General features: G+C 46.9%; 1 protein-coding gene across 1 annotated transcript; it reads left to right on the top strand.

Annotated features, from left to right (window-relative positions):
* The first annotated feature begins 55,371 nt into the window (after positions 1–55,371).
* On the top strand, positions 55,372–131,379 carry PTGES3 (prostaglandin E synthase 3). Its single transcript, XM_082247303.1, has 8 exons — positions 55,372–55,530; positions 85,799–85,912; positions 103,304–103,373; positions 119,198–119,296; positions 119,428–119,517; positions 119,625–119,687; positions 122,661–122,685; positions 131,010–131,379. Coding segments are annotated over exons 1-8 (483 nt in total). The 5' UTR covers positions 55,372–55,528; the 3' UTR covers positions 131,030–131,379.
* The last annotated feature ends 12,800 nt before the right edge of the window (positions 131,380–144,179 follow it).

Below are 144,179 nucleotides of genomic sequence, written 5' to 3'. Positions count from 1 at the left end.
TATGAACTTCCTCTTTGATCACCGCACCATGTGCAGCCTGACACTCTGCATCTTTGAAGGGGGTGGTGAGTCCCTGCGGGGGTAATTTGGCTCTATTTTGCTGCTATAGCGATTTTGGTGCACTGTGACTTGTAGTACCGCTGGTGCAGAGGTGGGTTGGTATTTTATTTTTACAGCAAATTTACACTTGCTGCGGTCCTGCAGTCACTGATGTCTAAAGTAGATTTGGCCCTCCAAAATAGGACGAGTAAAAAGCGTCCTCCGTCTTCACTTGCATCCTCTGCCTCCTCAGATCCCGAGGTTGATATGGCCACCGCGGACGCGAGTCACCCTACTGGGTCTGCATCCGCGCACCCTGAGTGTTCTGATAGTGAGGATGATTCATCTTCCACTACAGTCACGCATGAAAAGGTGCTGGTGGATGCATTTATTGTATCAGTGCGGGAAACTTTAAAATTGGAGAACGCAGTTACTACTGCAACGGTGCAGTTTGGTACCCGCAGAACCTCCAAGGCAGCAATGGTATTTCCCTTTCCAGCCTATTTTAACAACATTGTCACAAGTCAGTGGGGTTCCCCCAAAACACACTGTCGGGGTCCCTAAGCGCTTTGCTAGAAGGTATCTGTTTGAAGAGTCCCTGCTAAAAAACTGACAGTACCACCTGTGGTGGACTCTCAGGTTTCCAGGTTGAATAAAGCCACCCTCCTTCCAGTGGAGAACTCTCATCCTTTAAGGACCCTTTAGGGAAGAGAGCTGAAACTCTGGTACGATACCTTTTAACTATGGCCGGTTCCATTCTGCGGCCAGTGTTTGCCATGACCTTGGTTTCGCAGATGTTAACAGGCTGGGCAAAGCTCCTGCGCCAGGATTTGGAAGGTGGACAACCTCCTCCTGACTTGGCAGGGCTGGCGGACCAGTTGCTCCAGGGGTTGCAGTATATCTGTGATGCCTCTCTGAATGCAGCCCCCTTAGTCTGCAGGGTGTCCATGACAGCGGTGACCATGCGCCGCATGATATGGCTGAAATACTGGTCTGCGAACCAGGCTTCCAAGAAGGTATTGACTGATCTCCCCTTTTGTAGGAGACTGCTTGTTCTTCCATGGAGGAGATCATTAAGGGTCTTACAGGAGATAAGAGTACTCAGCTTCCACAGTTTGCCAGTAGTAAAGAGACTCGTCCAAAGTATGGTCCTTTCTTCTTGGCCCATAAGCGGTCCTTTCGTCCTTCGGGATCTAACCAGGCCCAGAGATCAAAATCCACCGTAACCCAGCAGCGGGTACCAAGTGTCAGTCGAGCAGGCCCCTCCGGGACCGCAGACAAGCTTGCTTCTGCCTAAAGGGAGGCTCTCACCCGTACTTGGGGTGGGTTGGGACGCCTTCTCTTCTTTCCAGATCCGTGGACCTCCTGGATTCAAGACAAATGAGTCCTTGAGTTGATTTGATTTGGTCCGGGTACAAGATCGAGTTTCGGTTTCCTTCCAATCTGCGTTTGTCCCCAGATCGTCTACAAGGTCGTCTTGGGGCAGTACAGGATCTGCTCTCACAGGGGGGGGGGGGGTCATTGTACCGGTTCCAAAATCAGAAAGCTTTCAAAGGTTTTATTCAAACCTGTTTACTGTTCCCAGGAAGGAAGGCAAGGTCTGTCCCATTCTGGATCTCAAGGCTTTGAACCGCTTTGTGCAGGTTCAGAAATTTTGAATGGAATCCATTCGCATGGTGGTGGCATCCCTTCATCAAGGGGACTTCCTGGCCTCTATTGAAATCAAAGATGCTTGCCTTCATATCCCAAAATGTCAGGCATCAGCACTATTAATTTGTGGCATTACCCTTTGGTCTCACCTCGGCTCCTTGGGTTTTTACAAAAGTGTTGGCTCCAGTGTTGGCTTTACTGAGGCAGAAGGGGATTGCAGTACTGGGATACCTGGGCGAGCTTTCTGCGAGCATAGTCTCAGAATGCCCTAAAAGACAATCTGGACATTTTGGTGTGAACTTTGCAAAAGTTTGGATGGAAACTGAATTTCCCAAAAAAATTTCTGGTTCTGTTCACAAAACTGGACTATCTGGCCTGACCCTGGACACAACCTTATCCTAGGTGTTTCCTCCGGAGATGACTCAAGAAGTTGCAGGATGCGACCTGGCTTCTGTTTTCCAACCGACGATCATCCCTCAGGACTTGCATGCAAGTGCTGGGCCGGATGGTCTCCACCTTCAAGGTGGTTCCATTTGCTCAGTTTTATACCAGGTCTCTACAGAAGGAGATCCTTGTCAAATGAAACAAGAATCCACAGGCTCTAGACAATCTGATCCTGTTGAGCCAGAGTACGAGGGGATTCCTGACCTGGTGGCTCTGCTCTCTGGCACTTCGACAGAGAAAATCCTTTCTCCCCCTGTACTGGACGGTGGTCACAACGGATTCCAGCCTCTCCGGATGAGGTGTCATCTTGGGTACGGATCCAGCTCAGGGGTATTGGACTTGGGAGGAGTCCAGTGTGCCGATCAATTTCCTGGAAATTCAGGTGATCAGGCTTTGCCTAATTCATTGGACAGATCGTCTGCAGGGGCGCCTGATGAGGATTCAGTCGGACAATGTCACAACTGTGGCATATGTCAATCATCAAGGGGGCACCAAAAGTGCCTTAGCGGCCTGGGAAGTAGCCAGCATTCTATGATGGGCAGAACGCTTTGTTCCAGCCATCTCTGCCGTGCATATTCCAGGGGTAGAAAATTGGAAGGCGGATTATCTCGACAGAAGTTGGATCAGGGAGAATATTCTCCCCACCAGGAGGCGTTTCATCAACTGTGCCTCAGGTGGGGGGCCTCCCAATGTGGACCTGTTTGCCTCTCCTCTCAACAGGAAGGTGCAGAGATTTGTTGCAAGGTCTCGGAATCCTCTGGCCAACTCCACGGACACACTTGTAGCTCCTTGGAGCCAATATCGTCTAATGTACGTATTACCTCCGCTGACCCTTCTGCGGAGACTTCTGCGAAGGATCGAGGCAGAAGGGATTCCGGTCATCCTGGTGGCACTGGACTGGCCTCGAAGGTCCTTTTTCCTCCCCCTTTCCTTCTCAGTGTCTTGTGTCCTGGAGTTTCTCCAAAGCGGTGTAGATCAGCATTTGGTCTTGGGTACCATCAAAAGCCATTGCTCAATACTTTTTTTTTAAGCACCTTTGGCACCAATTAGAGCTTCAGGTCTTTTTGCTGGGCCACTTGAGGACATTTACAGAGTTGTCCCGTAGCCACTCCTTTGTTATATTGGCTGTGTGCTTAGGGTTGTTGTCCTGTTGGAAGATGAACCTTCGCCCCAGTCTGAAGTCGAGAGTACTCTGGAGCAGGTTTTCAACAAGGATGTCTGTACATTGCAGCATTTACATTTCCCTTGATCCTGAGTAGTCTCCCAGTTCCTGCTGCAGAAAAACATCCCCACAGCATGGTGCTGCCACCACCATTCCTCACTGTAGAGGGCGGTATTGCTTGGTTTCCGCCAGACATGAGTCTTGCTATTCAGGCCAAAGAGTTCAATCTTTGTTTCATCAGACCAGAGAATTTGGTTTCACATGGTCTGAGAGTCTGTCGGGTGCCTTTTAGCAAACTCCTGGCAGGCTGTCGTGCCTTTTACTAAGGAATGGCTTCCGTCTGGCCACTCTACCATACAGGCCTGATTGGTGGAGTGCTGCAGGGAATGTTGTTCTTCTGGAAGGTTCTCTTCTAACGTATATGCTGGCGTATAAGACGACTTTTTAACCTTAAAAACATCCACCAAAAATCGGGGGTCGTCTTATACGCGGAGTATAAAATGTGAACCTTGGAGAACTGCAGGTTTAGGACTACCAAGCTGGCCCAAAACGAACGTTCCTAATCTGTCAGCCCGCTGGATGAGCAGTAATACTGTATGTACCGTAGCTTCAGTCAATCACGGTAAGTGATGTTTTCTATTAATGAATTCAAAGCCTGCTCAGATTGGCAGAGTCAGACAGGTGGGCTGATAATGTTAACAACCGCTGACTCAGTGCGGTATACTGTATGTAGCCGAAGCTATGGTACATACAGTATTACCGCACATCCAGCGAGCTGACAGATTAGGGACATTCGTTTTGGGCCAGCTTGGTAGTCTTCAACCTGAAGTTCTCAAGGTTCACATTTTATACTCCTGCCTGATTAGTGGGTGTAAACAGCTGCTAGACAAGACCCCGTTATGGTGGGGGGGGGGGGGGGTGTAGTCTTATATGACGAGTATAGCCCAAAACGTTTTAACTGGAAAATTAGGGGGTCGTCTTATACGCCGGCATATACGGTATGTCCAAATAACTGAATTTACCACAGGTGGACTCCAATCAAGTTGTAGAAACCTCTCAAGGATGATCAGTGGAAACAGGATGCACCTGAGCTCAATTTTGAGTGTCATGGCAAAGTCTGTAAATACTTATGTAAGTTTTTTTTTTTCTGTTTCATGTTTAATAAATTTGCAAGATTTGAAACAAACGTCATTATGGGGTATTGATTGTAAATTTGTTAGGAAAATAATGAATTTAATCCATTTTGGAATAAGGCTATAACCTAACAAAATGACTGCTGTGCGATGTGTGACAGGTACACTGCTGATTGCGGCACTGATGGGTGTTGTGCGAAAGGTACACTGCTGATGGGCGATGTGCAACATGTGCACTGCTGATGGCGGCAGTGTGACAGGTACACCGCTGATGGGCACAGGTGCTGTGTGACAGGTACACTGCTGATGAGCTGTGTGCGACAGGTACACTGCTGATGGACACTAATGGGCGATGTGCATCAGGTACACTGCTGATGGGCAACAGGTACACTGCTGATGGGTGATGTGCAATAGGTACACTGCTGGTTCAATATTTATGAACCATGCTGACCACCTCTTGGGGTCTCAATCAATTATGTGTGGCCATAAAATAATAAGGGGAACCATTGTGCTCTCTGCTTTGAATATTATGAAACGTCATACATGGATTAAAAATACTCATAAATGTGTGAAAAACATGCATATCATCAGCTCTCTACGCTGCCACACAAGCGGAAAAAGTCCTCAGTTACGACTCCCCCCACCTGTACGCATTACGCCCGCTATTGAGCTTCTTCAGCAGGTCTGCATGCTATCAGTAAATATTGCCCCCCCCCCCAAAAAACCCAGGAAGTCTCGGGGTGGTCGTGGGCCCCTCCCTGGAATGGTCTGACCTTAGGGGCTGCCTCAGTTCCCGGGCACCACGGAGGACATATCTGGATACCCCTTAGCATTCTCCTTCCCCCAGCAGGTTTTCACCTTAGGGGGGGCGGTAATAATGCAGTTATGACACCTTTTTCAGGGGGGTGGATTGTCCTATGTGGGTCCCTGGTCGCGGACGTTTAGATGCCTATTGTTTTGTGACATCTTTTGGGTCCTGGAAACCGCATGGCGTGACTTGGTGGCCGCCATTTTGCTGGAGTTCATGACTTCTGTGTTCCCATTAGGATTGCATGGGCAGCCATTTTCTTATTCCCCATTGAGAATGTAGGAGTGGCCATTTTCTTGAGGTCCATGGGCTCTACAGGCATATGTGGCATGGTGTTCTACAGATAGAGGCTGATTTCTCTTCCTCTCCCTGTGCAGATAGTTTGTTTTGTTTTTGCAGATCGTGCTGGCAGCTCCCCTCTGGTCTAAATTTTTTTTTTTTTTTTTTTTTTTTTTTTTATGGGGCTCCTGTGGGTTTTCCTTTTCTGATCTGCAATTATTATATATATTATCAGGATTTGAGAGCCTGCCCTGTGACGGTGGGACCGCGGTTTTCGCGGTCTTAAAGGGACATACCTGCAAAAATGTTATTACAGTAACATGGAGTCCCAGGACAGAATTTCACTTGCAGACCCCCTGGGATCGACTGCGGGACCCTCTGGTTCCCAGTCTCAGCCAGAGATTGCAGTTTTTTTTGTTGCAAACTTTGGTAAAAAGTAGGAATGGCCATTTCTGGTGCTGCCAGCCGCAAAACGTCCTCCGTCCTCACCTCCATCAGCAGGGTCTTTGAATTCTGAGATGGATATGGTCGCCGTGGATGCAGACCACCTCGAGGGGTCGGTGTCTTCACATTCTGGCAGTGAAGAGGACCTGTCCTCATCAACCGCAGCACGGGAATGCGTATTGGTGGAAGCTCTCAGTTTCTGTGCGGGAAACTCTAGAATTGGCTGATACACCTACAGTGTCAGGTGTCTTTTGGCTCCCGTAAATCCCCTAAGTCGGAAAGTGTTTCTTGCCCAGAATTGTTTCACTCCATTGTACATGAACAATGGTGGCGCATTAAGCACATATTGGTGGTGCCTAAGCATTTTGCACGCCCTTACCCCTTTGCTGAGGTGGTGTCCAATAGGTGGACAGTTCCACCAAAAGTAGATTCTCCGGTGCCCAGGTTGAATAATTATCATTATTATATTGGATTTATATAGCGCCGAAAGTTTACGCAGCGCTTTACAACTTGAGGGTAGACAGTACAAATACAATATACTTTAATACATTAAGAATCAGAGCAGGGCCGGCCTTAGGTGTTCAGGCGCCCTGTGCGAGCTAATCCTGTGGCACCCCCCTACATCAGTGACCCCCCACACAGAGCCCCCCTCACATCAGAGACCCCCCTACACAAACACAAAGCCCCCCTCACATCAGAGACCCCCCCCACACATCCCCCCTCACATCAGAGACCCCCCCCCCCCACACAAAGCCCCCCTTACATCAGAGACCCCCCACACAAAGCCCCCCTCACATCAGAGACCCCACACACAGAGCCGCCTTACATCAGAGACCCCCCACATCAGAGAACCCCCACACAAAGCCCCCCTCACATCAGAGACCCTACACACAGAGCCGCCTCACATCAGAGACCCCACACACAAAGCCCCCCTAACATCAGAGACCCCCTACACACACACACCTAGCCCCCTTACATCAGAGACCCTCTTACATCAGAGCTCCTCCCACACAGAGCCCCCCTTACATCAGACCCCCCACAAAAAGCCCCCTTACATCAGAGCCCCCCCCCCCACAAAAAGCCCCCTTACATCAGAGCCCCCCCCCACATCAGAGAGCCCCCCTTACATCACAGACCCCCCACACAAAGCCCCCCAAATCAGAGAGCCCCCCTTACATTGCAGACCCCCACACAAAGCCCCCTTACATCAGAGCCCCCTCCACACAGAGCCCCCCTTACATCACAGACCCCCCCACAAAAAGCCCCCTTACATCAGAGCCCCCCTTACAAAGCCCACCTCACACAGAGCCCCCCACATCAGAGACCCCCCCCTAACATTTTTTTGAAGGAGACCTCACTTACCTTACCTCACCCTGTCTGCACTTTTCTTTAAACTTCCCACCCACACATCCCCGGGGAGTGTGGGCGGGGCGGGAGGAGAAGGGCGGGGCGAGGAGGAGCTGACGATCCCTGCAGGGAGGAGGGATCTGTCACCGTGCGTGGATCGGAGGCTGTGCTGTGTGTAATACACAGCTCGCCTCAGACTGTCTGCAGGCTGCAGCAGTAGGTGAGGTGACCGAGGCACAGCGGGAGGTAAGCGGCGGCCGTGGCCTGTGTTAACCCTGTCCAGGCCGCGATCGCCGCTTACCTCCCGCTGTGCAGCCTGAATCGCCTGATCTTCTGCGAGCTGTGATGGCCACACGGCGCCCTTGTTGCCCATGGCGCCCTGTGCGGCCGCACAGCTCGCACACCCCAAAGGCCGGCCCTGAATCAGAGGGCCCTGCTCGTTAGAGCTTGCAATCTAAAAGGAAGGTTTAAGAGATACCAGAGGTAATAACTGTGGGGGATGGGCTGATGGAGAAAATAAAAGTACAGTTAGGTGGATGCCAGATAGGTTTCTCTGAGATGTGATTTCAGGGATCGTCTGAAAGTAGACAAAGTAGGAGATAGTCGGACGGATTGGGGTAGAGCATTCCAGGGGATGGAAGAGGCTCGGGAGAAGTCCTGGAGGCGAGCATGGGAAGAGGTTACAAGGGAGCTAGAGAGCAGGAGGTCCTGGGGGGGAACGAAGAGAACGAGTTGGTTGGTATTTTGAGACCAGGTTAGTGATGTAGCTGGGTGCCAAGTTATGGTTAGTAACTTGAATGTAATTCGTTGGTTGAGTGGCAGCCAATGGAGAGATTGGCAAAGAGGGGTAGCAGACACAGAGCGGTTTGCAAGGTGAATGAGCCTGCAGCAGCGTTCATGATGGACTGAAGGGGGGATAGCCTTTTATAAAGGTAACCCAAAAGAAGATAGATAGCCGTGCTTGGTCACACACACATAATGTGATAGGCCACTAGGGCTATCCACACCAATACTGAAATCTAATAGGCTGCCAGCACCAAAGATATGATTAATCCAAAGGTAAAAATAAACAGAAATGTAGCGCCAACAAATATTAGCACTGGCTATGCTAATATTAAAATTAAACATACAGTGGGTACGGAAAGTATTCAGACCCCCTTAAATTTTTCACTCTTTGTTATATTGCAGCCATTTGCTAAAATCATTTAAGTTCATTCTTCTTCCTCATGAATGTACACATAGCACCCCATACTGACAGAAAAACACAGAACTGTTGACATTGTTGCAGATTTATTAAAAAAGAAAAACTGAAATATCACATGGTCCTAAGTATTCAGACCCTTTGCTGTGACACTCATATATTTAACTCAGGTGCTTTCCATTTCTTCTGATCATCCTTGAGATGGTTCTACACCTTCATTTGAGTCCAGCTGTGTTTGATTATACTGATTGGACTTGATTAGGAAAGCCACACACCTGTCTATATAAGACCTTCCAGATCACAATGCATGTCAGAGCAAATGAGAATCATGAGGTCAAAGGAACTGCCTGAAGAGCTCAGAGACAGAATTGTGGCAAGGCACAGATCTGGCCAAGGTTACAAAAAGATTTCTGCTGCACTCAAGGTTCCTAAGAGCACAGTGGCCTCCATAATCCTCAAATGGAAGACGTTTGGGACGACCAGAACCCTTCCTAGAGCTGGCCGTCCGGCCAAACTGAGCTATTGGGGGAGAAGAGCCTTGGTGAGAGAGGTAAAGAAGAACCCAAAGATCACTGTGGCTGAGCTCCAGAGATGCAGTCAGGAGATGGGAGAAAGTTGCAGAAAGTCAAACATCACTGCAGCCCTCCACCAGTCGGGGCTTTATGGCAGAGTGGCCCGACTGAAGCCTCTCCTCAGTGTAAGACACATGAAAGCCCGCATGGAGTTTTCTAAAAAAACACCTGAAGGACTCCAAGATGGTGAGAAATAAGATTCTCTGGTCTGATGAGACCAAAATAGAACTTTTTGGCCTTAATTCTAAGCGGTATGTGTGGAGAAAACCAGGCACTGCTCATCACCTGTCCAATACAGTCCCAACAGTGAAGCATGGTGGTGGCAGCATCATGCTGTGGGGGTGTTTTTCAGGTGCAGGGACAGGACGACTGGTTGCAATCGAGGGAAAGATGAATGCGGCCAAGTACAGGGATATCCTGGACAAAAACCTTCTCCAGAGTGCTCTGGGCCGAAGGTTTACCTTCCAACAAGACAATGACCCTAAGCACACAGCTAAAATAACGAAGGAGTGGCTTCACAACAACTCCGTGACTGTTCTTGAATGGCCCACTGAGTCCTGACTTAAACCCAATTGAGCATCTCTGGAGAGACCTAAAAATGGCTGTCCACCAACGTTTACCATCCAACCTGACAGAACTGGAGAGGATCTGCAAGGAGGAATGGCAGAGGATCCCCAAATCCAGGTGTGAAAGACTTGTTGCATCTTTCCCAAAAAGACTCCTGGCTGTATTAGATCAAAAGGGGGCTTCTACTAAATACTGAGCAAAGGGTCTGAATACTTAGGACCATGTGATATTTCAGTTTTTCTTTTTTAATAAATCTGCAACAATGTCAACAATTCTGTGTTTTTCTGTCAGTATGGGGTGCTATGTGTACATTCATGAGGAAGAAGAATGAACTTAAATGATTTTAGCAAATGGCTGCAATATAACAAAGAGTGAAAAATTTAAGGGGGTCTGAATACTTTCCGTACCCACTGTACACTTTAAGAAGACACATCATCATAATGCAGCTCTTAATTACTGCATGTAAATCATTCACAGGTGAATATCCTTAGGAAAGGGAAAAATTGAGTCCGTCCCGAAGTTGAAACACCATAGCCAAACACAGCATATGTCCCTTGATAAATAGGTCACAGAGATGATGAGGTAGAAGATGTAAGGAGAGGTCCCACTCCCAGGATCAGGTCTAAATTCCACCGCCGTGCTCCACACAGACGCTAACCTTACCAGAGTGAGTGGACCCCCAAATGAATGAGTAGTCAGATTAGCATATGGTATATGTGGTCAGCGTAGAGTCCACAGCCTGTATGTAGAGATCCTCCAACTCCTCCCTTATCTCCGATTAAGAATGACAATGGGAAGTGTTCCCCTCCTGGGCCTCACTGATCAATAACAGTAAGATAAAACCTCAAAGGAAAGGGACTCCTATCGCGTAATACGTAATGACTTATTGTCATTATTATTATAAATTCAAGCAGAATACTACTCACATGTCAGCAGTGAATCACAACGTATCAAAGATGGCCGCGGCACGTGCATGCGTCGTGACTGGCGCGTTTCGCCATCAAAGGTGTGGCTGGCGCCTGCAAGCACGCCATAAATAGTGCAAACCCCGGAAGAGATCACGCCCGGAACTAACCAGAAGGATCTCGGAAATGGAAACATAACATGATAAGCTTGCGCTCCACCCTGCATACGGGAAATGTGTAGTAACCAGATCCAAGTGGCGCTTAGCGGGGGAAAAAAAAAAAAACGCTCTAGCGTCACAGCCAGAATACTTCATGTCATTAGCGGCATATCATGTTCACAGATAAAGGTAAATAAATACATGAAAAAATAAACAATTAAAAAGGAATTAATAATCCTTAAGAGTAGGAAAATATAAACCACTCCTAGTAATGAATACAGAGCTATAAGAAATGCATTCTAAAAATAGATTCAAATAAATACATAATAACTCTTAATTACATATGCCTATCCCTCACGCAGGCTGTGAGACATGCGCACAATAAGCACCTTAATACATCAATTGCAAGACCCCATACCATCAAATATGGGATCAGCCTGTTGTCAAAAAGTACTAACCATAAAAACTTTCAATTCAAGAAATGAAAGTCAAATAGTGTAAAAAGAGAGTTAATGGCCCACAGAGCCTATCCCATTGTAGGCCAGAAACCAAATGGACCATGTATGAAAACTCATGTCCACCCCTAAAGTTAAAAGCAAAGAAAAAAACAGCCTCAGCGTCTAGAAGATGAAGTACAAACACCATGAACAGTAGGACTAGGGACTCCAACAGCCACCCATCAACTATTGTTTATGTAAAATCAGGGGAAGAGGAACGTGGGGGAGGAAATATCATGAGCTTGGTTTTGAATAGGTTGAGTTTGAGGAAGTGATGTGACATCCAGGCTGACATGTCTGTTAGTAAGCTGGTGATGTGGGAGTAGACTGATGGAGTGAGCTGTGAGGGGTGGAGAGCTAGATTTGGGTGTCATCAGTGTAGAGATAATATTGAAAGCCATGGGAGGCAATTAGCTGACCCAGGGAGGAGGTGTAGATTGAGAAAAGGACCGGTCCAAGAACGGAACCTTGGGGGACCCCAACAGAGAAAGGAAGAGGAGGTAGTAGAGTTGTAAGTAGCACTGAAGGTGCGTGGGCATAGGTAGAATAAGAACCAGTGAAGAGTATAGTCATGGAGGCTGGGGGGGGGTTGAGAAGGAGGGAGTCTCCTGTGTCAAAGGCAGCAGAGAGGTCCAGGAGGAGCAGTACAGAATAGTGTCCATTGGTGTTTGCGGTTGGGTCATTTGTGAGTTTAACCGCTTGCCGCCCGCCCGCCGTCATATGACGGCGGAGCGACCATTATCCTGGGCCGCCGTCATATGACGGCGGCACTTTAAGCAGGGCAGGCGCGCGATCGCGTGCGCGCCGCCCTGCACTGCCGGTGTCGGGGTGTCCCCGGGACACCCCCCGTCACCGGCAGGGGGGAAACAGCCAATGGGCGTGGCTGTTTCCCACGTGATCGGCTGTGTTCCAATGAAACAGCCGATCACAATGAAGGCGCCCACCAGATGACCGCGCATGCGCGATCGGGAGCGCGCAGCGCGGTCGTGTCGGTGGCACTGTGTTCCGTAGGAACACAGCTGTCACCGGCGGTAGTAAACAGTCACTGACAGTGACTGTTTACTATGTGATCGGCTGTGAATCCATTCACAGCCGATCACAAAATGTAAACAAAGAGCAGTAACTCAGTGTTACTAGCTCTTCTCTCCTCATACAGCTTCCAGTATGAGGGGAGAAGAGCTAGAAATAGTGAGTTACTGCTCTGTACACATGTCACAAAGTAAAAATCACACTAATAAAGGTCCCCACACAGTCCTCAGCCCCCCCCAATGTCACCTGTCACCCAACAGTCACCTCATCAGTGCCCAGAAATTGACACCCATAACGTTCACATGTGAGCGCAGCGATCGCGGGCAGAATCACTGCGATTCTGCCCGCGATCCGGAAATCATTGCAAATCGCGGGACGCCTGTGCGTTGCCCCTGATTTGCAATAGCACCCCAAACGCTGTGCGATGTTGCCGCCATTTCCGCCTGCCGAATCGCGGTAACATCGCGCAAACATCTTATGACGCCCAAAAAAGGTACAAGAGTTTCTTTGGAGCGTCATGCGTTGTTTGCGCGATGTTACCGCGATTCGGCAGGCGGAAATGGCGGGAACATCGCACAGCGTTTGGGGTGCTATTGCAAATCACGGGCAACGCACAGGCGCCCCGCAATTTGCAATGATTTCTGGATCACGGGCAGAATCGCAGTGATTCTGCCCGTGATCGCTACGCTCACATGTGAACATAGCCTAAAGTTCACCGGTCACCAAAGACTGCCATCAGTATCGCCGTGCACCATCGCCCGTCACCTGTCACCCATCAGTGACCATCGCCCGTCACCTGTCACCCCATCAATCACCATCACCTGTCACCCCATCAGTCATCGTCACTTGACACCCCATCAGTGATCGTCACTTGTCACCCCATCAATCATCGTCACATGTCACCCCGTCAGTGACTGTCATCTGTCACCCCATCAATCATCATCACCTGTCACCTCATCAATCATCGTCACCTGTCACCCCATCAATCATCGTCACCTGTCACCTCATCAATCATCACCTGTCACCTCATCAATCATCGTCACCTGTCACCCCATCAGTCATCGTCACCTGTCACCCCGTCAGTCATCGTCACCTGTCACCCCGTCAGTCATCGTCACCTGTTTGCCATATACATGCAATCACTTACTGACCGCCTAACGACTATATGCGTCGGCCATTAAAAGCTAAATACTGGGGTTATGGCAGCAGATAGCCCCCATAACCCCGGTATTTTTTGAAACGGCGGGTGGTCGGCTTTCAGATAAGGGTGGTCCCAGTGGCGGATTCGCCGCGGAATTACCCTTACGGTGCAGGGGAAGAGGTGCCCCCCCCCTCCTGCCGCGTCCCAGACGTTTTCCCAGCTTACCGGACCCGCCGGCAGCGGGGAAAACTACCCGGTCCCGCATCCTCCGAGACAGGAAGTCGAGTGAGGGCAAGATGGCCCTCACTCAACTCTATGGTCTTGGAGGACCGGAGCTACGTCAAAAGACGTTGCCTAGCAACCGGTTTAAAGGGCCGCTTTTTTTTTTTGCTTTTTTTTTTTTCCTCTTTCAACAATTTTTTTTTTTTTTCTTTTTTAGTGTAGTTGTGAGGTGTGAGGTCTTTTTGACCCCAGATCTCACAATAAAGAGGACCTGTCATGCCTATTTCTATTACAAGGGATGTTTACATTCCTTGTAATAAGAATAAAAATGATCAAAACATTTTTTTATTTAAACTGTGTAAAAATAAAAAAATAAATAAAATAAATAGGGAAAAAAAAAAAAAAAAAATTAAAGCGCCCTGTCCCCGTTAGCTCGCGCGCAGAAGCAAACGCATACGCAAGTCCCGCCCACATATGTAAACGGTGTTCAAACCATACATGTGAGGTATCGCCGCGATCGTTAGAGCGAGTGCAATAATTTGAGCCCTAGACCTCCTCTGTAACTCTAAGCTAGTAACCTGCAGACATTTTTAAAATGTTGCCTATGGGGATTTTTAAGTACCAATGTTTGGCGCCATTCTGTGAGCATGCGCAATTTTGAAGCATGACATGTTGGGTATCTAATTACTCGGCGTAACATTATCTTTCACATTATGGAAAAAAATTGGGCTAAATTTACTGTTTTCTTATTTTTTAGTTCAAAAAAGTGAATTTTTTTCAAAAAAATCGCATTTGGAAGACTGCTGCGCAAATATGGTGTGATAAAAAATATTGCAACGATCTCCATTTTATTCTCTAGGGTCTCTGCTAAAAAAAAATATATAATGTTTGGGGGTTCAAAGTAGTTTTCTAGCAAAAAAAATGATTTTAGCTTGTAAACACCAAGTGTCAAAAATAGGCCCAGTCTTAAAGTGGATAAATGGACAACTTTGTGTAAAGCGCTACTTGGATGTGAGGCCTATGTATGTGGCCAGGCTGTGAAAAAGTGTTACACATGTGGTATCGCCATACTCAGGAGGAATAGCAGAATGTATTTTGGGGTGCAAGTTTTGCTATGTACATGCGATGTGTTAGAAATATTGCATAAATGGACAGCTTTGTGTAAAAAAAATGTGTTTTCATTTTCTTTCCACATTTTCCAAAAACTTGTGGAAAAAAATGACATATTCAAAAGACTCATTATGCCTCAAAAATTATACGTTGGGCTGTTTGCTTTCCAAAATGGGGTCATTTTATGGGGGTTTCCATTGTCCTGGTGCTCCAGGGCCTTCAAAATTGCGATAGGTTGTCAGGAAATGATATGTGTAATTTGTGCTCCTAGAATGCCGGACGGGGCTACTTGGATGTTAGGCCTCTGTATGTGGCCAGGCTGTGAAAAAGTCTCACACATGTGGTATCGCCATACTCAGGCGGAGTAGTAGAATGTGTTTTGGGGTGTAGTTGCAAGTATACATGTGCTGTGTGAGAGAAATAACCTGTTAATACGGCAATTTGTAAAAAAAAAAATAAATAAATAAATAAATCTTCATTTTGCAAAGCATTGTGGGAAAAAATTACAACTTCAAAAAACTCATCATGCCCCTTATTAAATACCTTGGAATGTCTACTTTCCAAAAAGGGGTCATTTGGCGGGTATTTGTACTTTCCTGACCTTTTAGTGTCTCAAGAAATGAGATAGGCCTTCAGTACATCAGGTGTGATCAAGTGTGATCAATTTTCAATGAATAGCACCATAACTTGTGGACTCTATAACTTTCACAAAGACCAAATAATATACACTTATTTGGGTTTTTTTTTACCAAAGATAAGTAGCAGTATAAATTTTGGCCAAAATTTGTGAAGAAAAATGACTAATTTGCAAAATTTTATGACAGAAACAAAGAAAAATGCGTTTTTTCACGATATTTTCAGTCTTTTTTTTATTTATAGCACAAAAAATAAAAAACCCAGTATTGATCAAATACCATCAAAAGAAAGCTCTATTTGTGTGAAAAAAAGGACACAATTTTTGTATGGGTACAGTGTTGCATGACTGAGTAATTCTCAGTCAAAGTGTGAGAGCGCTGAAAGCTGAAAATCGGTCTGGGCAGGAAGGGGGTGAAAGTGCACTGTAGGCAAGTGGTTAAGGAGAGCAGTTTCAGTGTAAAGTTGAGGGCGAAATCCGGACTAAAGGGGATCAAGAAGATTGTTCTTTGTAAGATGGTTGCCCAGTCGGTTGTAGACCGATCGTTCAAGGAGTTTGGAGGAGAAGGGGAGTAAGGAGATGGGACGTAGATTGTGAAGACTGGTGGGATGGGAGTGACTAGCGCGTTTTAGAGAATTAGGGAAGATGCCAGAAGAGTGGGAGAGGTGAAGATATGAGTTAGAGAGCGTAGAATAGAGTCAGAGGGTGAACGTAGCATGTGCGAGAGAGCAGGTGGTTAGATAGGTGTTAGATAAAAGTCCGGCAACCTCATTAATAGTAGCAGGGTGGAACAAGGGAAGTAATGATTGTACCTGTGGATATGGGTTGTTAAGTGGGGGAGGTTTCTGCACATTGAAGATCTCCTCGCAAATTGTATCAATCTTTTTTTTAAGTGATTGGCTATCTCCTGGGCAGTGAGTGAGTTCTAGGGTGGAGTTGGAGGACAGAATAGAGAGTTAAAGGTAGAGAAGAGAAGACGGGGACTAGATGAGAATGTTTGGATGAGCGTGATAAAATAGGTTTGCTTGGCAGTGAGGAAGCAGGAATAGTATTTTAGGAGGGCAGAATTATATTGGTTGAAGTCTTCCAGTGACTTAGTCTTACGCCACAGGTGCTCAAGAGCACGGCTATGTTTTCTGAGACTTCTGGTGTCGTCTGCTTGCCAGGGTTGTAGCGGTCGGGGTAGAATTTTGTGTGTAGTGAGGGGAGTGAGCTTGTCTAGGGAGGATGACAGTGAGCTGTTATAGATGGAAGTGGCTAGGTTGGGGCATAACAGGGGTAAGATTTTGTCATATAGATGGTCTGTAGCAGAGTAGAGCATAGAAGGGTTGAGGTGGCGAAGGTTTCTATGGGTATCTGTTAGGCGGTTGGATGGAGAGGAGGTGGAATACAGGGAGAGTGCGAAACTAATAAGGTGGTGATCAGAGAGGGGGGAGAGGTTTGTTGGAGAGGTTGCATGGAGTGCATAGATAGGAGAAGACAGGGTCAAGGGTGTTGCCAGTGGAGTGTGTAGGAGTCTGTATCCATTGCTTCAGGTCAAGAGATCAGGTTAGACTGAGAAGTTTAGAAGCAGTATTAGTATTAGCATTAACAGGTATGTTGAAGTCACCAAGAATGATTGGGGGGGGGGTTTTAGAAGAGAGAAAGTAGGGTAGCCAGGCAGAGAAGTCATCAAGGAAGGTTGATACTGGTCCAGGTGGGCGTTAGATGACAGCGATTCTTAAAGAAACAGGAGAAAATAGACTAATGTAATGCGCCTCAAAAAAGGAGAATGTCAGAGGGAGGTGGGTGAAGTACCTGATAGGTGCTGTATGGGGCTAGAAGGATTCCCACTCCACCTCCCTTTTGTCCACCTGGTCTAGGGGAGTGAGTCCAGAGAAGGCCGCCATGGGGGAGGGAAGCACGAGAAGTAGTATCAGAATTATGAAGCCAGGTTTCGGTGATGGCGAGTACATTAAAGGAATTTGCGATGAAGAGGTCGTGCAGGGAGGTGAGTTTGTTACAGACAGAGCGGGCGATCCAGAGGGCACAGGAGAAGGGAAGGCTGGTATTGGGAAGAGGAGGAATGGAGAATAGAATGTGGGTTGCAGCTGCTGGCAGAGAGAGGGTCTAGGGTGGTGGGAGCGTAGTGAAAAGCCAAGGGGAGGCCCTGGGTTTGGGGATATGTCACCAGAGGTAAAGAGAAGGGTGAGGGAGATAATGTGGGAGTGCGATTTATATGAAGGGACATGTCCCATAGTCCTGGAAGTTTTCTTAGTATATGAATGTAAAATTAGCAAGAGTTGGTAGGATCAGTAATATGGAGAGGACAGAAGACGGGGTGATCTATATAAGCTGTAGGGTGGAGAAGAGGGGCGAAGGTGAGTGAGTTTGAGAAGAGAGGACACAAATGTCAGCAGGAGTGGTAGAGAGTGCATGTTACAGAGTGTGAAAAGAGCTGAATAGAGAGACAGGGTGACCTGCAGCCTGTTAGGTGCTTTTTGGTGTAGTTTGCTGTGTATGTTCGCCTTGTGCAATTGCTGAAGTGCAGAGCTTGAAGTGCATATCACTTGTAGAAAGAATCACTTAGAGAAAGAATCCTTAAGGAAAGATGTCCTGCAACGTTCTCCCCCAGCAACGTGCTGACCCCTTAAGGGTGCACTAAATTGATACTGGTATAAGGGTGGGGGTGGAAATTGGTTAATTAATCATGAGTGGATATAAGGATGCCTAACAGAGTGGATCTTTCACTTCTAAAGTCAGACTAGTAGGGACAAGAATGACTATAAAGATAAGGCCTACTCGTAAAGCATTATTTGACACTTCAGAACAACAAAAACACTGGTACCGATGGAAGAATCACCAACTTTTCCAGATCCCGTGGATAGACTGGTGGAATCGTTGTCCCACCATCTAAACGTGGTGGCAAATCACGTTACCTACCTTTGTGAATGTTCTGGTAGCGCAGACTGCTACTGAATGTGTGAAGTTACTTGAAAGTAACTTGGAAACTGGACGGCTCCCCCCTACGGTGCTGAAATTACTAGACCAGTTGGCTCAAGATCTGGTATTCATGTGTGATACATCCCTGGATTCAGCTCCGTTAGTGGCCAGGACGTCAGCAGTGGGGATCGCGGTTAGGGTTTGGTATGGCTGAAATGCTAATGAATAGATTTATGATCAAGCGCTTTGGATGACAACTTTGGATAGCAAATAAAAAAACTCTGTCCTAAGGGTCAGTCTACATATAAATCGGGTTCATAGAAAATGCTGCTGGTTGCCTGTAGATATACTTCATATGTATGAAAGAAGAAGAAAAAAAACTAGCGCAAATTACCTTAGCAGGAATAAGCTAATTATACTCTTTGGATGGACCAAATATTAAAATTTGATGCTTTAAAATGCCAGTGCAAGGTGTCGTAACTATATGAGAAACAATGTACTCTGAATTAAAATGAAAAGATTCCCAGCTAGTTGACCTAGCCTGGTATAGTGCAAAAAATAAGAAAAAACCTGCACGCTATAAAATATATACTAAAGTGCAATAAGTGTATTAGAGTGAAAAATGTGTGCTAAAGTGCAAAGATGTGTACTAAAGTGCAAAATATATTATGTATGAAACCATAAAAATGGTACCACAAAAAAGATATCTACCACTTCCATGTGGTGTGTAAATAATATATTAAGGTGCAATGTGCAAAAAATGAATAAAATGTGCCTTGTGTAGTAAACGACCTGACCACTAGATGTCAGTCTAAATGAATAAAGTGGCTGCAGTACATAAAACCTATAAAAAAATTTATGTGAAACATACATTTATGTGTTTGACCCAAATGTAAAGGTGCTGGAACTGATGCAACTTTACAAGAATGTGTCCTGGCAGACACTTCACCAAAACTTCAGTCAAAAACTGTAATACCACAATATATAAATTGCATAAGCTATTAGGAATCAATACAGTACAATAATCAGTCCATATGATGCTTGTAAAAAAGTTTTTTCAAGTTATAAATTGTGAAAATGTGCCAAAGCGGTGACAATATAAATCATAAAGTGCTTTTGGTGTCCACGCGTGGAAATCCCACCATCCGTGCAGGCTTTCTCCCTAAATGGACTCGCCAGAACTCTAGCTGGCAGAACCAGCAATCTCGCTTTTAATAGACCCCAATCTTGATTATGTATTCAATACCTCCACTTGATAAAATCATTCACCAGGAATAATACCCCCAAAGGTAGGGAAATATATTTAAGAGGAGGAGAGAAACAAAGCCAACATAGCGTAACTCCGTCACATTAAATCAAAGTTTACTTAGATAAATTGTTACACTCACATTACATTGTGTCTACCCGACACTAGGATTTCCGGCATTTAAAAGCAATGTAATAGGAACTCTCGGCTGTCTCCAGCCCTGGTATCCGTTTGCTCGTGCTGTCTGTGGTGTTTCTCTCAGCGTCCTAGGCCCCGCCCTACTAGTTTCGTCACAATGACGTCTTCACGGAGCGGCCGTGGAGATGTGAGTGTAACCATTTATCTAAATAAAATTTGTTTTAATGTGACGGAGTTACGCTATGTTGGCTTTGTTTCTCTCCTCCTCTTAAATATATTTCCCTACCTTTGGGGGTATTATTCCTGGTGGATGATTTTATTGAGTGGAGGTATTGAATACACAATCAAGATTGGGGTCTATTAAAAGCAAAATTGCTGGTTCTGCCAGCTAGAGTTCTGGTGAGTCCATTTAGGGAGAAAGCCTGCACGGATGGTGGGATTTCCACGGGTGGACACCAAGAGCACTTTATGATTTCTATTGTCACCGCTTTGGCACATTTGCACAATTTATCACTTGAAAAAACTTTTTTCTCTTACGTCCTCCGACAGTCGCTGCCCATTCACATAGTCTTCACTAATGGGGTATTGCTTCCTCTCCGCAGGAGTTTCTAGGCATAAGACTTGTAAAAGAACAATTCATCTACATAGTCATACCCATGGGGGCTGTCCTTCTAGTCCAATACCCCCCTGCAATAGCCATCCCAATTCAGTTTGTCTTCTGCCTAGCTTAGGAGTGGATAGGCTTCCCTGTGCTGAGGCTACAGACTCAGCCTTCTTCTTTTTTTTCTTATGATTTATTTTTTGAAAATGTCTTTTTTCTTTACATTGCTAGCTGTTTATTTTATCAGCGCTAGTTAGTTGGATCTTCAGATGAAGACGGCGTTTGCGGAGCTGGGAATCGGACTGACCGTCCTGGTTCTCCAGGGCCGAGGGTCAGATGGAATCCCAGCCTGCCATAGAGCGTTTCGCAGGCTATGTGTTCGCCCTGGCCTCGCAAACGACCCATCCCTGTCCTCAGGGATGCAGCCTTGTGAGGTGGCTACCTCACTGGACACAGCATAGGTTCGTCCGTGCACTACTAGTGTCCTGCGTTTTTCTGGCTGGCGGCACTCCCCTGCCATCTGAAGGTGGGCGGTTTCCCGTTTGATATGAGGCACCCCACGCCATCGGGTACAGGTAAGTACACTCTGTGTGAGGCCTCTGTCTGGGGTCGGCAGTCCTGGGTGTCTGTGGTTTCCCCTATGTCTGTGCGTTTTTGGGCTCCCTGGTCCCGGTCCCTGCGGGGGTTTTATTCTCTCACAGCAGCGCTGTGTGGGGTTTTGGGGGTCCCTCTCCGAATGTCACTTTAGGGTGCAGACACATGCGCCGACCGCTGCAGGGTTAAAATCCGCCGGTCCGCCATTTTAAGTGTGGGCAGCATGTCTGGCTTCACTGTGGGCGCCTATACAGCATGCTATGTAGTGTATTTTGGCGCCTTGCGGCGCCATCTTGCGTGTGGCAAACGATCGTTCCGAGCACGTCGACGGCTATCTTGCCGAAGCCTCCCATTAGTTTCAATAGGCATCCATTTTCCCTTGGTCTGCAGCCTCAGTTCAGCCTCCGGCGGTGACATCACTTCCTTCTTTCTCACAGAGCCAACCGAAGGAGCTGGTAACACACTGGTGGGGTCCTGTCCTGCTGTTCCTTTCCTACTTGTGCAATCTTCCTGGTCAGTTTTGTCCCTGCGGGGGGTCTGTACGCAAGCCTATTTTTGCCTCTGTAATGGTGGCTCAGGCTGTGGCGGATTGGACCAAGGTGCTCAAACACACCCTCGTGGCTGACTCTGCCCCCCCCCCCACTACAGTGGAGATGGTGGATCAGATTTATCAAGGGGTCATGTATTTGTGCGATGCGGCCCTAAATGAGGCCCCTTTGGCGATACGCCTGTCCAGTGTCGCAGTGATTAACCGTCGACTAATCTGGTTAAAAAGCTGGTCGGCTGACCAGAAATCCAGGAAGACGGTGGCTGATATCCCCTGTGCGGGGTCTTGCCTTTTTGGGGAATCCCTGGATTAATTGGTTAAAGGAGTCACTGGGGGTAAAGCACTTTGCTGCCCCAGGACCCTAAGGGTAATTTTTTCCGCGGTAAGCGGGGCTCCCCCTTTAAACCTAATCAGGGGTCCTTTCGTGCCTTCAAGGCGCAGAACAAGGGAAAACCCTTCAAGGGTCAAGGTGGCCAGAAGAAGCCCTGGTTCAGCAAACAAAAATCCGGCCAAGCTGGGACGGCGACTCAGTCCGCCTCTGCCTGAAGGGGCGCCCTCACCAGTTTCAGGGGTGGGGGGACGTTTGTGTGGTTTCCTCCAACCTTGGCTGCTCCGAATCACGGACAGGTGGGTTCAGGAAATCATTCGGTCAGGGTACAAGATCGAATTTCTTTCTCGGCCGGCAAACAGATTCTTTCCCTCAAATCTTCATTTGACCCCAGGGCGGTTGCAGGACTTGCATCAGACGGGTCCTCGCCCAGGGGGTTGTCGTCCCGGTGCCTCATCGGGACACGTTTCGGGGGTTTTATTCAAATCTGTTCACTGTGCCCAGAAAGGAGGGCAAAGTGCGTCCGATTCTGGACTTAAAAGCTCTGAATCGCTTTGTGCGCGTTCGGAAATTCCGCATGGAATCACTCCGCTCGGTGGTGGCCTCCCTGAATCCGGGGGAGTTCCTGGCCTCTATAGACATGAAGGATGCGTATCTGCACATCCCCATTTTCGAGGGTCATCAGAGGTACCTCCAATTCGCTATCGCGGAGGATCATTACCAGTTTGTGGCATGCATTACCTTTCGGTCTCCCTTCAGCTCCAAGGATCTTTACCAAAGTGTTGGTGCCTGTTCTGGGCCTGTTGCGGACACAGGGCATTACGGTCCTAGGTTATCTGGACGATCTCCTGGTTAGATCGAGTGCCAGTCAGAGCCTGTTGCGCGATCTGTCCACTACGGTCCAGACGCTCCAGGAGTTCGGTTGGACGATCAACATTCAGAAGTTGACCTTGTCGCCTTCGGTTCGACTCCCGTATCAGGGAATTGTTCTGGACCCTGCTCAAGCAAAGGTGTTTTTACCGGAGGACAAGCTCCGGACCCTGCAGGACGAGGTCAGGTCCCGCAGGGCCAACGAATCCTCGTCACTCCGGACCTGTATGCGGTCCCTGGGATTGATGGTGTCGGCCTTCGAGGCAAAACCGTTTGCACAGTTTCACATGCGAGCTCTCCAAGCAGAGATCCTCGCCAGGTGGGACAGACTGCCTCAGTCCTTGGACCTGAGGGTGTCTGAGTCGCCAGACCAGAATGGATCTGTTGTGGTGGCTTCAGTCCCCGGCTGTGTCGGGCGGAAAATCCTTCCGACCAATTCTGTGGACGGTGATAACCACGGATGCCAGCCTGTCCGGCTGGGGTGGCGTTCTGGGCAACCTGTCTGCCCAGGGCACTTGGTCGGAGGAGGAATCCTCCCTCCCGATCAACATTTTGGAATTAAGAGCGATCAGCCTTTGCCTGATCCATTGGTCGGATCGTCTTCAGGCCCGTCCTGTACGGGTGCAGACAGATAATGCCACTGCCGTGGCTTACATCAATCACCAAGGGGGCACCAGGAGTGCCCGGGCGTCCCAGGAAGTGATCAGTATCCTGTCTTGGGCCGAGACTCCTGTCCCGGCGATATCGGCAGTTGACATTCCGGGTGTGGAGAAATGGCAGGCCGACTATCTGAGCCGCCAGACCCTGGACCAGGGGGAATGGTCCCTACACCCGGAGGTGTTTCAGATGCTGTGTGCGAAGTGGGGATCCCCGGATGTGGATCTGTTCGCGTCTCGCCTAAACCACAAGGTGGAAAGGTTAGTGGCAAGAACGCACGATCCTCGGGCAGACGCCTCGGATGCGCTGGTGGTGCCTTGGCGTCAGTATCGACTGATCTATGCCTTTCCTCCGATTCAGTTGTTGTCCAGGTTCTTTCGCAGGTTGGCCTCAGAACAATCACTGGTGATTCTGGTGGCGCCGGACTGGCCTCGCCGGTCTTGGTATGCGGACATCTTTCACCTGGCCGTAGAGCCTCCGTGGCGGCTGCCAATGCGGGAAGATCTACTGTCTTAGGGACCGATCTTCCATCCTGCTTTACAGTCGCTGGCTTTAACGGCCTGGCTGTTGAAAGCCAGGTCCTGAGAGACAGGGGTCTCTCCTCAGAGGTCATTCCTACTTTGATCAAGGCTAGAAAAGCCTCTTCTGGTAAGGTTTATTACCGTACATGGAAAGCTTATTTTGCCTGGTGTGTGTCCAGGGATTTCTCTCCTCGTTCCTATTTGGTGGCGAGGGTGTTTGCTTTCCTCCAGACTGGTGTGGACCAGCGTCTTGCGTTGGCCACGATTAAGGGCCAGGTCTCTGCACTGGCTATTCTTTTCCAGCGCCCTGTGGCGTCTAATTCCTTGATTTGCACCTTTATTCAAGGTGTGCGTCACTTGGCCCCTATTAGAAGGGAGCCCTTACCTCCATGGGACCTGAATTTGGTTCTGTCCGTGTTGCAGCGTTTCCCATTTAAAAACATCAGGGAAATTTAGTTTCCTATGCTATCTAAGAAGGTTTCATTCCTGGTAGCGATCACTTCTGCTCGCAGAGTGTCGGAGTTGGCGGCGTTGTCTTGCCATTCCGCTTACCTGGTGGTTCATAGGGATAGGTGGTCTTGCGACCTAATCTGTCCTTTCTGCTAAAGGTGGTTTCGGATTTTCACCTGAATGAGGACATTGTTTTACCTTCGCTTTGTGCGAACCCTAAGCATCCAAAAGAGGTTGCCTTGCATGCCTTGGATGTTTTTAGGGCGATCAGGGTTTACCTGTCGTCGACTGAATCCTTTCGGAAATCGGATTCTCTTTTTGTCCTTCCTGAAAGACCTCGGAAGGGTATGGCTGCGTCTGCGGCAACCATTGCCAAATGGATCAGACAGACCATTGTGCAGGCCTATTCGTTGCGGGAACGGGTTCCTCCCTTCCCTGTCAAGGCGCATTCTACCAGGTCGGTGAGTGCGTCCTGGGCTTTCCGGCATCAGGCTTTGGTGGCCCAGGTGTGCAAGGCTGCGACTTGGTTGTCGGTGCACACCTTTTCCAAATTCTATAAAATTGATGTTCTGGCGTAGCTGATGCCTCCTTTGGCCGAAAAAGTTCTCTGTGCGGCAGTGCCATAGGGAACTCTGGTTTTGTATGGGTCCCTGGCTGTTGGGGTTGTTTTCCCCTTGGTTATTTGTTTTCCTGGGTTGTTGCTCCTGTTGAGCCCTTTTTTTGTTACCCAGAAGGTTACCTTTCTGTTCATGTAAGGTTCCTTTCTCTGATGTGGGTACCGCGTTGCTTTCTGACGGTTGCGTTGCCCACCCCTCATGTCTACACTGCTTTGGGACATCCCCATTAGTGAAGACTGTGTGAATGTGTGGCGACTGTCGGAGGACGTAAGAGAAAACTGAATTTTTGTAAAATTTTACCGTAAAATTCCTTTAGTCCTCCGACATTCGCCGCCCCCGCCCCTCTTTTGGGGGTTTTTTCTACACTATTACTGCTTGTGACCAAACTGAATTGGGATGGCTATTGCAAGGGGGTATTGGACTAGGACAGCCCCCATGGGTGTGACTATGTAGATGAATTGTTCTTTTACAAGTCTTATGCCTAGAAACTCCTGCGGAGAGGAAGCAATATCCCATTAGTGAAGACTGTGTGAATGGGCGCCTGTCGGAGGACTCAGAGAAAGGAATTTTACGGTAAGATTTTACAAAAATTCAGTTTTACAAGCATCATATGGACTGATTATTGTACTGTATTGAGTCCTGATAATAGCTTATGTCATTTATATATTGTGGTATTACAGTTTTTGACTGAAGTTTTGGTGAAGTGTCTGTCAGGACACATTATTGTAAAGTTGCATCAGTTCCAGCACCTTTACATTTGGTCAAGCACATCAATTTATGTTTCACATAAATCTTTTTATAGGTTTTATGCACTGCAGCCACTTTATTCATTTAGACTGCCATCTAGTGGTCAGGTTGTTTACTACACAAGGCACATTTATTCATTTTTTGCACATTGCACCTTAATATATTATTGTATATTATTTACACATGGTAGTGGTAGATATCTTTTTTGTGGTACCATTTTTATGGTTTCATTCAGAATATATTTTGCACTTTAGTACACATCTTTGCACTTTAGCACACATTTTTCAGCGTGCAGGCCTGTTTTCATATTTTGCACTCTAATACAATTTTTGCACTTTAGTATATATTTTTCAGCGTGCAGGTTTATTCTTATTTTTTGCACTATACCAGGCTAGGTTTAACTAGCTGGGAATCTTTTCATTTTTTTCATTTTAGTTCAGAGTACATTGTTTCTCATATTATATATAAAGAAAGTTACGACACCTTGCACTGGCATTTTAAAGCATCAAATTTTAATATTTGGTACATCCAAACAGTATAATTAGCTTATTCCTGCTAAATTTGGGTTCAAGGGAATTTGCGCTAGTTTTTTCTTCTTTTTTCATGGCTGAAATGCTGGTCGGCTGACCAGGCCTCAAAAAGGGCTGTGGCTGATCTTCTGTTTACAGGGGAGAGGCTGTTTGGATCCTCTCTGGACAAGTTGATCAAAGGGTACTAATCTGCCCCAATCTTCTAAAGGTAAGGCTCCACGTCCTAGGCAGGGGCCTTCTTTTAATGCTCATAAACGTCTTTTTTGTGCTTCTGGGTTGCAAGAGAAAGAAAAATCATTAAGGTCTTCTGGGTGTCCCAAGAAGCCATGGACGGGAAAGAGTAAGTCCACAAAATCTGGGCCTGCCGACAAGTCCTCAGCTGCATAAAGGGGCGCCCTCACCCGATTCTGGGGTGGGGGGACATTTTAGTTTCTTTCAGGAACCCTGGACTTCCTTGATTTAGGACAAGTGGGTTCACAAACTGATCCGATCAGGGTACAAGATCGAATTCCGGGCTCGTCCATTGGACAGGTTCTTCCGTCCAATCTACAATTATCCCCAGTCCAGTTACGTGACCTGCGTGGGGCGGTACAAGATTTGCTGTCGCAAGGAGTGATTGTACCGGTTCCATGTCAGGAATGGTTTCAAGGGTTTTATTCAACAATTTACAGTGCCCAAAAAGGAGGGCAAGGTGTGTCCCGTTCTGGATCTCAAGGCTCTGAATCACTTAGTGCGAGTACAGAGGTTTCGGATGGAATCCATCCGCACAGTAGTGGCATCTCTTCATCAGGGAGAGTTCTTAGCCTCCATATCAAAGACGCATATCTACACATCCCTATTTACGATGGACACCGACGGTTTCTTCGCTTTGCAGTAGCAGAGGAACATTATCAACTTGTGGCATTACCTTTTGGTCTTGCCTCCACTCCCAGAGTGTTTACCAAGGTTCTAGCCCCGATATTGGCATTTTTACGCCAGCCGGGGATTGCGGTACTAGGGTACCTGGACGATCTGCTGTTGAGAGCGGACTCTCACTCAGCCATGTTGGGGGTTTTGGAGATCACTGTCAGGACTCTACGAGAGTTTGGTTGGAACATCAATTTCAAGAAATCCATGCGGACTCTTGTCCTGAGACTGGAGTATCTGGGCTTGATTCTGGATTCAGCCTTGGCAAAGGTTTTACTTCCCCTGGACAAGCTACAAAAGTTGCAGGGTGGCGATTCGGTTGTTGCTGGACAACAATCTGTCCTCTGCGAGTTTGCATGCGGGCCTTGGGTCTGATGGTATCGACCTTCGAGGTGGTCCCCTTTGCTCAGTTCCACACAAGACCATTCCAAAGGGAGATTCTGGTCAAATGGAACAAGGATCCAAAGTCCATGGACTCTAGGATTCGGTTGAGCTACAACACGAAGTCTGCTCTGTTGTGGTGGATTTAGTCTCCAGCTCTGTGCCAAAGCAAGTCCTTTACGTTGTTTTGGACAGTAGTAACCACGGATGTCAGCCTGTCGGGCTGGGGCGGTGTGCTGGGGAAGTTCGGTGCCCAGGGTACCTGGACAATGGAAAAGTCAAGACTTTCGATGAATGTTTTGGAGCTCTGAGCAATAAAGCTAGGTCTGCGTCTTAGGACGACTCGTCTGCTAGATTGTCCGGTTCGGATTCAATCAGACAAATTTGTTCCAGCCCTCTCTGCTGTACACATTCCAGTTGTGGACAACTGGCAGGCGGATTACCTGAGTTGCCAGGTGTTGGATCAAGGGGAGTAGTCCCTGCACCCGAAGGTGTTTCATCTCCGGTGTTTGGTGGGGGACTCCCGAGGTCGACCTGTTTGCTTCAACAAGAAGGTTCAGAGGTTCATAGCCAAGTCTTGAGATCCTCTGGCCGACGCCACAGACACACTGGTGACTCCTTAGGGTCGTTATTGGCTGATTTATGCATTTCCCCCATTAAAACTTCTGTCGCGGGTTCTGCGCAGGATGGAGGTGGAAGGCATTCCGATCATTCTGGTGGCTCCGGACTGGCCTTGCCGGTCTTGGTACGCAGACCTAATAAGGCTGATCGCCGATACTCTTTGGAGAATTCCTCTCAGGGAAGGCTGTCTCAAGGGCCTATCTTCCATCCTGCTTTACAGACGCTGGCTTTAACGGCATGGCTGTTGAAAGCCAGGTGTTGAGGGATAGGGGTATTTCGGACTCTGTGATTCCTATGCTCTTGAAGGCTAGGAAGTCGACTTCCAGGAAGATTTATCATCGTACGTGGAAGTCCTACATCTCATGGTGTGAATCACTGAAGGTGCATCCTCGCTTGTTTTCAATAGCTAGGATTTTGGCCTTTCTGCAGAAAGGAGTTTAACAGCGGTTGGCTTTGGGCACAATCAAAGGCCAAGTCTCAGCTTTCCAAACACCTGAATCGCCTAAGCGCTCACTCTGATGGGAATGGTAGGCGTGCTGCTCTCCTCAGGCGGGGAACTCCAAACATAGTGCACATGTAAGAGAAAAGGAGGCGCCAACACCTAGTGCATTAAAATGTCAAAAACGTGAGTATGTCTGTGAGTATGTTTTTGACATTTTAATAAAAGTTTTAAAGGTGTCCAAGGGTAATGCACTAGGTGTTTGCGCCTCCTTTTCTCTTACAAGTCTCGACTTTGGCTATCTATTTTCAACGCCTGTTAGCTACGCATGCATTGATTCGTACTTTCATCCAGGAAGTGAGCCATATGGCTCCTCCGAGACGATCTCCGCTGGCTCCATGGGATCTCAATCTGGTATTTTCTGTTCTTCAAAAGCCTCCTTTTGAAAAAATTTAGGAGATTTCTCTGCCTTTCTTGTCTCAGAAGGTTTCTTTCTTGGTGTCTATCACTTCTGTTCGCAGAGTATCTGAATTGGCGGCGTTGTCCTGCCGTTCACCTTATCTGGTGGTACACAGAGATAAAGTGGTACTTTGTCCTAATCAGTCATTTTTCCCTAAGGTGGTTTCTGATTTTCATTTGAAGACATTGTTGCCTTCACTCTGTCCTAAGCCCACGCATCCTAAGGAATATGCTTTGCATTCTTTGGATGTGGTTCGGGCGATCAAGGTTTATTTGGAGGCAACCGAATCTTTTCGAAAAATCTAAGTCTTTTTGTCCTTTCTGATGGATTTTGTAAGCAATTGGCTGCATCTGCTGCAACCATTTCTAGATGGATCAGGTAGACGGTGTTACAGGCTTATTCACTAAAGGGCCAGGTCCATCCTTTTCTGGTGAAGGCGCATTCTACGAGAGCACTGAGGGCCTCTTGGGCTTTTCGCCATCAGGCGTCAGTGCTGCAAGTGTGCAAGGCGGCAACTTGGTCGTCTGTGCATACATTTACAAAATTCTACAAAGTAGACGTGTTGGCATCCGCGGATGCTTCTTTTGGCTGCACGGTTTTGCAGGCTGCCGTTTGAAAGAGAACTTTTTTTAGTTTCTCTTTGAGGGTGTAATTTTGTTCTGGGAGAGCTCCGGTTGTTCCTGATTGAGCTCAATGTTACTTGATTGGCTAAATTTAGCCTTTGGGGGACTTGCGTTCGTTTTTTTGCGTCGTCTTCCCACCACTCATAAATATACTGCTTTTGGACATCACTACTAGTAATGAAGATGGAGCTGCGTCTGTAGATGAACGATAGAGAAAACTGGATTTTTGTAAGAACTTACCGTAAAATCCTTTTCTCTGAAGTTCGACAGACGCAGCACCCGCCCCTCTACTTCTGAGTGTATGGGTTTTTTTGTCTTCTAAACACTGCTTGCAACTAAACTGATTAGTGATAGCAAAGTGTGAGGGGTTATGCCTGCAGGGACATTCCCCATAGGTGGGGTTAAGCTTTTTGCCTGCCTAGTGCCTTTTCCTGATGGGAGGAGCATAACCCTACTAGTAATGAAGATGGAGCCGTGTCTGTTGCTGAACTTCAGAAAAAAGGATTTTATGGTAATCTCTTACAAAAATCCAGTTTTTATGATTTTAGTCGACTAAAATCTAATGGGTTTAGTTAAATTATAATGCATTATTTAACCACTTCTGGACCGGAGGGATTTACACCTTTAAAGAGGTTGTAAACCCGGTTTTATTTTTTTATTTTTTTCACCCTGAAAGAGAAACACATAATGAGCTAGTATGCATCGCATACTAGCTCATTATGAAATACTTACCTTAGAACGAGCCCCCGCCGTGCCGCCCGCTTACCTCTATGACGGATGACATGTTCAGTCGCCCGTCTTCCGGAATCGCGGCATCCGGCCATCTAATTGGCCGGAGCCGCGGTGACGTCACTCCTGCGCATGCGCGAGCCGACGGTCACGGCATGGGGCTCTAAAGGAACGGCACCAGCGGCCGTTACCTTCAGAGCGCATGTGCCAGTGATGTATATCTCCTAAACGGTACATGTTTAGGAGATATTTACAGTACCTATAGGTAAGCCTTATCATAGGCTTACCTATAGGTACAACTTGCAGAGGAGGGTTTACTTCCTCTTTAATGACCAGGCCATTTCTTGTGATTCGGCACTGCGTTACTTTAACTGACAATTGCACGGTCGTGCGATGCTATACCCAAATAAAATTGATGTCCTTTTTCTCCCACAAATAGAGCTTTCTTTTGGTGGTATTTGATAACCTATGTGATTTTTTATTTTTTGCACTTTAAAACAAAAAAAAAGACCATTCTGAAAAAGAAACAATATTTTTTACTTTCCTGCTATATAACATTCCCAGTAAAAAAAAAAAATAAATAAATATTTTTTTTTCATGATTTTAGGCCAATTTGTATTCTGCTACAAATTATAGTAAAAAAATCCCAAGTGTATATTGATTGGTTTGCACAAAAGTTATAGTGTCTACAAACTAGGGGAAAGATTTATGTCATTTTTATTTATTTATTACTAGTAATGGCGGCGATCAGTGATTTTCAGCGGCACTGTGTCATTGCTGCTGACAGATCAGACACTTAACTAACATTTGACACTTTTGGGGGGGACCAGTGACATTACAACAGTAATCAGTGCTAAAAATATGCACTGTTACTGTACTAATGACACTGGCAGGGAAGGGGTTAACACCAGGGGCGATCAAAGGGTTAAATGTGTGCCTAGGGGGTGCTTTCTAACTGTGGGGAGGATGTATTTACTGGATGAACACAGAGACCTGTGTTTCTAAATAGGAGGAACACAGTATCTGTTTCCATCACTGACAGAACAGCGCTGTGCTGTGTTTACAATGGCACACTGCCGTACTGTCTCTCAGGGGAGCAATCGTGGGTGCCCGGCAGACATCTCAGCCCCCGGACCAGCTGCTCGGCTCCTTATGTGGCGAATGGGTGCGCAAGCAGGCCCCCACTAGTTGTCCCGCGAAGCAGCGTACAGGTACATCATTTTTCGGGACAGAGCCGACCTGCCGCGGTATAACTACGGCGGCTGGTTGGCAAGTGGTTAAGCATTTCTCTTGAATTTCCAAACTCATGATATACTCTAGGAATAAAATTGTTGCTATTGGAAGAGCTGCTGTCAATAGCAGAGAAGGTGTATGATGTCCTGTCAATGAAACACTCCACCGCCCCAAACTAGAAACCTGCAAGGTACTATACTAATTTCCCCATACCGAGGGGAGGGAACTACTCCACTTAAAGTCAGGTCCATAAATATTGTGACATCAACATAATTCTAATATTTTTTGGCTCTATATACACCACTGCAATGGATTTGAAATGAAACAAACAAGATGTGCTTTAACTGCAGACTTTCAGCTTTAATTTGAGGGTATTTACATCCAAATCAGGTGAAAGGTGTAGGAATTACAACAGTTTGTATATGTGCCTCCCACTTTTTAAGGGACCAAAAGTAATGGGACAATTGGCTACTCAGCTGTTCCATGGCCAGGTGTGTGTTATTCCCTCATTATCCCATTTACAAGGAGCAGATAAAAGGTCCAGAGTTCATTTCAAGTGTGCTATTTGCATTTGGAATCTGTTGCTGTCAACTCTCAATATGAGATCCAAAGAGCTGTCACTATCAGTGAAGCAAGCCATCATTAGGCTGAAAAAACAAAACAAATCCATCAGAGAGATGGCAAAAACATTAGGTGTGGCCAAATCGACTGTTTGGAATATCCTTAAAAAGAAAGAACGCACTAGTGAGCTCAGCAACACCAAAAGACCTGGAAAACCACGGACAACAACAACGGTGGATGACCGAAGAATTCTTTCCTTGGTGAAGAAAACACCCTTCACAACAGTTGGCCAGATCAAGAACACTCTCCAGGAGGTAGGTGTATGTGTGTCAAAGTCCACAATCAAGAGAAGACTTCACCAGAGTGAATACAGAGGGTTCACCACAAAATGTAAACCATTGGTGAGCCTAAAAAAATAAGGCCAGATTAAAGTTTGCCGAACATCTAAAAAAGCCTTCACAGTTCTGGAACAACATCCTATGGACAGATGAGACCAAGATCAACTTGTACCAGAGTGATGGGAAGAGAAGAGTATGGAGAAGGAAAGGAACTGCTCATGATCCAAAGCATACCACTTCATCAGTGAAGCATGGTGATGGTAGTGTCATCTCGTGGGAATATATGGCTACCAATGGAACTGGTTCTCTTGTATTTATTGATGATGTAACTGCTAACAAAAGCAGCAGGATGAATTCTGAAGTGTTTCGGGCAATATTATCTGGTCATATTCAGCCAAATGCGCTTCACAGTGCAGATGGACAATGACCCGAAGCATACTGCGAAAGCAACCAAAGAGTTTTTTAAGGGAAAGAAGTGGAATGTTATGCAATGGCCAAGTCAATCACCTGACCTGAATCCGATTGAGCATGCATTTCACTTGCTGAAGACAAAACTGAAAGTAAAATGCCCCAAGAACACACAGGAACTGAAGACAGTTGTAGTAGAGGCCTGGCAGAGCATCACCAGGGATGAAACCCAGTGTCTGGTGATGTTTATGCATTCCAGACTTCAGGCTGTAATTGACTGCAAAGGATTTGCAACCAAGTATGAAAAAGTCAAAGTTTGATTTATGATTGTTAATCTGTCCCATTACTTTTGGTCCCTTAAAAAGTGGGAGACACATATACAAACTGTTGTAATTCCTACACCGTTCACCTGATTTGGATGTAAATACCCTCAAATTAAAGCTGAACAGCTGCAGTTAAAGCACATCTTGTTTGTTTCATTCCAAATCCATTGTGGTGGTGTATAGAGCCAAAAAGATTAGAATTGTGTCCATGTCCCAATATTTATGGACCTGACTGTGTATACAAACTACATCTACACAAACCGAAGTCAAATGGATGCAAGCTAAACCTCCCCCTTCTTCCAAACTATATTTGAATGTACACAACTATTGGTCAATCTATACACTGTAAGCATATACTATAATACAGTGTTTTAAACCAACCTTTTTTTAGTCAAGGCACCCTTTAAAAATTATGGACAATCTCTAGGCACCCTTTAAAAATTATGGACAGTCTTGAGGCACCCCATTCTAAAATGTAAAAGCTATTCTAATAGTTTTACATATTGCTGCAACATCCACAATTCCAAGTAAGACACCCAACGTTAGAGGTGATTTATTCTTCCAAAGCAAATACACTTTTGCAAACTAGTTCTGACTAGTATTCCAATGTTTCTCTTCTCCCTCAGTTGTTGTCCATCACTCAGCTAAGGCGACCCCCAACGCTGATGGAAAGGGGCAGGGTAGGGTCAAACAAGGATGCTATGCAGGCGACTGACAGCATCCTCCTTATTAACTGATGTTGTCTTTGGGACATTGGCAGCTAGAAGGTTGTAATGATGCACAATAAAAACCTGTCACTTAGCATAACTCAAAAGGCAGCTTTCATCCACAGGCTGGCTTGTATACAATTTTTGGGTATTTTGCCAAGGCACCCTGGTTGAAAAAGGCTGCTCTAATAATTGGAAAGCTAAATAAAGAATGTATGCACATACTCCACTTATATGCAAAATCAATCACCATCTTTAATAAAAAAAAAAAAAGAATTTGATAGAAACCACATCAAAATGACAAGACATTTCTTAAAAATATGTTCCAACAATGAGACTCTCCTCCCTTCACCTCAGTATATATATATTGAAAAATTAGATGTAAGTTGACAGTGAACAGTCCAAGTGGCTTGTAAATAATGTTTATTCCTGAGGGCTCATAGCTCACTGAGTTCCCTTTTGGATATAGGGCATGTTCTTAAGAGCTTGTGGAAAATACAGCAAATACTGACTCTTGGTAGGATCAAAATATCAGAGGAAAAGACAGGCCCACTCCACAAAAGCACTTTTTTAGGCAGATCGATACTCTTTGTGGCTTGTGTGTTATGTCAAACCGTGATCGCAACCTAGTGACATGGATAATTCACACCTGTACTCTAGAGGAGGTTTCCATGAACCTTAAAACATCCTGATGATTGCATACAGGGAAAGCGGGTCCACCTCCCTCACGCATGGCATGTGTATAAAGCAAAATAGTCCCAGCAAGCACCAAGACATCCCACATTTGCAGAGTATATCTTGCATAGGGCAATTTTCAAAAGATGCCTGCACCTAATGTGCATAAGTAAGTTAAAGCGGAGTTCCACCCTGGTTATACATTTTTTTACAAAAATACCCCCGGGACAGTCAGGGCTAGCACATTCCACAATGGCTAGCCTCTGATCTGTCCCGGGTTGCACTTACCTTTCAGGAGATATACTTACCTTGAAATTGTCTTCTCCAGCGCTGCCATCTCAGGTGTGGGCAGCTTGAAGCCAGCACGATCCTCTTCCGCGTCCTCTTCGGTCCTCTTCCTCCTTCTTCGGTCCCACGATGCACTGCACCGGCCCCGACGTCACTTCCGGGTCGCGCGCGTCATCCCTCCACAGCTTCTGGGCATGCCCAGAAGCTGTTTAGAAGGGGATGACGCGCGCGCCCCGGAACTGACGTCGGGGCCGGTGCAGGCGCAATGATTCCTGGGAGCTATGACGTTCAGCTCCCAGGAATCATTGCAAAAGCCAGGAAGTGACGAATCGCCGTGGCCGCCGAGGGGAGGAAGAAGGAAGTAAGGTGAGTATATTTTCTCTAAAAGGTAAGTGAAAAAAAAAAAAAAATTGCGATTATCCATTTGTTTTTCAGGTGACCGGGAGCGAGAAGATGGAGGTAAGTATAAATTTCGGGTGGAACTCCGCTTTAAGTGCCATAGAGCAGGTCCTCTACCAAAGTAATATACTCTTCTGTAGCTCAAAATATAATACAGTGCTTATGCCGATAGCACTTCGCCAGAAACAGCAGTAATTTCATAGTCATTCTAAGAAGTACTTATCATTTGAAGTCCTCTTATAGAGCTGTATTTCCAAATGAGCCTTTATCACTTCATGTGTATTTCTCTTATTCGTCCCAGGAATGAATGGAGCCTCTGGGGGAGAGCGTGTAGTGGAACGAAAAAGCAGAAGGGCCTGACCGGTTTCGCCAGGCGTCCCGGCTGCTTCAGAGGCATATACTGACAATTCATTCTCTATGTGCACCATTTCCTATCAAAAATGGCTGAAACGGCCTTAATGCGCATGTGCAATGCGCCGTGACTTCACGACACCGCAATCGGCAGATTGCGCATGTACGATGCGTCCTGAAGTCACGATGTAATATTACTGAAATAATGTGAACATAGCGCTGCCCTCCTGCTAAAGACCGCCCCCTATTCATTTTAACTCTTGGTGGCAGAGGAAACAGCAGTGGGGAGGAGACCAACCCACAATAATGTTACCAAATTTCGTTCTATTCGTGCATTCAAAAATAGGGTGAAAGAAACTTTTTTTTTTTATATACATTCACTCATTTCAGAAAAGGGGCTTCTCCAAACTCCCAAACATCTGTGCTTAAGGAACTTTAGGCACAGTTTTTTTTCTACATACAGTGCCTTGCGAAAGTATTCGGCCCTCTTGAACTTTTCGACCTTTTGCCACATTTCAGGCTTCAAACATAAAGATATGAAACTGTAATTTTTTGTGAAGAATCAACAACAAGTGGGACACAATCATGAAGTGAAACGAAATTTATTGGATATTTCAAACTTTTTTAACAAATAAAAAACTGAAAAATTGGGCGTGCAAAATTATTCAGCCCCTTTACTTTCAGTGCAGCAAACTCTCTCCAGAAGTTCAGTGAGGATCTCTGAATGATCCAATGTTGACCTAAATGACTAATGATGATAAATAGAATCCACCTGTGTGTAATCAAGTCTCCGTATAAATGCACCTGCACTGCGATAGTCTCAGAGGTCCGTTTAAAGCGCAGAGAGCATCATGAAGAACAAGGAACACACCAGGCAGGTCCGAGATACTGTTGTGGAGAAGTTTAAAGCCGGATTTGGATACAAAAAGATTTCCCAAGCTTTAAACATCCCAAGGAGCACTGTGCAAGCGATAATATTGAAATGGAAGGAGTATCAGACCACTGCAAATCTACGAAGACCTGGCCGTCCCTCTAAACTTTCAGCTCATACAAGGAGAAGACTGATCAGAGATGCAGCCAAGAGGCCCATGATCACTCTGGGTGAACTGCAGAAATCTACAGCTGAGGTGGGAGACTCTGTCCATAGGACAACAATCAGTCGTATAATGCACAAATCTGGCCTTTATGGAAGAGTGGCAAGAAGAAAGCCATTTCTTAAAGATATCCATAAAAAGTGTCGTTTAAAGTTTGCCACAAGCCACCTGGGAGACACACCAAACATGTGGAAGAAGGTGCTCTGGTCAGATGAAACCAAAATCGAACTTTTTGGCAACAATGCAAAATGTTATGTTTGGCGTAAAAGCAACACAGCTCATCACCCTGAACACACCATCCCCACTGTCAAACATGGTGGTGGCAGCATCATGGTTTGGACCTGCTTTTCTTCAGCAGAGACAGGGAAGATGGTTAGAATTGATGGGAAGATGGATGGAGCCAAATACAGGACCATTCTGAAAGAAAACCTGATGGAGTCTGCAAAAGACCTGAGACTGGGATGGAGATTTGTCTTCCAACAAGACAATGATCCAAAACATAAAGCAAAATCTACAATGGAATGGTTCACAAATAAACATATCCAGGTGTTAGAATGGCCAAGTCAAAGTCCAGACCTGAATCCAATCGAGAATCTGTGGAAAGAACTGAAAACTGCTGTTCACAAACGCTCTCCATCCAACCTCGCTGAACTCGAGCTGTTTTGCAAGGAGGAATGTGCAAAACTGATAGAGACATACCCCAAGCGACTTACAGCTGTAATCGCAGCAAAAGGTGGCGCTACAAAGTATTAACTTAAGGGGGCTGAATAATTTTGCACGCCCAATTTTTCAGTTTTTTATTTGTTAAAAAGTTTGAAATATCCAATAAATTTTGTTCCACTTCATGATGGTGTCCCACTTGTTGTTGATTATTCAAAAAAAAAAAAAAAAAATTACAGTTGATATCTTTAGGTTTGAAGCCTGAAATGTGGCAAAAGATCGAAAAGTTCAAGGGGGCTGAATACTTTCGTAAGGCACTGTATATAGCCCCTTTGTCCAACAGAAAGGAGGAAATGTCGTAATTGATAGATACTCAAGCGGTCCAGATTTAATCTGAGGCATGCAGCGATCTACTCATGGGTGGGCACAGGGCCCTGCTGCCATACTTCAAGTAATTGTATCTTTCCAATTTGAGCTAGTCCATGTATCTTGGCACTTGTACATCCCGAGGGGAAATCCGGGTTGCCAAGTATAGAGATAAGAGGGGAAGGCGCAGGAGCTATCATTGGATGTTGTTGGACTCTCCGAGATTCTCGTAGAGTGGCACCTATCGTAGGGTGTGATAAGATAGGGTCCATAGGCGAAAAAGAGGACCAAGGGGCTGGGGGCGGGGGTCAACTGGCAAGCTGCACCTATCTCCAGACCCACCCATCGCTTAGAGGCCAAATTACAATGCCAGTCCAAGACACGGACGAGGTGCGAGGCGCGGTAATATCGGAGCATGTCCGGAAGCCCTTCTCCCCCCTTTGATTTTGGAAGGGACAGGACTTGAAGCCTGATCCTAGGAGATCTGGAGGCCCATATAAAAGCGCAAAACATTTTCCGGATCTGTTGAAAAAAAGACATAGGGACAGCAATCGGTAATGCCTGCAATAAATACAGTAGTCTGGGCAAGATGTTCATCTTAAGTGCGCTACAGCGTCCAAACCATGTCAGGGTTAATGATTGCCATATATGAAGGTCTCTCTTCACAATCCCCAACATAGGGATATGATTCTTCCTAAATAAATCAGCTGTAATCTGGATCCCCAAGTAAGCTAACGATCCCTCAGCCCAATGAAATGGGAATGAGACTCGTAAAGCATGTTCCTCCTGAAATGATGTCGATATATTGAGAACTGCCAATTTTGTGAGATTAATCTTGTAATTAATTAGAGAGGATGCCATATTTGTTAATAGCAGCTAAGATGTTTGGAAGTGTTATAATCGGGTTGGTGACGAAAAACACAAGGTCGCCCGCGAAAGCGGCCACCTTGTGCTGATCGCCAGCAACCCGAATGCCTGAAATGTTGCTAGATCGACGTATTGAGCACAAAAAGGGTTCCAACATTAGAATAAATATAAGAGGTGATAGTGGGCATCCCTGCAACTTTTACCTATAGGTAAGCCTATGATAAGGCTTACCTATAGGTACAGTAAAACCCCCTCCATCGGGGTTACGTTCCAGGCCCACCCGCGAAAAGTGAAAATCCACGAAATAGAAAAACCCTATTAAAATTAAACTGTAGGCATGTTTTTTTAACGGTCACTGTACTTTTAAAAGCATTTTAAGGTCTTTAGCCACTTGCCTACAGTGCACTTTCACCCCCTTCCTGCCCAGACTGATTTTCAGCTTTCAGCGCTCTCACACTTTGACTGAGAATTACTCAGTCATGCAACACTGTACCCATACAAAAATTGTGTCCTTTTTTTCACACAAATAGAGCTTTCTTTTGATGGTATTTGATCAATACTGGGTTTTTTATTTTTTGTGCTATAAATAAAAAAAGACTGAAAATATCGTGAAAAAACGCATTTTTCTTTGTTTCTGTCATAAAATTTTGCAAATTAGTCATTTTTCTTCACAAATTTTGGCCAAAATTTATACTGCTACTTATCTTTGGTAAAAAAAAAACCCAAATAAGTGTATATTATTTGGTCTTTGTGAAAGTTATAGAGTCCACAAGCTATGGTGCGAATCATTGAAAATTGATCACACTTGATCACACCTGATGTACTGAAGGCCTATCTCATTTCTTGAGACACTAAAAAGTCAGGAAAGTACAAATACCCCCCAAATGACCCCTTTTTTGAAAGTAGACATTCCAAGGTATTTAATAAGGGGCATGGTGAGTTTTTTGAAGTTGTAATTTTTTCCCACAATGCTTTGCAAAATGAAGATTTTTTTTATTTATTTTTTTTTTTTTTTACCAATTGCTGTATTAAAGCGGAGTTCCACCCTGGATTTTTTTTTTTTTTTTTTTTTTAATACCCCCGGGACAGTCAGGGCTAGTGCATTCCACATTGGCTAGCCTCTGATCTGTCCCGGGTTGCACTTACCTGCAAGACGAAATACTTACCTTGCAAACGTCTTGTCCAGCGCTGCCATCTCAGATGTGGGCAGCTTGAAGCCAGCGCGTCCTCTTCGGCTTCTTCTTCCGCCTTCTGTGGTCCCACGATGCTCTGCGCCGGCCCCGACGTCAATTCCGGGTCGCGCGCGTCACCCCTCCACAGCTTCTGGGCATGCCCAGAAGCTGTTTAGAAGGGGATGACGCGCGCGACCCGGAACTGACGTCGGGGCCGGTGCAGGCGCAATGATTCCTGGGAGCTATGACGTCCAGCTCCCAGGAATCATTGCAGAGCCAGGAAGTGACGACGGGCCGCGGCCGAGGAAGGAGGAAGAAGGAAGTAAGGTAAGTATATTTTCTTCGCTACGAGGTAAGTAAAAAAAAAAAAAATATGCGATTATCCATTTCTTTTTCAGGTGACCCGGAGCGAGAAGATGGAGGTAAGTATAAAAATAGGGTGGAACTCCACTTTAACAGGTTATTTCTCTCACACAGCACATGTATACTTGCAACTACACCCCAAAACACATTCTACTACTCCTCCTGAGTATGGCGATACCACATGTGTGAGACTTTTTCACAGCCTGGCCACATACACAGGCCTAACATCCAAGTAGCAGCGTCCGGCATTCTAGGAGCATAAATTACACATATCATTTCCTGACAACCTATTGCACTTTTGAAGGCCCTGGAGCACCAGGACAATGGAAAACCCCATAAAATGACCCCATTTTGGAAAGCAAACACCCCAACGTATAATCTTTGAGGCATAATGAGTCTTTTGAACATGTCATTTTTTTCCACAAGTTTTTGGAAAATGTGGAAAGAAAATGAAAATGCTTTTTTTTTACACAAAGTTGTCAATTTATGCAATATTTCTAACACATAGCATGTACATAGCAAAAATTGCACCCCAAAATACATTCTGCTACTCCTCCTGAGTATGCTGATACCACATGTGTGAGACTTTTTCACAGCCTGGCCACATACAGAGGCCCAACATTCAAGTAGCCCTGTCCGGCATTCTAGAAGCAGAAATTACACATATAATTTCCTGACAACCTATCGCACTTTTGAAGGCCCTGGAGCACCAGGACAATGGAAACTCCCATAAAATGACCCCATTTTGGAAAGCAAACACCCCAACGTATAATTTGTGAGGCATAATGAGTCTTTTGAACCTGTCATTTTTTTCCACAAGCTTTTGGAAACTGTGGAAAGAAAATGAAAATGCATTTTTTTTTTTACACAAAGTTGTCAATTTATGCAATATTTCTAACACATAGCATGTACATAGCAAAAATTGCACCCCAAAATACATTCTGCTATTCCTCCTGAGTATGGCGATACCACATGTGTAATACTTTTACACAGCCTGGCCACATACATAGGCCTAACATCCATGTAGCGCTTTACACAAAGTTGTCCATTTATCCACTTTAAGACTGGGCCTATTTTTGACACTTGGTGTTTACAAGCTAAAATCATTTTTATGCTAGAAAACTACTTAGAACCCCCAAACATTATATATTTTTTTTTAGCAGAGACCCTAGAGAATAAAATGGAGATTGTTACAATATTTTTGTTATCACACCATATTTGCGCAGCAGTCTTCCAAATGCAATTTTTTTAACAAAAATTCACTTTTTTTAATTAAAAAAAAAGAAAACAGTAAATTTAGCCCAATTTTTTTCCATAATGTGAAAGATAATGTTACGCCGAGTAATTAGATACCCAACATGTCATGCTTCAAAATTGGGCACGTTCGCGGAATGGCGCCAAACATTGGTACTTAAAAATCCCCATAGGCAACATTTTAAAAATGTCTACAGGTTACCAGCTTAGAGTTACAGAGGAGGTCTAGGGCTCAAATTATTGCTCTCACTCTAACGATCGCGGCGATACCTCACATGTGTGGTTTGAACACCGTTTACATATGTGGGCGGGACTTGCGTATGCGTTAGCTTCTGCGCGCGAGCTAACGGGGACAGGGCGCTTTAATTTTTTTTTTTTTTTTCCTATTTATTTTATTTAATAATTTTTTATTTTTACATGGTTTTTTGAAAAAAAAATGTTTTGATCGTTTTTATTCCTATTACAAGAAATGTAAACATCCCTTGTAATAGAAATAGGCATGACAGGTCCTCTTTATTGTGAGATCTGGGGTCAAAAAGACCTCACACCTCACAACTACACTAAAAAAGAAAAAAAAAAAAAAAATTTTGAGAAAAAAAAAAACAAAAAGGAAAAAAAAAAATGGCCCTTTAAACCGGTTGCTAGGCAACGACTTTTGACGTAGCTCCGGTCCTCCAAGACCATAGAGTCGAGTGAGGGGCATCTTGCCCTCACTTGACTTCCTGTCTCTGAGGATTCGGGACCGGATAATTTTCCCCGCTTCCGGCGGGTCCGGTAAGCTAGGAAAACGTCTAGGACGCGGCGGGAGGGGGGGGCACCTCTTTCCCTGCACCGTTGCGGCGGATTCCGCGGTGACTCCGCCACTGAGACCACCCTTATCTGAAAGCCGACCGCCCCCCGTTTAAAAAAATACCAGGGTTATGGCAATTATCTGCTGCCATAACCCCAGTATTTAGCTTTAATTGCCAATGTATAAATGACAACCTATCATTTTTGAAGGCCCCTCATATTTTTTACACATAGCATGTACATACCAAGAAATACATTACAAAATATATTCTATAAAGGAAAGTGTAAAAAAAATTATTACCTGTGGTTGTAGTAGTGCAGTTGTCCACAGAGGAGAGCATTAGTCCAGGCAGCAGGCAGGGATATGCTTAGCGACTACAATAGCAATTTTCCAGGCAGCAGGCAGGAATATAGTCTATAGTCTGGGATATTGTCAGCACAGCCGCAGCATTTGTCCAAATGAATTTTCCAGGCAGAGACATGGTCAGCACAGCCATAATATTGGTCCCGGTACACTGCAGACAATGATTGTACCACTCTCCAGCTAATATCATGCAGAGGCATGATGGTAGTAAGCTGAGGGCCTTGGTCAGGTGAGACCTGGGGACAGGGGTAGAGGCTTCTCCCACCCAAATCTCTTTGAAGCCTCCGGACTCCAGACCCTAATCCGGAATTTACAAAACCCAGAGACAACCAAAAAATTGGTTTTCTCCATCCGGAAAAACAACTCTGGAGCCCCTCACATATGTGAGACCCCTGTGTACTACAGTAGCAGGGGGCGACAGATCAGTTCAAGCGGTAGGCAGAAGAATAGTCGGTAAAACAAGCCAGGGTCAGTTCACGTGCAAGCAATCCAATCGGCAGGCAGAAGAGTAGTTGAAAAACAGGCCAAGGGTCAGTTCACAGGGAAGCAATCCAAACCGTAGGAAGTAGCGTAATCGGTAAAACAAGCCAGGGTCAGTTCACGTGCAAGCAATCCAATCGGCAGGCAGAAGAGTAGTTGAAAAACAGGCCAGGGTCAGTTCACAGGGAAGCAATCCAAACAGTAGGAAGTAGCGTAATCGGTAAAACAAGCCAGGGTCAGTTCACGTGAAAGCAGTCCAAACAGTAGGCAGAGACATAGTGGAAAAACAGGCCAGGGTCAGTTTATGTGGAAAGTAGTGGCATGGTGATATGAGGAAAATTGGTCAGCACAGATGAAAACGGGGAAATGGGCTAGTAATTTACCAATGTATGGTAACGCGTGAAGCATTCTCCAACGCACAGGCCAGGTTGGGAGGGACAGTACCGACAATAGAAGCTGGTATCCTTACGAAACCCCCTTCTGCTGCATACACGGCATCTTTTTTGCCGTCTTCGGCCTGATTCAGACGGTGGAACGTAGTCTGGAAAGTGGCGCTCACTAAGTCGGCTAACAGCCTCAGAGCGAAGGTTTTCTTGGGGGAGTCCTTGTGGGTAGATGAGGGTCGTGATAATTTCTTCAATAAATTTTAGGAAGGAGATGGGGCTTTCAGTGGATTTGGTGTAAATGACATAAGAGTTATAAAAGGCCAATTGAAATAAATAAATTGCAACCTTCTTATACCAGAATCGGGACTTCCTTGTGGCCAAGTAGGGTTGAATCATCTGGTCGTTAAAATCCACCCCCCCCCCATGTAAAGATTGTAATCCTGCACACATGATGGTTTTTGGATGGGACCTCTTCTTCTCCGAACCTCCACTGTGGTGTCGTCATGAATGGTGGACATCATGTACACATTTCGGTTATCCTTCCATCGCAAGGCCAGCAGCTCGTTGTTTCTCAGGGCTGCTATTTCCCCCTTCCTCATTCTTTTATTTACTAAGGACTGTGGGAAGCCCTTCCTGTTCTTCCTGGTGGTTCCGCAGGCCAAGGTTCCTTCAAGGTACAGATGTTTTAAGAGGGGCACGCTGGTATAAAAATTATCCAGGTAAAGGTGGTAGCCTTTCCTCAGCAGTGGGTACGCCAAGTCCCATACAATCTTTCCATTTGTGCCCATGTAGGCCGGGCAGTCAGGGGGATTGAGCTGGGAATCTCTTCCTTCGTATATGCGGAACGCATACAGTTATCCCGTAGCTCTGTCGCACAGTTTATAGAATTTGACCCCATATTTGGACCTTTTGCTTGGAATATACTGCTTTATTCCAAGCCGGCCTGTGAAGTGTAGCAGGGACTCATCTACACAAATGTTTTGATTAGGGACGTAAAGTTCTGCAAAACTTTGGGAAAGAAAATTTATGAGGGGGCGAATTTTATACAGCTTGTCAAAATTTGGATGATTTTGGGGGGGGCACTGGCTGTTGTCACTAAAATGAAGGAAGCGCATGATAATTTCATACCGGGACCTGGGCATTTGGGCAAAATATATGGGCATACTGTGTATGGGTTGGGTGGACCAATAGGCATGTCCTTCATTTTTCTTTGTAACCCCCATGTTTATGGTGAGGCCCAAAAACATTTTGAACTCCTCCAAGGTTAACTCTCTCCACTCAAACGGACGGGAATAGGAAGATTGGGGGTTGTTAGCAATAAACTGCTGGGCATACAGATTCGTTTGGTCCACGATGTATTGCAGAAAATCGTTGGGCAGAAATAAATGGAGAAAATCAATAAAAGAAAAATTTTCTGTATTGGCCTGCACACCTGGCTGTGCGGTAAAAGGGGGAATATTTGCTGATCCTGAGTTGGAGGGCAGCCATCTTGGATTGGCAAGAGCATCTGGGAGGTGGATAGTGGCCCTGGCTCTTGGGGGATGTGACACTCCAGTGCTGGTAGAAGGGGGATTCGGAATTGGGAGTGATGCCGCAGCGCTGGTGCTGGGCCTGGGCATTCGCTCCTGGGGTGTTTCGCTGGGGGCAGAGCGGGTACTGGGCCTGGGCATAGGATCCTGGGGTGTACTGGTGGTGGCAGTGCTGGTGCTGGGCATAGGATCCTGGGGTGTATCCCTTGTGGCTGCCCGGTTTCCAGAGCGCCGTGCCCTTTTGGGAGGGACCCATTCTTCCTCCGAGTCCATCTCCGATCCGCTACTATTGGCGACTTCAAATTCCGAATCGGATTCGGAATTGGACCCGGATACTGATGAGAGCTCCCCGGTGCCCTCATCATTCATAGAGATGATCTCAAACGCCTCCTCGCTGCTGAACATCCTTTTTGACATTCTGGCTGATGGGTGGCAGGTGACGGATAGGTGGCAGGTGACGGTCACTGATGGGGTGACAGATGACGATCACTGATGGGGTGACAGGTGACGATCACTGATGGGGTGACAGGTGACGCTGATTGATGGGGTGACAGGTGACGCTGATTGATGGGGTGACAGATGACAATCACTGATGGGGTGACAGGTGACGATCACTGATGGGGTGACAGGTGACGGTGATTGATAGGGTGACAGGTGACGGGCGCTGGTCACCGATGGGTGACAGGTGCACCGCTGGCGATACTTATGGCAGTCTCTGGTGACAGGTGCACTTTATAGGTAGTGATTTTTGGTGCAGTGATAGTGACAGGTGACTGTTGGGTGACAGGTGCAATTGGGGGGGGCTGATGACACTTTTTTTTCTGATTTTCACAGGACAGGTACACAGATCAGTAACTCACTGTTTCTGGCTCTCCTCTCCTCACACTGGAAACGGTGTGTGAGGGAAGATGAGCTAGTAACAGTGAGTTACTGCTCTTTGTTTACATTTGTGATGGGCTGTGAATGGCTTCACAGCCCATCACATCGTAATCAGCCGCTGTCATTGGCTGTTTTACACTGTCGGTGACTAGCTGTGTTCCTAGGGAACACATAGCCACCGACATGACCGCGCTGCGCGCTCCCGATCGCGCATGCGCGGTCATTTTCTGCCGCCCTCTATTGTGATCGGCTGTGTCAATGGAACACAGCCGATCACGTGGGAAACAGCCGTGCCTATTGGCTGTTTCCCCCCTGCCGGTGACGGGGGGTGTCCCTGGGACACGCCGACACCGGCAGTGCAGGGCGGCGCGCCCGCGATCGCGCGCCTGCCCTGCTTAAAGTGCCGCCGCCAGGATAATGGTCGCTCCGCTCCGCCGTCATATGACGGCGGGCGGGCGGCAAGCGGTTAAACACACTTTTAAAACAATAGAAACCCATTTAAACACATAAAAGTTACTAAGAGACAGAGCAAGAGCTATGGAAAACACAAAAATATTTAATTTTCAATGATTTAATTAGTTAAATAACATTACAGAAAAAAAAAACGCAATATACCGGGACCGCAGAAACTGAACCGCGATGGAGCGAGGGTTTACTGTACTGTAAATATCTCCTAAACATGTACCGTTTAGGAGATATTTACCTTAAATGCAGCCAGTGACATCACTGGCGCATGCGCTCTGAAGGAACGGCCGCTGGTGCCGTTCCTTCAGAGCCCCGTGCCGTGACCGTCGGGTCCCGCGCGCGGGAGTGACTTCACCGCGGCTCCGGGCCAATTTCATAATGAGCTAGTATGCGATGCATACTAGCTCATTATGTGTTTCTCTTTCAGGTTGAAAAAACATTTTTTTTTATGGGTTTACAACCTCTTTAAGGGAGTAGAAATGTATTCTGACCAATACATCACGTGGATGGTCTTCTCCTACGCTGCGGGGTGCCTGTACTCTATGTACTCTGTCTATTTCGATCTCCTCTGTAGGTGGGCGCTCCAACAATTTGTTAAATATCCCCAAAGCTGCCGTCTTTAATTCGGGGACCAGGACTGTTTCTGGGACCCCCCGCAGCCTAATATTTCGCCGGCTGCGATTTTCACTGTCATCCTGTTGGAGTTGCATGTCCATATACAGAATCAACTCTGGTTTCCAATATAGATTGGGCCACCCCCACAGCAGCTACGTTATCTATTTGTGTAAATTGCTGTTTTATGGCATTGATTTCAAGAGAAAGATTACTCACAATCGATGCTGCCATCTCATTTATATCCTGCTTTGTAGGTATTAGTAAGAGCAGTTCTCTCCATTCTAAAGGCTGAGGGTTTTCCAATTGACCAGGGGATGGATGATCATCCATTGTGTCTGCCCGTGGTTTGTCCATTATGGAGGTCAGCTGTGGGGAGCCTCGAGGGGAAGCAGAGGTAAACCTGTTGAATAGCCCTGTGCCGGTTTAGAAAGCTTTTATAGCGAGGTATGGCCGGTGATTGGTGGACGCGGTGGCGACGAGGAGACACACTGAGCTGTGGGACGCCGGAGGAAGTATGTCGCAATGTCCGGTCTCCTACTGGTCTCCAAGGGCTTTGCCGGGTTATCATAGACTGACATGTGCAGAGGTTCAAGGCAGGGTCAGGTTCGCGGGATGCATGAGGCCGGAGCACTGCTGTGGATCACAGAGCTCCCGAGGAACACACCCTTACGGCATCATTACTGAGCCACAACCCATCGTCCAGAAGTGGTTAAGGTAGCCTCCAATAAAATACATTTACCTTTTTGGTTGCAATATGACAAAATGTGGAAAACTATAAGGGGTATGAATACTTTTTCAAGGCACTGTAAGTTGCTGCACAGGGAAGGTTTTTTTACCTTCATGGATAGAATGCATGAAGGTAAAAACCTTTGAGCCTCTTGAACCACTGCATACAGAGCTGCAAAAATGCTGCTGTAACAGACGTTCAGCACTTTATTTTCAGACTTCAAAAGCATATTTATGTAAGTTTAAAAGTGCCTATGCATAGGTAGGTGTTTACAGGCTTATTAGAAGAGATGTTTACAGGCAATAAAAAAAAAAAATCCACCAAGGGCACTTTAAGGAGAGCAGCTGAAGAATAGAAAAAACATGAAATGTTCCTAGACGCATCCAGTGTCTGAGCATTAATGCATTTCAATGGGCAGAAGAAATTATTAATATTAATTAATAAATAATTTAATAAATATTAATAAAAAATATTTCTCTTACGTCCTACGACAGTCGCCGCCCACTCATACAGTCTTCACTTATGGGGTATTGAATTCATCTCCATAGGAGTTTCTAGGCATAAGACTTGTAAAAGAACAATAAATCTACATAGTCACACCCATAGGGGCTGTTCTTCTTGACCAATACCCCCCCTGCAACAGCCATCCCAATTCAGTTTGTCTTCTGCCTAGCTTCAGGAGTGGATAGGCTTCCCTGTGCTGAGGCTACAGTCTCAGCCCTTTCTCTTTTATGATTTATTTTCAAAAGGATGTAATTTTTTCTTTACATTGCTAGCTGTTTATTTTATCAGCACTAGTTAGTGGATCTTCGGATGAAGACGGCGTCTGCGGAGCCGGGAATCGGACTGACTGTCCTGGTTCTCCGGGACAGAGGGTCAGATGGAATCCCAGCCCGCCATCGAGCATTTCGCAGGCTATGTGTTCGTCCTGGCCTCACTAACGACCCATCCCTGTCCATCTGGGATGCAGCCATGTGAGGTGGCTACCTCACTGGACACAGCATAGGTTCGTCTGTGCACTAATGGTGTCCTGCGTTTTTGGCTGGCGGCACTCCCCTGCCATCTGAAGGTGGGCGGTTTCCCGCTTGATATGAGGCACCCCACGCCATTGGGTACAGGTAAGTACATTCTATGCGGGGCCTCTATCTGGGGTCGGCAGTCCTGTGTGTCTGTGCGTTTTGGGCTCCCTGGACCCGGTCCCTGCGGGGGTGTTTATTCTCTAACAGCAGCGCTGTGTGGGGTTTTTGGGGGTCCCTCTCCTAATGTCACTTTAGGGTCCTTGAGGATGCAGACACATGCGGCGACCGCTGCGGGGTTAAAAAACCGCCAGTCCGCCATTTTAAGTGTGGGCAGCATGTCTGGCTTCACTGTGGGCGCTCATACAGCATGCTATGTAGTGTATTTTCGCGCTATCTTGTGTGTGGCAAACGATCGTTCCGAGCACATGTCGGCGGCCATCTTGCCGGAGCCTCCCATTCGTTTACATGGGCATCCATTTTCCCTTGGCCTGCAGCTAGTTAAGCCTCCAGCGGTGACATCACTTCCTCCTTTCTCACAGAACCGAACGAAGAAGCTGGTAACACACTGTGGGGTGTCTGTCCTTCTGTTCCTTTCTTATCCTGCTTTGTGCACTCTTCCTGGTCTGTTTTGTCCCTGCCGGGGGTCTGTGTTTCACAGTCTCGATAGCAGTGTGCTGTGGGGTCCGCAGCGCTCTTAAAGGGCCAGTTCCAAAAAAAAAAAAAATAATAACTTTTTATTTCTGCAATGGAATCCCAGGACAGCAAGTTTCCTCCAGCTTTGGTGGGGGATTCAGGGTCCTCTTAATCCGCTACAGTCACTAATTTGGCTGCTGTTGTGGCAACTTTGGTGTCAAAAATGGATGTGCTGATGTCTGAACGTGCTGCTAGGAAAAGGCTTAGAATCTCCTTTTCTTCTGATTCTGAGTGTGATATGGTTGCTGTAGGTAGCGTGGCCCTTTCAGGGTCTCGCTCTTCTCAGGACCCGCAAGAGTCTGAGGGGGAGGCGGAGGTCGCAGGGGTGGATGACTCCCCCCCTGGGTCGCCCGAGGAACACGCAGCTATGGATGAGTTGATCCTAGCAGTAAAGGAAACACTACATTTGGAGGATGAGCCCACTCCTCCGGGGGTTGTGTCCTCTTTTGGCACACACAGGACCCACAAGACGGCGCAGGTTTTTCCTTGCCCCGCAGAGTTTCACCATAAGGTGAATGAGCTCTGGCGTAATTTAAAACACACCTTCGTGGTGCCTAAGAAGTTTCAACTTCTCTACCCTTTTGCGGCCACTACGATGGCGCGCTGGTGTGTGCCTCCTGAAGTGGATCACACGGTGGCCAGATTGAATAAATCTACCCTGCTCCCTGCCGAGGACTCTCCAGTGTTTAGGGACCCTACGGATAGGAGGCTGGAATCTTGCCCGACACGCCTACATGGTGGCGGGTTCCATGCTCAAGCCTATTTTTGCCTCTGTGATGGTGGCTCAGGCTGTGGCGGATTGGACCAAGGTGCTCAAACGCACCCTCGTGGCCGATTCTGCCCCTCCCACTACAGTGGAGATGGTGGATCAGATCTACCGTGGGGTCATGTATTTGTGCGATGCGGCTCTAAATGAGGCCCCTTTGGCGATACGCTTGTCCAGTGTCGCTGGGATTAACCGTCGCTTAATCTGGTTGAAATGTTGGTCGGCTGACCAAAAATCAAGGAAGACGGTGGCTGATATCCCCTATGCGGGGTCTTGCCTTTTTGGGGAATCCCTGGATGAATTGGTTAAAGGAGTCACTGGGGGTAAGAGCACTTTGCTGCCCCAGAACCCTAAGGGTAAGTTTCTCCGCGGTAAGCGGGCCCCCTCCTTTAAACCTACTCAGGGGTCCTTTCGTACCTTCAAGGCACAGAACAAGGGGAAACGCTTCAAGAGCCAAGGTGGCCAGAAGAAGCCCTGGTTTGGCAAACAAAAATCCGGCCAGGCCGTTGCGGCGGCTCAGTCCGCCTCTGCCTGAAGGGGCGCCCTCACCCGTTTCAGGGGTGGGGGGACGTCTGCGTGGTTTCCTCCAACCTTGGCTGCTCCGGATCACGGACAGGTGGGTTCAGGAAATCATTCAGTCAGGGTACAAGATCGAATTTCTTTCACGGCCGGCGAACAGATTCTTTCCCTCAAATCTTCGTTTGACCCCAGGGCGGTTACGGGACCTACATCAAGCGGAGCAGGATCTTCTTGCTCAGGGGGTGATCGTCCCGGTGCCTCATCGGGACAGGTTTCGGGGTTTTTATTTGAATCTGTTCACCATGCCCAGAAAGGAGGGCAAAGTGCATCCGATTCTGGACTTAAAAGCGCTGAACAGATTCGTGCGCATTCAAAAGTTCCGCATGGAATCACTCCGCTCGGTGGTGGCCTCTCTAAATCCGGGGGAGTTCCTGGCCTCTATAGACCTGAAGGATGCTTATTTACACATCCCCATTTTCGAGGGTCATCAGAGGTACCTCCGATTCGCTATCGTGGAGGAACATTACCAGTTTGTGGCGTTGCCTTTCGGTCTTGCTTCGGCTCCAAGGGTCATTACCAAAGTGTTGGCGCCTGTTCTGGGCCTGTTGCGGGCACAGGGCATTGCGGTCTTCGGATATATGGACGATCTCCTGTTAAGATCGAGTGCCAGCCAGAGCCTGCTGCGCGATCTGTCCACTACGGTCCAGACGCTTCAGGAGTTCGGTTGGACAATCAACATCCAGAGGTCGACCTTGTCGCCTTCAGTTCGTCTCCAGTATCTGGGAATGGTTTTGGACTCTGCTCAAGCAAAGGTGTTCTTGCCGGAGGACAAGCTCCGGACCCTGCAGAACGAAGTCAGGTCCCTCAGGGACAACAAATCCTCGTCACTCAGGACCTGTATGCGGTCCCTGGGGTTGATGGTGTCGGCCTTCGAGGCGATACCATTTGCACAATTTCACACGCGCTCTCTTCAAGCGGAGATCCTGGCTAGGTGGGACAGACTGCCTCAGTCCTTGGACCTCAGAGTGTGTCTGATCCATTGGTCGGATCGTCTTTAGGGCCGTCCTGTACGGGTGCAGACGGACAATGCCACTGCGGTGGCATACATCAATCACCAAGGGGGCACCAGGAGTGCCCGGGCGGCCCAGGAAGTGACCAGCATTCTGTCTTGGGCTGAGACTCATGTCCCGGCGATATCGGCAGTTGACATTCTGGGTGTGGAGAATTGGCAGGCCGACTATCTGAGCCGCCAGTCCCTGGACCAGGGGGAATGGTCCCTACACCCGGAGGTGTTTCAAATGCTGTGTGCGAAGTGGGGATCCCCGGATGTGGATCTGTTTGCGTCTCGGCTGAACCACAAGGTGGAAAGGTTCGTGGCAAGAACGCGCGATCCTCTGGCAGACGCCTCGGATGCGCTGGTGGTGCCTTGGCGTCAGTATTGACTGATCTAGGCCTTTCCTCCGATTTAATTGTTGTCCAGGTTCCTTCGCAGGTTGGCCTCGGAACAATCGCTGGTGATTCTGGTGGCGCCGGACTGGCCTCGCCGGTTCGGGGTACGCAGACATCGTTCACCTGGCCGTAGAGCCTACATGGCGGCTGCCAATGTGAGAAGATCTACTGTCTCAAGGACCGATCTTCCATCCTGCTTTACAGTCGCTGACTTTAACGGCCTGGCTGTTGAGAGCCAGGTCCTGAGAGACAGGGGTCTCTCCTCAGAGGTCATTCCTACTTTGATTAAGGCTAGAAAAGCCTCTTCTGGTAAGATTTATTACCGTACATGGAAAGCTTATTTTGCCTGGTGTGAGTCCAGGGGTTTCTCTCCTCGTTCATACTCGGCGAGAATGTTGGCTTTCCTTCAGACTGGTGTGGACCAGCGCCTTGCGTTGGCCACGATTAAGGGCCAGGTCTCTGCTCTGGCTGTTCTTTTCCAGCGCCCTGTGGCGTCTAATTCCTTGATTCGCACCTTTATTCAAGGTGTGCGTCACCTGGCTCCTCCTAGAAGGGAGCCCTTACCTCCATGGGACTTGAACTTGATTCTGTCCGTGTTGCAGCGTTTCCCTTTTGAAAACATCAGGGAACTTTCGTTGCCCATGCTATCTAAGAAGGTTGCTTTCCTGGTAGTGATCACTTCTGCTCGCAGAGTGTCAGAGTTGGCGGCGTTGTCTTGCCGCTCCCCTTACTTGGTGGTTCATAGGGATAAGGTGGTCTTGCGACCTAATCCATCCTTTTTGCCTAAGGTGGTTTCGGAATTCCACCTGAATGAGGACATTGTTTTGCCTTTGCTTTGTGCGAATCCTAAGCATCCAAAAGAGGTTGCCTTGCATTCCTTGGATGTTGTCCGGGCGATCAGGGTTTACCTGTCGTCGACTGAATCCTTTCGGAAATCGTATTCTCTCTTTGTCCTTCCTGAGGGACCTCGGAAGGATATGGCTGCGTCTGCAGCAACCATTGCCAAATGGATCAGACAGACCATTGTACAGGCTTACTCGTTGCAGGAACGGGTTCCTCCCTTCCCTGTCAAGGCGCAATCTACCAGGTCGGTGAGTACGTCCTGGGCCTATCGGCATCAGGCTTCGGTGGCCCAGGTGTGCAAGGCTGCGACTTGGTCGTCGGTGCACACTTTCTCAAAGTTCTACAAAATTGATGTTCTGGCATCAGCTGATGCATCCTTTGGCCGCAAAGTTCTCTGTGCGGCAGTTCCTTAGGGAACCCTGTTATTTGTACGGGTCCCTAGCTGTTGGGGTTGTTTTCCCCTTGGATTTGTTTTCCTGGGTTGTTGCACGTGTTGAGCCCTTTTTTGTTACCCAGAAGGTTACCTTCTTGTACATGTAAGGTTCCTTTCTCTGCTGTGGGTACTGCGTTGTTTTTCTGGCGGTTGCGTTGCCCACCCCTCATGTCTACACTGCTTTGGGACGTCCCCATAAGTGAAGACTGTATGAGTGGGCGGCGACTGTTGGAGGACGTAAGAGAAAACGGAATTTTTGTAAAATCTTACCGTAAAATTCCTTTCTCCGAGTCCTCCAACAGTCGCGGCCCCCGCCCCTTTTTTTGGGGTCCTTTGTTATACACTTTCACTGCTTGCGACCAAACTGAATTGGGATGGCTATTGCAGGGGGGTATTGGACTAGAAGGACAGCCCCCAGCCCCCATGGGTGTGACTTTGTAGATTTATTGTTCTTTTACAAGTCTTATGCCTAGAAACTCCTGTGGAGATTAAGTCAATACCCGATAAGTGAAGACTGTATGAGTGGGCGGCGACTGTCGGAGGACTTAGAGAAAGGAATTTTACGGTAAGATTTTACAAAAATTCCGTTTTTTTTTTCACATTCTGCTATTTAACATTCCAAAAAAAAAAATTTTTTAAAAAATCAAAAATGTTCATCCTTTTAGGCCAATTTGTATTCTGCTACATATTTTTGGTAAAAAAAAAAAAAAAAAAAAAATCGCATTAAGCGTGTTTTGATTGGTTTGCACAAAAGTTATTGTGTCTACAAACTAGGGGAAATATTTATGTCATTTTTTTTTTCTAATAATGGTGGCAATCTGGATCTCAGCAGGTACAGACTTTTAATTTATAGACACTTACTTGTCAAGGGAGCCCGCGATGTCGGCACCCCTGCCAATTTTTGGATCGGCAGCTGGGTGCTGCCGCCGCCATTTGTTGTAAGGTAAACCGGCAGTAAAGCCTTTCGGTTCCCTACTGTACATGCACAGAGGGCGCTGAGCTTTCTAATTGGCACGGCGTCAAATTTCCGAGGGACAGCGCCACCTCCCGGAAGTGGGGACGGGTACCTGTCAAAAACAGGTATCCATTCCCCCTCTTCCCTGAAGGTAGCCCGGGGGGGGGGGGGGGTCGCTGGAGAAAGCAGATCACTTTTGGGTGGAACTCTGCTTTAACTTTTTAAAGCTATGCACTGGTCCTGTGGGTGAAAGTAGGTGGGCTACTATCTCAAGTATGCTGCCACGGCTAGGCACCAAAAGAAGATTACAATTTTCTGTTTTGTTCTATACTGATGTGCGCTGATGAGGCTGCACTAGTGAGGCAGCCCTGAAGATCAGTGACCTAATTATCAGCGTTAATGTGCCATCAGACTTCCCAGTTAATGGCTTTCCTTGCCTCCTGTTGTGACAGCACCTGAGGAAAGGAATGCTGATAACCAGCAAATTGTGATTGGCCCTTCGACTTCTGATCAACTGTGTCCAAAGCAATTACATAGTGTGTGCCTGATGCATGTTCTAAGAGGATGTCCATTGACACCCTCCTAGAACAACAGAGCCATGTTGTAGTCATTTTACAGCTATGGAACAGTATGGAAGTGGTTAAATGTGCAATACACAGTGTATACTGCATTTTTAAGCAGCTTTTTTCCTAGCAAGCATTTTGAGGGGCTAAACTAATGCCCTACATGAAAGAGGCCTTACAGACACCTCATCAAGGTGTATATACTCCTCCATTGCCAACCCTTTTCCATACATAGAGGTACATAAGACTGACAAGGCCCTACAATACACAGGTCCGTCACCTCTAACTGTCCTTACGTCCAGAAAACGCAAATCATAAAAAAAAAAAAACAAAGGCGGGAGAGCACTCTTGCCAAGAAACAAGTCAGCGGCCATTTCCCGTACACATCCCATACACCCTAGCAGCAACCAGAAAGTGCTGGAACGTTGTAGAAGCCGCGTACACAACACGCCCCTCCCTCAACATTTCTGGACGGCGCGCTCAGTTTCCACAGCGGCGGTTGAGGAGAAGGGGCGGAGCCTTACAACCTCTTACTTTTCTTTTCTGATGCCGCGAGACTGTGCGCGTTCTCCCAGCTCAGAATGAGCCGGGGGCCAGTCTCCACCCTTCGTTCGGTGACGTCACTTGGGCCCGGGAGAGCACGGGGAGGAGTAGAGAAGCGTGCGGAGGACTCGACGAGAAGAGCAGCGTGGAGCGTGCACGGAAAGCCGGGGGAACTGTAGCAACATGTGAGTAAGCGGCACCGGCGGTCCTCCCGTCATACGTAGGTGGCGAGGAGTGGCAGAAGTGAGGCCTGCGCCATGCCGGGTAGAGATGGGGCGGGGACACAGCACTGAGGATGACCCGGGGCCCGCTGTGTGAGCCGCTTTACACGGACCTGGCGGACTCCCCCACCCACCCACCCATAGGGCTCTGTCTGGTAAACGGCTGGAGAGGAGTGTGATGGCGGAGGGGGAGCCGCTCCCTCTCTCCAGACCATCTTTGTCTCTAGAAGCCTCTGTCAGCCCCGAGCCGCTAATCCGCTTACATGGCCATTCATTAGAGCGAGCATCCCTGTATAGTGGCCTTCACCTGGTCTCTGTGTTCATGGCGGAGGTGATAGGCCGCACACATCCTGATGGTGGCACCTGTTCCCCTCACAGAGAGCGCGTGTCAGGTGACGCCGGTATACTTAGCGGTACCAGGTGTGCTACTGGAGCGGCCATCATCTGGGTGTATCAGTGCTAGCCATAATGTTACCTGAGGTCATGTGTTTCTCTAAATATGGGGATTGATCGCTTTAAGTCCTTCTGCAAAATCTTGTACTCTTGAAAGCGACCTGGCTTTGTTTTATTTAACCACTTAAGAACCGCATACATACACTATGAATCCCTTAAGCGCAAAATCACATACCTGATTCAGATCTTCGGCTCTAGGGCGCGCCAACGGAGCCCCGCTTTGATTAGACTGAGCGGGTTCGGCGGCTGTGATGGCCGCTGGGACCTGCCGATCGTTCAGAGGAGAGGCAGAATTGCGGTTTGTGAGGGAGGAAAATGGAGATCTCTTTTCTGCTAAGCAGAAGCACTGACCTGTTTTCCTTCAGTCACAGAATCCCCCCCCCCCCCCACGCTAGCACACCCTAGGAGCACACTTAAAGCGGTAGTATACTCCGCTATTTGACTTACCTACAGTTAAGCCTATAATGAGGCTTACCCCTTGATAGAATTAAGATCTCCTAAACCTACACGGTTTAGCAGATATTCAACCTGCATGCAGCCACTGATGCCTGCGGCGCATGCGCTTTTAAGGTCCTGCGGACCTTCAGAGCTCCTTTCCGGTGTAACATTAAAAAACCCTACCCCGTAAAAATACCCTACCCTCGTCACTTCCTGTGCACGTACGTCATTTAACAGCTGAGCAGCTTCCCAGTGCGCATGCTCACAGCTGCAGCGGTTAGGGAATTTTCATGGGGTAGTGTTTTTTTTTTAACCGTACACCGCGTCATTTATCAGCTGTTGCAGCGTGTCCCACTGCGCATGCCGCTAAATTAAATCATCTCGGAGACTTCCCTCGTCAGCAGGTGCGGCGTCCCAAATGAGTGACTTGCGTTCTAAAACACTAGCCGTGATTTGTATTTTCATAGACCCGCTGCCGATTTAATTTTCCTGGAGCAGAGATGAGGGAAGTCTAGCGGGTTAAAGCCGAGATGATTTCACGCAGCAACAGCTAATGAATGAGACGAGGTTCCGTAAAGAAACAGTTACACTACCCCATGAAAAATCCCTACCCTCCGCAGCTGTGCGCATGCGCACTGGAAAGCGGCTCAGCTGATGTATGACGTACCCTCACCGAAAGTGACGAGGGTATGGAATTTTAACATGTAGTGTTTTTTCACGGAACAATGGATTTAGCCGGGAAGTGAAACTCCCGCCGAGCCAGGAAGAGACGCCGAGGGAGCATGTCAGCTCCCTCCGCGTTGTCCAGACGACCGCGCCGGGGCTTCGTCCTAAGGTAAGTATTTCATAATGAGCTAGTATGAGTTTGTTTTTTATGAGTATACAACCGCTTTAAAGTGTGAGTGTAAAGTCTCCCCCCCCCCCCCCCCCCCCAATAAAAAAAGATGTTAAAGCAGGGTTCCGGCCTCGGAAACATTGTTTAGATAAAAATACCCCCGGGCCAGTCAGGGCTAGTGCATTTCATAATGGATAGCCTCTGAACTGTCCCAGGTTGCACTTACCATTTATAAGAAATACTTACCTTGCAAATGTCTTGTCCAGCGCTGCCATCTCCGGTATGGGCAGCTGAAGTCAGAGCGTCCTTTTCGGTCCCAGAATGCCCTGCACCGGCCCCGCTCGTCACTTCCGGGGCAAGCGTGTAATCCCTGCACAGGGAATGACGCGCCTGCACTGTAACTGACGAGCGGGGCCGGTGCAGACGTATATTGATTCCTGGGAGCGATTATGTTCAGCTCCCAGGAGTCAGTGCAAGCAGGAAGAGACGGCGTGGGCCGCGGCCGCAGAGGAAGGAAGTGGAAGAAAGGTAAGTATATTTTCCTGACAGACTCCATGGCAGCTTACGTGTGGGTTAGTCCCGCCTCCTCCTACCTCATAGGACCCTACTCCCATACATTTTTACTCCGTGCCAGAGGCCGTGTTCCTTTTTTTGTCCTCCTGAAAGGATTATGGTCAAATCTTACCTCATGAAGATTCCCGATTGAGGCCTGGCGGTCTGCACGTTGGATCGAGTGGTGTCCCCTTCATGTCCAGCACGCCCTAGCTATTAGCGGGGTAGGACACGGGCATTGAGTCAGTTGTCAGAAGAGCTTACAAACCTGGCCAATGGCAGGCAAAGCAACATTTGGCCAATCGTCCCAGCTATTAGCGGGAGGCCCATTAATACGCCCCATCGTGTGTTTAGCCGCGGTGTCCGTATGGTCCAAGGTCTGGTCGTGGAAGTGGTGATGTACCCTGCTTTACATTCTATGGCAGCAGTTTGTTTTTGTATATTCTCCTGTTGTTTGTTACTTATCTCTCCCTGGGGTCTAGTTTGGCTGTGGGATGCATGGCGTTCCATTCCAAGTCCTTCTCCACTCCACTGCTTCCTGGTGTCTTCCAGGCTCGATCTGAATCGAGGCTTGGTTCGCACAGGTGGGGGGGGGGGCAGTGCCTTCCAGGCTCGATCTGAATCGAGGCTTGGTTTGCACAGGTGGGGGGGCGGTGACATCATTCCAGTAGCAAATTCAAATAGCTGTCAGTTTCAGCTATCTGTGGGTTTGTTCAGCAGTGTTTCCAGTGGCTTCCCCGTGCTCTGCGGGAATCTTTTAGGTCCCTTTCACACTTCTGCGACGCAATTTTACAGCGATTTTGCCGCGATTTCGCGGCGCGACTTTGCTGCGATTTTGAAAGCAATGGCAAGGCTATATGCCTCAAAACGCATTAAAATCGTGTCAAAGTAGTGCAGGAACTACTTTGAAGTCGGTGCGACTTCAAAACGCACTGATATGAATGGTGCTCATTGAAAATAATGGAAAACGACTTGTCATGTGATTTTGCGGTCCAAAATCACGGGACAAGTCGCACTCGTGTGAATGGGGCCTTAAAGGTGAGAGATGGCTGTGATTATGCTGAATAGGCTTCCTGCCTGCTTTCTGCATGTCACTCATTCATGATCTCTTGCAGTTTCCTAAAGTGATATGGATGTCTCACCGCCCCCTGGTGGCCAGCCCTTACATTACAGGTAAGATTGGTTTTATTCCTCTACCTGTAATGTTTGGGTTTTTTTTTTTCTGCTGTTCTGTTGAGTCTTTATTTTCTTTCCTAAAGCCCTTCTAGGTCTGAAAGAGGTCACTCAGCCCGTGAAGATAAAGATCCTCCCAGGTCGCAAACGCGGCATTCATCAAGTTCCGGGCGCCATCGGTCGTCCTCTAGGCGACATGGTGAAGAGTCTGGAGCTACTTCAGGACACCACCATTCTGACAAAAGATCCTGCTGGGGATGTGGGGCACAGGTGCCTGATGGAAAGTCGCTCTGTGAGCCCTGTTTGGCACATGCTGCAAACGAAAGGGAAGACAGCAACCAGCAGATGGGAGTCGCTGGTCAGGCGAGTAGTTAAGGAGTCCTTAAAAACCTTGGATCCTGCTCGTGCTGGAACTTCCTCCCCCAGGATGGCGAGTACTCCGGCTGGTGAAAATATTCATATCCCTGGGCCTTCCCAGCACACCTCATCTGACTACTCTGAGGGTGAGCTTGAAGCAGACGACCTTGGTGCGGGTTTTGACTTTGCCATGGTTCCCTACTTGGTCAAAGCTGTGAAGGAAGCCCTGAAGTGGGATGAGCCGGTAGTCACCCTCTAAACAGAAGAGGTATTTTAAGCACCTCAAGAAGGAACGCCCTTTCTTTCCCCTGTTAGTGGAGGTCGGCAAAATCATTACAGACAAGTGGGGCTGCACACAGAGAAAAAAAACTCTTTAACTTGAACAAAATGTACCCGTTTAAAACGGAAGAGGTTAAACACCGGGAATCTGCGCCTCTGGTGGATGCAGCACTGATGCATCTGGTGCGTCATGTCACCCTTCCGCTTGAAGACACAGTCACCTTTAAGGATGGCCTTGAGAGACGCATTGATTCAGACCTCAAGCGCATCTGTGTCAGCAGGAATGGCATGCAAGCCAGCGTTGGCTCTCGCAGCCCTGTCTAAAGCAATGGAGGTGTGGACAGACAGTGTGGACACAACACTCAGAAGCGTGTCGGAAGAAGTCGCAAGAAATTCGCCAATACATGAGCTGAGGCTGGCGGCGGCTTTTTTGGGGGAGGCCTCCCTAGACATGGTCCGCCTTGTGACACGGGTAATGCTTTCATCGGTTACTGCAAAACGGGCTCTTTGGTTACGTCCTTGGTTGGCTGATCCTGCGTCAAAACAGGCCTGGTGCCGAATTCCATTTGAGGGGTCCTCCCTATTCGGCAACAAGTTAGAAAGCGCCATTTCCCGTGCCACAGGTGGTAAGTCGGGGTTCCTTCCCCAGGATAGGCGCTTGCTGGACCAGAAGAGGTCTCAGCCCAGGCAAGGGGCTGATCGATCAAGGGATGCTCGCCTATATAAGCCTGGCCATCAATTCCGAAAGAACTGGAGAAGACCGCAGCCTTCAGGACAGAAAGCACCCAGAGGAGGGTTTTCTGGTGGTCGGGAGGCCACAAAGCCTTTTTGACGTGCCTGCCCAGGCGGAGCAAGTCTGGGCTCGGCTACTACGCTTCCAACACGTCTGGGCAGCCTCGATAAACGACTTCTGGGTCGTCAAGACAGTATCAACAGGCCATTCCTGGAAATTCTGCAGTCCGCCCAGACTGAGGTTCATTCCAACCTCATTGCCACAGTCAGAAGAGAAAAGACAAGGCCTTCTGTGTTACGTAGATCTGTTGGTGGCTCAAGGCGCAGTGGTTCCAGTTCCAACCAACAAGAAGTTCCAGGGTCTATACTCCCCTCTCTTCTTGGTTCAGAAAAAGAGCGGTGCTTGGAGACCGGTCATAGACCTCACGCACCTGAACTCTTTTATCAAGAAGGAGAAATTCAAGATGGAGACGCTATTCACCATCCGTCAAGCAATACAACCGGCAGACTGACTTGTGTCAATCGACCTCAAGGACGCCTATTTCCATGTGCCAGTGGCAGCAGATTACCAGGAGTTCCTACGATTCGCAGTAGATCAGAATCCTCTACAGTTTGTCTGTCTCCCGTTTGGGCTTACTACATCGCCGCGGGTATTCTCAAAGGTCTTACTAGCAGTGGTGGCTTTGATCAGGACCAAAGGCGTCCGTCTACACCATTATCTGGATGACCTGCTCCTGCTGTCACAAGACCGAGAACAACTTCTGGTACACAGGTCTCAGGTAATAGCCACTCTTCGTGAGTTCTGCTGGTTACTGAACATGGAGAAGAGCCACCTGGAGCCTACCCAGTCGTTAATATTTCTGGGAGCATAGTTCGACACAAGTCGAGGCACAATTTCTTTGCCCCTCGAGAAGATCCCGGTAGTCAGGGACAGGGTACGCCTAGCTATGACGGCCACTCACCTTCGAGCATCTCAGTGTCTAAGAGTGGTTGGGACCATGGTAGCCATGACTCCAATGGTGAAGTGGGCACTTTCCAAGTGGGGTTTCTCGATCAGTGGCGTCCAGGAGATCAAAATCACCTCATTCGCATAACATCATCAATGCGGGAGAGCCTTCCATGGTGGCTGCAGAGCAAAAATCACCTCAAGTGCCATTCCATCATGCCCATCTCTTGGATCACAGTTACCACGGATGCCAGCAACACCGGATGGGGTGACCTATGTCAGACAGAGATAGCCCAGGGCAGCTGGGATTTCCAAGCTCACAGGGCAGTGTCAAATACTCTAGAATTGCGAGCCGCGTTCTGCGCTCTGAAAGCATTCCATCACCTAATAGAAGGGACTTCTGTGATCCTGAGGATGGACAATAGGACCGCAGTCTCCTATGTGAAGCGACAAGGAGGTACTCTGTCGCTCCCTGTTGAAGGAGGTAGATCCAATCTTATATTGGGCCCAGAAACACCTGGTCAACCTCACTGCAGTGTTTCTTCCAGGGGTACAGAATGTTCAAGCGGACTTCCTCTCAAGAGTCCGCTTGGACAACAGCAAATGGAGCCTTCACAACGATGTCTTCCAGTGGCTCACTTCTCTGGAATTTCACCCGGAAGTGGATCTTTCTCTTACGTCCTCCGACAGTCGCCGCCTCTTCATATTCGTCACATATGGGGTATTAGACTTTGCTCCGAAGGAGTAGCTAGGCAACAGAATATGTTAACATTAAAGCTTTTAACATATCCCACCCTCAAGGGGTGGTCCCCTCAGTCAATACCCTCCTACTTCCTGCAACCATATCTCAGTTTTAATGTCTAGCTTGTCAGGAGTGGCTGGCTTTCTCTGTGCTGGGGCTTTCTGCCCCAGACTCTTTCTTCTTTTTGAAATTTTGTTTGAGTTTTCTCTCTACCTTTACTTAGCTGTTATTTTTGTCAGCGTTAGTTCTTCTGATGAAGAGGATCATGCGGGCTGGGTCTCGGGCTGATCCCCCTGGTCGCAGGTCGTGGGTCAGTGGCTTCCCAGCCTGCCATCGAGCGTTCATCCAGGTAACGCTCCTGGCACAGTGAACGACCCATCCCTGTTCGGTGCAGGGATGATTGGTGAGGTGGCTACCTCATTGGACGCTGTGCGGTTTCTTAACCCCCATTTTGTGCGTCTTGAATGCGACTCTTCCTGCCTCATGTGCAGCGGCTTGTTCGCCTGTGCGGGTCCCCCACGCCATGTGAGGTAAGTGTATTTATTTGGGGACCTGTCTGTCTGGGGGGGTGTCAGTCTGGGACTGTGTAACCTGCCTCTATTCACACTGCTTGTCTCCCTATCTCTCGGCTGCATGCTGTGGGCTGCAAGGGGGGGGGGAGCTGTGTGACACTGTGTGTGTCAGCCTGGTCAGTGTGAGAAGCTGTGTGCTGTGGGGCATGTTTTTTTGGCATGTTTGGGCATATACAGCGATCGCTGCGGCGATCTGACATGTATTCTTATACAGAGATGTCACGTGTGCATTACTGCACTGTGGAGCGGCGGTTTCGGCGCCAAACGGCGCCATTTTGCCTACACTCGCTCCGGCCGCATGTTTTACATGCATGGCGGCCATTTTCTTGTAGCCTCCATAGGCTTTCATAGAGCGCCCTGGCAGCATCACTTCCTCTTTCCAGGAACACCGATCGAGGCAGCAGCGGCGAGGGTCTCCTCAGGTTTTATCCTTCTGTTCTTGCTATCCATTGCCTGTGTTCAGTTTGCATATTCCCTGTGGGGGTCTCATTGTGCTTGAGTGTGGTGCGGTGGGCTGCGCTTGCCGCGCTTGCTTAAAGGGGCAGTTAACCCTTTATTGTCCGGCATTACAGGGGCAATGGATTCTCAGGAGGGCAAATTTCCTACCGCCTTGGTGGAAAGCCAGGGGACCGCTGTTTCCCCCCCAGGGGGGGATTTAGCCACTATTGTGGCTGGCCTTGCTGCTCAGGTACAGATGCTGGTGGCTGCTCAATCTACTAAATGGCCCAGAGTTGCTCTTTCCTCTGATTCTGAGGGTGAAGGTGATGGGGCTGTTATGGCGGGGGCCTCCTTATCGGGGTCCCGCTCCTCCCTGGATCTAGTGGGGTCCGAGGTGGAGGCTGAAGTTGAGGGGGTTGATGATTCTCCCCCTGGCTCGCCTGAAGAGCTTGCAATCATGGATGAGTTGATTGCTTCCATAAAGCAAACGCTGCGTTTGCAGGATGAAATGTGTCCCCCCCCCCGCCGCCTTGGCGGCTTATGGGACGCAGAGAAAACGCAGGACGCCGCAGGTTTTTCCCTGCAATGATGATTTTCAGCGCGCTGTTAAGGAACAATGGCGCAATCTGCGCAAACCTTTTGCTGTACCAAGTAGATTCAAGCTGCGTTATCCTTTCTCGACTTCCACTGATGAAAGGTGGTGTGTGCCTCCCCCCAGTGGATCACGCAATTGCGGTTTTAAACAAAGCCACTGCGATTCCTGCAGAGGATTTCCCTGTGTTCCGTGATGCCACGGGTAGGAGATTGGAGTCTCTTGCCCGTCATACTTATTCTGTTACGGGTTCTATGCTTAAGGCTCTGTTTGCTTCTCTCATGGCGGCCCAGCGAATCGCAAGTTGGACGCAGATGCTTAGGCGCGTCCTAGTGGCCGATTCGGCCTCGCCGGCGACCCTGGATATGGTGGATCAAATACACCAAGGTGTCATGTATCTGTGTGATGCGGACCTGGACCTGGTTCCGTTGGCTGCACGTGTGCACAGCGTGGCGGTGTTGTCTCGCCGCCTGGTTTGGTTAAAATGTTGGTCGGTGGACCAGTCCTCACGTAAGACCTTAGCCAATCTACCTTATGATGGGTCTCGCCTTTTTGGGGAGTCCTTGGATGTGTTGATTAAGGGGATCACCGGGGGTAAGAGCACTCTCTTGCCCCATTTCCCCAAGGCTAAGGGGGCTTCTGGGAAGAAGCATGCTAATTTTCGGCCCCCTCAGGGGTCCTTTCGTGCCTTTCGGCCGCACTACAAGGGCAAGCCGTTCAAAGGTCAAGGCTCTCAGAAGAAGCCCTGGTCTGGGAAACAGAAGTCCGGTCAATCCGGATCTGCAGCCCATAACAGTTCGGCCTGAAGGGGCGCCCTCACCCAGTTTTGGGGTGGGGGGGACGCTTGCTCGGTTTTCTTCAGCCCTGGTTGGCCCGTGTGCGGGACAGATGGGTTCAGGAGATCGTTCGATCTGGTTACAAGATCGAGTTTCTCTCTCGGCCGGAGAGCAGATTTTTTCCCTCAAATCTTCAACTGTCTCCAGAGCGTTTGCGGGACCTGCACCTGGCGGTGCGGGACCTGAGGGCTCAGGGAGTGGTGGTTCCGGTGCCTCATCGGGACAGATTTCGGGGGTTTCATTCCAATCTGTTCACCGTGCCCAGAAAGGAGGGCAAGGTTCATCCAATTCTGGACTTGAAGGCTCTGAACCGCTCTGTGCGGGTTCGCAAGTTCCGCATGGAATCCCTGCGGTCGGTGGTGGCTGCCCTGGTTCCGGGGGAATTCATGGCCTCCATCGATTTGAAGGATGCGTATCTTCACATCCCCATTTTCGGGGGTCACCAGAGGTTCCTTCGATTTGCCATTGCGGAGGATCACTACCAGTTTGTGGCGTTGCCTTTTGGTCTCGCCTCGGCTCCGCGGGTCTTCACCAAGGTGCTTGCACCGGTTCTGGCATTATTGAGGGCCCAGGGCATTTCTGTCCTGGGGTATCTGGACGACATTCTGGTTCGGTCTGCGACCAGCCAGGGTCTGGAGAAGGACCTGTCTGTCACGATGCAAACTCTGCAAGAGTTTGGTTGGACGATAAATTTTCCAAAGACGACACTGAGTCCGTCGGTTCGTCTTCCCTACCTGGGAATGATTCTGGACTCGGTGCAGGCGAAGGTCTTCCTGCCGGAAGACAAACTCAGAACTCTTCAGGAGGAAGTCAGGTCCCTCAGGGACGTTCCGCACTCGTCTCTGCGGACGTGCATGAGATGTCTGGGATTGATGGTCTCGGCCTTCGAGGCGATTCCCTTCGCCCAGTTTCACACGCGGGGTCTCCAAGCGGAGATCCTGTCCAGGTGGGACGGGCGACCTCAATCTCTGGATCTTCAAATCTCGTTGAGTCATCGCACCAGAAGAAACCTTCTGTGGTGGCTCCAGTCCCCGTTGGTGTCCGGGGGCAAGTCGTTTCGTCCTGTCTCGTGGACGGTGATCACCACGGATGCCAGCCTGTCGGGCTGGGGTGGTGTTCTGGGCGTTCTGTCCGCCCAGGGAACTTGGTCGGAGGGGGAGTCTTCCCTTCCGATCAACATTCTGGAATTGCGTGCGATAAATCTCTGTCTTCATCGCTGGACGGACCGGCTGCAGGGCTGCCCGGTTCGGGTGCAGACGGACAATGCCACGGCGGTGGCCTACATCAACCACCAAGGGGGCACCAGGAGTGCCCGAGCGGCTCGAAGTGGCCGACATTCTGTCTTGGGCCGAGACTCATGTCCCGGCGATAACGGCGGTTCACATTCCGGGGGTGGAGAACTGGCAGGCGGACTATCTGAGTCGCCAGACCCTGGATCAGGGGGAATGGTCTCTCCACCCGGCTGTCTTCCAGATGTTGTGCGCGAAGTGGGGTCTTCCAGATGTGGACCTGTTCGCGTCTCGTCTCAACAACAAGGTGAGAAGGTTCGTGGCAAGGACGCGCGACCCTCGGGCAGACGCGTCGGACGCGTTAGTGGCCCCGTGGCATCAGTACAGGCTGATGTACGCGTTTCCACCGATTCAGTTGCTGTCCAGGTTCCTTCGCAGGTTACACTCGGAACGCAGCACGGTGATTCTTGTGGCACCGGACTGGCCTCGCCGGTCCTGGTACGCAGACCTCGTGAATCTGGCGGTCGACGCCCCGTGGCGTCTGCCTCTTCGAGACGATCTACTGTCTCAAGGACCGATATACCATCCTGCTTTACAGTCGCTGGCTTTGACGGCCTGGCTGTTGAGACCGAGGTCCTGAAGGAGAAGGGTCTCTCTCCAGAGGTCGTTCATACTTTGATCAACGCGAGGAAGTCTTCCTCGGGGAAGGTTTATTACCGTACTTGGAAGGCCTATTTTGCCTGGTGTGAGTCCAGGGGGTTTTCACCCCGCACGTACTCGGTTTCCCGTGTGCTGTCTTTCCTTCAGACGGGTGTTGATCAGCGTTTGGCGCTGGCTACGATAAAGGGTCAGGTGTCTGCGCTGGCCGTTCTGTTTCAACGTCCCGTGGCTTCCAACTCCTTGGTTGGCACTTTTGTTCAGGGTGTGCGGCATCTGGTTCCTCCTAGGAGGGATCCTTTGCCCCCTTGGGACTTGAATCTCGTTCTGTCTGTGTTGCAACGTGCTCCTTTTGAACAGATCAGGGAGATCTCGTTGTCTATGTTGTCCAAAAAGGTCGCCTTTTTGGTTGCGATCACTTCGGCTCGCAGGGTGTCGGAGCTGGCAGCTTTGTCCTGCAAGTCTCCGTACCTGGTTGTTCATTTGGATAAGGTGGTCTTGCGACCTAATCCTTTTCTTCCGAAACGAGTTTCGGAATTCCATCTTAATGAGGATATTGTCTTACCTTCGCTGTGCGCGAAGCCTAAACATCCAAAGGAGGTGAGATTGCATTCTCTGGATGTTGTTCGGGCGATAAGGGTTTACCTTAAATCGACTGAGTCTTTTCGAAAGACGGACTCCTTGTTTGTTCTTCCAGAGGGTCCTCGGAAGGGCATGGCGGCTTCGGCCTCTACCATCGCCAAATGGATCAGGCAGACCATTGAACAGGCCTATGCCTTGCAGGGGAAGGTTCCCCCTGTGCCTGTGAAGGCGCACTCTACTAGATCTTTGAGTACGTCTTGGGCCTGTCGTCATGGGGCTTCTGTAGCCCAGGTGTGTAAGGCGGCGACCTGGTCGACCGTACACACGTTCACAAGATTCTACAAAGTAGATGTTCAGGCATCGGCGGATGCTTCCTTTGGCCGCAAGGTTCTTAGTGCGGCAATTCTCTAGGGTCCCTTGTTGGGGACCTCTGGCTGTTGGGATAAGTTTTGTATCCCCTGGTTTTTTGTCTTTTCCTGGGTTGTTGCTCCTGTTGAGCACTTGTTTTTCCTGTTGCCCAGCTGGTTTCCTTCCTTTGGTAAGGTTCCTTTCTTTGATGCGGAGACTGCGTTGCCTTTTCGGCGCGGATGCGTTTCCCACCCCTCATGTTTGCACTGCTTTGGGACGTCCCCATATGTGACGAATATGAAGAGGCGGCGACTGTCGGAGGACTCAGAGAAAGGAATTTTACAGGTAAGATTTTACAAAAATTCCGTTATTTGCATCTCCATGCAATCACAAGCTTCCGAATTATGTGAGGTTCCGTTGTCCCCAAGCCTTTGGCACGGATGCTCTGACAGACCATTGGAGATTCCACAGGGCATATGCCTTTCCCCCCAGTTCCTGTCATTCTCCGGTTCCTGGCGAGACTCAGGATGGAAGATGTGGAAGTGCTAACATAGCCCCATACTGGCCGAACAGGCCATGGTTTCCACTACTGATGCTCCTCAGTTTTCGGGATCCAGTTCCTCTACCCATCAGGCCGGACCTTCTGTCCCAGGGAGCAACTCTACACCCATGCCCGGCTCATCTGCACCTGAAGGCATGGTTTTTGAGAGGGAAAGGCTGGAGGCGTTAGGTTGCCCGAGTGGGGCAATTTCTACTCTCAAGTGCCAGAAGAGCGGCACTAACAAGGTCTATGGAAGGATCTGGTCCAAGTTCATGGATTTTGTTACCAAGAAAGGGGGGTCATGCAATGACCTGAATATCCAGCATATTCTTGGTTTGCAGTCGGGACTGGACCTACCATTATCTGTTAGCTCACTACGTGTGCAAGTTTCTGCTATTTCGGCCTTCACAGGAACTTCTTGGGCGTCTTAACCCCTTGTTCGTCAATTCTTTCGGGGAGCTTCCAGACTCAGGCCACAGAGGAAGCCAAGGTTCCCTAAATGGGATCTTCCACTCGTCTTGAACTTCCTTTCTGACGTCAGAAGAAGTCACACGGAGCAACTCTCCATTAAAGATCTGTCGCTGATATCGGCCTTCTTGGTTGCCGTCACCTCGGCTAAAAGTCTCAGAGATTAGTTCTCTGGGTTGCAAAGAACCATTCCTGACCACCTTCCCAGATCGTGTGGTTCTTATCCCCATGTTGGGATCACACCCCAAGGTGGTCTCTGTTTTCCACGAGAACCGGGAGATTGTCCTTCCAACATTCAAATCGTCAGATCCGGATACATATCCATTAGATATGGGTGCAATTCTGAGACTGTACCTGGATGCAGCAGCTTCCTTCAGGCGTTGAGATTATCTATTTGTTCTCCTCCACGGAAAGAACAAGGGCTTGCGGGCCTCTTCAAGATCCATAGCGGCATGGATTGTTCAGACCATCCAATGGGCATATAAGGCTAAGGGCTTGGCTCCTCCAGAAGCGGTGACCGCGCATTCGACAAGAGGGGTGTCCTCGTCCTGGGCGGCTTCTTGTCATGTGGCCCCTGAAGTAATATGCAAGGCGGCATCATGGTCTTCCATTAACACTTTCATGACTCATTATTGTATTGAGCCAGCTTCATTGTTTTCTGTTAACTTTGGTTTGCAAGTACTGTCTGTTGATGGTGCAAATTAAATTTCTTTTGGCCAGCAGTTTCCCACCCTTGTGTGTTTGGCTAGTTATTTCCCACACATAAGCTGCCATGTAGTCTGTTAGGAAAATGGAAAATTGTTATCAAATACTTACCGTAATTTTCCTTTCCTGATGGACTCCATGGCAGCTGGAGTCCCCTCCCATCTGCTGGAGTAGGCTATTTATGGAACACGGCCTCTGGCACGGAGTAAAAATTTATGGGAGTAGGGTCCTATGAGGTAGGAGGAGGCGGGACTAACCCACATGTAAGCTGCCATGGAGTCCATCAGGAAAGGAAAATTCCGGTAAGTATTTGATAACCATTTTCCGTTTTCTTCAATAACAAGGTAAGTAAACCGAAAAAAAATCAGGACTATCCATTTCTTTTTCAGGTGATTGTCAGCAAGCGGATGGCCCAAAGTGGTTTTTGAGGACGGAACTCTGCTTTAAATTTTCCTGCTGTGTGTGCAAATCCACTGCCACAGAAGCCCAGATCCTCCTCCTTCTCGGGTCCCTCTTCTGTGATCCCGGCCCCTCCTTCCTGTTCAGAGCCCCCCACAGCAAGCAGCTTGCCATGGGGACATCCGAGCCGAGTCACTACTCCCTGCGTCTATTCAGACAACCCGGTGGCCTCTTTCTCTCCTGATTGGCTAACAGACTTTGACAGCAGCAGCAGGCGATTGCACTGCTGCTGTCTCAGCTAATCAGGAGGGAGAATCTCGGCCGGATGGGAAACTCGTGGACAGAGGGACCTCGGGTAAGTGTTAGGGGGCTGCTGCACACCGAAGGCTTTTTAACATAATGCACTTTATAAACTCCTTTACCCAATTTTGGACCAGAAGGTTTTACCCCCCTTAATGACCAGGCCGTTTTTTTTGGGATACGGCACTGTTAACTTTAACTGACTATTGCGTGGTCGTGCGATGCTGTACCCAAATAAAATTGATGTCCTTCCCCCCCCCCCCCCCCCCCCCCCACAAATATAGCTTTCTTTTGGTGGTAATTGATCACCTCTGCGATTTTATTTTTTGCGCTTTAAACAAAAAAAGACCATTCTGAAAAAAAATATTTTTTTACATTCTGCTATACAACATTCCCAATAATTTTTTTTCTTTTAAAAATCAAATATTTTTCATTTTATGCCAATTTGTATTCTGCGCAAAATTTATCGCATCTACATACTAGGGGAAAGATTTGTAGCTTTTATTTATTTTTTACTAGTATTGGCGGTGAATAGTGATTTTTAGCAGGACTGCAACATTGGGGCGGACAGATCAGATCCCTAACTGACTTTTTTGACACTTTGGGGGGGTACCAGTGACTACAGTAATCAATGCTAAAAATATGCACAGTTACTGTACTAATTACACTGGCAGGGAAGGGGTTAACACCAGGGGCAAGCAAAGGGTTAAATGTGTCCCTAGGGGTGCTTTCTAACTGGGGGGTTCTGCACAGAGACCTGTATTTCTAAATAAGACGGACACAGGATCCCTGTGTTCATAACAGACAGAACGGAAGTCTGCTGTTCTGTCTCAACGGGGAGCATTCGCGAATACCCGCTGATCGGCTTCTGTGGTAAATGGGCACGTGCCCCCGCTAGTGGTCCTGCAAAGCGATGTAGAGTTACGTAGTTTTGTGGGACAGAGCCGATGGTCGTTAAGTGGTTAATCACCTCTGATGTTAACCATTTCTCTGCCAGTGTCATTTATATAGCGACTGCATTTTTAGCACTGATCACTGTATTGGTGTCACTGGTCCCCAAAAAGTGTCATTTGAGTCAGATTTGTCCGCCGCAATGTCGCAGCCCCACTAAAATTCGCTGATCGCCGCCATTAGTAGTAAAAACTATAAAAAATAGTCCATAAATCTATCCCATAGTTTGTAGACGCTATAACGTTCGCGCAAACCAAACAATATATGCTTATTGGGATTTTTTTTTAACCAAAAATATGTAGCAGAATACATATTGGCCTAAATTGATTTATTGGATGCGTTTTATAGCAGAAAGTCAAAAAAATATACTTTCTCTTACGTCCTCCGACAGTCGCCGCCTCTTCATATTCGTCACATATGGGGTATTAGACTTTGCTCCGAAGGAGTAGCTAGGCAACAGAATATGTTAACAATAAAGCTTTAACATATCCCACCCTCAAGGGGTGGTCCCCTCAGTCAATACCCTCCTACTTCCTGCAACCATATCTCAGTTTTAATGTCTAGCTTGTCAGGAGTGGCTGGCTCTCTCTGTGCTGGGACTTTTTGTCCCAGACTCTTTCTTCTTTTTGATATTTTGTTTGAGTTTTCTCTCTACCTTTACTTAGCTGTTATTTTTGTCAGCATTAGTTAGTTCTTCGGACGAAGAGGATCATGCGGACTGGGTCTCGGGCTGATCCCCCTGGTCGCAGGTCGTGGGTCAGTGGCTTCCCAGTCTGCCATCGAGCGTTCAGCCAGGTAACGCTCCTGGCACGGTGAACGACCCATCCCTGTTCGGTGCAGGGATGATTGGTGAGGTGGCTACCTCACCGGACGCTGTGCGGTTTCTGAACCGCCATTGTGTGCGTCTTGAATTGCGACTCTCCCTGCCTCATGTGCAGCGGCTTGTTCGCCTGTGCGGGTTCCCCACGCCATGTGAGGTAAGTGTATCTATGTGGGGACCTGTCTGTCTGGGGGGGGTCTCAGTCTGGGACTGTGTAACCTGCCTTTAATCACACTGCTTGTCTCCCTATATCTCGGCTGCATGCTGTGGGCTGCAAGGGGGGGGGGAGCTGTATGACACTGAGTATGTCAGGCTGGGCAGTGTGAGGAGCTGTGTGCTGTGGGGCATGTTTTTAATGGCATGTTGGGGCATATACAGCGATCGCTGCGGCGATCTAACATGTATCCATAGTATGGGATAATATTGTGTGTGATTTTATGCACTGTGGAGCGGCGATTTCGGCGCCAAACGGCGCCATTTTACCGGCGCCCGCTCCGGCCGCATGGTTTACATGCACGGCGGCCATTTTCTTGTAGCCTCCATAGGCTTACATAGAGCGCCCTGGCAGCATCACTTCCTCTCTCCTGGAAGCACCGATCGAGGCAGCAGCAGCAGCGGAGTCTCCTCAGGTTTTATCCTTCTATTCCTGTATTCCATTGCCTGTATTCAGTCTGTATATTCCCTGTGGGGGTCTCATTGTGCCTGAGTGTGGTGCGGTGGGCTGCGCTTGCCGCGCTTGCTGTAAGGGGGCAGTTAACCCTTGGTTGTCTGGCATACAGGGGCAATGGATTCTCAGGAGGGCAAGTTTCCCACAGTATTGGTGGAAAGCCAGGGGACCGCTGTTTCCCCCCCAGGGGGGGATTTGGCCACTATTGTGGCTGGCCTTGCTGCACAGGTGCAAATGCTGGTGGCTGCTCAATCTACTAAACGGCCCAGAGTTACTCTGTCCTCTGATTCTGAGGGTGAAGGTGATGGGGCTGTTCTGGCGGGGACCCCCCTATCGGGGTCCCGCTCCTCTCTTGATCTAGGGGGTCTGAGGTAGAGGCTGAAGTTGAGGGGGTTGATAATTCTCCCCCTGGCTCGCCTGAAGAGCTTGCAATCATGGATGAGTTGATTGCTTCCATTAAGCAGACGCTACGTTTGCAGGACGAGGTGTGTCCCCCAGCTGCCTTGGCGGCTTATGGGACGCAGAGAAAACGCAGGACGCCGCAGGTTTTTCCCTGCAATGCTGATTTTCAGCGCGCTGTTAAGGACCAATGGCGCGATTTGCGCAAGCCTTTTGCGGTACCAAGTAAATTTAAGCTGCGTTATCCTTTCTCGCCTGCCACTGATGAACGGTGGTGTGTGCCTCCGCCAGTGGATCATGCTATTGCGGTTTTGAACAAAGCCACTGCGATCCCTGCAGAGGGATCCCCTGTTTTCCGTGATGCCACGGATAGGAGACTGGAGTCTCTTGCCCGTCATACTTATTCTGTTACGGGTTCTATGCTTAAGGCTCTGTTTGCTTCTCTCATGGCGGCCCAGGCGATCGCAAGTTGGACGCAGATGCTTAGGCGCGTCCTAGTGGCCGATTCGGCCTCGGCGGCGACCCTGGATATGGTGGATCAGATCCACCAGGGTGTCATGTATCTGTGTGATGCGGACCTGGACCTGATTCCGTTGGCCGCGCGTGTGCACAGCGTGGCGGTGTTGTCTCGCCGCCTGGTTTGGTTGAAATGTTGGTCGGTGGACCAATCTTCACGTAAAACCTTAGCCAATCTGCCTTATGATGGGTCTCGCCTTTTTGGGGAGTCCCTGGATGTGTTGATTAAGGGGATTACCGGGGGTAAGAGCACTCTCTTGCCCCATTTCCCCAAGGCTAAGGGGGCTTCTGGGAAGAAGCATGCTCATTTTCGGCCCCCTCAGGGGTCCTTTCGTGCCTTTCGGCCGCACTACAAGGGCAAACCGTTCAAGGGCCAGGGCTCTCAGAAGAAACCCTGGTCTGGGAAACAGAAGTCCGGCCAATCCGGACCTGCGGCCCATAACAGTTCGGCCTGAAGGGGCGCCCTCACCCAGTTTTGGGGTGGGGGGACGCTTGCTCGGTTTTCTTCAGCCCTGGTTGGCCCGTGTGCGGGACAGATGGGTTCTGGAAATCGTTCGATCTGGTTACAAGATCGAGTTTCTCTCTCGGCCAGAGAGCAGATTTTTTCCCTCAAATCTACAACTGTCTCCAGAGCGCCTGCGGGATCTGCACCTGGCGGTGCGGGACCTGAGGGCTCAGGGAGTGGTGGTTCCGGTGCCTCATCGGGACAGATTTCGGGGGTTTTATTCCAATCTGTTCACCGTGCCCAGAAAGGAGGGCAAGGTTCGTCCAATTCTGGACTTGAAAGCTCTGAACCGCTCTGTGCGGGTTCGCAAGTTCCGCATGGAATCCCTGCGCTCGGTGGTGGCTGCCCTGGTTCCGGGGGAATTCATGGCCTCCATCGATTTGAAGGATGCGTATCTTCACATCCCCATATTCGAGGGTCATCAGAGATACCTTCGATTTGCCATTGCGGAGGATCACTACCAGTTCGTGGCGTTGCCCTTTGGGCTCGCCTCGGCTCCGCGGGTCTTCACCAAAGTGCTTGCACCGGTTCTGGCATTATTGAGAGCCCAGGGCATTTCTGTCCTGGGGTATCTGGACGACATTCTGATTCGGTCTGCGACCAGTCAGGGTCTGGAGAAGGACCTGTCTGTCACGATGCAAACTCTGCAGGAGTTCGGTTGGACGATAAATGTTCCAAAGTCGACACTGAGTCCGTCGGTTCGTCTTCCCTATCTGGGAATGATACTGGACTCGGTGCAGGCGAAGGTCTTCCTGCCGGAAGACAAACTCAGGACTCTTCAGGAGGAAGTCAGGTCCCTCAGGGACGTTCCGAACTCGTCTCTGCGGACGTGTATGAGATGTCTGGGATTGATGGTCTCGGCTTTCGAGGCGATTCCTTTCGCGCAGTTTCACACGCGGGGTCTCCAGGCGGAGATCTTGTCCAGGTGGGACGGGCGACCTCAATCTCTGGATCTTCAGATCTCGTTGAGTCATCGCACCAGGGAAAACCTTCTGTGGTGGCTCCAGTCCCCGTTGGTGTCCGGGGGCAAGTCGTTTCGTCCGATCTCGTGGACGATAATCACCACGGATGCCAGCCTGTCGGGCTGGGGTGGTGTTCTGGGCGTTCTGTCCGCCCAGGGGACCTGGTCGGAGGGGGAGTCTTCCCTCCCGATCAACATTCTGGAATTGCGTGCGATAAGGCTCTGTCTTCATCGCTGGACGGACCGGCTGCAGGGCTGCCCGGTTCGGGTGCAGACGGACAATGCCACGGCGGTGGCCTACATCAACCACCAAGGGGGCACCAGGAGTGCCCGAGCGGCTCGAGAAGTGGCCGACATTCTGTCTTGGGCCGAGACTCATGTCCCGGCGATAACGGCGGTTCACATTCCGGGAGTGGAGAACTGGCAGGCGGACTATCTGAGTCGCCAGACCCTGGATCAGGGGGAATGGTCTCTCCACCCGGCTGTCTTCCAGATGTTGTGCGCGAAGTGGGGTCTTCCAGATGTGGACCTGTTCGCGTCTCGCCTCAACTACAAGGTGAAGAGGTTCGTGGCAAGGACGCGCGACCCTCGGGCAGACGCGTCGGACGCGTTAGTGGCCCCGTGGCATCAGTACAGGCTGATGTACGAGTTTCCACCGATTCAGTTGCTGTCCCGGTTCCTTCGCAGGTTACACTCGGAACGCAGCACGGTGATTCTTGTGGCACCGGACTGGCCTCGCCGGTCCTGGTACGCAGACCTCGTGAATCTGGCGGTCGACGCCCCCTGGCGTCTGCCTCTTCGGGACGATCTACTGTCTCAAGGACCGATTTACCATCCTGCTTTACAGTCGCTGGCTTTGACGGCCTGGCTGTTGAGACCGAGGTCCTGAAGGAGAAGGGTCTCTCTCCAGAGGTTGTTCATACCTTGATCAACGCGAGGAAGTCTTCCTCGGGAAAGGTTTATTACCGTACTTGGAAGGCCTATTTTGCCTGGTGTGAGTCCAGGGGGTTTTCACCCCGCACGTACTCGGTTTCCCGTGTGCTGTCTTTCCTTCAGACGGGTGTCGATCAGCGTTTGGCGCTGGCTACGATAAAGGGTCAGGTGTCTGCGCTGGCCGTTCTGTTTCAACGTCCCGTGGCTTCCAACTCCTTGGTTGGCACTTTTATTCAGGGTGTGCGGCATCTGGTTCCTCCTAGGAGGGATCCTTTGCCCCCTTGGGACTTGAATCTAGTCCTGTCTGTGTTACAACGTGCTCCTTTTGAACAGATCAGGGAGATATCGTTGTCTATGTTGTCCAAAAAGGTCGCCTTTTTGGTGGCGATCACTTCGGCTCGCAGAGTGTCGGAACTGGCGGCTTTGTCCTGCAGGTCTCCGTACCTGGTTGTTCATTTGGATAAGGTGGTCTTGCGACCTAATCCTTCTTTTCTGCCGAAACGAGTTTCGGAATTCCATCTTAACGAGGATATTGTTTTGCCTTCGTTGTGCACGAAGCCTAAACATCCAAAGGAGGTGAGACTACATTCTCTGGATGTTGTTCGGGCGATTAGGGTTTACCTTAAATCGACTGAGTCTTTTCGAAAGACGGACTCCTTGTTTGTTCTTCCAGAGGGTCCTCGGAAGGGCATGGCGGCTTCCGCCTCTACCATTGCCAAATGGATCAGGCAGACCATTGAACAGGCCTATGCCTTGCAGGGGAAGGTTCCCCCTGTGCCTGTGAAGGCGCACTCTACTAGATCTCTGAGTACGTCTTGGGCCTGTCGTCATGGGGCTTCTGTAGCCCAGGTGTGTAAGGCGGCGACTTGGTCGACCGTACACACTTTCACAAAATTCTACAAAGTAGATGTTCAGGCATCGGCGGATGCTTCCTTTGGCCGCAAGGTTCTTAGTGCGGCTGTTCCCTAGGGTCCCTTGTTGGGGACTCCTGGCTGTTGGGATAAGTTTTGTATCCCCTGGTTTTTTGTCCTTTCCTGGGTTGTTGCTCCTGTTGAGCACTTATTTTTGCTGTTGCCCAGCTGGTTTCCTTCCTTTGGTAAGGTTCCTTTCTTTGATGTGGAGACTGCGTTGCCTTTCGGCGCGGATGCGTTTCCCACCCCTCATGTTTGCACTGCTTTGGGACGTCCCCATATGTGACGAATATGAAGAGGCGGCGACTGTCGGAGGACGTAAGAGAAAACGGAATTTTTGTAAAATCTTACCTGTAAAATTCCTTTCTCTGAGTCCTCCGACAGTCGCCGCCCCCGCCCCTCTTTTGGGGTTTGACTGTATACTCTACTGCTATTCCACTAAAACTGAGATATGGTTGCAGGAAGTAGGAGGGTATTGACTGAGGGGACCACCCCTTGAGGGTGGGATATGTTAAAGCTTTATTGTTAACATATTCTGTTGCCTAGCTACTCCTTCGGAGCAAAGTCTAATACCCCATATGTGACGAATATGAAGAGGCGGCGACTGTCGGAGGACTCAGAGAAAGGAATTTTACAGGTAAGATTTTACAAAAATTCCGTTTTTTTTTTTTTTTTTTTTTAGATTGACGTTTTTTTTGTTTATAGCGCAAAAATAATCGCAGAGGTGATGAAATACCACCAAAAATAAGCTCTATTTGTGGGGAAAAAAAGACCTACGTTTTTTTTGGGTTCAGTGTTGCAGGACCACGCAGGTAAAGCAATGCAGTGTCAGATCTCAAAAAATGGCATCGTCAGAAAGGGGGTAAAACCTTCCGGAGTTGAAACGATTAAAGTCCAGCACATGGCGGGGAGCGAATAGAACTCTGAAGTAGGCCTGCACGATATTGGAAAAAAAATATATTGCAATATTGTGGGACCCGTCCTTTTATATGGAGAAATATAAAGGAGGTTGGCTGCAGCCCACTTCAGAATATAACCCTGGAAGGGTTATATAATAGATTATAAAAAGGAAGAGGAAGTGATTGGTGCTGCCAGTATATATGTGAAATACAATAAATAATCTATATTGACATGGTGTGTATACAAAAAGGGAAAAGTAGATGTATGTATGTATATGTAGAGGAAAATAAATTAATATATAAATCACCTCTGAATTATTAATAATTAATTTCCCTTTACATATACATAAATAAATACATGCATACATACATACATCTACTTTTCCCTTTTTTGTATACACACCATGTCAATATAGATTATTGTATTTCACATATATACTGCTACTGGCAGTGGTGGTAGGAGGCTGGAGCGGTGGATTAGAAAGGAGCATGCCATACATTACATTACTCACTCGTCTCGTGCAGGCTGCAGCCCGCCCCACACGTTCAGTGAGTCTCACTCTCCGCCCTAGTTTTCTCAATGGCACATTCAGGGAGCCAATCACGCTGTGAGTAGCGGCACAGCGAACCAATCAGGTGTGCAGGCACGCGTGATTGGTTAGCTGTGCAGCTGTTCACGGCGTGATTGGTTGCCTGAATGTGCCATTGAAAAAACTAGGGCGGAGAGTGAGACTCACTGAACGTGTGGGGCGGGCTACAGCCTGCAGTGGATTGGATGTGCGAGTTCTCCTCCGACCTAACACGCCTAACACGGAAGTCTGCGAGTCCTCCTGTCCTCCTCCAAGTCCCTCCCCCTGCCTATGCAAATATCGTGACCTCGGCGATATGAATATCGCCTACGGCCACAGAACGATAGTCGATATCATATCGACTATCGTTCAGCCCTACTCTGAAGGCTTTATGTAAATGTAGGGTTAAAATCCAGCCGAATCAGACCTACTATTCCGATGCTGGACTTTAGGCCTGGTTCACACTGATGCGATTTCAGATGCAACTTGAGTTGCCCTGATTTGCGTGACAATGAAAATAACCTGGCTTGCAACGGTGCCTGTACAAATTAATGCAATGCAACTGTGATGCAAAATTGGGAAAGAGTGCTGTGCTGCTTTGGTCCCATAGAGTATGCAAACCACATCCTAAGCGCACTATGTAATCGCACTACAAATCGTATAAAAATCGCATCAAGGTATTGCGAACTGAGCATCTGCTCCATTCACATTTCCAAGGGATGGGAGTGCCCCCGAACCACGTCTTGAGTATGCCATCCAGTTCTAGACACTAGTCCTAAAAAAAGGATGTGCTGGAACTGCAGAGTCCAGAGAAGGACAACAAAGCCAGGGATATTCTATTCCTAATGCCCAGGACATGCAGTTCCAGGCACTGGGTGAGAAGTGTGGTGTTTTTTTTACATTTAGGACTCGTTTACACTACCTTCAAAATGTGACTTAAGACACGCAATTTTTAAAGCTCTTTGAATGCCAGTCAAAGCCCATGACTAAATAAAATGGTAAGCTTACAGTCCTGTTCACACCCTGCGTTTGGTTAAAAAATGATACCCAGTGTTGCTTAAGTGGCGCTTCAAAGCCTCCATGGAAGCCTATGACAAAGTGGTTGTAAAGGCACAATGTTTTTTACCTTCATACATTTTGTGTGCAGTAGCCCCTCCCCCCTAACACTTACCTGAGCCCCCCCCCTCGATCCTTTGATATCCACGAGAGCCTTGCCTCTCCGGAGACTCTTACTCCTGATTGGCTTTTGGCAGCAATGAGGGCCATTGGCTCCGGCTGCTGTCAATCGCAGCCAGTGAGCCAATTGGAAGGGGTTGAGCCACGACTGTGAATGAACACACAGAGCCACGACTTGGCAGTGCACCTGCTTGGGTGCCCTCACAGCAAGCTGCTTGCTGTGGGGGCAGCTGGCAGGAAGAAGTAGCCAGGGACCCGAGAAGAGGAGGATCTGGGTTGCTCTGTGCAAAACCAATGCACAGAGGAGGTAAGAATAATATGTTTGTTGTTTTTGTTTTTTTATATATATATATATATATATATATATATATATATATATATATATATATATATATATATATATATATATATATATATATATATATATATATATATATTATATAATATAAAAAAAGCTTTACTTTCGCTTTAACCACTTGACCGCCTCACGCAGATATACTGCGGCAGGGCGGCCCTCTTGCGCGAACTGACGTACCTGATTGGACACAGCGGAAGCCAATCAGTAGGTCCATGGACACTATGTCCTCCGGGACCCGCCGATCATTCAGGGGAGAGGCAGAATGGTAAACAAGGCAGACCACCGATCTTTTGTCTTCCTCCAGTTAGACCTCGCCCCCCCCACCACAAACACGCAGTGTTAGAAAGCACTCCCTAGGAGCACACTTAACCCTTTGAGTCCCCTGATGTTAATCCCTTCCCTGCAAGTGTCATTTATACAGTGACTTCATGTTTTTTTAGCACTGATCACGACACTGTATTATTGTCACTGGTCCCCAAAAAGTGTCACTTATTGTCAGATTTGTCCACTGCTAATCGCCACCGTTACTAGTAAAAATAAAATCTATCCCAGTTTGTAGACACTAACTTTTGCGTTAAAAACTTCCCTCAAACCCCTATGCACAAGATACAATAGAAGGCACATAGTGCTGTTCACATTCTAAAAACCTAAAGGAAACAGCGTGCCCCCTCCCCCCCAGGCCATACCAGGCTCTATGGGTCTAGTATGGACTAGGGGTAGAAACCCCATGCCAAACAAAACGTGCCCTTCCACCCCCCCCCCCCTTTCCAAGACAATACCAGACCCTGGATGCATGCTTCGATAGGGGTCTGGTAAAAAAAAGGGGGACCACACCAGTTTCCCCCAAAATCCATACCAGAGACTCTTATCCCAAAGCACTTTGTCCCTATGTTGATGGAGATAAGGGCCTCTTCCTGACATCCTTGGCCGGTGGTTGTGGGGGTCTGTGGATAAGTCCTTTTATTAATTGAAGAATGTCCCCTATTGTAGCTCTGAGTCTTCTCTCCCTCCATCGATTTTAAGTCCTCTTCTGCCGCCTCCACCAACCTGCTCAAAATATAAATAGAAAAAAATCCCGTCCTGTTCAAACGATCACTCCCACTTTTATGCCAGCTAAGCCGGCTGCCAACTCTTGTATAACTATGGGTGTGACCACCCGGAGACCCCCCCCTTTGTGACATCACCTCCCGGGGCTCCATAGATATCTGAGGTGCACCTGGTATGGTCTGAGAGGCACGCTCCCCCCTTTCCTGACTTGCCTGCATTCTCGGCTAAGGGTCTGGTATAGATTTTAGGGGGACCCCATACTGTTTTTTTTTTTTTTTTTTTCGTGAGGGGAGAACCTGCTGACAGCTGATGACTCATCGGTTAAGGACGTGGTGGCTGGCTTCCTGGCCCGCTTCTTAGCAACCAGCTATTGTAGGTGTTTGTGGTTTAGTTTTACAAGCAAAAAGCGCTTGTCAACCATGCCGCAAACGTACATAGGGCGCTTGGGGACAGCATATTTAATGCTCACTAAAAGCTTACCACCTGCACCTATTAACATGCATTACTTTATAGGAGCAATTGATAAGTGTCAGTATTTTTAGCAAGTGTGAACGAGCCCTTAAAGTATATATGTAAAAAAACAGAAAAAGTCGGACAGTGCAGGCCAAACATGGATATTCACAGTTCAATACAATACCATATTTTATTTATATCAAAAAATAAATAAAACAATATAAAATAATGATTGTATAAAAACGATCCCTCAAAGGGAGAGAAGTATATGGTAGCTAGTTTGATGAGCACTATATGGTAGGGGTCTTAAGCGCCAACGCGTTTCACCAGTCGCTTCCTCAGGGCTACAAAGACCCTATAGTACTCATCTATAAATGAAGACATAATTTACAAACAAATCTTAATACACATATTACAAGTTCAGATATTATATAGCGTTGCTGAAATACAAACAAAACAAACCTCTGTTGGTACACATACAAGGAATGCTCCCTGGGTGGTGGCGCCAGGACCATATTATAGGACAACCATCCTATAAAAGTTAATAAACATGATTAGCATACTAATCAAAATGCCCAGTGATTTTATAGGGCCCTATCAAATATAGACTTACTGATATCACTTTGTGTTCTACTATGTGTGTCCCAATAGACATATAGCAAGCCATGTGTGAGAGGATATCGGTACACAGAGAGGAGGGCTCCCTGGAAGGTTAGATTATATATTGGATATTAAAGGGGTACTGTTTATTATATACTGTATCTATCAAATACACAGGGAGGAAAAATGCATTACCTCAAGGAGGTCTATCCCTTTATAGACACGAAAACCCCACTATACACGTCCTCTTATGTCAATCACACTTAAAGTAACGCAGTGCTGTATCGCAAAAAAAATGGCCTGGTCATTAAGGGGGTAAAAAAAAGCACCTTTGAAGTAATTGAAGCACTCCGAAGCATCACAGAAGCATCAAAAACACATGAAAAAAGCTTGTTGAAGTAGATGCGAATGTAAATTAGCCCTTAGCCCTGCTCCGAGCAAGCATTTTGGTTTGGAGCCGACGGTCAACTGTCTTATAAAAGCAATCTGAGCAGCTAACTAGCCGCTGGATCCCTCTCACAAGTACCGGGAGGGGACATAAACCCCCAGGACACCCAATCGGTCCCGCATGTTCGCAAACAGTGATCGTCCCATACATAAGGTATTACCGCGAACGTCAGATCGACAGTAATTCACCAAAACTCCTGTGTACATCTAAAGTGGTAACGTGTAAAGGCTTTTAAAGTGTGGCCTATGGATAGTAACAATTCCGACATTTTTTGCTGTTGCGTGGGTGTTCCAATTTTAAATCATGACCTGTTTATCGGCGTAACATCATCTTTTAGATTATAGCAAAAATTATGTGTTGGTCTTTTTTGCATTAAAATGAAAAAACATTTTTTCAAAAAGATTGCATTTGAAAAATTGCTGTGAAAAATACTGTGCCAAAAACTTGAAACACCCACCAATTCTCTAGGGCCTCTGCTTTTAAAGAAAACAAATCTTTAAGTCGCCATATAGCTCTTCGGTTTTTAAAAAGCCCTGGACATTCTTAAAAGCACCTCTGCCTAATATTAAAAAAAAAAAAAAAAAAACTTTAATTTTTCCATCCTGGGAATTTTTCTTTCATTCATTGACACACAGCTCTTTAGCTTCATGATGGTAGAGTTATGCTGCCCCCTATAGGAGTAGGGCACTAGGCAGAGAAAAGCTTGAGTACCCTTATGGGGCAGACCTGGGGGGGGGGGGGGGTGTACACTCCCCCTTGGAAATTGTAAGTTGTACTTGGTGGGGGCTCCCCCCTGTCCTGCCTGGATCTGTCCTGAGCCCTGGTCTCTCAATTTCTGCGTTTCCGTAGGCCTTGTGAAGCCACCATTTTATTGTACTAAATATAAGGAAAATCCGCGCAACCCAATAGATGGTAACAACTGAAAGTAAATAGTGAGCCGTGAAAACAAAACTAATGATATATATTGAATGAGTATACATGAATTATACTAATGCTAATAAAAGTGTAGAAATATAATAAGTGCAAACAAGCGGCTGCTGACACTATACAGGGAGTGCAGAATTATTAGGCAAATGAGTATTTTTGAGGATTTAATTTTATTATTGAACAACCATGTTCTCAATGAACCCAAAAAACTCATTAATATCAAAGCTGACTATTTTTGGAAGTAGTTTTTAGTTTGTTTTTAGTTTTAGCTATTTTAGGGGGATATCTGTGTGTGCAGGTGACTATTACTGTGCATAATTATTAGGCAACTTAACAAAAATCAAATATACAGTATACCCATTTCAATTATTTTTTTTTACCAGTGAAACCAATATAACATCTCAACATTCACAAATATACATTTCTGACATTCAAAAACAAATCAGTGACCAATATAGCCACCTTTCTTTGCAAGGACACTCAAAGCCTGCCATCCATGGATTCTGTCAGTGTTTTGATCTGTTCACCATCAACATTGCGTGCAGCAGCAACCACAGCCTCCCAGACACTTTTCAGAGTGGTGTACTGTTTTCCCTCCTTGTAAATCTCACATTTGATGATGGACCACAGGTTCTCAATGGGGTTCAGATCAGGTGAACAAGGAGGCCATGTCATTAGCTTTTCTTCTTTTATACCCTTTCTTGCCAGCCACGCTGTGGAGTACTTGGACGCGTGTGATGGAGCATTGTCCTGCATGAAAATCATGTTTTTCTTGAAGGATGCAGACTTCTTCCTGTACCACTGCTTGAAGGTGTCTTCCAGAAACTGGGAGTTGAGCTTGACTCCATCCTCAACCCGAAAAAGGCCCCACAAGCTCATCTTTGATACCAGCCCAAACCAGTACTCCACCTCCACCTTGCTGGCGTCTGAGTCGGACTGGAGCTCTCTGCCCTTTACCAATCCAGCCACGGGCCCATCCATCTGGCCCATCAAGACTCACTCTCATTTCATCAGTCCATAAAACCTTTGAAAAATCAGTCTTGAGATATTTCTTGGCCCAGTCTTGACGTTTCAGCTTGTGTGTCTTGTTCAGTGGTGGTCGTCTTTCAGCCTTTCTTACCATGGCCATGTCTCTGAGTATTGCACACCTTGTTCTTTTGGGCACTCCAGTGATGTTGCAGCTCTGAAATATGGTCAAACTGGTGGCAAGTGGCATCTTGGCAGCTGCACGCTTGCCTTTTCTCAGTTCATGGGCTGTTATTTTGCGCCTTGGTTTTTCCACACGCTTCTTGCGACCCTGTTGACTATTTTGAATGAAATGCTTGATTGTTCGATGATCACGCTTCAGAAGCTTTGCAATTTTAAGAGTGCTGCATCCCTCTGCAAGATATCTCACTATTTTTGACTTTTCTGAGCCTGTCAAGTCCTTCTTTTGACCCATTTTGCCCAAGGAAAGGAAGTTGCCAAATAATTATGCACACCTGATATAGGGTGTTGATGTCATTAGACCACACCCCTTCTCATTAGAGATGCACATCACCTAATATGCTTAATTGGTAGTAGGCTTTCGAGCCTATACAGCTTGGAGTAAGACAACATGCATAAAGAGGATGATGTGGTCAAAATACTCATTTGCCTAATAATTCTGCACTCCCTGTATATGCTTCCACTGCACACCTGAAAATAGCAGTTGAGAGTAAAAAAGGTATACAGCTCACATAGACCGGCACAATAAGCTGTGTAGGCTCTATATCGCAATCCTCTCAATGGATCACTCAGCAAGGAGACACCCGATAACGGGCTCTGCCCCTATACGCGTTTCGTCATCTGACTTCGTCAGTAGGAGTGGAGACGAAGTCAATCAGATGCTCCCAAACTATCTTCCCTCTGCCTTGTTTGCACCATACGCGCATTAAAACTGATAGGTAAAATGCAGATTTGACTTGCATAGACTTATGCACACCATGTGCAGAGACGTGCATATTTATTATGTAGTTCTCTGCAAGGACATAAAGAAAGCACATTGCTCTTTCTGTGCCCCATTCACACCACAATGTTGATGTAATTTCTGTTTTTGCGTGCAGAAAACTGCATACACATTACACATTTCTGCGCAGAAAAAAATCTGCACATACCAATGCTGTGGTGTGAACAGGGCACATAGAGAACAACTGTTTTCTTTGTACCTTTGTGGAAAAACTCACGTCTCTGAACACGGTTTGAACTAGGGCTTAGGATGGCCATAGTCAGAGCAATTTTTATGTTTTTCTTTTTATTTCTCTTGGAAACATGGGTTGCAGGTAAGAAAATGGCTCTTCCCCCCCCCCCCCCCCTCTTCCATGGCGGTCAGCCTTCATCCCCTCCCCATTCCGTGGCAGTCAGCGTTCTGAAGTGGGAAAGGCTGTAATAGCCACTAGCAATAATCGCTTATAGAATCCGACATACTTGTGCCCAAGTTGAGGCTTCTCAAACGTGGTTCGAATCTCAGCCGGTTCCTGCTCTCCCAGCTTTAGAGTTGTCTTTTTTACAGGTATGGCCTAATTTTTAAAATTTGTAGTAACGGTCGCATTAAGCACGCAAGGTGATTTTCTAATAACTTGGTTTTAAACTGAGGTCCTTCAGACAACCGTGTACTATTAACACAATCTGGGAAAGATCATGTTGCATATGTAGAAAAGGGATGATCACTACAGAGCTTTTTCAGGGACCTAGGAGTCACATAGTTTTACTAACAGCACTGACATCTGAGTAAAATAATTGTCAACAGTGTTTTTTCCCCAAATGTACTAAACTAGAATATGTGTGTTCTCTGTATTTGAAAAATGTGAATGAAGAGTGCTTGTATTCGTAATATGTAATGTAGCTGTATTGTCAATTTGTTTTACTTTATATAGGTTTTTTTCTTTTTCTTACCACAGGCAACCAGCATCCACGAAGTGGTACGATAGGAGGGATTATGTTTTTGTGGAGTTCTGTGTTGAGGACAGCAAAGAAGTAAAAATAGACTTTGAGAAGAATAAGTTAACTTTCAGGTAAATGTCCCGCAAATTATAGGGTTTTACAAAAGTCCCTTTTGAGTGTTAACCACTTGAGTCCGAAGCACTCTTTAAATGGTGCAGGACTGCTGGTATTGCAGCGCCATTTTAAAAACCCGTTCGGACTCTGGCTCCTGCAATCCCACACTAGTGTTAGCAGCGGTCTGCTCTGTGAAAACCAGGGTTCAGCTCCAAATCCAGGAGTGGAAAAAAATCAGCTCCGATGCTGCTTGCAGCCTCTGTAGTGGGGGTTTTCCTTGTTATGTTGTCCACTGCACTTGTTCAGTGCTTTTGTAACATTCTAAGTAGTCATGAATAGGAACCCCTGTCTCTTGTGATGTATGATAAATTTAGGACTGTTGGTTTACCTGTAAAATCATTTTCTACATACATCGCAGAATGCAGTAATATTTTAATCTCTTGTATGGTTCCTCATTGCTTGCTATAAACTGGGGCTGTGCTGAGAGGGGTTATATCTAGGTGGCAAAACCTGCCTTTTGTTTGCCAGTGGCCCTTCACCTGTAGGTGGTAGCAAATAGTCATGAATAAAAACAAAAAAAAAACCGGCATCCTCTGATGTGCTTCAAGAAAAGGATTTTCCAGGTTAACCAGGATGCACGACTTGTATTCATAGGTCAATGGTTATATGCTGGCTACCTTCAGGCGATTGAACGCCTGAAAATAAACTTTCTAGAGTACCCCATAGGGCTGAACGATATTCGATGCAACATCGAATATAGTGCAGCGTGGGCGATGGTCACATCGCCGGATCTAGAGTACCCCATAGGGCTGAACGATATTCGATGCAACATGGAATATAGTGCAGCGTGGGCGATAGTCACATCGCCGGATCATGCAATATTGGGGACTCACAGTGAAGGTAGAAGAATACAGCCATCCATAAATGGACTGATGGCTGTCCTGGAGTCCTTTGTGTCCCAGGTGGAGGTCACCCCCCCCCCCCCCCCCGCCCCGGCTTCTCCTGCCTCATTTGTCTCCTCGGAGCCTAAATCTGATTCAGCCACAGCTGATGTGGCCCACCCTGCGGGGTCTGCGGCCCACGCATCCTTGTCTGATTGTGAGGCTGATTCTTCAACACCTTTAGTTGGACACGAAAAGGCACTGGTGGATGCACTGGATGTGTCTGTGAAACTTTAAAAAAAGAGGATGAAGCTGCGGCTGAGGTGGCTGTCCCCTTTGGCACTCACAAGCCGTGTCGAGTGGCAAAGGTATTTCCTTATTCCTCCTATTTTGACAGATCTGTTGCAAAAGAGTGGGAGCGTCCTAAACGTCCCCTTTGTGTGTCAGGGCTTACCTTTGTTGGGAGTCATTCAGGCAGAGATTTATGCTCACCCTTGCAAACAAACACAGACCAGGGTGACCAGGTAAGAAGCCACCTGGCCTGTGAGTTTGTGCACGGGGGCTGTGCAGGATAACCAGGTCCAAATACAGGCAAGGACAAGAGCAGGAGAACCGTCAGGTGAAGCCAGGGGTCAGATGCCGGAAACAAACAGGAATGCAGGAACTCAAACAACAGGAACCAAACCAGGAAACCAGAATCAATGAACTGACACTGCCCTTAGGGAGGGGCAGTGTCTTATACCTTGTTAATTAGGTATCAAATACAGCTGGAGAGTTACTGACAGGTCTGAGCCTCTGGTGAAATCCAGCCCCCTAGTGCTGCAGGCAATACAGGAATAAACAGGAGTTCTCAAGTCCTGAAGTGGCTCAGAGGCTAGTTTGCAGACTGGGAAGCCAGAAGGACACAGGTTCAATACCTCTGAAAAGCACCAGTGGGGTGGCCACGCCTAGCCGTCTGGCGGGTATGACTAGAACCCTGACATTGTGGTTCTCCCCCCCCCCCCCGGTTTGAAGGTTGAATAAGGCGACCTAGATTCCGGTTGAGAAATCGCCGACCTTTAAAGATACGATTGACAGAAAAGCAGAGGCTGCGGCCCGCAATATGTTAACTTTTGCTGGTTCGGCGCTTAGTTTTGGAGCTTCACGTCTAAACTTTTGCCCAGCGACCTGGAGGGTGAGCAGCTTCTCCCTACCTTTGCTCAACTGGTAGACCAGTTGGTCCAAGGGCTGCGGTTTCTCTGATGCCTCTTTGGATGCTGCTTCCCTGATTTCTAAGCGGTCTGTTTCGGCAGTGGTACTTGGGTGCGTATTGTGGCTTAAGTGGTGGTCTGCGGACCAGACCTTTTTTTAAAAAAAAAAAAAAAAAACTTTGACTGATTCACCTATTCAGGGCAATCGCCTGTTTTTGGGGCTACCCTGGATGACACCATTATTAAGTCGCACAGGGGGGAAGACAACTTTTCTTCCGCAGGCTGGTAAGGATAAAGAACCTCATCGCAGACTTAGCCCATCCTTCTCGGCTCAGTTTTTTTTTTTTTTTTTTTTTTTGTCCCTTGGGGTCCACGGACAAGAGTTCAAACCCTTTCAAGTTCTCCTCAGGAAGTTCCAAGCAGCCTTGGTCTGGCAAGCCGAGAATGGGATTCTATAGACCCACGGACAGGGCTCCTTCAGGATGAAGGTGCGCCCTCACTCTTGTCCGGGGTGGGGGGCGTTTTTGTTGGTTTTCGGGCCCATGGACCTCCTTGGTATGACAAACGGGTCAACGAAGTGATGCGGTCCAGCTACAAGTTCGAATTTCGTTCTTGCCCTCCGGAAAGGTTCTTTCTTTCCAATGTGCGTCTGTCCCCGGATGAATTGCTAGCTCTCTTTGGGGGCGGTACAAGACCTGCTACTTCAGGGTGTGATTGTCCCAGTTCTGTCCTTGGAACGGTTTCAGGGTTTTTATTCCAACCTGTTCAGTCTCAAAGAGGGCACGGTGCATCTGATTCTGGCCCTGAAAACTTTTGTGCAGGCACAGAAGTTTAAAATGGAGTCCATCCCCACGGTGGTGGCATCCTTACATCAGGGGAATTTTCTTGCCTTTATCGACCTAAAGGATGCTTACTTGCACATTCCAATATGTACCGGCACCAGCGCTTCCTCCGCTTTGCTGTAGGAGGCGCAGTATCAGTTTGTGGCGTTAACCTTTTGGTCTCCTCGGCTCCTCGAGTCTTCACGACAGTGTTGGCCCCGGTTCTGGTGTTGCTACATCAGCGTGGGAATGCAGTACTGGGCAACCTAGATGACTTCCTCTTTCAAGTGAAGTCCTTTGTTACTCTGGACGACGTGGAGGTCACTATACAGTCCCTGGGGGAGTTTGGCTTCTGAATTACCAGAAGTATGCTCTGATTCCATCCAGAAAATGTGATTATCGCGGTCTGACTCTGGACTCGGCTCTAGCCAGAGTTTTCCTTTTTCTGGTAAAACTCCAGAAGTTGCATGTTGTGATTCATCTACTGCTGTCCAGCAGATGGTCATCACTCTGGAATTGCATGTGGGTGCTGGGCCTGATGGTGTCTACCTTCGAGGCAGTTCCGTTTTGCACAGTTCCATGCAAAGAAAGATCTTGGTCAAATGGGACAAGTGTCCGAAGTCTCTGGACAATCCGATCTGGCTGAGCTGGGTAACTAAAGGGTCTCTGGTCTGGTGGCTTAGCTCTCCGGCTCTTCAACAGGACAAATTTCTTTCTCCCCCCTGTATTGTGCAGTGGTCACCACAGATGCCAGTCTGTCCGGGTGGGGAGGTGTCTTCGGTCGGAGCTCAGCTCAAAATGTTTGGACAATGGAAGAGTCCAGACTACTGGTGTCTTGGAACTCCGGGTGATTAGGCTTTTTCTGGATCACTGGGCGGATTCATTCCGGGGGGCTTCCAGTGTGCATTGTAGGACAATGCCACGGCAGTGACTTATGTCAATCACCAGGGTGGAATGAAAAGTGTGTTGGCAGCTCTGGAAGTAGCCGGCGTTCATCCTGTGGGCAGAACGCTTTGTTTCTGCCCTCTACGCTGTACACATTCCAGGAGTGGAAAACTGGCAGGCGGACTATCTCAATCGGCAGGTGTTGGATCAAGGAGAGTGGTTCCTTCACCCTGACATATTTCAGGAGGTATTTCTCCGGTGGGGCATCCCCAAGGTGGATCTGTTTGGCGTCCCGGCTCAACAGAAAAGTTCAGAGGTTTGTGACCGTCACGGGATCCTCTGCTGGCCCCGTGGAGTCAGTATCCTCTAATCTATGCTTTTTTTCCCCTCAAGCTTCTGCCGAGGCTCTTGCACAGATTTGAGGCCGAAGGGATTCCGGTCATTCTAGTGACCCCGAACTGGTCTTGGTATGCCGATCTGGTGCGGATGGTCGCCATTGTCCCTTGGAGACTGCCTCTCAGGGAGAATCTTTTTTTCCCAAGGGCCGATCTTCCATCCTGCTTTATAGTCACTGGTTTTGACGGCGTGGCTGTTGAAAGCCAGGTGCTGAAGGATAGAGGTTTGCCTGGGTCGGTGACACTGCTAAAAGCTAGGAAGATTTACCATTGTACGCAAAAAGCGTGCATTTCGTGTTGTCGAATGGTGTTCACCCACGCTCTTTTTCGGTGGTTTGGGTCTTGACCATTCTTCAACCGGGGGTTGAGCAGAAATTGGCCCGGAGTACCATCAAGGGCCAGGTGTCAGCCTTGGCCGTCTTCTTTCAACCTCTCCTGCCACGCACTCCCTGGTGCTTACCTTTTTTTTTTTTTTTTTTTTTTTTTTTTTTTTAATTCAAAGGGTTCGACATCTCCACTGATGTGGTCTCCTCTACTGCCTGGGATCTGAACTTGGCGCTTTCAGTTCTACAGAGGCCTCCCTTTGGAAATATTCGGAAGATTCTTCTGCTTATACTGTCCCAGAAAGTGGCCTTTTTGGTGGCTATCACCTTATCGCAGGGTGTCTGAACTGGCAGCGTTCTCTTGTCCTCCTTTCTTGGTGATCCACAAAGATAAGGTGGTTCTTCGCCCATGTCAGTAATTCCTTCCTAAAGTAGTCTTGTATTCCCATTTGAATGAAGACATTGTGTTGCCTTCCTATGTCCCAGGCCCAAACACCCTAAGGAAGCTGAATTGCATGCCCTGGATGTGGTTTGGGCGATTCAGGTGTATCTGGCAGCTACGGAGTGTTTTCGGAGGTCAGACTCTCTGTGTTCACAGATGGGCCAAGAAAAGTGCTGTCCGCTTCTTCGACCGTTGCAAGATGATGGATCAGACAGATGGTGACTCGGGTCTATTCGATCAAGGGTCAGGTTCCTCCTTTCCCTGTCAAGGCTCATTTTACTCGGGTGCTTAGTGCTTCTTGTGCCTTCCCTCATCAGGCATCAGTGGCGCAAGTTTGTAAGGAGGCCACTTGGTCAGTGCTAGCTTTGCTACGCCAATGGGGGATCATGGCTCTGGGCTACTGGGACGATCTCCTTCTGCGGGCGGAGTCACCCTCTGATCTGGTGGAAAACCTGGAGCTCAAAATAAGAACTCTGCATGAGTTGTGCTGGATTCTGAATTTTCAGAAGTCTGCTCTGACTCCATCCACGAAGCTGGGCTATCTGGGCCTGAGTCAGTCTTAGCCAGAGTGCCGCGAAATTGCAGGCTACATTTCGCTTTCTGCTGTCCAACAGATGGTCATCCCCCCCCCCCCCAGACTTGCATGCGGGTGCTGGGCCTGATGGTGTCTACCTTTGAAGCCTTTAGTTTGCACAGTTCCATATGAGGTCCCTGCAAAGGGAGATTCTGGCCAAATAGGACAAGACTCTGCAGTCTCTTGAACAGAAGTTGGCCTTGAGTACCATCAAGGGCCAGGTGTTGGCGGTCTTTTTCCAACGACCTTTGGCCACACACGTCCTTTTCAGGGTGTCCCAACATTAGGTCCCTCCAGTGCCAGTTCCGTTGCCGCATTGGGATCTCAATTTGGTGCTTTAGCTCTACAGAAGCCTCCCTTTGAAAATATTCTGGAGATTCCCCTGCTTACGCTTTCCCAGAAGGTGGCCTTTTTGGTGGCTAGCACCTCTGCACGCATGGTGTCGGAACTGGCAGTGTTATCCTGTCCACCCTATCAGGCAATTCATAGGGATAAGGTGGTTCTTCGTCCCTGGCGGTCTTTTCTTCCAAAGAGTTGTCCACTTCCTCTGCCACCATTTCCAGATGGATCAGACAGATGGTGGTTCATTCCGTCATCAGGCATCAGTGACGCAGGTTTGCAAGGCGGCCTGTGCACACTTTTACAAAGTTCTATAAAGTGGATGTGTTGGCATCTGCGGATGCTGTCTTTGGCAGCAAGGTTTTGCAGGCTCTGGTTTAAGAGGACCTGATCCTCAGTGTTTTTTGTCAGGTGGGCTCCAGTTTGGTTGAGCTCCTGTTGTCTGGTTGGCTAGTGTTTACCCTCAGGTTTACCACTGCTTTGGGACTTCCCAATGGTTATGAATACCAGGAGCTGTGTCCGTCAATGAACGAAAGAGGGGTATTTGTCTTACCGTAAAATACATTTCTCTGATATTATTGACGGACACAGCACTCACCCCCTGTGACTGCCCATGTGTGTAGCCTGAATTATCTTCTGCCTAGTGTCCTGCTCCTGTAGGGGGCAGTATAACCCAATGGTTATGAATACCAGAAGCTGTGTCCGTCAATGAACATCAGAGAAGTGGATTTTACTGTAAGTCAAAAATCACTTTAATTTTTTTTGTGGTTCTGTCGGCAGTTCTGTCATTGCCCACCCCTCATTTTGTTAGGGTACGTCCCATGGTCTATAAATACAAGTCCTCTACTGTATAATTGGGATAATAGGAATTTTGAGTTGCTGATAAATTTCTTATCTTCGAGTACAATACAGGGGACAGGCCCCTCCCCTCCGCATTAGTCACTCAGTATTGCTTGTTTAAAAAAAAAAAAACTGGCGTCTTGAGTGGGCGAGATTATGTTGTGTTCTAGGGACAACTTTAGCGAGTTTCCCTGCCAGTGTACAGTCACTTGCATGTAACCCATGATCTGTGAATTCAAGTCCCTTACCCCAAGATGAGGTATTTATACAGGCAAGTCAAAATTCCTTTTTCTATGCACATTCTGTTCTCACAGCATATTCTGAAACACTAAGGTAAAGTATTCTTTTAAGGTCATAGCACAAATGTTAGTAGGAACCTATCAGTTGAGCGTAGGATTTAACCAACAGTATTGAAAATAAGGTTCCAGTTTTTCTTAATATCCTATTGCTCCAAATGGAACATAGTTCTTCTTGATGCCCTATAATTCTCACGTTATATTTGTATTTTTTTCTTACTGTATGGTCTACCTCCGGGCCACAGTTTGATCCCTTTTGGGGTGTCCTGGAGGAGATCATGACCTTGCACCTTCTTTCCTTTTACTCCGGTTAAACTCCACCTTTGCAATATAGTTCTATACTTTAAACTTGATAGATATATTTTGTTCCTGTTTGGACTTGTGCCATGCAATTTTCATGTATTTGGGAAATGTCTTCCATATCCTTAACTATTTGTTATATGCGCTTAAACTAATAAAATTTCTCTTACGTCCTCCGACAGTCACCGCCCCTCATAAATCATCACTATTGGGTATTGACTTCCGCTCCGCAGGAGTAGCTAGGCATAAGACTTAGTCAAAAGAACAAAAGCATTTAGCATACACACCCATGGGGGCTGTCCCACTGGTCAATACCCCCCTGCAGTAATCCCTCCCAACTCAGTTTGTCTCTGCCTAGTGTCAGGAGTAGTCAGGCTTCCCTGTGCTGGGGCTTCGGTCTCAGCCTTTCTAATCTTTTCTTTGATTTTTATTTGCAAAATGTCAGTTTTTTTTCTTTGCTTTACTAGCTGTTTATTTTGTCAGCTTTAGCTTTACTAGCTGTTTATTTTGTCAGCTTTAGTTTAGTCGGATCTTCGGATGAAGATGGATCATGCGGAGCTGGGAATCGGACTGGCCGCCCTGGCTCTCCAGGGCAGAGGGTCAGATGGATCCCCAGCCCGCCATAGAGCGTTCGGCTATGGTTCGCCCTGGCGCTATGAACGACCCATCCCTGCTCGCAGCAGGGATGCAGCCTGTGAGGTGGCTACCTCACTGGACGCATCTGCGGTTCTGTGCTGCAGTGTCCTGTGTTTTTGGCTGTGCGTTTGTGGGGGCTCCCTGATGCGATCCCTGCGGGGGTCTTTAATACACTGCTGGCACTGTGCGGTGTGGGGGCCCCTCTCCTGTGTCACTTTTAGTGTTTGGGAGGTGCAGACTGTATGGCGACCGCTGCGGCTGAAAACCGTGCGGTCCGCCATTTTGGATGTGGGCAGCATGTCTGGATTCACTGTGGGCTTTTGCTATAGCTCGCTATGTAGTGATTTTGGCGCCATCTTGTGTGTGGCAGAACGAATGTTCCGAGCACATGTCGCACATGAGCACAAGCCTTCCATTCATTCCTATGGGCAGCCATTTTCCCTGGGCCTTGCAGCATATAGTTCAGCTTCTGGTGACCTTACTTCCTTTTCCTCTGGAGCAGCGATCGGTGTGGTAACACTCTGTGGGGCTCTGCAGACTCTCTTCCATATCTCTGTTCTGTTTCCTGGCTCAGTTTTGCCCCTTTTGGGGGGTCTGTGTACACTGTGTTTATAGCGGTGGGCTGCGCTATCCGCAGCGCTTTTAAAGGGCCAGTACTTTCACTTATTTTTTGCAATGGATTCTCAGGACAGCAAATTCCCCCCAGCCTTGGTGGGGGACCCAAGTTCTGCTGAACCCCCCCCCCCCCCCCGTTAATTTGGCCGCTGTGGTGGCGTCTTTGGTGTCAAAAATGGAGGTGCTGATGGCTGAACGTGCTGCTAGGAAGAGGCCCAGATTATCTTTCTCCTCTGATTCAGATGGTGATGTGGCTGGCGTGCCCTTTTCAGGGTCTCGCTCGTCCCTGGACCCTCTGGGGTCTGAGGTGGAGGGGGTTGATGAATCTTCCCCGGGGTCGCCTGAACGCGCACACATGGATGATTTGATTTCTTCTGTGAAAGAAACACTACATTTGGAGGATGAGCCCACTCTTCCGGCCGTTGTGTCCTCATTTGGTACACATAGGGCCCACAAGTCGGCACAGGTTTTTTCCCTGCCCCGCTGAGTTTCATCACACAGTGAATTAACAATGGCGCAGTTTAAAACGCCCCTTCAAGGTGCCTAGTCGGTTTAAATTGCTGTACCCCTTTGCGCCTTCTACGGATGCGTGCTGGTGCGTGGCCCCCAAGGTGGATCACGCTGCGGCCGTGTTGAACAAGGCTACTCTGGTTCCCACTGAGGATACCTCGGTGTTCCGGGATCCTACGGACAGGAGGTTGGAGTCTCTTGCCCGCCATGCCTATACGGTGGCGGGTTCCATGCTCAAACCTATTTTCGCTTCTGTCATGGTGGCTCAGGCGGTGGCCGACTGGACTAAGGTGCTTAGACGCACACTAGTGTCTGATTCTGCCCCACCTGCTACGCTGGAAATGGGGGACCAAATTCATCAAGGGGTCATGTTTTTGTGCGATGCGGCCTTAAATGAGGCCCCTTTGGCTGCACGCCTGTCTAGTGTCGCGGTGCTTAACCGTCGACTGATCTGGTTGAAGAGCTGGTCGGCTGACCAGACGTCACGGAAGACGGTGGCTGACTTTCCTTATGCTGGGTCTCGCCTTTTTGGCGAGGCCTTGGATACTTTGGTGAAAGGAGTCACTGGGGGCAAGAGCACTCTGCTGCCCCAGAATCCGAAGAACACGCTCTTTCGCGGCAAGCAGGGTCCTGCCTTTAGACCCACTCAGGGGTCCTTTCGTGCCTTTAAGTCACAATTCAAGGGCAACCATTTCAAGGGCCAAGGTGGCCAGAAGAAGCCCTGGGCGGGTAAGCAAAAGTCCAGCCATGCCGGCACGACGGCTCAGCCCGCCTCTGCCTGAAGGGACGCCCTCACCGTTTCAGGGGTGGGGGGACGTTTGCACGGTTTCCTCCAACCTTGGCTGCTCCGAATTCCGGACAGGTGGGTTCAGGAGATCATTCGATCAGGATACAAGATCGAATTCCTTTCACGGCCGGCGGACAGATTCTTTTCCTCAAATCTTCATTTGACCCCAGGGTGTTTACAGGACCTGCATCAAGCGGTGCAGGACGTCTTGGTCCAGGGGGTAATTGTCCCGGTGCCTCATCGGGACAGGTTTCGGGGGGTTTTACTCCAATCTGTTCACTGTGCCCAGAAAGGAGGGCAAGGTGCGTCCTATCCTTGACTTGAAAGCTCTGAACCGCTTTGTGCGCGTTCGGAAGTTCCGCATGGAATCCCTCCGCTCGGTGGTGGCCTCCCTGAGTCCAGGGGAATTCCTGGCCTCTATCAACCTGAAGGATGCGTATCTGCACATCCCCATTTTCGAGGGTCATCGGAGGTACCTTCGGTTCGCCATTGCGGAGGACCATTATCAGTTTGTAGCGTTACCTTTCGGTCTCCCTTCGGCTCCAAGGGTCTTTACCAAAGTGCTGGCGCCTGTTCTAGGCCTGTTGAGGGCACAGGGCATTGCGGTCTTGGGATATCTAGACGATCTTCTGTTAAGATCGAGTGCCAGTCAGAGCCTGACGTGCGATCTGTCGACTACGGTACAGACGCTACACGAGTTCGGTTGGACCATCAACGTTCAGATGTCGACTTTGTCTCCTTCGGTTCGTCTTCCCTATCTGGGAATGGTTCTGGACTCTGCTCAAGCGAAGGTTTTTTTGCCGGAGGACAAGCTCCGGACCCTTCAAAACGAGGTCAGGTCCCTCAGGGACAACCAGTCCTCATCGCTCAGGACCTGTATGCGGTGCCTGGGGTTGATGGTATCGGCCTTCGAGGCGATACCATTGCTCAGTTTCACACTCGGTCTCTCCAAAGCGAGATCTTGGCCAGGTGGGACAGGCCTCCTCAGTCCTTGGATCTGAGGGTTTATTTGAGTTGCCAGACCAGAATGGATCTTCTGTGGTGGCTTCAGTCCCCGGCTGTGTCGGAAGGAAAATCCTTCCGTCCATTGCTGTGGACGGTGATTACCACGGATGCCAGCCTGTCGGGCTTGGGTGGAGTCCTGGGCAACCTGTTTGCCCAGGGCACTTGGTCGGAGGAGGAATCCTCCCTTCCGATCAACATATTGGAATTGAGAGCGATCAAGCTCTGTCTCTTCCAGTGGTCGGATCAACTTCGGGGCCGTCCTGTTCGGGTACAGACGGACAATGCTACCGCGGTGGCTTACATCAACCACCAAGGGGGCACCAGGAGTGCCCGGGAGGTGTCCGACATTCTGTCTTGGGCCGAGACTCATGTCCCGGCAATATCAGCAGTTCATATTCCGGGTGTGGAGAATTGGCAGGCCGACTATCTGAGCCGCCTGACCCTGGACCAGGGGGAATGGTCCCTACACCCGGAGGTCTTCCAAATGCTGTGTGCGAAGTGGGGATCCCCGGACGTGGATCTGTTGGCGTCTCGGCTAAACCACAAGGTGGAAATGTTCGTGGCAAGAAGGCGCGATCCGCGGGCGGACGCCTCGGATGCGTTGGCGGCCCCTTGGCATCAGTATAGTCTGATGTATGCCTTTACTCTGATTCAGTTGTTGTCCTTCGCAGGCTAGCCTTGGAACCGCACTTGGTGATCCTGGTGGCGCCGGACTGGCCACGCCGGTCCTGGTACGCCGACGTTGTTCACCTGGCGGCCGAGCCTCCTTGGCGGCTGCCACTGTGGGAAGATCTACTGTCTCAGGGACCGATCTTCCATCCTGCTTTACAGTCGCTGGCTTTAATGGCCTGGCTGTTGAAAGCCAGGTCCCGAGAGACAGGGGTCTCTCCCCAGAGTTCATTCCTACTTTGATCAAGGCTAGGAAAGCCTTGCCTGTTAAAATTTATTACCGCACCTGGCTATTTTGCCTGGTGTGAGTCCAGGGGGTTTTCTCCTCGCTCATACTCGGTGACGGGAGTGTTGGCTTTCCTTCAGACTGGTGTGGACTGGTGCTGGCCACGATCAAGGGCCAGGTTTCTGCACTGGCTGTTCTTTTTCAACGCCCTGTGGCGTCTCATTCCTTAATTCGCACCTTTATTCAAGGTGTGCCACATTTGGCTCCTCCCCGGAGGGAGCCGCTACCTCCATGGGACTTGAACTTGGTTCTGTCCGTATTGCAACGTTCTCCCTTTGAAAACATCCGGGAGATATCGTTGCCTCTGCTGTCTAAAAAGGTTGCCTTTCTAGTGGCAATCACTTTGGCTCGCAGGGTGTCAGAGTTGGTGGTGTTGTCTAGCCGCTCTCCTTATTTGGTGGTTCACAAGGATAAGGTGGTCTTGCGACCTCATTCGTCATTTCTCCCTAAGGTGGTCTCTGATTTTTCACCTTAATGAGGACATTGTTTTGCCTTCGCTCTGTGCGAAGCCTAAGCATCCTAAGGAGGTTGCATTACATTCCTTGGATGTTGTCAGGGCGATCAGGGTATACCTGTCGTCCACTGAATCCTTTCGGAAATCGGATTACATCTTTGTCCTTCCTGAGGGACCTCGCTAGGCCATGACTGCGTCTGCGGCGACCATTGCCAAATGGATCAGACAGACCATTGTACAGGCCTATGCTTTAAGGGAACAGGTTCCACACTTTCCTGTTAAGGCGCACTCTTACCAGATCATTGAGTACGTCCTCGGCCTACCGGCATCAGGCCTCGGTGGCCCAGGTGTGCAAGGCTGCGACTTGGTCATCGGTGCACACCTTTTCCAAATTCTATAAGGTGGATGTTCTGGCATCAGCTGATGCCTCCTTTGGCCGCAAAGTTCTCAGTGCGGCAGTGCCATAAGGGACCCTTGTTTTTTTTTTTTTTTTTGCGGGTCCCTGGCTGTTGGGGTGTTTATCCCCTGGGTAATTTTTTTTCCTGGGTTGTTGCTCCTGTTGAGCCTTTTCTGTTGCCCAGAAGGTTCTCTTACTGTGCGTGTAAGGTTCCTTTCTCTGATGTGGGTACTGCGTTGCCTTTTCTACGGTTGCGTCTCCCACCCCTCGTGTCTACACTGCTTTGGGACATCCCAATAGTGATTACTTATGAGGGGCGGCGACTGTCGGACGTAAGGGAAAACTGAATTTTTGTAAAATCTTACCGTAAAATTCCTTTCTCTGAGTCCTCCGACAGTCGCCGCCCCTCTTTTGGGATTTTTTCTTGTACACCTACTGCTATTCTACCAAACTGAGTTGGGAGGGATTACTGCAGGGGGGTATTGACCAGTGGGACAGCCCCCATGGGTGTGTCTATGCTAAATGGTTTTGTTCTTTTGACTAAGTCTTATGCCTAGCTACTCCTGCGGAGTGGAAGTCAATACCCAATAGTGATGACTTATGAGGGGTGGCGACTGTCAGAGCACTCAGAGAAAGGAATTTTATGGTAAGATTTTACAAAAATTCCGTTATTTTGAACGAGAAAGTAAGGTTCCAGAAAGTTAGTGTATCCGGAAAGTATTCAGTGCTTCGCTTTTCCCACATTCTTACGCTAGTTTTGCAAAAAAGAATAATTTTCCATAAAATTTTTTACAAGCAGTGCCCCATAATGACCATGTGTGAGAAATTTTTTTTTTTATATAATATATATATCTTTACAAATTTGTTAAAAAAAAAAACGAAAAAATCACATGTACATGTGCCTTTGGCACAACACTTCAGATTGAGCTCAGGTGCATCCTCTTTCCACTGATCATCCTTGAGATGTTTATACAACTTGATTGAAGTCCACCTTTTGTAAATTCAGTTGATTGGACATGATTTGGAAATGTACACACCTGTCCTTTGGAAGTTAACAATGCATGTCAGAGCCCAAACCAAGTCCTGAAGTCCAAGGAGTTGTCTGTAGACCCTGGAGACAGGATTGTATCAAGGCACATATCTGGAGAAGGGTACAGAAAAATATCTTCAGCATTGGTCCCGATGAGCACAGTGGCCTCCATTATCCATAAATGAAAGAAGTTTGGAACCACCAGGACTCTTCCTAGAGCAGGCTGCCTGGCCAAACTGAGCAGTCGGGGAGAAGGGCCTTGGAGAGGTGACCAAGAACCGATGGTCACTCTAACAGAGCTCCAGCATTTCTCTGTGGAGACAGAACTTTCCAGAAGAACAACCATCTCTGCAGCACTCCACTAATCTGTATAGTAGAGTGGCCAGACAGAAGCCACTCCTCAGTAAAAGGTACATGACAGCCCTCCTGGAGTTTGCCAAAAGACACCGGAAGGACTCTGCTTAACACCTGGCCAATACCATCCCTACAGTGAAGCATGGTGGTAGAAGCATCATGCTTTTTCAGCGGCAGGAAATGGAAGATTAGCCGGGATCGAGGGAAAGATGAATGCAACATTTTAGAGACATTCTTGATACAAAACCTGCTCCAGAGTGCTCTGGACCTCAGATTGGGGCAAAGGTTCATCTTCCAACAGGAAAATGACCCTAAGCTCACAGCCAAGATAAAAGGAGTGCTACGGGACAACTCTGTGAATGTCCTTGAGTGGCCCAGCCACAGAGCCCAGTCTTGAACATCTCTGGAGAGAGATCTGAAAATGGCTGTACCGAGGCTCCCCATCCCACCTGATAAAGGTTTCGAGATCCTGCAAAGAAGAATTGAAGAAACTGCCCAAAAATAGGTGTGCCAAGCTTAAGGCATCATTCTGAAAGACTCGAGGCTGCAATTGATGCCAAAAGTGCTTCAACAAAGTATTGAGCAAAGGCTGTGAACACTTATGTACATGTGATGTTTTTCCTTTTTTTTATTTTTTTTTTTATAAATTAGCAAGGATTTCAAACTTCTTTCACGTTGTAGATTTGGGGTATTGTTTGTAGAATTTTGAGGAATATAATAAATTTAATCCATTTTGTAATCAGGCTATACATACGTTGCCAGCGCACTTACTAGACAGTCAAAAAACTAAACTGCATATAAATGTTCCAAGAATTTGTAGCACCAATATTTTGGAGGATGTTGGTAAACTACCTACCAGGCATACTGCTTTTTATCTATTGCTGAGTATGTTCAAGGATGGAAGCTCTGTTTGGTTGGTGAGGCGCTGTGGTTTCCAAATTCTATATCTGGGTTTTGTTTTTTTGTAGTAGTTCTCGATATTTTCTTAATTTAGGTTTATACAGTGCCAGCATAAGCCACGCACTCTTCTATACGTATTTTGGGCGACAGTATGAGACAGAATGTTGATTGTATTTGCATGCAGACTGCCTTAGGTAATGCCCACATGTAATGCTGAGCCTTTCTGATTAAATGAACTAAAATACATTGAATGAAAGGGGCCGGTAAAAGCCAGGGACAATGAGGCAGACTTTCTAATGCGTGAAAAGCTCATGGAGGTGAATTTTTCAAAATTGAGCAGCCAAAATCTGGAGCAGTTGGCAATCAGCTTCTACCTTCTATTTTAATTGAACAAGCTGAAGATAGACGCTGATTGGGTGCCATGCACAACTGCTCCACTTTTCATAAATTCCTCTGTATAGGGTGCAGTATGCAATTTCAGTACAAGAGGAGCACCTGTACAGCAAGACTGTAGGTAAGGCTGTAGTTCAGCTCTAAGGCCCATTTACTTGTTGGCTCATAACCCACATTTGCACATTATAATGGTGATCAAGTATGTAGTGCAACAGCTGTACTGTGGAGGCGTACACAGCAGTGATCATAGGAAGGGGAGATCTGCAAATGGCACAGGGGAATTGCACTCCTGAAAGATTCTAATGTTAGATACTTTTGATAGCTTGCAGGGGATGTTTTGAAAAATCTGCAAATCTACACATAAACACACGGCAACACTGTAGCAAATGATTAAAGAATATGTAAACCCAACATTTTATATTTCTAGAATGTGCCAGCTGTACCATGTATGTATATGAAAGTGTCCTGTTTTTTGTATTTCTTCCTTTGTGTGAAATATATGATTTTCCTGCCTGTCCCTCTGCTTTCCTATTAAAAACAGGCCACACTAGGCATGAGATCACAGCATGGTCTGTTCTCTAGCTGTGCTGGCAGACACCCCCTGCACAGCCATTCACTGGGAAGATTAATATGCTGTTGCTTCTCCTCTTGGCATCACTTTAAAGGAGAAAAACAATGTAGTCATTTTTATTTTTATCTATAAACAAATGCCCTTCATTTCTATTTTTAACTGGTTGTTTTGCAGATCGCATGCGATGCGATTAGAGCCATACAGATTGTGTGGCTGACTTCACATCACATTCGCACCAAAATGGTGCACAGCCCTTTTTTTGGTCCACACTGGAATCGGATTGCATGGGTGCTCACACCCATGCAATCAAATTCCTGCACCATTTGGCAGTTGGCACTGTGGTCTGCAAATCAATTAGGGGGTGTCATTAACTCTACATTGACACCCCCAGCTGTTCGCAGATGTCAGAGTGAACTGCCGGCAGGTGACATGCGATGCGGAAACCCGCTCTGGTTTCAGCATCACTTATATGTGAACCAGGTCTCTATAATCACTTTTAACCACTTGCCGACCGCCGCACGACTATCTACGTCGGCGGTCAGCCCCTCACAGGCAAAGTGACGTAGGTCTACGTCGCTAGCCTGTGAGGGTCTAGGGAGCGAGCGTGCGTCGCCGGAGGCGCGTACCCGCGTGGTCACGGGACCCCCCCCGCGCGTGACTGGCGGACCCGATGTCCGCCTGTCACTCTGCGATCATCGGGGGAGAGGGAGAGTCAGGCGGCTAGTGTAAACAAGCCGCCTGTCATTCTCCCCGGTGTATGAATGATCATACGGTTCTACTATGTAGAACCATTGATCACTGTTCATACATCTCAAGCCACAGCCAATCACAGTTAGAATCACGCCCCTAGGGACACATAGCCCCTCCCTCTCAAAAAAGTTAACCCCTTCACTGTCGCAGTACCGCAAAAAAACCGCAGATCGCCGCCATTACGCGTTAAAAAAAATTGACAAATCTTTCCCTTAGTAAACGCGATAACTTTTGCGCAAACCAATTAAAATACGCTTTTTGCGTTTTTGTTTTTTTTTTGTTTTTTTTTTTTTTTACCAAACATAGGTAGCATCAAACAAATTGGCCGAAAATGTTTAAAAAAAATTACATTTTTTTGGGGGGGAATTTCATATAAAAAAATGTGAAATATATTGCTATTTTTGCAAAATTTACGCTCTTTTTTTTGTTTATAGCGCATGATCAAAAAATCGCACAGGTGATCAAATACCACCAAATGAAAGCTCTGTTTGTGGGAAAAAAAGATGACAAATTCGTTTAGATACAGCGTCGCACGACCACGCAATTGTCCGTTAAAGTCACGCAGTGCCGAATCGCAAAATACCCCCTGGTCAGGAAGGGGGTAAAATCTTCCGGGGCTTAAGTGGTTAACATTTTAACAAAATGTTTTGTTTGGTGTTCACATCTCTATCTACATTTACAACTAACTATTGCCTTCTATATGGTTTTATTCTGTTAATGGGCAACACCTTGTAGACCTCTAAATCTTTTTATTTTATTTTGCAGCTGTCTGGGTGGAGCTGATAATGTTAAACATTTAAATGAGGTTGAACTTTATCAGTCTATTGAACCAAATGTAAGTAGATACATTTCTTCTCCAGTTGATTTTAACTGTTAGTGTTGGTATTAGGGATAGACCGATTATCGGCAAGGCCGATCTGCACTTTCCCCGATATATCAGCCCCAGATCTGGCTGATATTGCTGCTATTTTTGTGACATTCTGCCTTCTTAGGCCGCCTCCCTCGCCTTGGACAGCCTCGTTTGGAGTCGGGACTAGTCTCGCGGGAGTGTATCACAGCCATATACCCACCCACAGCAGCCCTGTACCAGCGAGCCGGCCAGTCACCCACAGGCCCTGTACCAGCGAGCCGGCCAGTCACCCACAGGCCCTGTACCAGCGAGCCGGCCAGTCACCCACAGGCCCTGTACCAGCGAGCCAGCCAGCCATTAAGCATTAAACAAAAATTAACAAGTTCAGTACCAGATTTGTGTCAAAAATTGTCTTTATTTTTCAAAACCTTAAATGTACAAAATATCGGCCGATAAGTTGACACCAAAATATCGGTATCGGCCCTGAAAAAACATATCGGTCTATCCCTAGTTGGTATAATTTTATGTTAAATGTTACTTGACTTTGCTTAGACCATCACTAGAATTAAACAAAATGCTGCTGACCTCTCAAGTATTAAGTGCAGGCATCTAGAGGTGCATTTCCTTATAACTGCAACAACTTTACTACAGCTGCTTTTTTTTTTTTTTTTTTTTTTTTTTTTTTTTTTTTGGGGGGGGTGTTTAGAATTAGCATTATAGGATATGTATATAAAATGTATGTTCTCATTAAACTCAGTTAACAGGGGTACTGTAATATGTAAAGGCTGGCTCTGGTGTGTATTGGAGGATAAACCTGGACCCGGGATATATGGTATTGTCTTAGGCCTCCTGTTTAGGTAAAGTTATTCCATTTTGTCCTTTTTTCCTCTATGAAACTTCAGATAATGTACATTTCTTTGTTCCGAAGAGGGCCCTGGTCCTATAGGTTTAATTGCAGATTATAGAGTTTGAGGAGTTGGTATACCTTTGTTGGGCCATGCATTAGTTTAAGTGTTTTCTCTCTCCAGTATATAGAGCCATGTGGCTCTATATACTTTGCTAATGCTTGGGTGATTAGCATATACAAACTCCTAGGCATGTTGCAGAGTTTTATTGCGGATTTGGAATGTAAAGGTGCATCTAAAAAAAATGGAATATCAAAAATTCAGTAATTCAATTAAAAAAAAAAGTAAAACTCTATATTTTATAGATTCATTATACACACAGTAATATATTGCAAGAATTTCTTTCTTTTAATTTTGATTATGGCTTAGTAAAGACACAAAATTCAGTGTATCAGAAAATTTGAATATTAGCAGAGTTCAATATTGTAGACTAATGGTGTCACACTCTAATCAGCTAAATAACTAAAAACACCTATAAAGATTTCCTGAGCCCTTAAATGGTCTCGCAGTCTGGTTCAGTAGGTTACACCATCATGGGGAAGACTGCTGACGGTTGTCCAGAAGAGTCATCGACACCCTCCACAAGAAGGGTAAGTTACAAAAGGTCAGTGCTAAAGAAGCGGGCTGTTCAGAGTGCTGTATCCAAGCATATTAATTGAAAGTTGAGTGGAAGGAAAGTGTGGTAGAAAAAGGTGTACAAGCATAAATGCAGCCTTGAGAGGATTGTGACGCAAAGGCCATTCTTGTGAATTTTCCTCAAATTCTTGGAGTGGACTACGGCTGGTGTCAGCGCTTCAAGAGCCACCACACACAGACATATCCAGGACACAGGCTACAACTGTCACATTCCTTGTGTCAAGCCACTCCTGAACCAGAAAATGTCAGAAGCGTCTTACCTGGGCTAAGGATAAAAAGGACTGGACTGTTGCTCATTGGTCAAAGTAAATTTTGCATTTCATTTGGAAATCAAGGTCCCAGAGTCTAGAGGAAGAGTGGAGAGGCACAGAATCCAATTGCATGAGGTCCAGTGTGCAGTTTCAACAGTCGCTTGGGGAGCAATTTTATCTGCTGGTGTTGGTCCACTGTGTTTTATCAAGTCCCAAGAGGAGGATGAGACACCAGACCCAACAAAGCAACCTGGGCTTCCATAACCCCTCAGCAGTGCCGCAGGCTAATCGCCATCACGCCATGCCACATTGATACAGTAATTAATGCAAAAGGAGCCAAGACCAAGTATTGAGCCATAATCCACATTAAAAGAAAGGAAATCCTTGAAATAGATCACTCTGTGTTTAATCTATATATTATAAGAGTTTCACCTTTTTGAATTGAATTACTGAAAAGTAAAATTTTTGATCTTATTTTGTTGAGATGCACCTGTATATTGAGAGATAAATACTAGAAGATTCCCTGTTGAGATAATGTGAAGAAGCATCTTGAATGAGTGTCAAAGATGTGGGTTGGGTTCTTCAAATTTATTTTTTTCTTACTACCACTAGATATATCATAATTGCCATACTGAGCACTTTTATACAGACTTCTATTGATTTTGGGTATATCTTAAACTGTACGAGAAGTGGTAATAAAACTTCACATAAGCCCCAGGAAGCAAATCCTCACATAAGTTGTTCTTCCCAGAATACACAGAGCGAATCCAATTTCTCAGTTTCTTTTAAGGAGGGGGTGGGGCATGATATCAATCTACAGCACAGAGCTGAGTAACCTGACAACTGTGGAATGAATGGACACGACCCCTCTGTACATCCCCCAATATGAAACGTGCAGATCACAGGCAGTCTCACCGCCTGTGTGGTAGAGGGGGTTGGCAGGTGTCGCCATGGACTGCTTGGTGTCTTGAGGAAACTGTCAGGAGTGATGCATGCAGATTAAGGGAGAGGCAGAATGGCTGAGATCCACACTAGGCCCTATTGAGGCCAGTACACTTTGTATAAAGATATGCTTTGTTCATTTTTCAATTCAAAGGTTTACAACCAGTTCAAATAAAAATTCTGATATCCGTGCCTCATATCTTACAAGCCATAGGGTAAAAGTTCACAGGGCCACAAAGATTTTACAGAAAGCCACAAACCGCTACATAAAGATTTTGAGCTCTGTCTTGGTGGGATTGAGTTTAGGACCCTCTGGTTCTCTGGGTTGTTTTTATCGATTTGGGAAGTCCCCTCTTTCCAGTCCCTAGGTTCATTGTTATGTTTTATATACCTTTTCACTGAAATTCTTTGTATATTTAGGGTTAACTACTATGGTACAAAATATTTACCCTTAGCCACTTAATATATGATATATGCATTATTGACACTTTTCTTATACTTTGCTGATACTTAAATATGCAAGGACATGGAGAGGTAAATTATTGCTATTAAGTAACTTCCAGATTATCATGATATATTTAGCTGATTATTACCAAAATAATCACCCATCATGACGATTATTACTATTTCACATAATGTTTAGGGGTTTTCCCTCGAACAAATGGAAAAAAAGCTTTTCTCCAATGTAAAAAAAACTAGCTGCTAAGATCATTTTTGTTATAAGAAACTTTTTTTTTTTTCTCAAGAGAACCACCCCACTTCCTCAAAGCTTCCACCTATCTTTTTATTCCCTTGCATCCTCTAAAATGTGTTGCTATCTTTCTCCTCCACTCCTTCCATATCCAAGTTCAGCAAGTATATAAAGATGTTGACAGTAGATTCATCCTCGTCAAAGGTTACTTGAGGGTAGGGAATTACCATTGCTAATATAAATGCCCCAAATAATGCTCAAGCCACTTTTTTTTTTTTTTTTTTTTTTTACAGAATTTTTTAATCTTTTACAACGCTACCATTCAGCACACATCATTTTACGGGTGATTTTTAACTCTGTTTCACAACCATTATTGGATCGAAGTAAACAAACCCAAAACTCTAAAGCTTTCCCCAAATCTACTTGCACACATCTGAACACTCTACAACTTCTAGACTAAAGCCCCGTACACACGCACCGATCGGCCGTCTTTTGTCTGGTGCTGTCCTGAATTTTGTCGGCCAGCAGCCGACTGCAGAAGTAATGTCATGTGATGGTTAACTTTCCGTGTGTTTTTTCTTTTCTGAGCATGCCCAGTCCTGCTCATCTGCTGTTTGTCGGCCGAATTCTGTACTGACTGAGGAACAATCGGCCATTCTGGTGTTGGCCAACAAAAATTTTAAAGCCTGCACACCAGATTCTGTTCGGCCGAGAAGTCGCAGTCGGTTGTCGGAAGCATCATACTAACAAGCCGACAATCGGCCGATCGGACGGTGGCCGAATATTTACGGCCGACAATCGCTACGTGTGTACGGGGCTTAAGAGCTCTCAACATTGGTGCTCGTGAATATACATTTTATTCTTATCCTCACAATTCCTATTCAAGTCTTTGATTATTTTTGCACACCCATTATCCTATTGAATTCACATGATGCCAATCTACACCACTGTGCATGGTGGGATCATCAAATAAATGCCTTTAGCACATGTTTTATTGGCCCTTCTACTACTCATTTATGAAGACTTAATAAATTCTTACTAACAGATTTAAATTGTCAACAAAAAATGACTGCAATGATTGAGGAATACTTTAGATCAGTGGTTCTCAATTCCGGTCCTCGGGACCCACCAACAGGCCAGGTTTGCAAGATAACTAAATTACATCACAGGTGATCTCATTTGCTGCTCAGTGATTGCAGTATTCTAGTCTGCATCCCCCAAGGTAATACTTAAAATCTGGCCTGTTAGTGGGTCCCGAGGACCGGAATTGAGAACCACTGCTTTAGATTGAATGCCCCCACTGACACTTCTCCCACCACAAGAACATCTTTTAAAATTAGCAGCTGACCGTAATAAAGCAAAATGGAAAAATATATCCTAGCTATTACAAAAGACCTTCAAAAGTTATATAAAATACATACCAATACCCATGACCCATTGATTGCAGATTAAATCTCTTAAAAGCGTTCAGAATTCGATTCTCTCCTCACTTACAAAGCAGAGAAAGCACTTAGATGGTCCAAAGGAAAATTTATCAAGTAACTCTTATTTCACGATGTTTGCACATAAACCTAATCAGTCTTAGGCCACCCCATATCTATAAACTTAAAAATACCTCTAATCAATAGTCAGGCACCCACAAGAAATTCTATTTTTTTTTTTTTTTTTTTTAAATATTCTACTCCGATCTCCTTTCTGGCCCCACTTCCTCTGTCCCATCTTCAGATCTTTCATGGCTGGATAAAATCTCAATCCTTTCAATATCCTCCAAGCAACTTGAAAAATTACATTCCCCATAAACAGAAGATGAAATGACACAAATTAACAAATCTCTTAAAGGTTCAGCACCAGGTCCAGATGGATCCTCCTTTTTTTTTTTTTTTTATTACAATTTACCCCTCACCTTGTCCCATATTTAACTTCCTTATATAATACTATTCTTTCCTTTTTTTAATGGTGGTATATTCCCAGAAGAGATGTTAATGGCCAATATGTCCCTAATACCTAAACTGGACAAAGATCATACATTGCCACAAAACCATTGACCAATCTCTTTACTAACAATGACCTTAAAACTTTTAGCAGGTTATTAACAAATATATTTTCCTCGATTTATTCCCTCACTTGTATCCTCATTTCAATCAGGCTTTATTTCTGGACATCAAATTACAGATATCTGATTAGTGACCAGCATAATTCAGGATGCAATTATAAATGCTCAAGCAGTCTTTCCCTTGAGTTCAGTTAATAAGGCATTTGATACTGTCATAGAAATATCTAAATATAGTCTTACAAAAGTATGGATTTCATGGGGAATTCCTCCACACATTTCAGGCACTTTACAACAATCCACAAACAAGAATGCGACTACCAGGTTGCAACTCAGTTTTCAAAACTGATAGAGGAACAAGGCAGGGTTGCCCTTTTTGTCTCCCCTTTTATTCGAACTAGCTATAGAACCTTTAGCCATAGCCATTTTATCACACCCAAACGGTAGAGGATACACTTCATGTAATACGTATAAACTCAGCATGTATGCTGAGATGTTATTCCTTACCCAACCCATTATTTATTTTCCAAACTTAAAACTTTAAAACAATTTTCATTTCTCTCGGGATTATCAGTTACCATCCCAAAATCTATTTTAATGCCAATAAATATACCAACTTCACAATTTAGTGTCCTTAAAAAGTTTCACTTTAACATGGTGTTTGGAATCTATTCCATAATTAGGAATTTGTCTCACCCCAAGCCTTAAATCTTTATTCTCCAAAACTTTGTTCCACTTTTACTCAAATTAGGAAGAATGCTTAGGCTTTGGTAATCCTATCACATCTCATTCGTGGGTAGAATTATAGCCATTAAAATTACCATCCTCCCAAAATTCTTATATTTATTTTCGAGCACTTCTCATTAGGGCAAATACAATTTATATAAAAATTTCAGTATGAAATAAACTTGTGTGGTCGGTCTTTCATACTCTCTTCTCCAAAATAGTGTGTGTGAATATTTTATAAATCTCACAAAAAGGATGCTTCAGCCTCCCTGATTTTGGCTTTACTACCTAGCCTCACAATTTTCACAAATCGCTCAATGGCATATTCCTAACTCAAGAGTTCCCTGGCTCTGGGCTTTTATGGTCTAAAGAAGTCCTACCAAATAGAATTGTCTCCAAAAAACCAACTGGTGATCTGCAGATTATATAAAACAAAATATAGGTTGACCTCAGGAACACCACCATTATTCCTAGGGGACCCAAATTTTCCCCCAGAAATGTGCAGAACACATTACTTTTCCTGGTGGCTAAATAACGACCTTTTCTACTCTATAAATTAATCAATAACTTCAGTTTCACTACTTTCACCTCCAATTTAAACTAAACATCATATCCCACATAATGAACACTGTAAATTTCTACAAATCAGAACATTTTACAGTACTCATTTTCAAAAAGTAGATCTAGAACCTCCTACAATCTATGAAAATATTTGTTTAAAAAAATCCTAGGGGAAAAGGACTAATGGTGATCTATTGTAATCTTGTAAATACAAACTTTCAGGAAAAACTTCCTTGCGTGTTAAAAAGGGAAACCGAATGTAAGATCGCTTTCTCTATAGAAGAATGGGGCGAAAATATATATATTATAGTAATAATAATATATTATAGTGCATTTGTAAATGCACTATGTCTCACGATAAAAGATACAGCTGTCAAGCTCTTCAAAAGATACTACACTGCTACCAAAGTACATACCCATTGGTTCCCTTAACACGTTTCAAGGAGTGCCCTACACGAGGCTCCTTTTCCCACATTTTTAATGAATGTGAGGTTTCCAACATTTTGGCATCAATTGGGAAATTTTGGCTTCCAAAATCTCTGGTAATCAGAAGTCTTTCCTTGACCAACTGTCTATTTGGGACCATCCCAGTTATCCTGAGACTAATCCGCACTATAAGTGTTGCCATACTCTGGTTGATAGCATCACATTGGAAGTCCCCATCTGTCCCTAGTACACAACTGAAAGCGAGAATAAATGCAACAAACCTCCATGGAAAAAGATTTCCATACTCTACATAATGCTACAAATTCTATGACATAAAATGGGATCCTTGGTTTAATCATTCAGAGCTTCTTTGTCAACTATCAGACAACTAATTGATGTATGTTTAATTTTTCCTGTCATTTAATGGAATTAAAAGACCTCATACGTTTCCTTTTCTTTTTATTAATATATAGTTTCTGCTAATATACACGTCAAGCCTTTATTACAAACTTGCTGTATTACATTGATAATGTATTTGTATCTGATCAATCCGCATTGTATTACAATATATTAGTCTCGTTCACTGACGGACGCCGCTCCTTGTCTTCTAGACCCTTGGGCTTATGCTGCTCTCTTTAGGAGTAGTACAAGGCTGAAACAATTTTGGCTATGTCCCTGAAGCAGTCCCAGGGGGTATACCATCACTTTCTGCTATAGGACTCCAGTTATTTCTTCCTAGTCAGGAGTAAGGACCTGGCTCCCTGCTAGGATCTGCGGTCCTGGCAATTTTTTTTTCCTTTTTAAATAGAATTTTTTTCTTTCTGTTTTCTGTTCCTGTGTGAACTGCAATCAACAGCTGGACTGGGCGACGCACAGGATATCTTAGATCCTTATGGTCTTCCCAGTCTGGCCTGCGAGCGGCACCCAACTATTCGCTCCACGTTAGGTTGCCTGCGACATAGCTCCACTGGACGGGGGCTGGCCGGTGAGTGAAATGCCTTGCGAGGTTGCATAGCCCTGGTCACTACAGCAGTCATGATCAGAGTTGCAGCGCCCCTCCCCCTGTGTCCTTCCTCCCCTCATGTTTTCCCCCTCTCCCTTTTTAAGGGGGGGGGGCCTGAATTGGTGTTGGGCCGAAGAGCGGTGGAAGTGTGCAGCCGGCGGTCCCCTTTTAGGAGTGCCTGCATTCTTTGTACTGCGGGGGAGGGGGGAGTCCCTGAGGGACTATTACTTCCATGAGGTCCGTGTGACGTCGCCATTTTGCCATGGATGGTTTTCCCGGTCTTCGGCGGCCATATTTGTGTAGTCCCGCGGCCATGTTTTTGGCTTCCCTGTGTAATAGATATCTGCGGCCATTTTTCTTATAGTGCTGTAAAGTGCAGCGGGGGCCTCTAGTGTCATTGGTGGCCCTGCAGGTTGGTCTGGCCCTGCAAAGGCGGCCTAGCTAGAAGCACCCCCCGCCTTCCCCTGTATCCTCTGCCTCCTCAGATTCTGAGGCGAATTTGGACGTGAGTTAGCCCACTGGGTCTGCGTTCACACACCCTGAGTGCTCTAACAGGATGAATCCTCCTCCTCCTGCAGCTACGCATGAAAAAGCTCTAGTGGATGCATTGATTGTGTCAGTGCGGGAAACTTTAAAGTGGGAGGACTCAGCTGATACTGCAGTTTGGCACCCGCAGATCTTCCAAGGTGACTAAGGTGTTCCCCTTTCCTGCCTATTTTGACGAGATTGTCACTAGTCAGTGGGATTCCCCGAAACGCATGGTTGGAATACAGAAGTGTTTCGCTAGATATCCCTTTTTGAGGAGTCTCTCGAAGAAACTGATGGTTCCACTGTCGGACTCGGGTATCCAGGCTGAATAAGGCCACATTTTTACTGGTGGAGGATTCTCCATCCTTTAAAGCAGTGGTCCTCAACCCTGGCCTACAGGGCCCACTAACAGGCCAGATTTTAGGTGTTACCTTGGGGAGATGCAGACTAGAGTACTGCAATCACTGAGCAGCAAATATCACCTGGGATGTATTTCAGTTATCTTGAAAATCTGGCCTGGTAGTGAGCCCTGTAGGCCAGGGTTGAGGACCACTGCTTTAAAGGATCCTGTGGACAAGAGAGCTGAGGCTCTGGTCCGTTACCTTTTCACTATGGCTGGTTAAATGTTGTGGCTTGTGTTTGTGGCCGGTGTTTGCTATCACCCTATTATCTCAGACCTTAACGGAATGGACATAATTTTACGCCAGGATCTGGTAGGGGGTCAACACCCTCCTGAGCTGGTGGATCAGTTGATCCAGGGGCTATAGTACATCTGTGATGCGGCTTTGGATGCGCCCCCCTTGGCTGGCAGGGTATCCGTGGCGGCGGTGATTTTCGCCGCATGATTTGGTTGAAGTACTGGTCTGCTGACCAGGCTTCTAAAAAGGTGCTGACTGATCTGCCTACGTTTTGTAGGTGACCATTTGTTCGGTGCTTCTTTGGAAGAGATCATCAAGGGCCTTTACGGGAGGTAAGAGTACTTCACTTCTGTAGGTGGCTAAGGGCATGGAACTTCGTCGTAAACGTGGTCCTTTTTTTTTTTTTTTTTTTTTTTTTCGCTCATAAGCATCCTTTTTCATTCGTCTGGGTCGCAGGAAAAGGACTCAAGATTCACTCGTAATTTTACGGGAGGCTCAAGGAGACCCTGGAATGGTAGGTCAAGAGGACCCTACTGGTTCCACAGACAGGCCTTCTCCAGCCTAAAGGGGCGCCCTCACCCGCAACATTTGGCTCTGGGCACCCTCAAGGTCCAGATTTCCCCTTTGGCCATTTTTCCAAAAGCTTTTGGTGGCAAAGTCCTTGGTTCACACTTTCGTACAGGGAGCTCGCCATCTGGCTCCTCCAGTGTGATCCCTGGTACCTCCACGGGATCTCAATTTGGTACTGTCTGTACTTCAAGAGCCTCCTTTTGAAAATATTTGTGAACCTCATATGCTCACTCTGTCGCTGAAGGTGGCCTTTTTGGTTGCTATTACTTCTGCGCGTAGGGTGTCAGAGTTGGCTGCGTTCTCCTGTTGGTCACCTTACCTGGTAGTCCACAGGGACAAAGTGGTGTTACGACCCTGTCAGGCTTTTCTTCCTAAGGTTGTCCCGGGGTTTCATTTGAATGAAGACATTGTGTTGCCATCCTTATCTCCTAAGCCAAAACATCCTAAAGAAATTGCTCTACATTCCTTGGATGTAGTCAGGGCTATTCGGGTGTACCTGGCGGCAACTGAGTCGATTCGGAAATCCGATTCCTTGTTAATGGATGTATCTTGTAAGGGGCAGGCGGCATCTGCTGCAACCATTTCCATAAGGATCAGGCAGATGGTGGTGCAGGCCTATTCTATTAAAGATCAGGTTCTTCCTTTCCCTGTCAAGGCGCATTCTACAAGGGCGCAAAGTGCCTCCTGGGCCTTCCGTCATCGGGCGTCAGTGATTCAGGTGTGCAAGGGGGCTGGCTACGTGGTCGTCTGTACACACATTCACAAAGTTTTACAAGGTGAATGTGCTTGCATCTTGGGATGCTGCTTTTGGCTGCAGTTTTTGCAGGCTGTGGTTGCAGAGACTCCCGCCTCTTGAGGATGTATTTTTTTCCTGGTGGTGAGCGCCAGTTCCTGGTTGAGCTCCTGTTTTTACCTGGTTGGCCTTGTTTAGCCTTGTTGGGAATTGGATGTATTGTGGTGTTTTTCTCACCCTTCATGTTTATACTGCTTTGGGACATGTCAAGAGTCTAAAAGACATGGAGCTGTGTACGTCAGTGAACGAAAGAATAGTGTAGTTTTGTCTGACCGTAAAATCCTTTTCTTTGAGCTTCACTGACTAACACAGCACCCGCCCCTCTGTTGGGTTGAGGTATGTATTCTTACAAACTGAAGTCCTATATAGCAGGAAGTGATGGTATACTCCCTGGGACTGCCTCAGGGGCATAGCCAAAATTGTTTCCGCCTAGTCCTATCCTGAAAGAGCAGCATAAGCCCAAGGGTCTAGAAGACATGGCGCTGTGTCGGTTAGTGAACCTCAGAGAAGAGGATTTTACGGGAAGATAAAAATCCAGTTTTTATTTTGTTGCATTTACTTGTACCACCTTTTTAACGATTTGGGATAAACCCAGTTCATTAAGGCTACGTTCACATGTGGGCGTAGCGGATCGCGGGCAGAATCACTGCGATTCTGCCCGCGATCCGGAAATCATTGCAAATCGCCGGATGCTTGTGCATGCCCGTGATTTTTAATCGCACCCCAAACGCTGTGCGATGTTGCCACGATTTCCACCTGCCGAATCGCGGTAACATCGCGCAAACAATCGCGGGACACGACGCACAAAAGAAGCTCTTGTACCTTTTTTGGGCGTCATGCGTCCCACTATTGTTTGCGCGATGTTACCGCGATTCGGCAGGCGGAAATCGCGGCAACATCGCACATCCTCATTTTCAATGATTTCCGGATCGCGGGCGGAATCGCAATGATTCTGCCCACGATCCACTACACCCACATGTGAACGTAGCCTTCAGCTAAAGTGTTTTTTTTTTTTTTTTTCTCTCCCGGCTTTAGTTGCATGTATTGCCTGTAATAAAAGTATGTCCCACAATGCAGGCTGCTATAGTCTGTAGAAATCTCTTCAGTGCTGCCCTCTTCCTGCTGCAGAACTTTTGTAACATGATCTGTGAATGGGAAGAATGCTCCGTAATGGGATTCCTTCTACCATTCCCAGATCGTGTTATAGGCAGTGTAATCGACTAAAGAACTTTTGCAGTGGAGGAGAAATATATTTTAGTGCAGCTGAACCTGGAGACCTGAACCAGTTAGCCCCCGCAGTGCTGGAAACTCAGCAGTGTAGAATCCTGCAGCCTGCATGTTGTGGGACATCATTACACACAAAAATCCCTAAACTGCAGCTTTAAAGCATTAATAAACCCAAAAATTTAATATATTGCAGCTTGCCAATCCTTAGCTGTGGTGAATAAATTGGTTTTCTTTTAGGTTTTTTATCTGTTTTTACCTGGTGTTACTGCCAGTAACATGCCTCCTGTATTAGCGCCTACTCTTTGGATGTAGGAGCAACAGACACCTTTGAACAGCAGCATTGTCAGTCTGGGAAAGGGGTACTAGATGGACTAGCAGATTTAAATACACTAAACTGATTGAAGCCGAATTTCAGCTAACCATTTATAAGCAGTTACAGCAACAGTTTTGTTCCTTGGAATTTGTCAGTGGTAAATGGTTTGTCTCAACCGTCTAAGTGAAATATCTACAGGATAGCTTGGTCTGTTGAAAAGTAACTCACTGGTAGGATTACCAGTTGAAAAGACCCTGAAAAAAAAAAAACGAATGCAGCCATCAAAATTAAGGATTGGTAAACAGCAATGTGTTTGCTTTTGGGTTTAATACTGCTCCAGTCCAGTTAAATTATAAGTCCAGCAACTGGCTTTAGTGAAGAGGAGAGATTGCCAACAAAGGCTTGGTAATGACGTCTCCCATAGGCTTACTATGGGGCATCTGTTGTAAGCTATCCCTCTACGCTGATGATCTATGCTGGGAGCCAATCATGTGACCAGACTGCAGCTCCTTCAGAATAGTTAAAGTGGAGTTCCACCCTAAATTTATACTTGCCTCCATCTTCTCGCTCCGGGTCACCTGAAAAACAAATGGATAATCGCAATTTTTTTTTTTTTTTTTACTTGCTTCGTATAGAAGAAATATATACTTGCCTTACTTCCTCCCCTCGGCAGCCACGGCGATTCGTCACTTCCTGGCTTTGCAATGATTCCTGGGAGCTGAATGTCATCGCTCCCAGGAATCAATGCGCCTGCACCGACGTCGGTTCCGGTGCGCGCGCGTCATTCCCTTCTACACAGCTTTTGGGCATGCCCAGAAGCTGTGGAGGGATGACGCGCACGCACCGGAAGTGACGGGGCCGGTGCAGTGCATCGTAGGACCGAAGAAGACGGAAGAGGACGCAGAAGAGGATCGTGCTGGCTTCAAGCTGCCAACACCTGAGATGGCAGCGCTGGACAATACTTTTTCAAGGTACGTATTTCTCTTAAAAGTTAAGTGCAACCCGGGACAGATCAGAGGCTAGCCATTGTGGAATGTACTAGCCCTGACTGTCCCGGGGGTATTTTTATTAAAAAATTTATTCCCAGGGTGGAACTCCGCTTTAAGTATAGACCCCTTTCCTTTTAAGGTAGTTAGAATAGGCTTCTAATTGGGTGGGAGCAGGTTTAAGTATAGGTAGGATTTGACTGGGCTTCCACTTTAATGTAGTGAAACAGATGAAAACTATTCTGGAGGAGTAGCATAATTCATAGATAATGTAAAAGTAGCCCAATACATAAATACAAGATTGAGGGGGGAAGCATTTTACGGTTTTGAATCTGTTATACAGAGTGCTGAAAAATTAACTTGGAGACTAAATAACAGCAGCACATTTTTAAGTAACGGGTATAAGTAAGAGAACATGGCGAGGAACCAGTCAGAGAAGAATTCCCTTCTAAGTTAATGAACTTTGCTATGGCATCATAACCTGACCCAGTGGTAGCATTAATCCCCATGACCGAGAAGGTTAAACGACTTCACCTGAAAGTCTTTGCCACTGCAAATGCACTTCTTCAAACCTTACTGCAAGGCAGGGACAGCTTTGACATGGCTTAGTTATGACCATGAAGTCATTCAACAAGAAAAAGGTTGCACACTACTTCAGAGGCGTAACTAGAACCTTCAGGGCCCTGATGCAAGTAACCATGAAGGGCCCCCCAGACCCCTGGCCGGGGCCCTTACCTTCAAGCCCAGGGCTCTTCCCACTAATCCTGGGGCTCTTTACACTCGTTGCATGGCCTTTTATTACGGTCCCGCAGCAGGATTCTTTCACAAGTTCTGCAGTGGGCCCCCTTCCTGCAATCTTGTGGGCCCACTTCCTGCAATCTTGGGGCCTCCCCACAGTGGTGCAATGCCAGGGTCCGGTCGCAAGTGTGACCTTTGCGATCCTGGAAGTTCACCCACTGGTTTGCTACCGGGCCCCCTGGAGCATGGGGCCCGGTAGCGATTGCAACCCCTGTAGTTACGCCCCTGCACTACTTGCAAGAGCTTGGGAAGTCATTTATCGAGCCATAGGCCTCATTTACATGGGATTTATTTGCTGCAGCAAGAATTCAATGTAAGCCTCGATTCAAAGCAACTGTATGCAGTTATTGGCAGATGATCACCCCTGGATGCAAGCTGCTTGTGTCCAGGGGCAGGTATCTGTTCCTAGCCACAAATCATTGCTTCATGTGCAGTTATATCCAAACAGCTGTTGTCATTCTGTCATTGCGTTTAGATAGCCTGAGTGGTCACAATTATCTGCATCCACCAGTGAATTCACCTGCAGAAATTATGCCAGATTCTTGCTGTAGCTGTGAGATGAATCATGTGTGAATGAGCCCATATACTGCTAGCCCTAAACTGAGAGAACCTCTCCCTAAACAAACTGAATAGGAGCCCCACTGAGGCAGTTAGTGACCAGTGCATTGTATTACTCAAGAATTTCATCTGCAAAGAGCCTGGGGTATGTTCCAGTGAATGGCAATCAAATCACTAGTTTAGATAAATGAACTGTTACTTGCATTTAAAAAAGGTTGGAATTTCCACAGACATGCAGTAATCTTCTCATACTGACCAGAATTTGTAGTTCACTTTTCACTAACTATTGGAAAACAGAGGCAACTGTCAGGGCTGACCCTGACGAGCAACTTTAAGAATAGTGTGTACAAACACTTTAAAGGTACTTTGTGTAGCCTAAAGCATCAGATTTGACTTCTTCTTCTCTTAAAAGCCATTACAAGAGCCAGCAACAACAGACAAGAGGGGAAAAATGAGTATTGTAGTATTGTGTGTGTGTGTGTGTGTGGCTTGGATTGATTGGACTTGGATTGGATAAATTATATTTTTACAAACTTTTTACATTCCTGTGTGGCTTCCCCCCTCAATTACCACAAGTTTGTACGCTCCAAATGATGCATACCCAAGAATTAGCAAAGTAATGTGTGGGGCCTGCCATCCAATGCAGTCCATGGTTCATCTATCTGTACAATGGGAAGAGCAAACATCCTATAAACTCACATTTTACAACATACGTGAGGCAACTGTTGAGGTTAAGACTCTAGACACTGAGGCTAGCAAGGTACATGATTTGGACAGAAAAGGCAGGTAAATCAAAAGGGAGTGAAGGAGACCATCAATGTAAAAATGTAAAGCTTTCCTAAACATGGGGAGGGGGATTATGAAGACTAACAATGCCTCCCTAACATATTTTAACTAGTTTATTTCAATATCCGTTGTAACTTAAAACAAACTTCAGTGAAGTGCAGGTTTAACAGCTCACACAGTTATTAAAAAAATACTGTACAATCACAATAAGGTCACTGGCTCTCAATAAGACAGATCACTTTGACTTTCCTGGTCTGCCCTCTTGTTCAATAATGGACCAAAGCCAGAGAGTCGGCAAAGGGATGCAGCTAGCATTTTAGGAGGTTGCCAGACATTTCGGCAGCCATCTCTCTACAACTTGACTTTGTAGATATTATCTACAATAAATCTTTTCTTTTTTTTTTTTTTTTCTTTTATATAGGAGTCCAAACATAAAAGAACAGACAGATCTGTCCTGTGTTGTTTACGAAAAGGAGAATCTGGCCAGTCGTGGCCTAGGTTGACAAAGGAGAAAGCAAAGGTATATGATCTCGATCTTCAATATTTTGCTAGCTGCCTCCTACTAAGCATGTGAAATATTTGTTTAATTGAAGATTTATTTAAATATTATTGTTCGTAATTTTAAAAGTATTTAAACGTATTTTCTTTCAGCTCAATTGGCTTTGTGTGGATTTTAACAATTGGAAAGATTGGGAAGATGATTCTGATGAAGATATGTCAAATTTTGACCGCTTTTCAGAGGTAAATATTCAATTTTGCTTGGGGGAGTGTTTTCCTGTAATCTGAAAGTGTTTATGTAAGCTTCGTTCCTTGAAGTAAGATTTGATCTTTTTATTTGTTTTTGACAGATGATGAACAACATGGGAGGAGATGAAGATGTAGACTTACCAGAAGTAGATGGTGCAGATGATGTACGTTTATAAAATACTTTTTAAATTGCATTGTAAAAGTTGGGTGGATAAATTTTCATCAGACCAAATTGTGAGCGTGTCGCGCATGATATAGTATTAAAGCAGGGAAGTAGATTTAAAGAGGGCATATTTCACTTTAAGAATTAAAATGTTCAAAAGCCAGACATTAATTGATCATTATTTTATATTGAGATATTTCAGTCCTGTGCAGAGTTCTAAAATATCCTTCATGTCACTCACTTTGATGTATAGCAAATAGATGGCCTGAGTCATTTTTTTTAATGTATTGTTTATTTTACATGTACATGAAACATAATTGTATTGGAATTTAATAACTGTTTATCTCCTTGTTTATGCTACCCAGCATATAGAGACAGTCACTCTGTCTCTGTACCCCAGCCTTAGAGTTGGTCCTAATTACCTCCAGTTTCATTATCTAATAACTGGAGGTAATTATTTTTAATTTGGTGTAGCCAAAGCACCAGTTTGCTAAAGTAACGGTATGACCTGAATAGGCTTGTGACGGTATCAGATTTTCATGCTGCGATTAATTGATTAAGGTTTTGCCACGGTATACGGTATTATCACGGTATTCTATTATTAAATTTCCACCTCACTTCAATTTCATTGCTGAATTTAGGGGCTTTGGTTCACTTATGCACATTATTATATAGTCAGTCAGTACAGACTCTGTGAACCAGGCCTAAAATAGGTCATCAAGCAGTGTCTGGCCTAACTGGTGATAACTGGTCCTGGCGCTCGGCTCCGATACGATGGCCTGGTCATTAAGAGGGCAAATCCTTGTGGTCAAGAAGTGGTTAAACCTGAAGGAGGTGTTGTTTATAAATTACTTTACTATCGCTTTAGGCCTGGTTCACATGTATGCGGGTTGGCGGTTCACATGTATGCGGGTTGGCGGTTCACATGTATGCGGGTTGGCGGCCCACATTTGCACAGGCATAGCAGCCCATTGATTTGAACGGGCTGCTATGCCTTCATTTTCCGCTGAAAAAAGGTGCATGCAGCATTTTTTTAAAATGCAGTGGCCTTGAAATCCATCCTGCTTTTGCACCATGCGACTAACCTGCAGTTCCTGCTCTGGCAAGCTTTCTGCATTTTTTGTATACGTGGGCACGGCATTTAAAAACAGTTTGTGTGTGCAGCAACGGCAGGTAAGTCGCATGGTGCAAAAGGATGGATTTCATGGCCACTGCATTTTTTTAAATTCTGCATGCACCTTTTTTCAGCTGAAAACGCAGGCATAGCAGCTCAAGCCCATTCACATCAATGGGCTGCTATGCCTGTGCAAATGTGGGCCCCCAACCCGCATACATGTGAACCAGGCCTAAAGCAATAGTAAAGTCATTAATTGGTTAAACCTGCAGGAGGACCGGTGTTTTTATCTATTAATGACTTTACTATTGCTTTAGGCCTGGTTCACATGTATGCGGGTTGGGGGCCCACATTTGCACAGGCATAGCAGCCCATTGATGTGAATGGGCTTGAGCTGCTATGCCTGCGTTTTCAGCTGAAAAAAGGTGCATGCAGAATTTAAAAAAATGCAGTGGCCATGAAATCCATCCTTCTTTTGCACCATGCGACTTACCTGCCGTTGCTGCACACGCAAACTGTTTTTAAATGCCGTGCCCACGTATACAAAAAATGCAGAATGCTTGCCAGAGCAGGAACTGCAGGTTAGTCGCATGGTGCAAAAGCAGGATGGATTTCAAGGCCACTGAATTTTAAAAAAATGCTGCATGCACCTTTTTTCTGCGGAAAATTAGGGCATAGCAGCCTGTTCAAATCAATGGGCTGCTATGCCTGTGCAAATGTGGGCCGCCAACCCGCATACATGTGAACCGCCAACCCGCATACATGTGAACCAGGCCTAAAGCAATAGTAAAGTCATTAATAGATAAAAACACCGGTCCTCCTGCAGGTTTAACCACTTCTGGATCGCAAGGATTTGCCCCTTTAAAGACCAGGCCATCGGATCAGAGCGCCAGGACCAGTCCTCACCAGGTAGGCCAGACACTGCTTGATGGCTATATAATAATGTAATGTGGGCTGCTATGCGTGTGTGTGTGTATATATATATATATATATATATGAGCTGCACGATTCTGGCCAAAATGAGAATCACGATTTTTTAGCTTGGAATAAAGATCACGATTCTCTGTGTAACAAAAAAAAAAAAAAAAATTGGGATAACTTTACTGTTACGTTTTTTTTTTTTTATTCATTAAAGTCTAATAATTGCGTTTGAAAGACTGCTGCGCAAATACAGTGTGACATAAAATATTACAACAATCGCCATTTTTTTTCTGTAGGGTCTCTGCTAAAAAAATATATAAAATGTTTGGGGGTTCTAAGTACTTTTCTAGCAAAAAAAGAACTGATTTTAACTTGCAAGCAACAGTGTCAGAAAAAGGTCCAGTCTTTAAGAGGTTAAACTTCCTTTCTCCCTGGCAGAGGGAAGGAGAAGATACAATGTAAACATTTTTGTTTATAGTTACTGGGAGAGCTGTGTGAGTGAATGAGTCATCCAGCTCACTGAAATGTATCAATTCACAAGTCAGACCCAGGAGCAGATAAACTCGGTATTTTAAAAATGCCACAATAACAATACCGTGGCTATGCAATACCGCGATATATCGAATTACCGAAAACCGGCATATGTCTAGACCTGAATCTTTCGCACGTTTTTGGTAAAGCTACTGAGACTGGCAGCAATTCTTTTAACAAAAAAAAAAAAAGTCCATACCGCCAGAAAATGGTGCAAAAGCTTTAAATTTATCACTTTCCCCTCTTAAGCTACTAAAGACTTTATCAATTCTAAATCCATTAATCCCTATGCTAACAAGGGTCACTTTATTGCTGTCGCGCACCGTAAGAGCTCAAAGGCCAAATATAAGGCGGGTATGATTTACAGATTAAAAACTAAACCGGCTTTTTTTTTTCTCCCTCCCTCAGGATTCACCAGACAGTGATGATGAAAGTAAGTAATTGAATATTTTGTATGTATCTGTGTCTAACAGAATTATTTACAAACATCAGTTAGTATTTGGCTTGTAAGAGATACTCCAGTAAAGAAAAATCTTTCCAAGTATTATTAGGCACACTCTACCTATAAAATATATACAATTGTGTGAAAAGGCACACACCCTATGGAAATTGTTTGCAGGCAAACTTTTTTTTTTCCCGAAAGTGCCTAACTATAAATGATATACTTGAACAAATGACACATAAAATTATCTGGTTTATCGCCTCTAAACAAAAATGCGGATTTGTCTTATGAAGTTTTGAATCCAGATTGGGTGCCAGTGATTAGAATCTGAGTTTATGTAGGTGGAACTTGTCTTATTTAAATCTCAGAGGTCTAGGGGTCTAGTTTTTCTCCTTGCTATTGACGTTTTTTTTTCATCTCAAGATAAAAAGTGCTCTCTAAGCCCCTCAGACATTTGTGGGAGTCTGAGTCAGCCTGGCAAGAGATATAAAGTGACTTTAAACTATCTTTCTGTTTTTTTTTTTTTTTTAAATTAGTTGCCTGCTTTGTACAATGATTTTGCACAGAGCAGCCCCAATACTCATTTTCCAGGGGTCCCCCACTGGCGCTCCAGGCCCCTCCCAATTATTTTATTTATTTATTTATTTTTTTTAACAGAAGTGTTTTTATTTAACAAGACATACAAGAAACAAAAAAAGGAGAAAGGGCACAGAATATTGGCATTAAAAGTACAAGCAATGCACAATCTTACGCTAATCAAGGTCAATTATGTGAAACCAGTCGATAGTAATAATGACATTGTGGCGACATTTCATCATCGTAGTGGGGGGGCAATCCTAGGCAGGTAGAGCGTATAAAAGGATAAGGGTTGTAGGCAACACCAGGGGTACAGGTTAGACAATAGGGCCATCGGACCTGTCAAGGAGTGATATATTGCACATGTGGGGCCATACAACAGGTATAGTGTATGCCAACTGGCATGTAGTAGAATAGGTTTGCTAAATTGGGTGAGAAGAGGAAAAAGGAGGGGGGGGGAGAGGGGGAGGGAGGCGGAAGGGTCATTAGAGGTACAGCAGGAATTATAAGTGGAGAGGTCTGTTTATCCAGGGCTCCCAGATTTTCTCAAATTTTTTGGGGCATTTTCTGCTCATATATGTGAGCTTGTAGAGGTGTAGGACCAAGTCAATCAACGATCTCCATTGCGAGAGGCTTTGCGGGGGGGGGGGGGTCAGCCTTTTTCCACTGAGGATGGCCATCCTAGCATAGAAGGCAGAGTAAAATATGAGTAGTTTGGTATGTTTACTTGTGGCTATAGCCTTGTCAATACCTGAAAGGTAGTACCTTAGGATCCATCTATTTTTGTTATGGAGGTTAGTTCTTCTACCACTGACTTCCAGAAGTTCTGGATCAGTGTACACAACCACACCACATGTATGAAAGAGCCCAGATAAATTTGGTACTTGGTACACCTATCCGATCTAGCAGGGTATATTCGTGCAAGTTTTTGTGGGGTGTAGTAAACTATGGAGAAACCGGAGTTGGGTGTAGTGGTCCCTAGCAGATAGAACTAGTGGGATGTATTTCTGTAGCCCCTCATCCCATTCCTCCGATGTCAGAGAAGGGAGGTCCTCTTGCCAGGCATTGAACAGATGGGTTAAGCTGTTGGGACTAGAGGTTTGATATCCTGAGATAGAGGGAAGAGTAATCTGTCTGTGTTTTTAGAGATAAGAAAGCGTTCGACTGTATGTGTGGTTAACTTAACCGGGGTGAAGAATTGTGCCTGTGTCATATGGCGAAGCTGTAGGAAGCGAAAGAACATAGAGGGGGGGGGGGGAGGTCAAAAGCAGCCCAAAGATTGTCGAATTACAGCAATTGTCCCTCCGACATGTGTTCTACCTTTTTAATTCCATACCTGGCCCAAAGGGCTGGATCAGGTATGGAGTGGAAGTGTGGTAGCCGGGGACTCCCCCACAACGGAGTGTGGGGAGAGATCTCCCCGGTCAGGAGACCGTCTGACACCTGTCTCCAAACCATAACAGTTGTGCGCATAGGGGGTCGTCATTTGGGTATGAGCTTTCGGGCCTCTAAAAACTAAGTTGCTTAATGCCGAGTAAGAGCCTAATATAGCTGTGTCCAGGTTGACTGTGGGGCTGGAGCGTATCTGTGCAAACCACCATCTCACCGACACCAAGACCACCGCCCATTAATACTGCCTGAAGGATATCAATGCCAAACCCCCTTGAGACAGAGGTAATTGGAGAGTAGCTTTTGCAATTCTTGGTACAGAGCCTGACCAAATAAAATTGGACACTACTTGGTCCAAAAAAGTGCACTATACGTTCAACATAGAGGAGACAGGTGAAGAGCATAAAATGTTATGAAAATATAGTGTTTTCATAACATTTTATGCTATTCACCTGTCTCCTCTGTTGAACGCATAGTGCACCTTTTTGATTTTTATGACATTTTGTTTTCCATCGGTCACTTTTTGCACAGCACAGATATATTTTAACAATTCTTTGCACACTGTGGTAGCGCTGACATACCAACAACACTTGCACTTTATTATTCACATACTACCTCAGAGGTAGGTTGGCAGCTTACACCACATTTTTACATTTTTTCTATTTGATACTATACACTCCATAGCGCTGGTAGTCTCACACCCCCCGTACTACTTGGTCCAGTTTGGAGAAGAAAGAGGGAATAGGGATGGGTGTGTTGCGAAAAATGTAAAGTAACTTGGGGAGGAAGGTCATTTTTTTTAAATTGATTTTACCTACAGGGGAGAGTGGGAGTGTTTTCCTGGCCTGACATTTGAGTGTAAGTTGGTGCAGCACTGGGTACAAATTATCTATCAGGTAGGAGCTCCCCCCGAACATCAATTCCCAAATATCTAAATTTCGGGACCCAGGTTAGCGGGCACTGAGGTGGGGAAGGTGGCGGCGTTGGTGACAGCGAGAAAAGTAGCGACTTGCTCCAATTAATCCTAACCCCGGAAAATCTGGCGCACCGGTCTATAATCTCAAGGGCTGCCCGGAGGGAGTCAGAGGCGTCGGGGAGATAAAAAAAAAAAAAAGTAGGGTATCGTCAGCGTAGAGGGTAACTTTTTCTACTAAAGGACCTACGGGAAGCCCCGCTATCGTGGGTAGTGACCGAATAAGGATCGCCAGTGGTTCTAAGGCCAGTGCAAATAGACTCGCAAAGCGGGCAGCCCTGTCTGGTTCCCCTCTCCAGGGCAAAGGGTGGGGAGAGTATACCATTGGTCCTCACCCTGGCCGTGGGGTTGTGGTACAGCAGCTGGATCCATGATATGCACTTGGAACTCATGCCAAAGCGCCTGAGCACCTGCCAGAGGAAACCCCACTCCAGAGTCAAAGGCCTTCTTCGCATCAAGAGAGGCCACCATTCCCGGAGAATCAGTACTCCGAATTTGGGCCAAATTGGTGAAGAGACGGATATTGATGTCTGTGCCTACAGGCATAAACCCAATTTGATCGCTATGGACCAAGGTTAGGATCACTTAATTCAGACGATTGGCTAGCAGCTTGGCGAAAATTTTCGCATCGACATTAAGTAGAGAATTTGGCCTGTAAGAGCCACATAGCTCAGGATCCTTACCGGGCTTAGGCACAACCACAATCGCCACCTCTGGCATGAATTGCAGAAGGGATCCCAGCTCAGCCACCTCGTTTATCAATCTATGGAAGTGGGATATTAGTACATCCTCGTTGGTCTTAAAGGATTCAGACGGTAGTCTGTCTGGGCCAGGAGTTTTACCCGTCTGGAGAGAACCGGTCAGTCTGGACCTCTTTTATTGTGAAGGTGGCGTCCAACCGTTGCGCTGCCCCAGGGGACAGCATGGGGAAGTCCACTAGTGAGAGGAAGGATAGGTCTGTGGGGGTGTTGTCCACTCTAGAGGAGTAGAGCCTCTCATAAAACATAGAAAACTGGGCGTTTATCTGGGCAGGGTCTGAGCAGAGAGAGCCTCTCTCGTCTCTTAACTATGTGGGCAGTCGTGGAACATTCTCTAGACAGCCAGGCCAATAATCTACCTGCTCTCTCACTCTGCTTGAAAATCCTCAGGGATTTGGCTGTGCGAAGCTATTTCTTTATATGTAGCTGTCAAGTTTATTATAGATCTCCCTGTCCCCAGTGGCTGCATAGATTCAAGCCTCAGAGCTCTAGACTCCAGACCCTCCAGCTCTAGGGTAGACTCCTGCAGGTTCGCCCTATGGCTGTTTGGTATTGGCCCCTGGCATAGACTTTAAAAACATCCCAGGTCATGCCTGGGGCTGCAGTGTCCTGATTATGTGCCCAAAAATCCATGAGTTCTGCCGCCACCCTCTCATCCACTACCCAAAACCGAGACAGCCTCCAGAGGCAAGGGCCAGAGACCAAATCGGTCCCAAGCTTGGGGAGCAACGGAGCGTGGTCCAATATGCTCCTAGGGAGGATAGAGACTTCCAGGGTGATCACTAGGAGGGGGTTACTTACGAATATAAGGTCAATGCGGGAAAGAGTGGCAGGTGAATTTTCTCCTGCGGGTGTTTCCAACTCCAAACATCCCACAGTCCATAAACCTCTGCCCATCAGGATAGGGGGGAGTCCATAGCTGAGTCAAGTCCCAATTTGTCCACATAGGGAACAGGGGGCATATTAAAGTCTCCCGCCACCAACACATTGGCTTGTATGGTACTTAGCCAACAATGGCGTTAGTTTTAGTAGTAGTGACAATTGGCCCAGCAAATACCACTTCCATTTTATCACACAGAGCATGCATAATAACATCTTTTCCCCCTCAGGGTCTAGGTGGAGATTCAGAAGAACAAACGGGAGAGATTTGTGTACCAGGATACTCCCCTCGAGTAGGAGGAGTAGGTAGAGTGATAGTGGGAGCCCACCCAGGGTTTCTTAAGAGCTAGGATTCTACTACCCGTGAGATGCGTTTCTTGGAGAATACAAATGTGGGGGTGGAATTTTTTCAAGTATTCAAACATAAGGAACCTCTTAAATTTGGAGTTTAGGCCCCTCGCATTCCAAGAAATAATGGTTAGGGGGGGCCATATCTGCAATTAAGGGAATTTATTGAAGGACTGGATCACCACCCAGCATCTAGGGAGGGCATCACATGGGCCCAGAAACTTCCACATAAGAGATGACTAAAATAAGCAAGTTAGGACTGCTCTCACCACGCAGCAGCAACCCATTGGTCCAGATGTGCCTTAAGCAGACAATAGATTAAAAAAAAAACATTAAAAAAAAAAGTAGAAAACATGAAAAATGCAAAACAACCCCTCCCACCCCCCAAACATGGATGTGCTTTATATACCAAAACCAGGATGGCAACTGCCAGTTGGAGGCGAGAACAATGGCACCCCAAAGGGTGTTGTGGACCCAAAGTTCTAGAGTTCAGTTCCATATGTAGATCGCCGTAGGTGAATATTAAAAATAGGATTAACTGCCCCTGCAGAATTACAAATCGCCCGGATGACTCCGGGGGCACAGTGCTTAAATGCTGTTGCAACATAATGGAAAGAACAAGGGAGGGGGAAACCTGGGAAGAGAGGTTAAGGATCCATATTGAAGCATCCAGTCATTAGTAACCATTTGAAAAAAAACCTCAAGGGGTTATATATAAGGCCATGTCGGCTCAGATTCTGGGGTTTTAACCCCTCCAAAATGTGGACCAGTCTGCAACAATATTGAGATGATCGGTTCATGGTGGGACATGAACAGTGGGAGCTGGTATAAGGACAGGTATACTGTAATAGGGTGAACTGTTAGGCTCCAGGGAGGATTTCCAGTCACTGTGAGGCATCTTCTGGCAAGGTAAAAAAGCGAATAGTTTCACCATCCTGGACTCGGAGTCTGGCTGGAAATAACATGCTGTACTTTATCTTCCTGTTCCTGAGGTCAAGTTTGACATGCTCAAAGGAGCGTCTAAGCTGTTGGGTGTCCACAGAGTAGTCTGGGAAGAGCATGACTTTGGTGGCTTGATTTCTCAGCATATCCAGCTTTCTGGCCTCTCTCAGCACCAGGTCCCTGTCTCTGAAATTAAGAAGGCGGAAAATAAAGGTGTGTGTGGTGGGGGGCCTCGGTTTGCTGGCATTCTGTGAGCCCTCTCCACCACAAAAATGGAGAGAATTGTGCCTGTGGAAGCAGGGAGCGCAAGAGGCGCTCTGTAAAGGTCGTCGGGTCTTGTCCCTCTACTCCCTCAGGGAGGCCTACCACCCGGAGGTTGTTCCTCCTGTTTCTATTCTCTGCGTCCTCAGCCCTTGATTCCAATGCCTTAACCTTAGTCTTAAGGGTATGTAGAGTGGCTATGTGGTCATGTATAATGTCTTTCGACTCCCCCACCCGGCGCTCCACCTCAGACATGCGGGTGCGGAACTTGTCCATATCCCTCCTAAGTAGGCCAATATAGCTGAAGGGAGTCTATCTTGCCCATAAGGGTGGTTTGACAAGTGGTGATAGCCTGCATGAGTGCAGCGAAGTTGTCTCTCTCCCGCTGTGTGGGATCCACTGCTTCCGTCTGGGACGCCATATTGGAGAGTGTGGCGGGAAGAACTCTGTGCGCGGTGGAGGAGAAGGAATTGCCGGTCTTGCGGGAGTGTGAGGAGCGAGTGGTGCGGCTCATCATAACCGCCCACTCACCCCTGAGCAGCGGAGACGAGAGGGCAGGCCGGAGACTGCAGGGATCGGGTAACAGACGGCGGTCAGGGCGGAGCTCTCCTTAGCTGCCGCTCCGGTGGCCATCATGGACACACCCCCCTCTTTGGCGAGTCCCTTCATGGTAGTGCCCTCCTGCATGCTCGCTTTAAAGCTGCCCTGTCTGCGTCTATTAACACAGATTGGGCAACTTGGCCCTGCTCCCTCAGCACAGCATTTGATTGGCAGAAGCCATTGGCTGCTATTAATCTACCCAATGAGGAAGAAGACAGCGACGAGGGCTTCTGTTCTCGAGCACATCACCGGATCAGAATCGGTTAGGCATAGGGGAGGGCTGGGGAGATCCTGCAGCACAGGCAGTTTTATTTAATACACACAATGCATTAAGGTAAAGAAACTTTGGAACCACTTTAAAGATGCAAATTATTTTAAATGATTTCACAGTAAGAAAATCTAAATATGCAAGTGATTTAGAATTCAAAAGACTGCTAATGAGTCCTGGACTCGCTAGGCCAGAAAATTCAGCCCAAGTGCTAACTGATGTTATATGAAGTTTCAAAGCTTTAATTGACAAGATCTGCAGGTGCCACTTAATAGTTGGTGTCAAAATGTATGTATCTAGAAGGGCAGGGCATGCACCCATTTAACCTGAATAGATGTGCCAGAAAGAGCCTTTGCTTTCCAAAAAGATTAGAGTAAGACTCAAATTTGCCATGGAACATATAGGTGAAGACCAGATCTTGTGGAACAATGTGCTGTGGACTGATGAGTCAGAGATAGTTGTTTGACCACAGTAATTGAAGACCTGTTTGGCACAAGCCAAAGACGGCATTTCATGAAAAGAACCTTGCACCAACTGTGAAGCATGGTGGTTTAAATGTTATGGTTTAGGGTTGTTTTGCTTCTCCAGAGCCTGGGCAGATATGGTCATTGAGCTTATTAATTCTGCATCATATCAAGTGTGCTTGATCAGAATGTGAGGTAATCTTGTCGAGTAGTTGCACACAAAATGGATCTATCGACTAGATAATGATAATTTTGGTGATGTGCACTAGCAATTCCACTAAGGAATGACTCAAAAAAATAAGAAATAAAGGGGTACTAACTGGCTTGGTCAAAGCACTGGTGGTTTGAATCCAGTTGAAGGGTGGGGATTGAAATATTTCATGCTGAGGGGACCCACAAACATGTAGCTGAAGGTAATTTGCACAGTGTCGATATAAGACTAGCAGGAAATTGTGCAAAGGTGAAGTTAAAAAAAAAATTTGCTCAAGGGGCAATGCTGGCTTCTGAGGTCATAGTTTAGTTTTTACTTTTTTCTACAGTACGCATTTAAACAAATTATAAGGCAAATTTTCTTTGTTTTGCCTTTTTCTGTAGGCCCTGTTTGAGGGAAGATCTAATGTTTGCCTGTACAAATAAGGCAATTTCTATAGGGTCTACATACTTTCATAGGGGCTGTAAATTATTTCTGTGTAGAATCTTTTTCTCATAGTGTAATTTGTACTCTACCTGCATTAACCTGAAATGTGACCACATTTTCTAAATCTTCAAGTTTTCTCTGTGACTGTATTATCTTGCATTTGATTATAATTTTGAGATGTATATTGTGTTTTGTCTAATGTATTCTTTTTCTTTTATAGAAATGCCTGACCTCGAATAAAGAGACATCCTGTGCTTTTGGGAAAGGGGTGGGAGAATGGGAGGAAAGAATATTTCGAAACACTCTGCAACAGTTGCCGATACCCAAGTTGTAAATAAAGTTACTGAGTACTTCCAGTCAGCCTTGTTTGTCTATCACCGAATGGCGCTTATCAGGGTTAGAGATTATGATTGTACAGGACATCCTTCAATCTTTTCCTGCTACAGAGCTGCTATGTAAAATCATCCTAACCACCGTGCATGTGTTTGTGGAGTAAATGTTCTAGGACTGACACACATCTTTTTGAAATAGTTTTTTAACAATGAAATTGTTTTGCACAGCAATTTGAATATATTATGACCTTACAAAAAGGGCACTCACAACATGCTTTTAGGTACCAAGGAATCTTCTGAAACTTGTATGTTTTAGGAACATGGTCATTCCCAGTTCCCTTCCATTTTTTTTTTGGATGAAAAAGCTGTGATTTTGACTAGATGTGATGGAAGCTTTACTAGAATTGATAAAATGGTAGAAAATTACCTAGTAAATCCAAATACTGTTTTTCCAAAACATATAGAAGTTCTATTTCAAATAAAACACACATTGGATATTTTGAAGGATGTTAACTTTTTGATGTGCTCAGTAACGGCATAGCATACTTAATTTTTGTGAGAAAACAAATTATCTAATTGTTCGTTCTGATTTGATTTAAATGGTTTCAAAAAGCCACCTAGTCAGTATTGGGCGCTTTCCATATCCAGCATTGTAACTCGCCGCACTACATCAGTTGAATACATAATATGCTGCTTTGACATGACAATGGGCAAATTACAGTAGATGCCCTAAATTTGTATAAGAGAGTCTTATGGTTGAGTTGAATCTTGTTCCTAAAGGGTAGTGATCAAAAACCCCACCCACCTTTATAACCTGAGTGTCCTGTACAATTGAACCGACCCTTTCCATCTCTACATTGGAAGAGTGTAGACAGCTGTACATTGTTTCTCTCATCAGTCTGTACATTTAGACCAAATTGTATTTGCACTGTCACAGTATATATTAAAAAGGAAAGAGTAACAATGTTTATTCACTATTCTGTTTTGTTTTATTTCTTTTTGATCAGCTGAAAAAGCCTACGTTGTATTGAAGGGGATTTTTTTTAATTGTTTGCGTTATTTCTAATAAACTATTAATAGACCCTAATTATGATATTTTTTTTTTTTTGTGTATTTTGTTAATACATATAGGTTAACTGAATGAAGTTTGCCAAATCATATTTTAAGTCCTTTCTTTGGTTTTAGTGATTTGAATTTTGTTCATATAAATGGGTTTAAAAAAAAAAAACACAATTACTCTTTCGGGAAGTGTCGGTTGTTATTTTGCCTAGATATAATAGGCAAAGTTATGCATAGATATTAGTGAATTATAGGGAAAGCTCACCAGGAAGTATTTAAATGTTTTGTAGAATAGGCATCTCCTACTGATTTGTGTATCGGCTCTCGCGCTCAGAGTGCGTGTAAAAATAGAAAAACAAACGTGGGGGGTTGCTAGCACTTTCTTATCCACAGCTATTTGAACAAAAAGTGTAATAATGGATAAATAGTGCTGCGCTACCTTTTAGGTGATATATTACAATAATATTTAAAATATAGCTTAACCACTTACCGACCGCCGCAAGTACATACACTGCGGCGGTCAGCCCCTCACAGGCAAAGTGACGTACCGATACATCACTAGCCTGTGAGGCTCTGGGGAGCGAGCGTGCGCCGCCGGAGGCGCACTCACGGACCCCCCCCCCGCGCGTGTGAGCGGCGGACCCGATGTCCGCCGCTCACTCACGATCGTCCGTGACAGCAGGAGAAAGGCAGGCGGCTGATGTAAACAAGCCGCCTGTCATTCTCCCCTGTTTAGGAACAGTGATCATACGGTTCTACTATGTAGGACCGTTGATCATTGTTCCTACACCTCAAGCCACAGCCAATCAGTTAGAATCACGCCCCTAGGGACACACAGCCCCTCCCTCTCAAATAAAGTTAACCCCTTCACTACCAGTGTCATTTTACAGTAACAGTGCATATGTATAGCACTGATTACTGTAGTAATGTCACTGGTAACCCCAAAAGTGTCAAATGTCAGTCAAGGGTCCGATCTGTCCATCCCAATGTCGCAGTCCCGCAAAAAAAAATTCGAAGATCGCCGCCATTACGCGTAAAAAAAGACAATCTTTGTTGGTAAACGCAATAACTTTTGCGCAAATCAATCAAAATACGCTTTTTGCGTTTTTTTTTTTTTTTTAACCAAAAATATGTAGCATAAAACAAATTGGCCTAAAATGTTAAATTTAGATTTTTACTTTTTTTGGGGGGGAATTTCATATAAAAAAAATGTGAAAAATATTTTTTCAAAATTGACTTTTTTTGTTTATAGCGCGTGATCAAAAAATCGCACAAGTGATCAAATACCACCAAAAGAAAGCTCTGTTTGTGGGAAAAAAGGACGTCAAATTCGTTTAGGTACAGCGTCGCACGACCGCGCAATTGTCCGTTAAAGTCACGCAGTGCCGAATCGCAAAATACCCCCTGGTCAGGAAGTGGGTAAAATCTCCCGGGGCTTAAGTGGTTAAATGGCGGATTTAAGCTATGATATTTTGAATATTATTGTATTATATCACCGAAAATGTAGTGCAGCACTATTCACCCATTATCCTACTGATTTTTTTTTGGGAGGGGGGGGGGGGGGAGGAGAAGGGTTTGGCAGATTTCTTGGATTTTTTTTGTGATTTATGCAAGATTCCAACGTGAGTAAAGGAGATCTGGGAGCTACAATACTAGCTATGCATAGGCAGATCAATTTGTGTTTTTATGCTTTACATGGCCCTGACTACTGACCAAGTTGTTAGTAAGCCACATCCCAGTCATCAACTGTAAAGTGAAGTTACAGAATGCAAGTTCATTATCCACTCACTGATGCACAGCCCTGCTCCTATCATTGGCGAAGGCTAGAAATTCTATAGCCTACTGATTTTTCTGGCATTTAACGGTTTTAAGTAGTGCTATAGAAAAAATGATCATACATGACTTGATGTAAACTATCACTAGCATAGTTGCAGTAGTTCCCCTGTAGCTGTTTACCTGTTGACTACCATTATTTTTTTTTTTTTTTTTAACCGGGCGACAATGTTGTTCAGCAGTGAATTTTTGGGATTAAATTAAATAAATAGTGTTGCGCAAGTTTAAAAATCACTACGTGTGAATACATCTATCAATATTAGTGACAATCCCAGATTGTGCTGTGTATGGTAAACTAAAAACTGATTGTATGATGCAAAGTTAATGCGATGTGTACCATACTCTATATACTCCAAAACAATAATTGATATGTGCTCAGTGCTAAATCGTTAATATGCGTTAATCGTAAACAATACATCAAACTATAAAGTGCTGTGTGTTGATTCAGTGATCTATCGATATTCCTGAAATTACTGCAATATGTGCTTATTAAATCCTCTCATGCAGGAAAATGGATACTTGTAATCAATATCAAAATATAATCCATAAAGTGCTTGAAAATAAAAAATGTAAGTCCTTTAGTGCATTAAGGTGCCAAGTGCTAGTGGCTTATAAATAATAAGTCCATTAGTGCATAAAAAGTGCCAAGTGCTTGTGGATAATCCTCTGTCGTGCTCAATCCACCAGACTGGATGTGTTCCCAACCAATGTGTGTGACCGATACGTCACAAAGCCTTCTCACTTCGTGCACCCCCTTGTGATTGGGCGCTCACCTTAGAATAGAGTTATACAAGCCCCAAAACATGGACAGTAATTTCTCCTCTGGGATACTTCTCCCTTCCACTCAGACCCTGCTATTTTGCTGGCAGCACCTTCCTACAAATACCACCGATTCTCCAGAGGGGGCGATATCATGCAGAAAAAATTAGCTCCAAATAGTGCTTATATCCTTTAAAAACTTTAATTCATATAGAGAAAAAGTGTGTACACTCACATTTTCTGGTGCATACATGCACCTGTAAACCGCTAAGGAACGTTGGTTAGGTAGCCTCCGAGTGCCTTCCTGGTGTGCTGGGAGCCGCCTCGGCTGTGCGACCGTCCTCTGGTCTGCCTGATAGTCTCACCTACTCTCGGTGCAGCGCTCCGTCTGTCCTAGCCCCTCCCCTACACGTGACGACACAGGGACCTCGTGTCTTCCTCAGGGGGATTGCCGCCCTCTGAACGGGATTTTTAATTCGACTTTAATTTCACCACTTAATCTGAACTCCAGATAACCCTTAATAGTATTCTGTAAGAGAAGGTAAAAAGCTGACTGTTGCTAGAACCCTTGGTATTATACAGTTTTTGTTCTAATCCTCTAATTCTTGCTGGAGAGATTGGCCTGCATATACATAAATATAAAGGCAGGTGAAACAAAAAGGAATTTATATCTTGTGTACTGTGTGTACAGATATAAATGCTTTACTGTTACCAGAAAACAATATTTCTCTTACGTCCTCCGACAGTCGCCGCCTATTCATATTCGTCACATATGGGGTATTAGACTTTGCTCCGAAGGAGTAGCTAGGCAACAGAATATGTTAACATTAAAGCTTTTAACATATCCCACCCTCAAGGGGTGGTCCCCTCAGTCAATACCCTCCTACTTCCTGCAACCATATCTCAGTTTTAATGTCTAGCTTGTCAGGAGTGGCTGGCTTTTCCTGTGCTGGGGCTTTCTGCCCCAGACTCTTTCTTCTTTTTGAAATTTTGTTTGAGTTTTCTCTCTACCTTTACTTAGCTGTTATTTTTGTCAGCGTTAGTTAGTTCTTCTGAAGAGGATCATGTGGGCTGGGTCTCGGGCTGATCCCCCTGGTCGCAGGTCGTGGGTCAGTGGCTTCCCAGCCTGCCATCGAGCGTTCAGCCAGGTAACGCTCCTGGCACAGTGAACGACCCATCCCTGTTCGGTGCAGGGATGATTGGTGAGGTGGCTACCTCACTGGATGCCGTGCGGTTTCTTAACCCCCATTTTGTGCGTCTTGAATTGCGACTCTCCCTGCCTCATGTGCAGCGGGCTTGTTCGCCTGTGCGGGTCCCCCACGCCATTAAGAGGTAAGTGTATCTATGTGGGGACCTGTCTGTCTGGGGGGGTGTCAGTCTGGGACTGTGTAACCTGCCTCTATTCACACTGCTTGTCTCCCTATCTCTCGGCTGCATGCTGTGGGCTGCAAGGGGGGGGGGGAAGCTGTGTGACACTGTGTGTGTCAGTCTGGTCAGTGTGAAAAGCTGTGTGCTGTGGGGCATGTTTTTTTGGCATGTTTGGGCATTTACAGCGATCGTTGCGGCGATCTGACATGTGTTCTTATACATGGATGACATGTGTGCATTACTACACTGTGGAGCGGCGGTTTCGGCGCCAAACGGCGCCATTTTGCCTACACTCGCTCCGGCCGCATGTTTTACATGCATGGCGGCCATTTTCTTGTAGCCTCCATAGGCTTTCATAGAGCGCCCTGGCAGCATCACTTCCTCTTTCCAGGAACACCGATCGAGGCAGCGGCGAGGGTCTCCTCAGGTTTTATCCTTCTGTTCTTGCTATCCATTGCCTGTGTTCAGTTTGCATATTCCCTGTGGGGGTCTCATTGTGCTTGAGTGTGGTGCGGTGGGCTGCGCTTGCTTGAAGGGGCAGTTAACCCTTTATTGTCTGGTATTGCAGGGGCAATGGATTCTCAGGAGGGCAAATTTCCTACCGCCTTGGTGGAAAGCCAGGGGACCGCTGTTTTCCCCCCCAGGGGGGGATTTAGCCACTATTGTGGCTGGCCTTGCTGCTCAGGTGCAGATGCTGGTGGCTGCTCAATCTACGAAAAGACCCAGAATTGCTCTTTCCTCTGATTCTGAGGGTGAAGATGGGGTTGTTATGGCGGGGGCCTCCTTATCGGGGTCCCGCTCCTCCCTAGATCTAGTGGGGTCCGAAGCGGAGGCTGAAGTTGAGGGGGTTGATAATTCTCCCCCTGGCTCGCCTGAAGAGCTTGCAATCATGGATGAATTGATTGCTTCCATAAAGCAAACATTGCGTTTGCAGGATGAAGTGTGTCCCCCCGCTGCCTTGGCGGCTTATGGGACGCAGAGAAAACGCAGGACGCCGCAGGTTTTTCCCTGCAATGATGATTTTCAGCGCGCTGTTAAGGAACAATGGCGCAATCTGCGCAAACCTTTTGCTGTACCAAGTAGGTTCAAGCTGCGTTATCCTTTCTCGCCTTCCACTGATGAAAGGTGGTGTGTACCTCCCCCAGTGGATCACACAATTGCGGTTTTGAACAAGGCCACTGCGATTCCGGCAGAGGATTCCCCTGTGTTCCGTGATGCCACGGATAGGAGATTGGAGTCTCTTGCCCGTCATACTTATTCTGTTACGGGTTCTATGCTTAAAGCTGTTTGCTTCTCTCATGGCGGCCCAGGCGATCGCAAGTTGGACGCAGATGCTTAGGCGCGTCCTAGTGGCCGACTCGGCCTCGCCGGCGACCCTGGATATGGTGGATCAAATCCACCAGGGTGTCATGTATCTGTGTGATGCGGACCTGGACCTGGTTCCATTGGCTGCACGTGTGCACAGCGTGGCGGTGTTGTCTCGCCGCCTGGTTTGGTTGAAATGTTGGTCGGTGGACCAATCTTCGCGTAAGACCTTAGCCAATCTACCTTATGATGGGTCTCGCCTTTTTGGGGAGTCCTTGGATGTGTTGATTAAGGGGATCACCGGGGGTAAGAGCACTTTCTTGCCCCATTTCCCCAAGGCTAAGGGGGCTTCTGGGAAGAAGCATGCTAATTTTCGGCCCCCTCAGGGGTCCTTTCGTGCCTTTCGGCCGCACTACAAGGGCAAGCCGTTCAAAGGTCAAGGCTCTCAGAAGAAGCCCTGGTCTGGGAAACAGAAGTCCGGCCAATCCGGATCTGCAGCCCATAACAGTTCGGCCTGAAGGGGCGCCCTCACCCAGTTTTGGGGTGGGGGGACGCTTGCTCGGTTTTCTTCAACCCTGGTTGGCCCGTGTGCGGGACAGGTGGGTTCAGGAGATCGTTCGATCTGGTTACAAGATCGAGTTTCTCTCTCGGCCGGAGAGCAGATTTTTTCCCTCAAATCTTCAACTATCTCCAGAGCGTTTGCGGGACCTGCACCTGGCGGTGCGGGACCTGAGGGCTCAGGGAGTGGTGGGTTCCGGTGCCTCATCGGGACAGATTTCGGGGGTTTTATTCCAATCTGTTCACCGTGCCCAGAAAGGAGGGCAAGGTTCGTCCAATTCTGGACTTGAAGGCTCTGAACCGCTCTGTGCGGGTTCGCAAGTTCCGCATGGAATCCCTGCGGTCGGTGGTGGCTGCCCTGGTTCCGGGGGAATTCATGGCCTCCATCGATTTGAAGGATGCGTATCTTCACATCCCCATTTTCGAGGGTCACCAGAGGTTCCTTCGATTTGCCATTGCGGAGGATCACTACCAGTTCGTGGCGTTGCCTTTTGGTCTCGCCTCGGCTCCGCGGGTCTTCACCAAGGTGCTTGCACCGGTTCTGGCATTATTGAGGGCCCAGGGCATTTCTGTCCTGGGGTATCTGGACGACATTCTGGTTCGGTCTGCGACCAGCCAGGGTCTGGAGAAGGACCTGTCTGTCACGATGCAAACTCTGCAGGAGTTTGGTTGGACGATAAATTTTCCAAAGTCGACACTGAGTCCGTCGGTTCGTCTTCCCTACCTGGGAATGATTCTGGACTCGGTGCAGGCGAAGGTCTTCCTGCCGGAAGACAAACTCAGAACTCTTCAGGAGGAAGTCAGGTCCCTCAGGGACGTTCCGCACTCGTCTCTGCGGACGTGCATGAGATGTCTGGGATTGATGGTCTCGGCTTTCGAGGCGATTCCCTTCGCCCAGTTTCACACGCGGGGTCTCCAAGCGGAGATCCTGTCCAGGTGGGACGGGCGACCTCAATCTCTGGATCTTCAAATCTTGTTGAGTCATCGCACCAGAAGAAACCTTCTGTGGTGGCTCCAGTCCCCGATGGTGTCCGGGGGCAAGTCGTTTCCTCCTGTCTCGTGGACGGTGATCACCACGGATGCCAGCCTGTCGGGCTGGGGTGGTGTTCTGGGCGTTCTATCTGCCCAGGGAACTTGGTCGGAGGGGGAGTCTTCCCTTCCGATCAACATTCTGGAATTGCGTGCGATAAAGCTCTGTCTTCATCGCTGGACGGACCGGCTGCAGGGCTGCCCGGTTCGCGTGCAGACGGACAATGCCACGGCGGTGGCCTACATCAACCACCAAGGGGGCACCAGGAGTGCCCGAGCGGCTCGAAGTGGCCGACATTCTGTCTTGGGCCGAGACTCATGTCCCGGCGATAACGGCGGTTCACATTCCGGGAGTGGAGAATTGGCAGGCGGACTATCTGAGTCGCCAGACCCTGGATCAGGGGGAATGGTCTCTCCACCCGGCTGTCTTCCAGATGTTGTGCGCGAAGTGGGGTCTTCCAGATGTGGACCTGTTCGCGTCTCGTCTCGACAACAAGGTGAAAAGGTTCGTGGCAAGGACGCGCGACCCTCGGGCAGACGCGTCGGGCGCGTTAGTGGCCCCGTGGCATCAGTACAGGCTGATGTACGCGTTTCCACCGATTCAGTTGCTGTCCAGGTTCCTTCGCAGGTTACACTCGGAACGCAGCACAGTGATTCTTGTGGCACCGGACTGGCCTCGCCGGTCCTGGTACGCAGACCTCGTGAATCTGGCGGTCGACGCTCCGTGGCGTCTGCCTCTTCGAGACGATCTACTGTCTCAAGGACCGATATACCATCCTGCTTTACAGTCGCTGGCTTTGACGGCCTGGCTGTTGAGACCGAGGTCCTGAAGGAGAGGGGTCTCTCTCCAGAGGTCGTTCATACTTTGATCAACGCGAGGAAGTCTTCCTCGGGGAGGGTTTATTACCGTACTTGGAAGGCCTATTTTGCCTGGTGTGAGTCCAGGGGGTTTTCACCCCGCACGTACTCGGTTTCCCGTGTGCTGTCTTTTCTTCAAACGGGTGTTGATCAGCGTTTGGCGCTGGCTACGATAAAGGGTCAGGTGTCTGCACTGGCCGTTCTGTTTCAACGTCCCGTGGCTTCCAACTCCTTGGTTGGCACTTTTGTTCAGGGTGTGCGGCATCTGGTTCCTCCTAGGAGGGATCCTTTGCCCCCTTGGGACTTGAATCTCGTCCTGTCTGTGTTGCAACGTGCTCCTTTTGAACAGATCAGGGAGATCTCGTTGTCTATGTTGTCCAAAAAGGTCACCTTTTTGGTGGCGATCACTTCGGCTCGCAGAGTGTCGGAGATGGCAGCTTTGTCCTGCAAGTCTCCGTACCTGGTTGTTCATTTGGATAAGGTGGTCTTGCGACCTAATCCTTCTTTTCTTCCGAAACGAGTTTCGGAATTCCATCTTAATGAGGATATTGTCTTACCTTCGCTGTGCGCGAAGCCTAAACATCCAAAGGAGGTGAGATTGCATTCTCTGGATGTTGTTCGGGCGATAAGGGTTTACCTTAAATCGACTGAGTCTTTTCGAAAGACGGACTCCCTTGTTTGTTCTTCCAGAGGGTCCTCGGAAGGGCATGGCGGCTTCGGCCTCTACCATCGCAAAATGGATCAGGCAGACCATTGAACAGGCCTATGCTTTGCAGGGGAAGGTTCCCCCTGTGCCTGTGAAGGCGCACTCTACTAGATCTTTGAGTATGTCTTGGGCCTGTCGTCATGGGGCTTCTGTAGCCCAGGTGTGTAAGGCGGCGACCTGGTCGACCGTACACACGTTCACAAGATTCTACAAAGTAGATGTTCAGGCATCGGCGGATGCTTCCTTTGGCCGCAAGGTTCTTAGTGCGGCAGTTCTCTAGGGTCCCTTGTTAGGGACCTCTGGCTGTTGGGATAAGTTTTATATCCCCTGGTTTTTTGTCTTTTCCTGGGTTGTTGCTCCTGTTGAGCACTTGTTTTTTTCTGTTGCCCAGCTGGTTTCCTTCCTTTGGTAAGGTTCCTTTCTTTGATGCGGAGACTGCGTTGCCTTTTCGGCGCGGATGCGTTTCCCACCCCTCATGTTTTCACTGCTTTGGGACGTCCCCATATGTGACGAATATGAAGAGGCGGCGACTGTCGGAGGACGTAAGAGAAAACTGAATTTTTGTAAAATCTTACCTGTAAAATTCCTTTCTCTGAGTCCTCCGACAGTCGCCGCCCCCGCCCCTCTTTTGGGGTTTGGTTGTATACTCTACTGCTATTCCACTAAAACTGAGATATGGTTGCAGGAAGTAGGAGGGTATTGACTGAGGGGACCACCCCTTGAGGGTGGGATATGTTAAAAGCTTTAATGTTAACATATTCTGTTGCCTAGCTACTCCTTCGGAGCAAAGTCTAATACCCCATATGTGACGAATATGAAGAGGCGGCGACTGTCGGAGGACTCGGAAAGGAATTTTACAGGTAAGATTTTACAAAAATTCCGTTTTCTCTTTTGTTCATTGACGGACACAGCTCCTGCTCTTCATGACCATTTAGGTTATACTGCACCCTACAGGAGTAGGACACTAAGCAGAAAAAACTCCTGGCTACACCCATGGGCAGTCCCAGAGGGTATACTCCCTCTCTGCCTCTCAACTGGGCGATGGGCTGGATAATCTAGATCCAGTGGTCACCCCAGTCTGTCCAGCGAGTGCGCGCAGACCTCAGCTCCGCGCTTCGCCGGCCATGGCATAGCCTCACCGGACGCGAGCTGGTCTGCAAGTTTAATGCCTCGTGAGGTTGCATACGACTGGGTCTTGGCCCGAGTCACAGCGTTCCTCTTGGCCGACAGCTATTTCGATGGAGAGGAGGTTCTGTCTGGAGCTGTGCCTGCTTGGTTGCTGGTATGGTGAGTAGCTGTTTCCCCTCTCCCCCCAGGAGGGTTTTGGGGTGGATGTGGGCCCCTCCTTGGGATGGTCGATCCAATGGGTTCCCCTCCCTTTCAGGCACACTTTCATCTGGCCCCACACTCTACCCCCCTCCATTTATGCTGGGGCTGTATGGGTGGTCTGGTCTACCAGTGTTAATTTTGGCAGCAAATTTCAATTTAGTTTTAGTTTTAGTCTTAGGACTAAAATGGCATTTTAGTTTTAGTCCCATTTTAGTCTTCTGCAAGTGTTTTAGTCGTATTTAGTCGACTAAAACTCCAGTATATTTTAGTCGACTAAAACTCATTTTAGTCATCTATAATCAAATGGGTGTAGTTCAATTGTAATTTGTAATGCATTATTTAAGCATTGCTCTACAATTTCCAAACTCATTATATACTACTGCTGGTCCTGGAGTGAAAAATCTAATATGTTATTATTTATGCTTTGAGCATGCACCAGTGTTAATTTTTGGCAGCAAATTTCGATTTAGTTTTAGTTAGTCTTTTGACTAAAATGCCATTTTAGTTTTAGTCGTATTTTAGTCACCTGAATTGTTAGTCGACGAAAACGTTTTAGTCGACGAAATTAACACTGTGGTCTACCTCCTGGGGTGGGGGCAGGGCGCTATACTGAAGATAAGGGCTGGGGGGTGCGCCGCAGGTAAGCGGATGATGGGCTGTGTGGGGGAGGGATTGTACCTGGTGGGGGCTCTTGCCAGGCTATATAGAAAATATAATAGAGGGGAAAATGGTACACTCAACAGAAATAGCTAAAGTATTAGCTGCTATGGCGCTCTCTACGCAGTGAGGCAATAGGGGTCACAAGAGGCAGAACAAAAAAGATACAAAAATGAAGGAAGTGAAATTACCTAAAATATCAAATGAAAAATTGCAAGTCTGAGGAAGCAATCTAGCAGGAGGAGATAATGGTAGCACTGAAAAATAGCAATAGGGAAAAGCCAAGGACCCGACCGGTTTACGACCTGCTATTATAAAAAAGGAAATACTAGTCCCAAAATGATGTTCATATCTGAATGGGATAGGAGTAGAAAATGAAATTAGAGCAGAATCACTACAAGCATTTGTAACCATAATACCAAACGAAGGAAAGGATGCAACCCTGTGCTCTAGATACAGACCAAAAGCATTATTAACCACTTCCGGACCACCCGTGACAGTTTTACATCGGCACTTTGACATTAAATACTGGTGTTATGGCAGCAGCATATAGCTCTGGCCGCTTCCCGGTCGTTTTCCCCGCTTACTGGAGCCGTCGGTAGTGGGGAAAATGATCCGGTCCTCTGAGGTGCTGTGCAGGAAATCTAGTTAGGGCAAGATGGCCCCCACTCGACTCTGGCCTTGGAGGACCAGAGCAACGTCAAACGTCGCTTTCTCCCAACGACCTTAAAGGGCCCATTTTTTTTTTTTTGCTTTTAAGTGTAGATGTGAGATCTGAAGTCTTTGACGCCAGATCTCACATTAAAAAAGGTAAAATAAATAAGGAATAAAAATTTAAGCGCCTTGTCCCTCCGAGCGCATGTGCAGAAGCGAACGCATACGGAAGTCCCGTTCACGTATGTAAACGGAGTTCAAACCACACGTGTGAGGTATTGTCACGATCGTTAGAGCGAGAGCAATAATTCTAGCCCTAGAACTCCTCTGTAACTTTAAACTAGTAACCTGTAGAAATGTGCAAAGCGTTGCCTATAGAGATTTTTAAGTACCAATGTTTGTCGCCATTCCACGAGCGTGCTCATTTTGGAAGCATGGCATGTTGGGTATCTGTTTATTCGGCGTAACATTATTTTTCACATAATAGAAAAAAATGGGGCTAACTTTACTGCTTTCTTTTTTTAATTCAAAAAAGTGTATTTTCTCTATCGTCCATTGACAGATGCAGCCTCTATCTTCATTAGATGAATGGGTTATGCTCCTCCCAGCAGGAGTAGTCTAGGCAGGAAAAATTTGAATGTACACGCCCAAGGGGCCGTCCCCATAGGCATACCCCCACACACCCTCTGCAGCAAACCAGTTTGTTTCTGCCTAGAGAAGGAGTAGGACCTAGGTTTCCTGCTGGGACTTCGGTCTGTTTTTTATTCTTTTCAGAATATTTTGACTTGTATGGGGCAGCCATTTTCCCTGAGCTTCCTATTAAAATGCATTGGCAACCATCTTTGTGTAGTCCTATGTACTGCATTAGCAGCGTGACCTTTTACATCCAGGCCGAGTTCACTTCCTGTGATTCTTCTTCCTGCTGCAGGCCGTTCAGGAGGGT

The sequence above is a fragment of the Pelophylax lessonae genome (assembly GCF_965119305.1).
Source record: "Pelophylax lessonae genome assembly, chromosome: 2".
Classification (NCBI taxonomy): Eukaryota; Metazoa; Chordata; class Amphibia; order Anura; family Ranidae; genus Pelophylax; species Pelophylax lessonae.
This window is presented reverse-complemented; position numbering and strand designations above follow the sequence as displayed.

Bases quoted from the DNA above. Each gene is read 5' to 3' on its own strand.
- PTGES3 (XM_082247303.1), top strand. The intron at 103,374-119,197 runs GTAAGTAGATAC...TCTTTTATATAG, and splicing joins ATCAGTCTATTGAACCAAAT to GAGTCCAAACATAAAAGAAC. The intron at 122,686-131,009 runs GTAAGTAATTGA...TTTCTTTTATAG, and splicing joins ACCAGACAGTGATGATGAAA to AAATGCCTGACCTCGAATAA.